The sequence below is a fragment of the Molothrus ater genome, chromosome 5, assembly GCF_012460135.2.
Source record: "Molothrus ater isolate BHLD 08-10-18 breed brown headed cowbird chromosome 5, BPBGC_Mater_1.1, whole genome shotgun sequence".
NCBI classification, from domain to species: domain Eukaryota; kingdom Metazoa; phylum Chordata; class Aves; order Passeriformes; family Icteridae; genus Molothrus; species Molothrus ater.
This window is the reverse complement of record NC_050482.2, coordinates 37,374,915-37,519,093: the sequence shown is the minus strand read 5'-3', so window position 1 is coordinate 37,519,093 and position 144,179 is coordinate 37,374,915. Positions and strand designations below refer to the sequence as shown.

At 40.5% G+C, this 144,179-nt stretch overlaps 2 protein-coding genes across 3 annotated transcripts; both read left to right on the top strand.

The window, feature by feature from the left end:
- Positions 1–35,925: 35,925 nt before the first annotated feature.
- Positions 35,926–119,845, top strand: OSBPL8 (oxysterol binding protein like 8). Of its 2 annotated transcripts, XM_054514832.1 has the most exons (24): positions 35,926–36,079; positions 65,034–65,131; positions 70,454–70,490; positions 74,232–74,363; positions 91,115–91,182; positions 94,501–94,581; positions 95,379–95,480; positions 96,174–96,377; positions 100,167–100,251; positions 101,013–101,184; positions 104,784–105,018; positions 106,388–106,572; positions 107,261–107,342; positions 108,050–108,132; positions 108,566–108,678; positions 109,027–109,125; positions 109,868–109,965; positions 110,639–110,728; positions 111,289–111,425; positions 111,758–111,943; positions 114,226–114,313; positions 114,717–114,819; positions 115,377–115,482; positions 115,702–119,845. In XM_054514832.1, the coding sequence occupies exons 2-24, from the start codon at positions 65,090–65,092 to the stop codon at positions 115,835–115,837; spliced, it is 2,664 nt and encodes an 887-aa protein (XP_054370807.1). In that variant the 5' UTR covers positions 35,926–36,079; positions 65,034–65,089; the 3' UTR covers positions 115,838–119,845. The 2 variants fall into 2 exon arrangements, with proteins under 2 accessions (XP_054370807.1, XP_036256394.1); XM_036400501.2 differs by lacking the exons at positions 35,926–36,079; positions 65,034–65,131; positions 70,454–70,490; positions 74,232–74,363 and adding an exon at positions 85,223–85,395.
- A 184-nt stretch (positions 119,846–120,029) lies between these two features.
- On the top strand, positions 120,030–122,074 carry BBS10 (Bardet-Biedl syndrome 10). Its single transcript, XM_036401160.2, is given in 3 exon segments — positions 120,030–120,207; positions 120,276–121,497; positions 121,499–122,074. Coding segments are annotated over 3 exon segments (1,842 nt in total). The 5' UTR covers positions 120,030–120,145; the 3' UTR covers positions 122,057–122,074.
- Positions 122,075–144,179: the final 22,105 nt, after the last annotated feature.

The window sequence follows — 144,179 nt, the reverse complement described above, 5'->3', positions numbered from 1 at the left end:
GGGGGACACAATATCTGTGAGCAAGCTGTGGGTGAGGCAGCAGGTGGGACTGGGAAAGAGCCTCTGCATCAGTGAGTTGAACTCCCTGCAATCACACTGTCATGGCATCAACATTAGGATCAGACAGATCCTCAGTCTGATCTAAACCTCACCTAAACCTCATACCACGAAGAAACCTCTGACACCATGCAAGACCAGTAGTGCAAAAGGCAAAAAGCCTCAAAAAACTACACCATGACATCACTTTGAAGAGAACAGAAGAAAGACACAGCACTGCCATTAGTGAAACATCTCTGGAGAATTTCTAGCAGATGGACCCAGCACTATGCCCCATAGGAAACAAAAAGCTGCTGAGGCTCTGCCAATCGGCTGAGCTGCTGAGGCTCTGCCACATTTTTATGAAGGAAAAATATAACCCTCAAATAAACACCAAAACAGACAATTAGTTTGGCCCTGGGAATGTGAGCAAGATATTGCAGCCAGCAGCCTGAGAGATTTGTCAGACTGTGGTCCTGACCTAGCTCTTGTGGCCAATCCTACTACATGTCAAAGAAAGTGGATCACAGACCTTTCTCTGTGCCAATACCTGGTGGCAGCATTGCCAAATATCCCTACAACAGAGGATATCAGGAATAAGAAGCTCAAATTTAGTGGCATGTATGAGATAGCACTTTCCCTCATTTGTCCTCTGCTTACCTGCTCAAGGTCACACCTGAGAGTTGCTTCTCCCAGAAGCCTACCAAGTGACGGGGAGATTTGTGCATCAGCCCCAAAAACCTGACTCAGTCACACAATGAATGCAGTGACTACCGTGCTGTCCCTACACCTGATCCAGCCCAGAAGGAGCTTACTCTCTTCTCTGCAGATCCTCCACTGTGAGGCCTACAATGTGCAAAACTGAAATAATAAACTTAATCTCTGTGTTCACTTTCACTTTTATACCCGGACAGTTGAGGACTCATAGGCATCCAAGCAGCCCTTCCTCACAGTCTGAAGACAATCCATCTCAAAGGCTTCTCTCTTCTCCAACTGGCAATATCCCTCCTCCAACTCCAGTCAAATTCTAGCCAGATAACATTCAAAAGTAGCAAAAAGGGCCAGAGTCCCTTTCCATTTCCCTAAATTTGAAAATACGAAAGTTTAAGACTCAAACACTCCAGCCCAGTCTAGGCTATCTTCTACTTCTCTAACTGGTGGTGTTCAAACAGGCCAAGAGAGATGAGGTCATTGGTCATAATTATAGATAAAGAGAAATAAGATCAGTGCACAAACAATCATTTTCCAACTGCACATGTAGTGAAATGCCAGTCTTCTTCAACAGAGCCAATATTTTCACTTGAAAGGAGTAGCTCAAGCAAGTCTATCTTAGATTTAATTTGCAGACAGAACCAAAATTGAAGTATTACTCAAGTAACTGAACCACAGGAAAGGATAATGCTGTAGAAGAGGGTGGTTTAATTATAAGGACTCCAGACATTTATATTTTATCTCAAAAATATCAGCAATGTAAAGATACAATATAATTTAATTTTGTTTGTTCAGTTCTGAAAAATTTCGCCATCCTATCTCCAACTAACTTGCTTGTCATTAAATAAATGTACCTGGTCTCATTAGATTGTTTGCTTTGCCAAATTCACCAAGTAAATTTATTGAGTAGTGTTAGTGTAGCCATAGGGGCGTCAGTACCATGTTATCCTGTTGGGGAGCAGCATAGCCAGCAGGAACTTTGTACCATTTGCAAGTCTAATACATCCCATAGCCCCAGTTGGAGGTAGCCCAGTTCCATCAGTTCTGGGTTTCAAAGAGACGTGTGTGTTTGGTTTGGGGAAGGGAGAGAAAGGGGCAATCAATCTTGGATGGACAAAAAGAGCTGATGCCACACTTCCTCAGGGACTTTTGTGACTGACTCTCCTCAGACAATGACTTGTACTCAGTAGGACCACAGAAAGGAATTTACATTAAAAAGTCTGCTAGATATACTGCCTTGTCACTGAATGGAGATGAGAATACATCTCATCTAAGCAATGAATCTTAGCAATACAACAAGAAAATAGGACTGAATAAGAAAGGAGTAAGTTGTAGACTGAGAGTGAAACTTTCCATCCTAATACACTCTGGAGAACTCGAATAAGTGCTTTCTAATTAGCTTGCATTTCACTTGACATATTTATGGCTGTCGTGGCACAAGCAGACCAATATACAGGGCTTTTTATTAAAGGGTCTCCAGAGAAAAGCATCCAAACCTGCCAGCAACCATGTTTCAAAGGTTTAACCTCTCTAATCTTTATGGTTCAGTTAAAGTTCTTCCTTCACACGTGCCAAATATATCATTCTGCCAAGTGAACTGTAAGATTAACTAAGGCACTTATCATCTCTATTTAACATGCAATTGCATTCCTTATTTGTGGTAAAATTGATAGGATTTGCTCATAAAATTTGCCCAATTATACAAAGACATGGTAACAGAAATGCTAAACCTGACTATTGATTTACAGAAAGCAGATGTAGCAAGCACTGTTCATGACCAGAAGATCACTATACACTGAGGCATGAGTGATCCACACAGCATCTAACCTGAGCAGGTGTGCCTTGCTACAGCTTGGTTTTCTGACCTGTTCTGTGCTGCACAGGTCCCTTTGCTGCAGGGTAAACCTGGGTGCTTGCTGGTAATGGAGGAGCCTGCAAGCACCTTGGTACCAGCAATTACACCACTTGCGTGTCCTCACCTTTGTCTGAAACTGCAGCAACAATTTCTTCTGGAAACATCCTTTCTACCTGACAGCACACTCAATGAATACAGTTCTGCTTTAAGAAAATCCTGAAAGAGCAGGAATTAACAAAATATTAAAGGTGGTGTAAACTTCTACACAGATGGGATCTGGAGGCCTGTCTGACTCTGCGCAGCACAGCATCGGCAGCATCTGGAAAGACATAAGATTATCTGTGCTACCTCTCTTTCTCTATAGCACTGATGCTAATAAATAGCAGTGCTTGTCAGAATCTGAATGCCTTTCTTACTGGGATTTTAAAAATCTAGCACCTCCTGCTGCAAAGCAGCAGCTAATAAAGCAGTGTCCAAGTGCTCTTCTTTATCTACAGGACTGGTGTCATCGCTCTCATAATTTTTCTCTAATTAACAAGATGCTTAATTAGACTGGAAAAGCTGTATCTTGCTTGAATTTCTTTTTCTTCATGAACTGGGAGAACCATCCAGTTTGATTTTCATGCTCCTAATTTTGGTGGCTTTTATTTGCCCAGTACAGGTTGTTGAGACTTCCTAACAAATTTCTCTTTTTTTCCCCTTTTCTTAAGGTTTAGTGTAACTTGATTCTAGCAAAGAATTTTCAGGTCATCAACCTACATGTCACAACCTCCTGGCCACTCAGCCCAGCATTTTCCTGACAGACCCTTGCCTAATCATCCATGTTCATCTTGGTTGCTCAAAAACCTTTTTAGCAATGATTAGCTACTAAGCAAATGAGTCAGCTGCATGTTTTACCCTCAGAGTGAACATTTTTTAGCCTATTTCCTTTCCTATTCTTCACTGAACTGGGATACAGTGATGTTGAGATGTTTGTGTCTAGCGCTAATTAACAAGTACCACCCGTCAGAGCTGCTAAATATAATATTGGCTTTAGCCTACAGAGGGATTCAGTGATTTTGTTTCATGTAGGTGCTGTGCCTTCCTTCAAGATTGTTCCTTCATTTTCCCCTTTGGAAGAGCATCATCTTTTTGATCACTTGCTTTCAGCCAGAGATTCCCTAAGGGAATCCCTCAGCTATTTCCTCAGATGTGTCCCTTGTGTGTATAAAGCAAAATGGAGCATGATGTAGCAGTGCTGACTTGGAATGGGCTGAACAGAGCTCAGCTCCCTTCCTGAAGGTGCTCACTCACTTGGCTCTGCTGAGAAACAGCAAACATTCAATCCCAGGCAAAAGGCAAGGGATGCCACTTGCTTTTTCCAACACCTAAAGCATGCATTGTGTATTTTTTTCCCTAGAACTCATGCCCTTTTTTTTGCTTGTACATCCATTTTGAGCAACTGTGTAAGAAAACATGCTTTGAGTATTGTCATAATGCTAACTATTCTGAAACCTGTTCATATATATATTGGACACCTCTTTCTCCAAACTGAAATCCTACTTTTTTCTTGATGTGTGTGGTGTGTTTTTTTCTCTCTCTCTTCATGGACTGTCAACATTAAATCTTACCCAAAGTGGAATATGCCCTTCTTCTTTTGCATGTGTCACAATGAGTATCCTGAGGTATCTGACAAGGAAATTAGGAAAGTTCATTAACTTTGCTTCCACTGCTTATGTTCAAGCAAAGGTGGAATGAAAATATACAAAGTATAAGGGTAGTGGTTTGACCTGGCTGAAAGGACTGGTATCCATCAAAGCCACTCTGTCACTCCTCTCCTCAGTTGCACAGGGGAGAGAAAATATGAGAAGATGCTCATGAGTTGAGATAAGGATGGCAAGAGATCACTTACTGATTACAAGGAAAACATACTCCATTTAGGAATATTAGCTGAATTTATTACCCATCAGAATCAGAGTAAGATAATGAGAAGTAAAATAAATCTTAAAAACAACTTTTCTCCACCTGTCCCTCCTTTCCGGGCTGAGTTTCATTCCTGATTCTCTACCTCCTCCTGCTCAGTGGTGCAAGGACACAGAAATGGAGGTTACAGTCAGTTCATCACATGTTGTTTCTGCCACTGCTTCCTCCTCCGGGAAAGGAGTCCTTCTCCAGCTCCAGAATCCTCAACAAGCTTCTCCAACATGAGTCCTTCCCACAGGCTACAGTTCATTAGTTGATCCAGCATGGCCCCTTTTCATGGTGCAGTCCTTCAGGAACAGACTACTCTGGTGTGGGTCTCCCACAGGGTCACAGGTCCTTCCAGCAAACCTGCTCCAGTGTGGGCTCCTCTTCCTCTGACTCTGCTCCTGCCAGGAGCCTGTTCCAGCACGGGTTTCCCAGAGGGTCACAACGTTCTCTTGGGCATCCACCTGCCCCAGTGTGGGTCTCCTCCATGGGCTGCAAGTGGGTCTCTGCTTCCTCATGAAGCCCCATCAGCTGCAGAAGGACAGCCTGACTCCACCACAGGCTGCAGGGGAACCCGAGCTCTGGTGCTTGGAACACCTCCTCCCTCTTCTTCCTCACTGACATTGGTATCTGCAGAGACTTCTTCCCACAGTCTCGCTCCTTTCTTCTCTGGTTGTGTTTACTTCTGTGCAATAACTTTTCTTTACTTCTTAAATGCGTTATCACAGAGGCATCACTTCCATCACTGATTGGTTTGGCCACGGACAGCAGTGGGTCCATCTTGGAGCCAGCTGGCATTGGCTCTGTTGGATATGGGGAAGCTTCTGGCAGCTTCTTTCTGATGTCACCCCTGTAGCTCCTCAGGTCACAGTGTGGCCTGAGGGGAGGGGGATGTAACTAAAATCAGTTTCTCTGAGCCTCTGCACTCCCTTGCTACCAGAGCACTTGCCATGCAAATGCAATGCAATAACCAAACAAAACACACACAAATAAAAAATCAAAAGGTAACTTTGTTCAGTGGTGACTCAATAAAAAAGAAATTATAGTAGATGTATGATACCTAGATAAGATAAAAAATAATCCTTAGGCTGTGGAAGAAAATCAATTGAGTATGCTCAGAATCCATATGTAATTCATTTTTGTAATGCATTATTTGTACAGGGTAAATATTTTTTGCTTAAACAAGAAGTTTCAGCCTTTCATTGCAAGAACTGAGCAAAACCCAAATTGCTTATTGACAAGCACTATGTGCAAACAAGAGATGAAAGCTTTTTAGCTTGTCATTCATAATATATCCTGAAAACGTATAAATGAATCATTCTCAAGTAAGCCCTATGCTGACTAAAGCAAAAAGGAGAATCTAGCCCCAATTTTCATAAAATAATTTTAAGAGGTGCCTAGAACTTTTATCTTTTGCAGTGGTTTAGTGTTTAATACTGGTACAGGAGGTCTCAGAGATTAAGGGATTAAGATTAACATGAATATTAACTTTTTTAGGAGGGGGAAAGGAAGAGAAATGGATTTCAGGAAAGATCATCTGTTTTGCAAATTGAAACAAGGATTGAAAAATTTTAATAAACTTAGGATCTTGGTAGCTAAAATTAAACATGTCAGTATACAGTTTGGGAAATAACCTAGCAACTGAGGTTAAAACCCATTAATAGTTCTGGAAAAATTGGATGGGTAAAACTGACATGAGACACAAAAGCAGAGAGAGAAGTTGTGTGAGCACAGGGCAGCTGCAGGGTCCAGCTGCAGGTGGTGACATCTCCATATGTGAGGGAGGTGCTGGCTGAGGGGATTATGCTGCTGCTGCCATCCTTTGGCTGCACAACATGACCAAGGGAATGCAGTGCTCTTTGTATTGATGAGTTTGCACCATTATAGACCATGAAACTGAATGCAATAGCCTTTCCTGGCAAAAAACCAGGCTACAGCTATCAAATGCCCCCTGGGTTGATACAGAAGGGCCTCTAGTAATAGCTTGACCAAGTAGTTTACTTTATTTCTTCCTTAAAGTGTAGAACAAAGGGATTTGGTCATGCTGTTGCATGTATAAGTCTGGGTGATTGTGTATATACATGCACACTTACATACACAGACTTCTCTATGTTTTGATAATGCTTTTACCAAGGATGAACCAGAAACATGTGAGTGCATTAAAGATAGCGTCTTAATAAATTCTAGCCTTCCAGTCCTCCACTTTGCTGATTATGGTCTTTTAAATTGCACATTTGAGGTGAATTGCCTTAAAAGTACTGGAGTTTGGAGAAAAAAGTTGGGGGGGGAGGAAAAAAACAAAAGAATAATGTTCCATTAAAGCTGTTATCTCAAGTCTTGGAATTTTATTTTTTTTGTAAAATGCTTCCTTATAACTCCGAAGCAATTTTCTACCCAGGTTACAGTAATTATGTTGATTGTCATTAACCATGCAATACAGAATTGTGTTTATTATGAAGTGCAATCCTGTAAATAACACAGGCATAGCTCATGAATACTGTACACTTAATTGGGATCTTGGCTTGAAATATCCCCAGACGACAGTGAAAGATAGATGACATTATCCTAGATGTAACCCCACTGAAGTGATACACCATAAATATCTTACTCTTTCATGCATTTAAGGGAGTTGGAAATAGAATCCTGAAAATGATCTAAACAATATGCAAGTCTTTCATGCTTTTGAACCCTGTGTCATTGATTCTCATAATGGCCTTGGGCTCCAAATAACTTTCACTGTATGCACTAAACCATTTCCAGCCTGAGTGCTGTTATTAAAATGCCAAGAATTTCTTAAAGAAACTCATTTGCTATTTTCCTTACTATGTTATATAGCTTAGCACATAAACACTTACATGCCCTGGTAAAGGAGAAATTTGGAAAAGCTAGCACATCCTGCAGCACAGAGTTGAAATTAAACAATATATATGGATAGTGTGCCTCAGAGACCTCTATTATCTCCTCAGTGGGGTCAAACAAGTACAGACGCTGTTGAGAGTTACAGTAACAAGAAACCAAATGTATTTCCAACAAGTAAGGCAATAAAAGCATCTTTTATTAGCTATCTACAAATAATGTAAATTCCTATATATGACCCAGGAGAGAGGGATTTTCTGCCAAGATCATAGAGTCATGGAATTATTCAAGCTAGAAGGGCCCTCTGGAGGTCACCTTGTCCATTTTCCTGCTCAAAGAAGGCACAGTTAGAACAGATAGTTCAGAATCCCATCAGGAGTTAGTTAAACATCTCCAAGGAAGGAGAGTCTTTAATCTCTGAGGATCCCTTTTCCAGTGCCTGACCACCTTGACCACCAGCCTCAAAATCAAGCTTTTCAAAGCCTTGAGTGACCATGGCCTTTCTGTGTTACAGTGATGGTTTGAAAGTCATCTTACACACAGTGGTCTCTACAAAACCAGGGAAGTCTCCAGGGATGCAGTGGGTGGAGGTGGCATGATCCTGTATCCCCTGTCTCAGCAGTGCTCCAATGCTGCTGCAGCACTTTGAGGCTCCAGGAAACTGCTATGGTTTAGGTTAATGAGAGACTGCTCCTGGGGAAGGGCAGAACCACCATTGTCCACGCATTGATTGTTTTTGCTAACAAAAGTCAGAATAGAAAAATGAGGCCAGATATTTGTAGTGGAGATTTTAAAAAAGAAAACTCCACTTTGCAACCTTCTTTATAGCATAAAAAAATACCTGTCTAAGTTTTGGAACTAGCTTAATATTTACATTTATGCAGTGCCTTAATGCCAAAATACAAACATAGGGTTTATAAATACAATATGTAAAATAGAGATATCTAATTATGTTGAATATTTATATGGTACTTCTCATTCTCTAGATTTTCACTTTTGCCTTCATACATATAAACAAGTAAAACTTTAATAAAATGAACCAAAGTCCTAACCAATTGCTTCTTCTAAGGATGTGAGCTCATGGGCACTCATTTCCTTGTGGGCATCATGAAAATCTCAATAGTTATCATAGCCCTCTCTCTTCTGGTATACATTTCACTAGAAACATGCAGACACTGATCATGCAAGGACTGAGGGCCTTGGAAGGGCTTCAACAGACTTAACTCCCTTGTGCCTACACAAACCTGTTGACTCAAAAAGTGCTTTTCACCAGCTGATAATAGCCAATCTTCGTATGGCTTCACATAGCCCCCTTTTTCCTCTTGGGCCTGGGTGCTGACAAGAAAGCTCACTGATTCTGAAGAATAACTCAGCACCTAGCACAAGGATTTGAACATGGATCTCTCTCCTGGTTACTCCTGAGGCTGAATGATGTAGCATTCCAGTCCCAAACCCTCCTCTTCACAAGAGAACCTGCTGTACAAGTTGCAATACTGAGAGAAAGGAGCGTTACCTTCTGCATTGGAAGGTGCCATCTCCTGGTGGCCACCTGCCAGGTATATGCAGGACTTCCTACCTCATCTGCAAATCTCTATTTCATCTCTTCACAGACAAAAAAACCCAAACCAAACCAAAACCCCAAAAACCAAAAAACTAAACCAAAAAGAAAAAAAACCAAACCAGCCTGAAACTGGAGAAGCTACAACAACCACAGAATAAGGTCATTTCACTGAAATCCACCCTGGCAGAAACCTCTCCTGAGAGACCTTCTCAGACTCTCCTTGCTTCCACGCTTGGCTTCAGGCAGACCCCTCTCCACTGTGTATGCCACACAGTCGCTTCTCTGCCCAGGTGGCTTTTATCCTGGGATGTCCCACTGCAGCTGCTCCCTTTGATACCTTCCTTTCCTGCTGCTGGAAGCTCCTGGGGCCCAAGTAGGGAGCAGGTTACGCAAGCTTCCACTTAGAAGCACAATGGGATGTTTTCACCCCACTGTTCCTGCAGGATAATGTTCCTCCCTTATCATCTGCTTTTTGGCACAAGTGAACATCTGGTCCTCTTCTGTACAGAACAATTTCCTGAAAATTAGAGCAACTTCTCTTGCATTGATCTAGTGGCCAAAGGGGACAGCTAAAATGTGACATGGCAACATCTCCTGGTGAAAAGAAGTGCCTACAGGCATTAAATTTAAAGCTGAATTTTAGTTGACTGAGTTATCAGATTGTGTTTAACAGCAACAGCGATGCTTGTGGTAGACAGGAGGATTTGGAGCAGATACTGTTGGAGCAGAACAATTTGCATGTGTGAATGAATACAAAGTCTAAATTCAGTTATTCATCAATTAAAAGAGTGGATCAAGACTAAAAGCCATTACTATTGGGACCACTGTCTCCCTGGCTGTCTTTGGAAATGTTCCAGCAAGAGGCTGGATTCACTCCATGCAGTATGTCTTCTCTGCTATGTTAGCCACCCAATATTTCATAAATGACTTTTCCTTCTCCAGTCTCTTCCTCTTTCATGGAATCATTGAATAGTTTGGGTTGGGAGGACCTTTAAAGGTCATCTAGTCAAAGCTCCCTGCAATGAGCAGGAACAGCTTCAACTAGATCAGGCCACTGATATTTGGTAAATATAAATTAAATACCTCCACTCTTACTTATATTTATCACAGCTTTGCTGCTCTATAAAGAGGAGGTCACCATGAGGTTCTCAAATACAACAGTCTGGCATTTTGTTGAAGATTATTATAGTTATTTCTGTGACCTGTTCTCTGGGGGACTTCTGTGGTGCCAAGAAGGTCCTTGTCCTATGTCAAATGTTCTACTTGTAGCCCACCCCATATGCATCACAAACAGAACTAAACCCATCCACTCATTAAGATCTAACCAATAACTGAATATTTAGTAGCACCAAGTTCAATCTGCCTAAGTAGTATTTTGTACCTTTCCAGAAATATAAGGTAAAATTGAGACCTTCAGAAAATCAGGAAATCAAGAAGGAAACGTGAAGCCCTACATTTAATAACTCATCCAGACACCTCTTTCGTAGGTGGAACATAAAAGGAACAGATGGAACACTAGAAAAATACAGAGGCCCCTAGTTCTTTTTTTAGTTATATCAATAAATTATAATAGCTTCCTTCAAACAGCACAATGCTGTCATAAAACTGGTATCATATTGGTTGATTTGACAAAAATCATTAATTCCAAGTAAACCTTCAATGGAAACATTTTTGTATTAGCTGGGTAAATACTAGTAAGGTTTGCTCTCAGCTGACCACAAACTTGATTTTACCTCTTGAATTACAAATTTGCCCAGTTAAGCCCCAGCTTGTAATGACCAGCAAACTGGCTATGAAGCATCCTTCCCTCCAAGCCATAGGCTGCCATAGGAGATCCTGCCAAGCTCGCATTATCTCCCTGTGTAATTACAGCTTTTTAGTTCAGTGGGGTGTGATTAGCTCAAGCTGTAACTCATTAAGTGCACTATAATTACAGTGCACTCAGCTTCACAGTTGGTTCTGACCTAGAAAGGGTGTGTTCCTGGGGTTATTTTAACAATCTGTTGGCAGTGCTCATAGGCACTACCAAGCCTCGCAAGGAAAACATCTGAAATTCGACAGGCACTTGACAGTCTCGTTAGTGGCTGCTAGTGTTAAACATGTCTGGATGTTTCTGAGCTTTCTGCATGTTGGTCTCATTCATGTATCTTCACCTAACATGTCAAGATTAGCTCTTCTTTTAGCAACAGATGCCCAGTGGGAAAAAAAAGGTTTGTTTATTAATGATGAGATTGTTAATGTCTGAATAGAGTAATCAAGAATATAAATAGTGCTGGAGTTGTAGAAGGCAGTAAAAATTACAACCTGTGTGCAGGAGAAATCTCATTTTATGATGAGATTGCACTATATTTTAGTGCAATTAGGGCAACAGATGCTTAATGCCTGGTCTGAAAAAAAATGCAGTTTCCAAAAAAATATTTTATGACAATTTACCATTATAGATGTGTATAAAAGAACAATATTATAGCCATCTTCAAAAGATTGTCCCCCATTTTTAAAATCTATTTTTAACATTTTGTTTGAATTAGTGTTACTAGGTACCATTGTATCAATTTAACCACACCCATGAAGAAAAGCTGCCAATTCATTTCCATTATGGTGGTGGCTTGGTGATACAAAACCTTACCTGCCAGTCACATCAAATATTGTCTGTTTTTCTGTGTTAAAAAGAGTCTTCCTGAAAATCTCTCTTCTCTCTCTCTTTCAACAGGTGTTGCTTTCTCCAGTTTTTTCTGGATATATGAATGCTGATAAACTGTTTCTGCAAGACCAGAATTGCTTTTCACCTATTAAGAAGCAAGAATTGATCACATGAACTATAAAGACAAAATTAAATTGGGCTTTTCTTTGACCAGTAGGGAAGGAGGATTTTCCATTCAAAAAAGGTGTGAAGGATAGGCCAATGTTTTTAAATCACACATAATTAAGGACAATGGCCTGCAATATTGTGACGGTTTTGTATGACCTTCTCTTGGGATTTTATACCTTCAGGTGGCAGAAAGGGGTGCCGAGAAGCAGCACTGGTGTAAGCGTGACTGAGAATAGCCTGCAGCATAATAGATAGACTACACTATTGTTGCAGAAAACAAACTTTTCAGCTTTGATTCTATGAAAAATAGCCTTGCTCTGCAGGAAATTCTGTTCCCATCGGGGAAGCATAGTGGAAGAGTTCAGAAAAGTGGCTGCCAAAGATGTAACAGGTGGATTTTTCTCAACAGCGCGTTAACTTCACTCTTTTCTGTGCAAGACTGAGCTCTCTGAATCACTCTGAAGTTCCACTGTCACTCATCTCTCACTGTTCTGCTCTTTTAACCCAAAGGCCTGCAAGGCACCCCCAGCCAAACATGAAGAAACATCCCTCCCCTCTGAATGAAGAAGTGTCCCAGCAGATCAGCAGAGCACTGCTTTGGGGCAGCCGATGTCTGTGTGAGCAATGGATCACAAAGCCAAGGCACTGTGCTTTCTTACACAGAGAAATTGAAAGAAAACCATCAGGCAGACCTGCTGAGGGAGTCTGAAAGAGATGAAACCCAAGGACCTTCAAGAACAGCTTTTCTTTAGGCTCTGCATGCAAGTGCATGTTGTGTGGCCTCCATGGCTAAACGATGCTGGCTAAAGGCAAGGGGAAGATCATGTCATCCTCCTAAAGTGACATTATTACAGATGGCCACTGTGGGAAAGGGATTCATTTACCATCCCTCATCAACACAGGGACTGCTCTTTAAACATCACAAGGCTTTTCTTACATGTCCCAAAGGGCTGTGTAATTCTAACAAAAGCTTCTGCTGCTCTAGCCCAGGATAGCTGGGATTTGGAGAGGTTTTCCCAAGGTCTCATCTGGTTAAATGTGCATTTTATTAAAAGCCCAAGTCTGCTACTGTTTGCCATGCTGAGAGATGTTGTGGGCAGTCAGGGCAAGGTCTTGTGTCCTAAAAACTTAGGCAATGGAAATCTTATAGGTTGACAGAATTGATCCAAAGTAAAAATAGATTAGGCCTTTCTTTTTGTCCTCTCTTCGTTTTTTCCCTGTCACTTTTCTAAGACATTATTTCAGAAATTCAGTTTCTAACTGGTTATAAAAGTAGTTACTTCTTCATGAAATATTGCCCAGCTGATTTTATTACTAGAGGTCCTGCTAAAATAAATAAATGATTGTGCAGAAAAGGAGTGTTTCCTTCTAAGCAGAGGGTAGAACATATATCATGAGCTAGTTACTAAAATAACAATGTGCACTAATACAGATGGATTCACCAATCAGGTGGTATTTCAATTATTTTATTAAAAATCAATCTTATGTATTAGAGTTCCATAGATGTACTCTTCAAAGCAAACTTATTTAAATATGAGGTTTATCTCTGTACAGGTGGGTGCACTGAAGTCAGCAGAAATTCTGCAAGAGTGAAATCAGCTTCTCAAATGTTTAGGACATGCCTAATGAAACGGTTTCTGCAATTCAGTAGCTGGGGCAGCAGAGGAGGATGTATGCAGTTTGATTCAAGTCTCACTCTTGGTGCTCCCACACAGAGTCATCAAGGTTGGAGAATACCTTTAATACCATCAAGTCCAACCATCCACCCAGCACTGCCACTGTAACCACTGAATCACATCACCCAGTACCAGATCAAGGTGCCTCTAAAACACCTGCAGGGATCGTGACTCCAGCACCTCCCTGGGTAACCAGTCCAATGCCTGACCACCCTAACAGCAAAAATCTTTTTCTGTTATCTATCATGGTACTGACAGAAGTTAAGGAAAAAGAAAAGATAATACAGTCTGCCTGTTAAAGCTGGGACAGCATACAGCAAAGAAGATTTCCAAGACAGGAAACCACAGAGCAAGAGGCAACATGAACCTGTAGCCCAGTGAAAAGAGAGCTTTATTTGATTTGCCTTTCTCTCCTCACTAAGCTATGTGCAAACTCTTCCTTGCCCCAAAAATATAAAATTTCCCTCTCTGCTGTGCCCCTCTAAAAGGCAAAATGGGGAGGGAGGGCACCCAAAAGTCAGACTAGGTGCCTAAGAGAAAAAGGGAGTTCATCCTGGCATTAGGAGAGAGCTGAATTTGGGATCATCCCCTGCAGTATGCTTTCTTCATGGCTGTGTTTCCCTCACCCATCTTATCAGCAGACAGGCTTGTTTCCATCCCATTTCTGACTCACCACACAGAGAGAGAAGTTGTTGCTAACTTCCATGTATGGATTTTAGGATCTGGCTCCAGCACTGAAGTTTTGTGCATCCAAATCAGTAAGAAGTAGCACATCAAAGAGGACATACTGTTTAGTACTGGGGTATCAGGGGCCATTTTCATGCCCTTTGGTCATCTGCAAAAAGTAACACTGCATCAGGGTCCTCTTAAAGTACAGCAACCAGTGACAGCCACTCTTGCCTGCCTGAGAGCACAGAGTCATCTCAGGCCTTCCTGGTCTGTTCTATTTCCCCCACATTTCTTCTCCTTTATGTGAATATATCCATATTGCACTTATAAGGGAGGCAATGGCTTAGCACATCTGCTCTCATGCTTCTTCCTTTTTCTTTGTCTCTTCTGAAATACAATCCAGCTCCTTACCCTGCTTGAACTGACTGGAATAATGAGGAGTGTTATTCAGCATCTTGGCTGTTCTCTGCCTTATGTTTCACTTCATAATGAGTGGAAAGGGTCAAATTACTAGTGAAAATTCACTCCAGTAGCTGGTCTAACTATCCATACTTTCAGCCAGTGCTACTTTACTCGCACCAATTACATTATTCTAATTTGCTTTTCCTTGCCAGTGTCAATGTCTCAGTGCCTGACAGCTTCTCACAGTTTCCACTAATACATCCCTATGCAACAGCTCTGACCCAAAGGTACCCTCCCCTTCAGGAGAATTCAAATGTCTTCATTACATTACTGGAATCATTCTCTGGCTTCCTTCACTGTCAAATGTAGTCAGCCTCTTTCCTCTTTCATCACACAGAGGAGAGAGTGTGCCCAAGGGAAACACTTGGTCTGCTTTGGGAAGTGCAGCTTCCTATGGCACACTGCAGACACACGTTTGCTGGCTGCAGGGTGCAAAAAATTAACTCAGAAGTACAATGAGAGCATTGGAGGTGATAATTCCTCCCACCCTCCATCACCCAGTTGAGAATCACAAATGTAAGGCAAAGAAAATAACAAAAAGTACAGGTCCTTCTGTTAGACTACAGTTTGAAGTGTCTTCTAATTCGGCCTTTGCTCTCTAAATCCTTGGTCTGTCTGGAAACAGAAAAAAAAAACATAAAGAGTTAAAAGTTACCAAGAGAGACTCATTTGTAGGTCATAATTAATTTTTTCATTGATTTTCTGTACTTACATTACACTTTCTTGTGCATGTCAGTTTTACTTGTGTCTCTGTAAGTGGAAATGTGCATACACTGCTCCTTATCTCTGCCAGGAGGGTAGCAGCTACCCATCAGTGTCACATCAGGCTATTGGTCTGGTTATTTCCCACCCAAACTTGTGCCCTGTGGAGATATCCTTTTGAAAGATGTAGCCTTTCTTTACTGACAATTTCTTGCAGACAATTGCTAGTTTAGAAATAATTGTTCTTTTCAGGGATGCATGCCTCTTACTTACTTTTCTAAGGTATTACCTTTTTGGTACTCCTTGGAAACCTATAGAGATTCATCAGGAAATTTGCATAAGCAGATTTGAAAAGAGACCAAGGGGACCTTTAGAGAGCAGTATAAGGACATCATTCATCATTCAGTGGATTATGTTGAATTAAACTGGTTTCTGTGGTGTTAGGTTCATGGTAGATGGCATAATTGATGCAAGACATTTAGTGCCAAGTGGAAATACACAGTCATAATAAAAACCAAATGAATAAGCACTTTTTAAAACAAAAACAAAAACAACTAAAAAGAAAAGCATTTTCACATAGTTCTCCAATCTGAAATGAGATTTTCATTACAGAGTGATGGCCTAGACAGGGATGACTAGTGTTATTAAACACATCCAGCTTCCTTTACTTGAGTAATTTGGTATTGGTTTCCAGTCAAGGAGAAAATATTAGTAGAAGAGGATGCTGCAAAAGCATAACCTGGATATGTAATTTTTTTAAGTCTAGAAAGGTCATTCAGGGATCTGCTGAGAACACTACATTGCTCTTTATTGAACTGGATAATACACACAAATTCTAGTTCCATCTGTACCAGACATCCAGAGATTAATATAGGATTGCAATATAATATTTGTCATTGTAAAGCCTTTCCTTCAAAGATGAAAGTGCTTCAGAGTCATTGGTGAATGAGACCATAGAGTACTCCCCTGAATCAAGCTTTGCAAAGATGAAACACAGCAGCAGCAGTGAAAAGGACTCACAGAGTTTCTGCTTGCTTTGAGAGGTGTGGTGGGGCTGTGTGTCCATTTGTGGTTTCTTACAGAGGCTTTTATCAACAACAAGAGAAGTATAATGGCTGCAGAAGGAGGTGCTGTACACAACAGGACTGGGAAACCTCACTTTCTTAAGGAGAGCTCTGTCCATTCCTGTTTTTATCAATCCCAGGCAATGTTCTCCTTAACTCCTGAAGGGTATGTGTGGCCAAAGAGTTCGGCCTGGCACAAGGAACAAAGTCTCATTCCTGATGTCCATAAGCAGAGAAGAAAAATAATCCTACACAGAAGTTAACCACATAAACTGTTTTTTTGGCAAGTCAGTAGCAAAACTAAAAACAGAATCTCATTTTTCCTCCACTTTTCTTCTACATAGGCACAGTTAATGTACATGTTTACTACAAAGGAAATATACATTAGAGAATGCCAAGGCTTTCTTCAGTACTGCTCTCTCTCTGGTGGAGTCAATGGATGGTCAGCAGGGATGAAATTTCTCTTGATCTAATTCACAGTGCAAGACGGTGTCTAATTAGACAGCTATTTGCTAAGGAGTCAATTTTCACTTTTCTTTTTGTTCTTCTTCTTTTATTCTCCTCTTCCATTTCTGCAGTTAATCCTGTTCAGTCTTTCTGCAGGAGCTCTACAGAGGAAAATAATGAAGTTACCAGTAGGCTGTTAATTAAACTTCCTCCCTTTTTTAATTGTGTTAGGAACACTCAGAAGTGAAGGTAGAATTTTTATGATTTTGTTGATGACCAAACATTACCAGTTCCTCTAAATTGTCAACAGTATAAAACAAATCACAGGCATAACAGTGCTGCAACAATTAGTGTAGGAAGCTGGAGTGCAAACTCTTCTAGAAAGAGCAGTTAAATCAGCTATGTATGTGGTCAAGTCCTGCAGATGTGCAGGAAGTTGCTGTTTCTGGTTTTAAAGCTGTTCTGTAAAACTTCACAACAGCTCTTGTCATCTTTATTTTGTTTATCCAACAAAAATTTATCCATCCATAAAATATGATGGATAAATTTTAAATTACTTTCCTTTTCTGTTCCCTCTGCCCCCTCAGTATCCAAATGTTTCAAGCAATATTCTGCAGGTCTATTTTATTGCTACTGCGTCTGCTCTCTCTTGTCTCCTGTACTTCCTTATTTCCATTACTTGTTAAATATTGTGAATCTCATTTCCATCTTATTTAGAAATAGATTGTTGGTCTTTCATGCTTTCACAATGTGGTTTCTTTTGCTTGGGAGAAACTAATTTTTCTTATATCCCAGACTCCTTTTCAAAGTACATGAAACAGTCAAATCCCTTATCCAGTTTTATACAAGTTCTAGCATTTGTCCTCTTCCAACATCTCCATTTTTCTTTCTAGGCACCTTGCCCCTTTTCACCACTCTGCTCCAACTCCCCATCACTTCCTGCTGAACTCCATTTCTTGTCCTGTTGCTGCCAGGATTGATGCTGTAGAAGGAGACCTGAAAATCCCAAATAGGCCAGCTCTTTGCTCTCAGCTGTTTTATCAAGGACCACAAAGTCTTCATCAGCCAGAAGCAGCATCTACAAGGCTCTCCCTATCCATTAATCTATCTTTTTCTTCCTATCATTAGGCTTACTCAGCCTCTGACTTGCTCATAAAGAATCTTTCTACTTCAGAGATATGGTTCCTGATGCCATGACATCATTTCAACGCAATCATGTAATATCCCGATTCCTGCAGTCATTTACAGATAAAAGTAGCATTAGGAAATAACTGTTTGGCTGTTTATTGATGCACCATAGTACCTAGGGAAAAATAAGAATGAGTACCCCAATACTGCTTTCTGTGGATCACCAGTAATTTCTCTATGAAGCATGGATATGTGAACACAGCTGTGGCAGGGAGGCTGGTGTGAGAGGATGTATGGAGACATTCTCCAGTCTTCCTCCCATGTGGCTGATATAGAACTTACAAGGTGAAGCACCAAGGAAAGGAGAGCCTATATGGAAACCATGAACTAGCAAAGTGCATGCACAGAAAGATTAATAAATTCTAGGACTCTGTCCCAGGCCTGAGGTAAAATCACTAAATCAATAGATATTATTCCTATTTTTGCATATTATTCCCAAGTCACTCCCTCTACTAGCTCTGAGAGCTTCTTCCTATCTCCAGTATTATCCCATCCCCCAAAGCACAAGAAACTATCTGCCTCTGCTCTCCATTCCCTCTGCACCATGCAGAGAGGTCAGCTGTGCTTGTGGCTTTAGGTCTGAGCAACTGAGGGGAAAACTGGCCATCTTGCAGGTAGTTATGCCCAGAGGACACAGCAAATCTGCCTTCCTCCTTCTCATTATTCCCAGGTCTCAGGGCAGTAAATTGCTTTAGATTTGCTGCCTCAGCTGGTCTGACCAGCAAGTACAGCAAAATGGAATCAAGGCTCTGCCCTCTGCCTGGCTACCCATGGTGAGGGGAATCATGAACAGCTCTGAGCATTCAGGTGTCAGGTAGCACTCTTAAGGTTGTAGGTGAACTTCTCAGATCCCAGGACAAGTACATGGCTTTGGCCAGTCTAATTCTGAGTCTAACCCTAATCTGCAGGGCTCTGAAGCTGTTAATTCCTGATGCTTGCCTGCCAGCTCCCAGCAGCACAAGCACACAACAGAAGGCTCCAAATGTTGATCTCACTGTCAGTGAGAGCAGCAAAATCTTCTGGGGAATGTTAGTACTGCTGATAGGTGGGAAGGCAACAGATGGAAAATAGGTTTAAAAGCTCTGGGGACATCCATGATGCTCCAGGGACTGCAGATGGCTGGGAATGAACACAGTAAAAGCTGCAGCAAAATTATTCAGGGTCTCTTACTGTCCTAGAGCTGAAGGAGTGATTTGGGCACATTGTAAACAATGCCTGTGACAGATGGTTGAATATCTATCTATTCAGAACTTGCTAATAGAAGTATTATGGCAAACCTTGAATTCTCCTAATCCACATTCTAAACCTGCACAAAAGGTACACAGTAAGGTTAACTCAAAAGCCAAACAGCATAAATAAAACCTACACATCTGGAGACATGAATTAGTATTTCCTTACTCTTATTTAATGTGGCTCATTAGAAGAACAAGAAATATATGACAGCTGATTTTAAAGTGACATTCTGTCTGCTCCACTGACCTTGATTTTTAATAGAATGTATGAATTAATACAGAGCCACACTGCATTCAGTCCTCTCCTTCTACCTTCTCTAAGAGAGGGGGAAAGTTCTTGAACCCTCATCTATTTAAAATTCTGCTTGTATTAAGAGAGCACAGGCAGAATTAACTTTCATTGTAGGGTTTCACAACTGGGCAACAGTCTGAGGAAGACAGAAACTGGTAGCAGCTTCTGCTCAATCCTAATAGATTGACTTGAAGAATAAGGCATCAGATGAGAAATAGGCCAGAACTGGACTCTGAAAAAATTATTTGACCATCTATTTCTGAAGCTGAAAAAGATTCTAATTATTTATCAAAAAAAAGTCAAGCAACACAATAAAGAACAATTTTGGCACAAGCTGAATGAGTACCTCATAACTGGTTGCTGTTCCCAGTGGAAGTAAACTCTCCTGCTTTGGCCATTAAAAGACATTTCTAAGCCCTCAAGCAACAATTTCAACAACAAAACAAGAATGAATTGTTATCATTAAAAAAACATAAAATGCAGTGTTTGCTAGAATGAGATCTCATGAGCTATTTCAAAGTTTAGCTAAAAGGATGTACTTAGATCAAGAGTTCATGCTTACAGTCCATCTTCCTAGTCATCATTCTAACTCTTCTCTATTGATCTGAGCACCAAATAAGGGCAAATGCATCCGAAGAATGTAACATTATCTCCTGAGGGAATGGCACCAAATTTTCAAGTAGAAAGTTGTAAAACTCACTGATGAGTGACTGCCCAAAAGATGTATAGAGAATAAGGTGTTGATGCCTGCTGCCTTACCCAGCAGCTGCTTTACCACATCGTGGTGAATAAGGAATTAAAAAACATCTGTAACAAAATATTATTTTCTCACATTATTTAAACAATTTACTAGATTAAGTAGCATAGTGAAGCATCCTAGGAGTAGCTACATGATGTCATATCAAAGGTGTATCTAGCCCAGTATCCGACCTTCATCAGTGGTTTTTCATCAGAAAATAAATGTTGAGAGCTGTCACAAAAGCTGGAATATCCTTTTACTACCTTTCTACTCAGCACATTTGCTTGTCTGAACTTCCTCAACTGCATGTCAAAGCTATGTGGAAAAGCTCTGTAGGCTTCCATATGTATTGTGGATAAGGTATGATAATTCAGCAATAGAGTTAATCTGAGCTACATGGACTATTGCTGGCTGTGCTGCCAGGTGACTTCCACATCTCTTCCATCAGAAGAGATTATTTACTTTGTTATCTATTGAACTCCTAACTCACCAGATTTTTCAGGGATCTGCAAGTCAAAAAAGGCTGGATGCTACTCCTTGAGAGATCAGGTTTCAGGTGATTCAACTTGCTGTTGCCTGTTTGTAGCTGAGAAAATTCTGCCATCTGCTGGAGACAAGAAAATCCGCTCTGGGTCCTGCAGTTGTAACTACTCCTCTTCCTGCGTCTCACGTTCTCTTGCCTCTTTGTTGTTTCAGTACTTTTTTTAATTTTAAAGTTTAAGACCATTTAATTATCCTTTGAGCACAAAAATTTGTCTAAATCAATTGTGTGCTTGTTAACATTAAATGCGATATTAACACATGTTAATACCCTTGGCGTTAACTTTGTTTTTTACTTCCCACTTCTGTTTCACAGTGAGGCAAACATAGCCTAACGTCATTTGTACTAATTAGAAGCTGCATGCAGGGAAAAAAAGCTTATTTCAGCATAGTATATTACTTCTTGATGTATAAGGTGACTTGATCGAGTACATTTCTGAAAAGCAGTGTTTTCATGCTGACTGGAACAGAATTAACTCAATAGTAGCACTCCAATCCAGTACAGCTCCATAGCTTATCACTTTGCAATTTCCCACTAGCTTATTCCTAGGAAGCAAGACGAGCAATTCTACCTGTGCCTTTGTCTGGGAACAGAAATGGCTTTAGTCAGCTCTTCAATTCCTGGTGGCAGGTGAACTGAGCCACTTGAACAAAGCACTTGTCACAGCAGATGCTCTTCACTCTTTAAAGGCCATCTGAGACTGAAAACAAGGAGAAGCCTCTCAACTCCATAACCTGCTGAGAGGTTTGATACTATTTTTTCCCTAAAGTACACAATAAATGCAATGCTGATGCATGCAGTACCTGTCCCTTGCAGCAAAAGGAATGCAGTGCAGGACTAACATGGGCTGGCTGTGCTGAGGGACAAGATGTCTCACCAAAAATCCATTTCACTGGATCCTCTTCACAGCCAGCCTTCTTCAACACCCCAAACCAGTACAGAACACGTTCCCATTACATATTTAAAGCATTGCAACAGTTTCTCTTTGTCCATCCTGCCAGCCTGGCATCTATTTCAACACAGTTCAAGTTATCTGAAGGATGAACAGACTGGGGTGACATTCCTGACTATGTGAGTGCACTCAACGGCAGACCCTGAATCAAGAAGACAGAAGGTTGGCCTGTTTGCCATCCCTGCCACAAGGTGTTTGTGTCCTGTGTTAAACACAGGACACCAGCTCTTTAATGCAAGCACACAGACATGCCCTCAAGCTCAATCTTTTTCCTCTATTCTTCCTCAGTTTCACTATTTAAGCCAGAAATGTATCTCCAATGTTAAACTCTTCCATAATTCTGCAAGTCATAGGTTTAAAAAATACTATTTTATTTTTTCTACCTCGTGTAAAGCAATAAAACCAAAAGCAATGTGACTCCTATTTTGGACACAGTTATTCTGCTTAGTCATCTGCAGTAACATAATTAAAAGAAGCAGAATGATTTATAGCCTAATATATAGCTGTCTGCATTATGAAACAGTAAAACAAAAATGAGCACATGAAAACCCAGAGAAGGTAGCTGAACTATCTTTGAGCTCATATATTTCTCTCCTCAAGTACATAAATTAAAACAATAGGTTTCACTCTGCATTGTGTGCATCTTATACCTAGAATAATAAAACAGAATCATGTAAAAGGACATTTATCTAAAAATACAAAATAATTTCTTTGAAAAGGTGAAAATCCATCCAGCCCACTACTTGTACCTTCCTGAACAGCTGCAAAAAACCCAAAAAAACCAAAAAAAAACCCAAAAAACCCCCCAAAAAACCAAACCAACCAAACAAAAAAAACCAAACAAAACAAAACAAAAACAAAACAAAGGAAAAAAAAGAAAGAAAAATATGTATTCTGCAGTGTATCCAACGATGGAATAGTCTAATTCTGGCAGATCATTGAGTTCTAGGGAATTTTCTGCAAAATGGAAGTCAAGCACGTGCTGGCAGGGAATGAGGGCTCTGGGAGACTTTATTACAAAGTTACAGCCTGGAGCAGTAGTTGCAAGATGTGCCTCCACTGATTTCTATTCCGTGCACTTGCAGCAATCCAGCAGTTACATAAAACTTCTGCCTGACTAAAATGCATTGGGCATTAGGCAGAATATTTTCATTTTCATAAGATACTGCTGTAGATTAGAATTTCTTTTCATTGTACAACTAGGTGAGAATATAATGTTGGAGTCTCTTGATGCTTTACATTTCAAGTAGAATAGGTCCTTCTGATCAAAAGCCACATACAGAATTGAAAGAAAAAGCTATTAAAATAGCTTGCACCAAAATTAGTCCCTTGGTGTGCCTAAGGTATTCTAAACAACATAGTAGATTTTCTCAGAGAGTATCAGAAAGAAACATTGTGAATAATTTAAAATGCATATATGCAAGAGAATGCAGAAAATATGTAAAAAGAAAAACTGGAAGAAGCATAACAGCTAAATCTTATGACATTTAAGTGAGGACATGAGGACAGAAAATCCACACTAGAATCTTGCTTGCAGACACATCTGTATTACTCCAAGTAAATTATGACTTAAATTGGTTTATCTGATGTAACATCCCTATACAGACACCCACACAGATTTTATCAGCTATTTGTTTGGATCATCAACTTGATAAAAATCAACACAAAACAACTTAGGGCAATCTACATATTGACCTGCACTGGTATAATTAAGCAATTTCTAAAAATGTCATTGAATTCTGTATAAGAACAAGACTTGAAACATCTTACTGGGTAGTGCTCCAAACAGCAAAAATCTCTTTTGAGGAATTCGTTGCTAATGTTTCCATCATTCTGGAAACCAAGGCTACAGAAAAATGCATTCTGTCTCATAGGCCTGTGAGTGAAATGGCTAAGCACATCCTTGTTTTATAGCTCTTTGATCACTTTTACTCCTTAGACACCTACAAACCTCAACACTACTCAGGTTTATGGGTGCAGGGACATCTCCAAAAACTGGGTTTGGAAGAACACTAGTGTTTGAGAAATGCAGTCAGAGCCAGGCAGTGAGCAAGAGAAGAGTGCCTTTGCTGGCTTGTTTTGGACACATTTAAAATGCAGTCACACCCTCACTCTACAATTTCTTATCTGATTCAGGACTACTGCCTGAACACAGCCCACCTGCACTGTGGATAAGCAGTAAGTAAAAGGTTCCTTCAGAGATCAAAGCAGGGATGATTTTAAAGGTAACAGATGCTAGGAAAACATTCAGACACTGAAAATGTTCATTCCATTTCCAAATCATGTTAAGAAGGCCACCATCATGAAAAATGTGTAAATATTTTTAATTAGAAAAACCCCCTGCACCCACCAGTAGAAATGAGAATTCTAACCTGAGCCCTCCTTTACCAAATTAGCAGTTCAGAGTCCCTGTCTCCCACAGCCACTCAGTTTAGTCATGCTCCAGCTACAGATGCCTTCCTCTCACCTTCGAGTTCTTTTCCTTACAAACCCCAAGGGTTTTCTGTTCACCGTATTTTTTTCCTATAGCCTTTTCTCTCTCAGACTGCATCCTCCCACACTGCTTGCCTTTCTGTAGCTGAGACAATTTTAAATACTCCCCTTATCTGGTGTCTTGCTCCCTCATTCACCTTCTCAAGTAAAAACTTCCTTGAACAAAACTCAACGTATAGCGCAACTGATCTGCTTTTAGTGTGATTTATTACAGACATGATTGTAGAAATCCAAGCCAAAGCCCAAAATACTTAACAAGCATTGTGAAAATAGCTTCCTATTACCAGCAACAGAGTAAGAAGCTGTGAATTCTTTTTTTCTGACTGTTTGTTATTTATAGTAAGCAGGCGAGCACAGGGGTTGACTGCAAGTGACTCCAGGCCAAAGAGAATGCTAGTGAGATTTGCCAGGATATGAACCTTTCATCACTCCCTCTCACTGCAAAACACAGAAAAATAGGGAATGAGGATTTCCTGCCTGATACCCCAGGCTTTTGAATAGCCTGTTCTCTACCTCAGTGAAAGTACAAAATGAAGCAGGTACTTCTCCCTGCAACAGTATGCTAGCAAAATGATGAGGCATTGTTCTTCCTGGGAGTTGAAAGTCTTTTTGGCAAACTCCTTGTTGTTTGAGATGAATTTCCCTGCCATTTCCTAATGAGTTAAAATGCTCAAGGCGCTGATAGCAATAGCAGGCAGATGGTGCTAGTGATTTATGCATTGAATGGGCACAGGGGATAAGTGAGCGTGCTCATAGGAGCCATCTGCAGCCTCATGCACTGATCCTGCAGTCCATTCCTTCCTTTTGGCCTTGACACCAGCAAGAGGAGCCTGCAGTGCTCAGGAGGCTGGGAACTACAGTGGAGGTGAACTGAGATCAGCTGTAATGAAGATTTTGAGCTCCCTGGGAAGAGTAGTTTACCTCAGCCTTGCTGAAGCTCCAGCTGAAGGCACCCCAAGGCATCACTCACAGACATAACAGCTTTTTCAGGGTAAAGTTTTCCTCTGTTTGAGAAACAGCCATAAATCCTGGCATGCTTATTCTTTGGAACTTGGGTCAAATCCTTTGACTTTCTACTTCAATATTTCAATCTCTGAAAAAAAAGAGGCAACTTTCCTTAGCTCTTGGAGATATTGTGAAGATATTTCTATATTACTATGTTGATATTAACCTGCAAATGCACTCTACAGTGAAATACAAAGCATATTGCTTCTGAAAGGCCATCAGCTCATGTTTTGGGACATACAAATCATGTGTTTCAAAACTGTTTTTCCTATGCACGGTAGAGATGAGTCCAAATTGTAGTAATTCAGACAAAACTCACATTGTACAAAAACATTTTACTTAGTTGTTTAGACTTGGAGTTCAGGGTCAGGTCTATCTACTTAAGCAGACACTGACCATGAAGGAGGAATATCATGGCTTTCAGATAAGGGTAAAATCCTGGCCCCATGGAATTTAATCAGAAGTTTGACAGGGCTCCTAATTTAGCACTTCAGGATGGAAAGTCTGACAACATCTTTTTGTTATCCCTCAGTCCCTGGCTCTTGAATCTGGGTAGGCACTATCATGTTTGGGACCTAAAGCAGCAAGAGGACTATTGCAGTGTATCCCTACAGCACATCTTCATTAATGCAGACAAATATTCTTGGCAAAGTCTGAGCAAGCTGGGACGATCCTGACATTGAGGAACAGAGAAAATACAAACACTGTGGCATTAAGGCATTGTGGCATTAAGATACCAACTTAGCAAGGGGAGAAAATACCCCACACCAAATCCTGAATAACACCCTAACAATATACTTTTGGGAAAAACATTTGTGACTGCCCTTCACCTAAAATACAAGAAATAGAAATATAGGAATAGAAGGAAAAAGCTTTGTGCCTCTGAGGCTTTAGATTAAGATTGCTTAAGAAGGCAAGGCATTTTCACAACCCATCACCATCCTCACAGGCTGGCATCACAACAAATGTTTGCAGCAGTACATGATTTGCAGAGATAGAAAAAACCACGTATCTGAGAACTTTCTCTCTTTTTCAATAAAAAACTAAGACTTCTGGAGACAAAAATAACTTAGCTACCACTAGATTACATTATTGTTCACAAGTGTTTGCACTAGCAGGGATGGAGTACCTGGAAGTACTTTGCCTGATTTTGGTTGTTACCACATGGGGCCCCATTGCAGATAGGTGTAGTAAGAGGCAGTCTCTCCCCATCACCAACAGACTGATGGCTGCTTTTAGTAGACACAAAAATAGTATCTGATGGAAGACAGGAGAGGGTATTTAGGGGCAAAAACATGCAATTGCACCTAGATTTGGTTTGGATTTAGTCAGTAGCATTTTAGAATTGTTCAGTTTAAAATTGTTTAAAAGCAACATTTTCTTTCTAGAATGTTTTGCATGTATATGAATAGTGTTCCTAACAATTCTATGGCCTGCCTAGCCATTTTTGCAGTACCACAGAAAACCATGGATTTACCAGAAAGAAAAGATGTTTAAGACCTCTGTTACAGCTTGGGATGTCATGTAAAATGTTTGGGGTATGCAGCCCCAGAGAGGTCTGAAGGGAAGGAGAAGGGAATTACACAATCAAACACTACCTCCCCCCAGGGTGACCATGCATGACCTGCAGTGAAACAGGAGACTAGGATGGAAGCAGGAGAGGTATTTGGCCAAAGCAGAGCCTGAGGAAGGAAAGGTGTTTCTTAAAGTACTTAATTATGTACTCTTTTTTCCACCCAATACCTGAATCAGTGATCAGTCGCTGGTGCTACCTGGGAGTAAACAAAGTAAAAATTCTCTGAGTGGAGAGTGTTTTACCTGAAACAGGACAAAAAGCAAAAAATCTCCAAACCCAGTTATCCCACCTCCTTGGAATTCCAGGAAATTCAAAATTGCCTTCCCCCACCTTTTCCTTAATCCTAGCAATGGGCTGGTTTCTCAGGGGCTCACAGGCTGGGTACCTACCAGCAGTTACCCTCCCATCTCCCACTTGCACAGCTGTCCCACTGCACCTCAAGCTCTCTCTTTTCATCTCATTTGCTTTCAGGTCTCAAATCCACATTTTTTCTCCTGTTCCTATTCGTATGCCTCCCTCTGCTGGTTTGTTTTTTTATTCCAGACTTCACAGTTGCATCATTTCTATGAAGTACAGCAGTTCAGAACACATTCTCCCAACAACAGTGCTTTTCTGATGGAAAAAGGGGAAGGAGCAGGTGGTTCTAGTCATATTCACAGTTATGCTGCAATGATCACTCCATTGACTTTACAGAATCCTACCCATGGAGGCAGGATTGAATTCAGAATCACTACAATTTATTAGAAGTATCCATCTAGGTTTAGACTCAGCCATTTTTTAGTTATGAGAAGAATTATTTAATGGAGCTATTTGCTGAGTTAAAACATTCATGAAAAAAATCAGTCCTTGAAACTATGTTTTCAGTTTTCAGGATGCAATAAGCTTGAATCCACACCAATTCCCTCTGGTGAAGCTCATTAGGAAGAGGTAGATTCATTTCTGTAGGATAAAATACCACAGTACAGAATCAGGCCAGAAATGCCCACTGAGAATAATGTAATAAAGTGTCCAATTGCAGTGGGGTTTTTTCACTTATATGTGTTCATGGTTATTGAAGAAAACTTACACTGTGTGAATGCTTTCCTTCAGCAAACAAAAGATGAAGACTGGCTGGACTTCATGAACTTTCACATTTATTTCAAAAAGTACCTGGAATTAGGGATACTATTCTATTTTCTTTAACCATTTTCTAAAACTCACAGGAGCCACTGTCAACTTTTCTGTTTATCAAACCAAAAAAGTCAAAATTCAATATATATTATAATCCCACTTTACAGATACTGTATGTAGACTGTATCCTTGTACTTACTAAGGTATTACCAGATTTAAAATATATCACATTGACTTTGTCCCATTCAGAAAATTCCTTGAGTAGAGGCAAAGGAGAGCAATTCCACATTATTTGTTCAGCTTTATTAATGCCAGCTGTTGCTTATTACCTCGTTATCTTCTAGGGGTTACACATAGATGACTTATGCTGGGCTGTTTCTAGGAAGGGAAAAGGGGCTAAGTGTATTTTCCTTGGTTATTTTCTTCTCCCCTTCCATCCTTTTAAAGGTGGCCACTGTGATTTCCATTTCACAAGCCTCTAGAATTTCCCTCATCCTTGAAATGTATATTCCCTTCTGCAAATAAAAAAAAGGGGCTCAGGACTCAGGCTGTTGCTCATGGACAAGTTTCATGACAACTGTACACACACAAATAAAACCTAAGAGGAAAAGACAGCTCAGATGTTTCATAAGACAGAAATGCAGAGCCATGTAGGCAACTTCCAACCAGATTTGCAGACAGCAAGGCTGCAAGCAGAGAGGAATGACATGAAGTGTCCTGTAGCTGGGGAAATGGTGAGCATACACATCATATTTCATTTGTGATGTTTACATCTATAAACATAGCTCTCAGCACATCAGGATCAGCCTGTCAAGGACCAGATGTGAGACACTGGCCTTTTGTATTAAGAAGATAAGAAAAACATGATCAAGGATGAAAAATAGAATTGCATGACATAGAAGGGACCTGAAAACACATGGGGTGTGTTACTTTTACATAGTTTTCTCTGTATCAGGCTTTCTTATGATATAAACAAAGGGTCAAATAACACAGGAGCTGTGGGGTACAGGAGCTGAAAGAGAGAAAATTGCTTGAGTTTCCTTTCCCTGATTAGAAAATGTTTCATAAGCTTCTGACAGGCTGGAGACCATGTAATCACAACTCACATTTGCAGAGGTGTATGGAGTCTTGATTCAATTGCCCTAGTGCTAAATAAAATCCAAACAAGACTCTGAGAGATGTCTGTGCTTTACACTGAATTAATGAATGTGTATCTGTGAGAGGAAATCAAATGTGACAGTACACTTTCTTTGACAAAGTCCCCCAAGCACTGACTATTTAACTACTCTGAATGGTGAATATATGGTTTGTTTTCAGTAATGATGTGCTGGAGACCAAGCATTTACAAGCTAACTGAACACAGCTATCTGCCAAAAAAATGAAGGAACTGAGACATGACCAACACTGCTTAAGGTTAAGATAAGGCCTGGAAATAGAATGTGTTTTGAGGACTATGCATTAAAGACATACAATAAAACCTACATACATTAAGGGTATGAATCAAGCAGGCACTCAAGGGTCAGGAGGGAGGTTTACAGAGACCCAGCATTTGCTAAGGACCAATTGCTGTCTTCAACTGAGGCATCAATCTCAACAGCTAGTCACAGGGGACCATATTTGTACATGTTGTGGGCCAGCTGAATAGCCAGCAATTCAAAATATGTCTGAGAAAAGGGAGGGCCTGGACTCACTCTGAATTAAATGAACTTTTTCCAAATTTAGTCTATAGAATGGTATTGCATCCGATATAGAGCAGAGCTATTAAAAAAAATAAGGGTGCAAGAATCATGCCAGGGAACAATAAGACTCACAAAAGGAAACAGAAGAGAGCCTTGATAAAAAGCCTGTAATGGAGGGACCAGCAGATGTTGCCCACTGACTTGACAAGGGAACAGAAAGGAGCCTCACAGCTATGGAGGTCCCTTCCTCCCACCACAAGCAGGCTCTGTCCTTTTGAAAGACAGGTTTATGACTTTAAGTATATTTATTCCATTCTGTAACTGAGGAAAACTCAACACATCAGCAAGAAACTCTGGTAAAGAAGATTCAACCTGGAGCACACTGATCTTAATGTGTGAATGTCTTCCTTACTTCCTAAAAAAATTTGCATGTGGTAAAGGAATTGTGCCAACAGGTTATCCCCAGCTAGCCTCTTGGCCCCATGCAACTGCTCACTCCATACCCCACAACCCCCCTGTGGGATGGGGAGAGAATCCAAAAGGTGAAAATGAGAAAACTTGTGCGTTGAGATAAAGAGATTTTAATAGGGAAAACAAAACCATGCATATAAGCAAAGCAAAATAAGGAATTCATTCACTGCTTCCCAGCAGCAGGCAGAAAGAACTGACATTCTGCACAAAGTGAGTGATAAACATCCTTCCTGTTTAGCATTTAGTGCAAGAGTTGATGCATTGCTGTTTTCTATTTCTTCACAATACCAAAACTAATACAAAGTGTTCTGAGAAAACTGACTGCAAAGGTGTGTATGCCAAGTGGCAGGTGAAACAGGTGCATTAGGTCTCCTTGCTGGAAGAACTCCTTCTCAACAGGATTATTGGATTAAAATCCTACTGATACAGCTAAATATAATCCTATCAAGCTCAGTTCACTGTACAGGAGAAATGTGAAGTTCTCTACATGAAAGTTGGAGGCTAAAAACAGACACATGGGGGGAAGGAGCTTCTCCAAGACAGAGGAGGAGCTGATACAGCAGATATTTAAAGAGGACTTGTCAGACAAGAGCATACTGAAAACTGCAGAAATGACAAACCAGATCAGGGCTAAGAATACTTGAACTGGTGATGCAAAAGAATAAAAATATGCGGGTACTTGAAAAATGCCTGAGTTGAATTAAAAATCCTGTAACATCATGTCCTAAATAACTAAATATAATACAGAAAATCAGGACTGACATATCTCATATGTCTAAGCTCTGACAAGCTTAGATCTAAAGGAGGGAGGAACATTCTGCAGTGCCAAGGTCTGTGACAGAATGAGTTGCTCTGCATCTAATAAAATAAAAAAGTGATTTAACAGTGGAAAACTAAGTTTGACTTCTTTTATGTTAGCCCCATGAATGACTGGGGTAAAAGATGGATTACTGTAGCAAAAGTGATTTCCTAAATATGGCATTCATAACTGTGAAGAAATTGAAGACAGTGAGAATTGCTGCACTGTAAATAAGAAATACTTCAGATACCTGCCATACAGCTTTTAGAATCAAAGTGAAAATATTTTCATCTCCTTTTTAATTAGCATAAATGTGCTGGCTTTTAATTAGAGACTCAAATCATTAGCAATGTCAGTGGTTTTAAAGCTTCAAAACATTTGTTCTAAACCAACTGTGCATTACCAAACTCAATGATAAAAAGGCTACTGCTAAACATTGTTTCCTACCATGTATTACGTACTTACCACCCAATAATAATCCTTTTTAATTTTAATTAAAATTCTAATTTCACTAATATCTCAATGCGGATAATTGCTCCAAAACACGAAGCTGTGCAGTGAGGCCACAAGAGCACAGAGGCCACAGAGCTGATGGCTCTGGCAGCAGCACCAAGGCTCTCCCACAAAGGAGGGACCCAGAACTGAGCTTCTTTCCAACAGAGCAGGCTAAAACCACTCCAAGTGAGCATTTACCTACAAAGCTTTTTGCTTCTCTGCCAAACCCCTGCTGCTTTTTAATTAAAACCAAGTTTTGTTAATTAGAATGAAGGTCCCAATTTTAACTTTAACTAAAAAGGATTTTTTAAGCTAAGAACTAAAGCCTCTGTTCTCTTTGACAGATGTTGGAAGCTGAAAACTTCCAGGAAGAGCAAGGAGGACAGCTTCCCTGAAAACGCAAAACTTCTGTATTTTCCCTCTTACTAATTTAATACAGTACTTCTAGGGGTTTTTTTCTGGTTTTGTTAAGATTCTCCATATTGTCAGAGTTCTCTACACCTGTAGATGAAGCAAGAAACTACTGTCCACTTCAGAAAAACCAAAAAATATAGTGAGTGTGTGCAGAAGTGTCCCTTGCAAGGACTGCAGAATTCTCACTTTACTTCAGATTCTGCTGTTGCTTTTAGTCTTTGTTTCCTTTACCAGTAAAGCCCCATGTGGTGTCTGTTAACACGAGATAATAAGACAACAGCCAGCAGGATTACAATGAATATCCTCTAGCAACTCTGCAAGCAGGTTATCTAAGAATAATGCAAATTTTCTTATCTTCTTTTTGAACAGAGCTTGTTTGTGTTCCTATAGCATCTACCAGCCCTAATCATGTGCATATCATAATCAAAGATATGCACAACCACAAAACAAAACACTCTGCCTTTTTGTTGTTCACCTTCAGCTCTGAAGTATTTTATCTTGTTTTCTGAGCACAGATGCTCTTAGGAAAGAACCTTGAGATGGCAGCACTGCCAGAAGCTCCCACACTCCAGGTGGAAGTTGTTCTTCCTGTGCCTCAGCTTCATGTCTAGCACACAGCTCCTCTGTCACCAGCTCACCCCTCCTTTCACAAGAGCCAAGTCAGAAAGGAGCAGCTGTGGGTAGCTGAGGTGAAAAGCTTACTTCAATATACCACTGCAAATGTTATCCTGTAAGGAAAAAAGGGACCAGATGAACTCTTTGTGGTCCTGAGTGCACTAATGAGCCTTAATGGCTCTAAGCAGCTGCATCTGCAGCTTCTACTTATTCCCATAGGCCCAAGAGCCCTATTTAAGCACAGCCCTGGGCCTTTGATCCTTACTTGAGCTGTGTTGGAAGAGTATTGGGTCTGTGAGATACATGAAATAAGTCTGGATTCAAGCTTCAGCCTCTGGCCTGACTTGGTATCAGCCTGATCTCATTGCCTTGGTGGTTGCTGGACCTCATCCTAAACACAACTAAGGGGTTTTGCTGCTGGCTTCACCTTGCATTTCTCCCTCATTGTGAGGTTGCCTTATGATCTGGACTTCTGGCTGCCTGTGGCTGTCTCTAGGTCTGCCTGGCTCAACTGAATCCAGAGGGTTCTGGATGATGAGGTACCTGCCCTGGCAGGTGTGTTACCAACTTTGGCTCCCCACTCAACCTTCCCTTAGGGAACAGTCCTGTCCTTGTCATTCCCTGACAACCTCAAACATCAGATCCTCCTTTAAGTTACTTGAATCCCTTCTATTTTAAATGAATTGGAAATATGCCAAAGATGGAAAGCAGCTTCTTCCCTTTCATGGAGCGGTTTTCATCCTTTTTCTGACCCTTGTATTAACAAGATTGTAGTTCTGGTGTTTCTACAGGAAAAAAAAATAGATAATTCTTTTATTCTGCTAGCTGTGGGCTTTCTGTTTGTTTGCTCCTGGTCACAGATGTATACAGTGCAGGCAAATGTTTTCCCTAGTCCCAGCTCTGGGATCTGCTGCATAAGAAGGATCTGTAGCTGCTGAAAAAAGTCCAGAGTGAAGCCATGAAGAGGATCAGAGGCATGGAGCACATCTCCTACGAGGCTGTGAGAGCTGGGGCTGTTCAGCATGGGGAAGAGAAAGCTCAGGAGACCTTATGGCACCTTACAGCTCCTGAAGGGGACCAACAAAAAAGCAGGGAGAAGACTTTTTACAAGAGTGTGTGGTGATAGGATAAAGAGGAATGGATTTAAACAGAATGAGGGCAGAATCAGACTAGATATATGGAAGAAATCCCTTACAAGGAAGGGTGGTAAAAGAGTGGAACAGGCTGTCCAGAGAGGTGGCTGATGTCTCATCCCTGTGAGGTCTTGAATGCTTCAAGACCATATTGGATGGGGCTGTGAGCAACATGGTCTAGGTGGAAGTATTCCTGCACTTGTCAGGGAGTTTGGACTAGATGACCTTTAAAGATCCCTTCCAACCCAAACCATCTATCATTCTCTGTGTTTGTGGTGATAATTCAGTATTTTCTCTGCCTGACAATCCTAAGGTGTGAGGTGAAAACTCACACTGCTCATCAGTTCTCTGTGTCATCAGATCTGAAGCCATGATACTTGAATGGCATTTCACCTCCATTTTCCCTATAAGAGATCCTTTAATGAAAAATACCTGAGGCATAATTCAGCATTGTGCAACCCATGAAAGCATCAGCATGCCTATGATTCAGTGTAAGCCCTGTGAGGAGGGGCTTGAGGTTTCCATAAACTCTTGCCACTCTGGTGCACTGCCACCCTCCCACTTCTGTCTCAAACAAGAATACAAGAACTCTCTAAAGCTACAAAAGCACTCTGAGGAATAAATTTACCAGTGCCCTCCAGGAGAAGCAAAAAACATAATGTGGATTCATACTCACTCAGCTGCACACAGCAGCCTGATATCACATACTTTGTATATCTGAAACTGTGACCCCTTCATGAGTATTTAGCATGACTTGAAGAACTCCATGTTTTTTGTGGTGCTCTTGAAGTGCTAAAGTGTGAAATATGGTATCCTTGAAAATAGCTTTTAAAGCATTGCCCTGTCACAAGGCAAGACATAAATGAGTCATGAATTGCACACAGGCGCAGGACTGCTTCCCAAAGCTAGGCTCAGTCTGTTCTGTAGACTGCAACCACCCTTGTGAATTAAAGCTCCATGGTAAGAAAGGCTGGGTGAGTGGCTCTTGTCAGAGTGAATTATCTCATTCCAGAGCCCTCCTTTGGGAAGAAGTATTGTTTAATTATAAAAAGCTTTGAACAAAGAAACTTCAATTTTGTTTTCATCATTAGATATGTTCTCTGTATTATTCAACATTTTATAACTCATTGCTGAGAAGACAAAGCAATCTTCCACAGCCAGGAATACATTCACATCTTTCTACAGAAGCATTAAAAAGTACTGAGGAAAGAATAGTCAGCCTTTTAATTAATTCTGGTTCCAAGGAACAGAATGAAAAGATTGTGGAACATTAGCCCAAGATAATGGACTCCTAGTCACACTGCTGCATAATTGAGATACAGCAGATGACTTTATGAAAATTGGATGGAGCAAAAAGATTCATTTCTGGAGTTGGAAACATTAATCCAAAGTGTCATCTTTCCTGCGTCATTCGTTGGGGGTCAGTGCTAGAGGTGCCAGATATCTTCAGAATGCACTGACAGTACTTTCCCTTGAAGTAAGTGAAGATGCTCTGCATTTAGCAACTGTTTTCAGCACTGTCAACTGGCAGGTGATAACAACGTGAGGTACATGCTGATCTCACTTGAAATACAGTAATATATGTAAGCTGCTCATGGTGGTTCTTATTATCGAGGATGTGTTTAAAAGTGAAGGAGAAGAGGAGGCTCGGGGTAACCTTATTGCTGACTCCAACTCCCTGCAAGGAGGCTGCAGCCAGGTGAGGCTCCGTCTCTCCTCCCAGGCAGCCAGCGACAAGTCAAGAGGACACAGTCTTAAGCTGCAGCAGGAAAGGTTTAAGTTGGACATTAGGAGGGATTTCTTCATAGAAAGGGTGATTGGACAGGGGAGTGGGCTGGCCAGGGAGGCGGTGGAGCCACTGTCGGCCCATGGAAGTGTTTAAGACAAGACTGGATGTGGCACTTAGTGCCATGGTCTAATTGACACGGTGGTGTTGGGTCATAGGTTGGATTCGATGATTTCAGAGGTCTTTTCCAACCTAATTGATTCTGTGAATCTGAGAAGTCATATTTTGAGGTGATAAAAAAAAGAAAAAAAAAAACAATTTAGGGTTCCTGTTGTGATGTTAATCTGAGACGACGTCTTGCATGCTTCAGACCGCATTTTATTTCCGCTGTTACTACTTTTCCGCTGCCTGTTATCCCGTAACAGGGCAGGCTGGGTGGTGTTACAGCTCGGTGCCACCCGAGCCCGTGCTTTCCCCGCATGCTGCGCAGGTCGCGGTTCCCGGCGGCGGGCCAGGGCCAGCTGGGCACAGACGGGATTTCCTTAGGAGGCTCCCGGGCCCCCCTCACACCGCGCCCGCCCGCGCGCAGCCCTGAGGGGCGGGGCCGCCGCCGCCTCCCGCGCCTGCGCGCGCGCCTCCCGCCGCGGCGGATGAGCGGATCAGGCGGCGACCGGGCGGGGCCGCGGCGGCCGCAGCGGGAGCGGGGCAGCGGGAGCGCTCCGTGCCGCGCGGGGCAGCGCAGCCCGCGCCTGCAGGGGACGGCAGGGGAGCGCTCCCGGCCGGGCGCCCCTCCGCGCCTCCCGCCGGACCTGCTGCGGGCAGAGGTGAGGGCAGCGGCGGCTCTGGGGCAGCGCCACAGCGACCGCGGCTGCGGACGGGAGGCGGGGGGCGTGTGCCACGGGGACACCCGGGTCCCCGCTGGGGCCGCGCTGCCGAGCGTGCCGCCTCCCCCGGCTGCCGGGCGGGAGGGGATTGCTGGGAGCCGCCGGGGGTCTCCGGTAGCGCCGGGCCCGGTGGGTGTTGGCGGGCGCCGGCCGGGCTGGGTTCCGCGGGCCAGGCTGAGCGGGCTGCGGCAGCTCGGTGCGGTGTCGGGCTGCCAGCACGGCCCCGCGGAGCCGGGCACCGCGGCCGGGGGCTCCGCACCACGGGCCGGCTGTTGCCATTGCCGTGCGCGCAGCCCGGGCTCGCCCGCCGCCGTTGCAACCGGTCGCGTTAAATGCAGTTAAAATGTATCTGCTGTGACTGCCGGTAACCTCCTTCCCCTCGCACTGGGAAAATAAGCCTGCGCTGCAGCCGTGCCCTGGGGAGCGAAACCTAGTTACTGTGCCCGGTCCCGCGGCGCTGCCAGCCGCGCTCCTGCATCTCTATTAGCAGGCCTTGCAAATGGCTCGCTCCCTAAGGAGCCTGGGCTCCAAGGGCGCCCTGCTCAGCGAACGCCGTGATCGTCCAGATGAGGTTCACGCGGTTGCTTGAAATAGTGGTGTTCCCAAATTGTGTGTTAGAGCAGTGCGCTGTGCAATTTTCTCCTGAAAGGAGGAAAGCCATCAGTTCAGCGTGTCACTGTTTCTAACGTGTTTCGTGCCTCCACTGTCCAAAACAGAGTTCTTGGGACTGAGATCAGGATACCTTTTAAAAAGAGTTGATTTTCATCTGGCAACTTTCATAACTTCAGTCATTTCAACTTAATCATAGGGAATGTAAATCTATTTGATCTATCTAAGTGTTAGTGCATTCGGGACTCTGCTAATGCTCGTTAATTATCAACCTCAGTTTTGAAGTTTGGAAAAGACAGGAGATAGTACCCAATTGTTAGTCTACAGTGGGCATAATGGGCAGCAACAGAACTGTGTAAATAGCAGGGCTTCCCGCTTGTCTTTGTCAGGTCTGTTGAGTGAGAGTTTAGAGTTGATACAGTTCTGGTTTTCAATGATGTGGAAAATATGAGAAGAACATAGTTGCATTGTTGGCTATCAAGTAACTGTAGAAGGGACTGGGGAAATTTTCTGTGCGCTGTTTTGTTTTCGAATTCCCTGCAAACTTCTGAGGTCACTTGTTGTTTTAGCTAAGTACTAGCTTTTAGTCAAAACTCCTGAGTTTTGAAGTAATTTGTTTTGTGATTACACAACTTGCCAAAACCTGGCCGTAGAGCCCTCCTTTCCAGATGCTGATTTGATGTGTCTACTTCAGAATTGAAACTAGTTGGGAAAAAAAGAGATGTGTGATTGTGGTCACTTGTGGACCCTTTGGCTCCTCTTTGTTTTCTTTTTTTTTGTATTCTAGAGTTGTGAAGATCTTAGAATCATTTAGTTTGGAAAAGACTCTAAAAATCATGTCGTAAGTAAACCAAATATTTCGAGGCTGATGTAGCTTAGACCTAGCAAGACAAAATCCTTTTTCTACTTTAATCATGGGTCATGGAAAAGAACTCCTTTTAAACATGCTGCTTTGTTAAATTAGTTAAAAAATGACTTTTTAGTAAAGGTCTGTCAAGCTCATATCTCTGCTGCATGTAAACCCCGGGAGTACCTCAAACTCTGTTCTATAAATGCTTGTGGATGTTTGTTAACTTTTACAATAGGAGGAATTTTCTGATGTTGCAGGAAACAATGTTGGACTCGTACACTTTTTATGGGGAGCTGAACTGAAACAGAAAGTCAGACTTCAGTGGTCCTGTTCTCTTAGTAGTGGTTTGCTTGCTCCAAAGAGAAATAAGATGCAGAAACGAAAGGAAAATAATTTGGAGGGAAGGGAAGTTTACGGAAGATGGCTTATTTTTAGATTGTCTTTTCTTAAATTCTGTTAATGTGCTCGAGAAGGATCTGAGGCAATGCAGCACTTACCCATTTTCTTTTGTCTGGTCTGCTGTTACACTTTCAAATAAATGGTTGTGCAGCTACCTAGTAAAGAAACTATGCATACTTTGTATTCTGTGAAGTTGTGTTCCAGCCTCCTCTCCGTCCAGTAAATCTTTGCATGGGACACTCAGCCAAGTTTTAATGAACTGTGTTGAGTCAATTATTAGGCTTTCATCTCTTCACTGATTACTGCTTTACCACCTCCCTCCCCACTGCATTTCCCACAAACTCTGTTTCCTGAAGCATGCAGCAGAGTTTTCTAAAGGCCTTTTCTCCCTTCTCCCTTCCTGTGCTGTGTAATTCCTCTTGCTTTAGGCTGCCAGATAAGTTATCTCTTGGTCTCTTGGTCTTCTGCTTCAGAACAGAAAATAAATTTGTTGGAGAATTTACTTAATGTCGTATACTTAAAACTTCCTAATATGCCAAGCAATGTGGTTTGTTTTAGTTCTGTTAGTTTCTTTTTAATGAACATGCATCACGCATCTACATTACTCAAATTTATGATTAAACACAGAACACAGCTTTTCTTGTTCAACAAAACATAGAATTATGAGGGAAAACAAAAAGAAGAGACCTTCAGTGAAGAAATAGTGATAGTTGTAGAAAACAGCATGGTTTTACTCACAACATGTGTGGGTTTTTCTCCAGTCTATGCAATGTAATTAAAGTAGCATAAACACAGACATTGCTGATCCTGTTCTCTGAACTGTGATGTGAACCTCTTGGTCAGGTAAATTGTGTTTCATAGTAGACTATGCTGTTAATGAAGATCTTGCTTCTACAGCAGATGTACAGTTGGGAAGCAGAGCAGCAGTGGCACAAAGCTTTTGGAGGGAGGTGTTTGTATAGTCACTGTTTTCACAGGAAGGGTGAAGCAGTGTGGTTCGTTGCCTAGGCTGTTTTGGTGAATTGGTGTGGAAGTTAAAAATACTGCTTCTAAGTGGGAAATGATTCTTTAGTTGATTTCCTGAGTTAACTGCATTTACTGTGTAGTTTTCTTTTTCCCCCCTTTCAGTATTCTGATGTGGTCATAATGATGTTGAATTAGTTAATCTTTTCTGGTTTGTTAGACAGCAGTTATAATCATCTACTATTAGAACAGGTGGTTGATGGTAATAAAGTTCAGAAGTAAATCTTGTTCAAGACAGAAGAAATGATGGGCACAGTCTTGGTCTTTTGTTTTCTTTGAAAAAACCCAGCAGAACAAAAAACCCGACAGTGACAAAAAATGTTTTTTCCCAATGCCTTTGATTCATTTTAGAGGACTGTCTCTGAAATTTTTTTGAGCAATTATTTTGCTGTTCTCCTGTCTTTTGGGTAAAGTTGATATTCTCTGTGTTTAGCTTCAGCTGGTAAATAGTTCCCTTCCTTCCATCTGCTGCCTACGCCTCTCCCACCTCTCTACAAAGTGGAGAATCATGCTCTGAGTTTAAAGCTGGAGCCATGTGAAGGGCTTTGTAAGGCTCTTGCTTCTCTTGAGAATGTGTGAACAAATACTGAGACAAGTGTGACTTGCACAAGTTTTCTAGGTGCTAGAAGGCCTAGTAACCAAAAACTAGAAAAGATGAGTTATTGACTTTGAAAAATACTTAATGGTATTGATAACTGGTAGAGGAGATCCATTGTTGCATCCTTGTGGACTAATTTGGACCTTGGACTTAAAGAATCTGCATTGATTTGGGTCTGTTTTTATAAATTAGCTTCTGATGAAGGAGGTAGTTTCTCTGCCTGAGAAACTCCCATCAGTTTTGATGCAGTAGAAGCAGCTCTGTGTAGCTTTGTCTTAAAACATATGCTTGTCCAGCTTGTGGGAACAGCAAATTGCATGCTTTTCTGGTGATTTGTCTCATTTTGGTAATTTCAGACCATGATGGTGCTTGTGATGGCTGACATTGGCTTTTAAAAGGAACGCCTGTATAGAGTGTTGAACTCTATAAATGCAGCAAGTGAAGTTGGGGAAGCAGTGCTCATAATAGGCCACTGATTAGTATCAGATATGTTAAATGTATTTTATTCAGAGTGACTGGTTCTGGATTGTACACAGTTGAAATCTGGAGCAGTATTTTGCTATATTTGTTATAAAACAGTGTTTAATCCCATCTGTACTGTACAAGAAGGAAATCTGTTGCAGATGTAATGTGTGTAGTAGCATAAGAAGCTTCTTGAGAACAGCTAAAACTGTTTGACAGATGGTAGGAGGCATTTGGGAAGTCAGATTTTCACTTTGAGGAAATAGCTTGGACTTCTGGTGCTAGGGGAGGAATAAATAAACCTAATTTTCTTCACACTTTTAATTGTGGATGTGAGGTTTTATCTCAGCTTGTTCCCTCAGCACAGAGTACAGCACTTATCATTCATCCACTAAAAATGCTACATCTGTCTCTCAAGACGTTCTTGAGGTTACAGTGACTTTCATACCGTATGGGAATGTGTGTATCTGATCTTCCTTTTTTTTTTTTTTCATTTAACCATTCATTCATCCATTTGAAAGAGTTCTCATTGCATCTAGGCTTGAGCTAGTTCATACGCTATCTGTATGTTCAGCCATTTGCCAGTGCATTAATCCTGTCACCCAGTGTTTGTGTTGCAGTACTGCAGAAGCTGTTAATATGACTATTGAGCTGAGATAAGGAAAACCAGCATGTTTCCTTCCAGAGTTATCTTTTTCTTGCCTGCAAACAGAAGCCATGGTATTTTGCAGGTTATTTCAAAAGACCAGTGAGTTTCCTTTGAATAGGCTTGGACTTGGAAGTGCAGGTATAATACTGGTCATTTAAACATGTGAAAAAAAATATTTTATTGAGTGTTCTTGCTTAACTTAGGGAAGCATGTGTATTGTAGGGAGACTTTTTTTGGTTGACAGTTCTAGCTATTTAAGGAATTACACATGAGAAAATAAGTGGGGCTTTTTAGAATTCACATGTTTAAAGCCAATAATAGTCTTTAAGCAGGTGGTCTAGTAAACCAAGTTGGGTCCCTGACTGTGCCTTGGGTACTATTTATCTATTCTTAAGCATTCCCAAAGCTCAATAAATTAAAGGGTAGTTTTCACCTCTCATTCCACCTCAGAGTAATTAGTAACACCCATGAATGGTTTACGTGACTCTTCAAGTAGCAGAAGCATCATTCCAAACCTGGCTTTGTCTCATGTACAGTTGATCTTTTTCTTACTACCTAAGCGGGCCATGTCTCAGTGATTAGCATATTTTTCCTCAAAAATGTTCTTTAGACGTTGTATTTGTTACAGATGATTTGGAGAGTTAAGACAATTTATTACTTACAACTGGATGGTGATACATAAAAAGAGAGCTATATTGTTGATACAAGATTTGTGAAAATAAATTATAGATTTAGTTGGTGTCAAGTTCATGAATTGTGAAAGATTACTGCCTTTATTCTAAAGCTGAAATGTGATGTATTAAGATTCATGAAACACTTGGCCAGGAACACAGCAAGTTCATTTGCTTAAAGTTTCATGTGGATTTTTTTCTAATTACTTCTGAGACATGGTAGTAAAAAGCATCCTTTATGTGCAAAGTGAATACTTTCATTAGGTAAAGGATGGGTGGCATTTGTTTCAATATTGCATTGACCTAATTTTTAAGTTAATATATTCATATTTTGTGGTCTTGCAATCTTTGCAGGTTTTAAAAATTATTGTGTTAATGCTGTAAATATGTGAATAGATGCTTCTGAAATGGTGCTGAACTGAGAACTCAAAACAGTAGTTTTCCCTGCTCTGGTTGCGCTGTAGTAGAAAAGGTCACTTGGTATGGTGACAGATGTAAACTCTTTCCAGTACTAAGTAGCATATTTTTCCTTTATTCTTGCATATTTAGTTCTGATGTAAATAGCTGCTTATGGGTCACTGTTTTTTCTTTAAAGCAGGCCATATATTGTGGTTTGTTTCTGCAGGGCATGAAAATGCTGCAGAGTGAATGACTGGAGTTAGGGAAAAATACCGTTCACAGGCACATGAAGCTTTGAGAATAAATTCCAATTGCCACTCCCTGTGCAAGCTGTTCCTTCCAGTCTCGTCTCAGAGGTGGCTGCCCGAGAGCCCAGCGATGTGCATGGGGATGGGTGGTTGAGAGGAGCAGGCTGGGGTGTTTGTTCTTTGTGTGGTGGGATGCCGGTGCTGCCAGGAGAGGAGGAGGCAGTTTATTTGCAGTGGAGGTTTTGGTGTAGCTTGTGAACCTTTGTGCTGCGTTAGTCAAATATTGTTCTTTAGCATGAAGAGATCACTGGGATATTGTTTAGGCATTAAAGCAGTGGGTCTGCAGAAACTGCAGTTTGTTGTTTCTCAGCTCTGGGACTCACAGCAGCACCATACTCTACCAGGAGAGTGGGTTTCCTATTGTTCCTCACTGGAGAACTAGTCCAAGAGAAGGACTGAAACATGCTAGAGTTTCAGTCCGAAACTCAGAATACGTAACAAATAGGAAAACAAATATTTAACATGGCTGTAGAAGGTCACCGGTCTCTTGCCCTGCATGACTCTACCTTTGTCTCATAAGAGCTCTGTTAGGAGGCTTTAGATGTAATCAGAGCTCTTGTGATATTTCTTTCAGTACTTTTTCCAGTGGAAGGCAATCACAAGAACAAGTTTATTTGTGTCTCTGAACGGAACTGAGCCAGTTTAGATCTCCATTTAGAGTAGTGCAGTTGATTACATAATGCAAGGAAAATGTTTTGGTCTAAACAGAGATACTGTGGCAATGCATATAATGCAGTCTATGTTACTCGGGCCTGACTTTCTTATTAAGAGTGAACCACTTAGCTTTTTCTTCTCCCTCATCCCCACCCTCACACGTGGGGGGGCGGGTTCAGTTTGGAATTTTCCATTTCGTATGGAAATGAGGCAGCTCATCTTCTTGATGGAGGCATGTGTTTGTTCTTAGGCAGTTTACCATTGGTGCATCTCCTGCTTTGTAGACAGGCACAGATAATCTTTGTGCTTCCTGTGTAGAACGTGTCAGTCCTGCTGACTCCTTGCCACCTACACCATGGCTGCTGAACATGAAACTGCAGTTCTGTGCTGTATTGAACACTGGCTCCACAGAGTTACAACTGGGAGCTCAATTAGATGTAAATTGTAGGAGTGGTGCTGGGTGGAGATGGTGCGAACCCCCGGAGCTGCTTTGTTTCAAGCCTTGGTCATTTTCAGGTAAAGAGTACCTGTCAAGTCAACCAAGGGCTCTTTTTCCACTAATAGGTGGATGTATAATTTAATTTTTTGGTAGAAGCTGAATATTCTATTATGACTAATGCTAGTGCTGTCATTTTCCCACGTCTTGGAAGCTGCTGTACTGTACTTTTTGATGGACTATTGGACTTTAAAAAAGGATATATATTTTAAGTACTTGAAACACAATGATTTTATTAATACATAGTCCATGCATAAATATGGAATACAGTAGCCAAAGACATCAGGTTGTTACCTAAAGGAAGTATTAACTGTTCTAGTATACCAGTTCCAGAAATAGAGGAGTGAGTTTGAGTTGAAACATTAACAAGATGAAAATGACAAGACTTGGAAGTGGCACTTACATTGCCCCTAAAGACCATTCTAAGGAGCTATTGCTTCTTTTAGCAAGGAGTGTTTGAGTAATTATGAATGTGTTTAATCCAAGTCTAGAGGAAACAAAGTTTGTCTAGATACAGCATTAAATACAAAAAATCTTAAAAAATATTTGTTGAAGATGTCAAATAACAGCTAGTGTGATTGGAGGAAAAATTGCAAAGGAAAAGTTCTGTAGACTTGGGCCACAAATTGGCATCAGCTCAGTGTCAATTCATTGTTTCTAATAGCTTGTTCTCCTTCTGAACAATATTGGCACAGGGAGATGTTGTACACCAGCTAAACTTGATTAATAGCCTGCACTGTAAACCTGGGCCAAATGGAGGGAAAATTTGGCTTTGACTCATCTCAGTGGATTTGTTATGTGTACTATACAGCCACCACCCATTTATTCTGGGTACAGTATGCCAGACAATAAAATTTTGCAAAACGTGTTAAATATTGCTGGTATGACTGTACAGTTGAGTAACTGACTAGTTGAGTAACTAACTAGAAGATAATGCAAACATGTTCTCTTCTCTTAATGCTCCTTATTCTTAATGCCCTCTTTCCACTTTGGGAGACAAAAAGAGAGGTCTCTGCAGCAGGAGAAGTCATTTAGGTCTCATATTGGACAGGTAAAGTACAAGGTCTACAAAGAGAAATTTCCATATCTATATTAGGTTTTAGACTTGCATATTTTCCAGCTCTCTAGATGGCTGATCATGATTGATTCTCTGAATAAGAAATCTGCTGCTCTCCTCTTTCCATTTCTTATGGGGGAACCTTACAATGCTGAATTGGCTTCTGATTTTTGTCCCTGCTAATATGCTTTTCCATTTCAAGCAATGTAACTAAATTTATGGTAATATGCAGTAGAGAGAAGGTAGGAGGATTGAAGAATACTGTTAAATTGTTACCTGAAGTAGCATATAGGATTAATCTAGTGTGACTGAACATCTGGCCATGCTTTGTAGCTGATGTCTAACGTACTTAAAGTGGATGTCATGTGCACATTACTAATGGAGGAGTATCTTTTGTGAGTGAAGACCACTTGCATCACTTTCCTAACCTAATAGCAGCTGCTCTGCCAATGTTGAGGTGCCTTTTTGCTTCTCTTCTATTTTTGTCTGTGTTAGTAGGATGGTGAGGGCCTCCTTCTGTTAGCTTTATTGAGGAAAAGACATCTGGGATTGCTGCTTTTTCATGTGAGATATGGCCTGTCTACTTTATATGCAGTTCCAGCTATATTATCTGTTCCAATTTCACTGGATACTTACCATCTGTCTTCTGCCTTGGTCTCCTACAAAAATCACCATTAAAGGGCTGAAGCGAATTTTCTGTCTGATTTCTTGTAGCTCTAGGCACCATCTGACTGACTGTGGCTTTAGCTGTTTTTCAGGAGATCACAGTTTTGGAAGAGGGCATGACAATTCCCTTATATTCTCTCCAGATGCATCAGCTGCTGTGGAGGACTACTTTGGAGGAGGATTTATCTTTTCCTTAAGTGATGTGCTTGCCCGTGTTACTTAGGCAGTGGTGTGTGCTGTCTGGATGTGATACAGGGCCTATGTAGAATCTGCTTTGTTGCAAGGACTTGCTGAACCTGTAGAATATAATTTGCATGTGTGCATGTATATATTTGCATAGGTAAGAGTGTCCTAGCAATACATGAGAAGGAGATAACCTGTAAACTCTGAGCTGGCAATTCTCAGTGCAGGGCTCCCAGCTAGGTCTTCAGCCTAACACAGCAGCTGTGACCTGCAGTCTTTCATTTTATTTGCAAATTCCTTTAGAAAAAAAAAGAAGTTTTTGGTATAGGTAAGTCAAGCAAGTTTGCTTATCTGTATTGCAGACTTTGAAAGTATCTCTGCTTCAATTAGTGTCTAAAAAAATACAAATTGAATCTGCACAATACATGAAAAGTTACAATTCTAACACTAAGGGTCTTGCTGGGCTGTCTGTTATGATCTCTCGGAGGCTGGAAGATTTCTGTTACAACACAAATTTCCTCTGCTGAATCACAATTCTGTAATTTTGCATCAGTAATTAAAATGTAGTCTTTGATTGTGCAGAGAAGCCAATAAGCTAACATTTAGATCTTGTTTTGTACACAGAATTAAGGACCCCACTCTAAGCTACCTGTAAAGATTTACTGCTTGCTGTTTTTAAAAACATTACCTTGATTCTAGCTTGGAAACAGGACTGTAGTTAACTGTTACAAACCTGTGCTGCCTTGAAAATGCTCAGGATAAACCTTAATGCAAGCAGCTACATTAAAGGTCCTGGGAAAGAAAGTCACCAGAGGAAAGCATGGATTTGAGGCCTGTGAAACTGGCAAGCAGAAAGCATTTCCCCTACTGAAATGACAATTCCATTTATTTAAATAGTGCACAAAATTACTGAGCGTAAGCAGAATTTTTAAGACGCAATTAAGACCTCTTTATTCAACAAGAATAAATGTTCTTCATGAGAATTGGTCTCTTTGATTAAAAAAAAAGTCTGCTAAGGCAAAGGAGCACTGAGCAGAAGGCTTAAAGGTTCTAATCAAGGTAGAATGCAGTGAGCAATGAGCTGCCCTATAAAGTGAAGGAGAAGCTGGTGAGAAATAAACCTGAGTGTACAGATGGATCTGTACCATGGCAGCTACTTTAATTAAATATTAACTATACCCACTTACTGTCAGTGCTTCAAAGAACACCGCTCAATATTCCTCTCCATGCACTAACCAGAATATTTTTCTTTGAAGCTCAATAATCATTTTTTTTTCCGTGTCATCAGCTCTGTTTGGCTGTCAGCTTGGAGCAGGGAAACATACTTTCTTCTTAACTGAGCTAGGAACTGGTGTAAGGAAATGAGGCCTGTGGTCTGAGAGGGCGTGGTTTTTGGTGGTTTTGCTTGGCTTTCTTTTTAAATTTGTAGAAGACCTCTGCTCTGATCACTGTCAGATCACATTACAAGTTGTGCTACTTTGGTGTTCAGAGACCTTGTTGAATTAAAACAAGCTTTTGGACTTTCCCCCTGTTTTTGGCTTATAAATAGCCATATATTTATATATAAATATCTGTCTTCAGTAGACTTAAAAAGTTTCCTTGTATATCTTATTGTTGATTTCTACCTTATTCCTAAACAGAGCTTGATTTATGTCAAAAAGAAGATTAAATGTCTGGTAGGTGGTGGTGATTTTTCAAGCGTACCAAATCGATAATTGCATGTTGTACCATTTATTGAGTAGAAATATTTATTTTTTGTTACTAATTGACCAGAAAAGAACTTCAATACAGATTTTAGCTGTTTATTTTACCAATTATCGAATTGTATTTCATCCTTCTTTATGAAATGAAGAAAAACTGGGCTTTTTTGCTTATCTTAAGTAATTCTCCTTTGTGATTGATAGATTGTTTTTGTAAATATAACCTACTTATGAACAGGACTTTTGTTATCTCTTAATGTAAATATACTGAAATAACCTCCATCTTATTAATTGCCATATTAGCAGCATAGATGGAATTGAGGCATGAACAGGATAAGGCAAAAGTCAACATTGAGCTGTACTGTTTCAGTTGCTGTAATCTGTGAATGCTTCAAATTATCACCTGTAGGCTTTCATTCAAAGAGAGAAGAAATTATTTATCTTTACATCCTACATAGATTAAATTTGCCAGTAGGAATCTCTGACAAATATAATGCAGATGTAGCTTTGCCTGTCTTCCTGCATTTTCATGCTTTTGTTTCCTTACATGCATTTATTTCTGAACTCTGTTCCTTAATTATTCTGGATAATAATTTGTGGACTACTTCTTCCTCTTATTGCAGTTACAGGAATTCATTATGCATCTGAAATAATTACCAGCATGACATTTCTCATGCTGAGAACAGTTAAAAATCATATCTTCCTGTCTTCTTCACCAGAACTTGTAACAGTATATTATGCATCAGGCTGATGAAGATCCAGCAGAAAGATTAGATGGCTTAGTCTGCTTGTGGAAGAAGAAACCAGTAATTTTTCTGTAACAACCTGGACACTTGGTACTGCTGTGTAGCAACAGGAGGCTCAGGCTTCTCAAACTGCTGGCTCTTTTGGGTTTAATTTTAAACTTCAGGAAGCTAAGGCTTGTTGCATTTTAAGAAAACAGTGTTAAGTGTTACTTCACTGTGTATTGTTCTTAAGAACTATAGACAATGAGTTTAATTAGTTTTTCCTTTTAATTCTGTACATGGAATATTGTCTGGCAGTTGACCATTTGTGAATGGAAAAGGAAAGGGAAATTAGAGGGAGAGAGACCTGGTGTTGGTTTGAATGTATAGTGATCAAAAGTGATGGCTGAAACATGTCTGCGGTATTGCACGTAAATTTCAACTGTGATTCATTGTAGGCATTTTGTAGACATTTCTGTAGGTTTTAAAGATGTGTTAGTTTCCAGTGTTAGCTAACAATTTCATTTAAACATTTTGGTGTTTTTCTGGTGGTATGGTTTGGTTGGGGTTTTTTAACTGTGAGTTTCTTGTAAGTGATCAAAACATAAACTGTTTGCTTAGCAGATATTTCTGTCTTACAAAGGCAGATTTTAAGAAGCTTGGGTTGTCTTTCTTGCCAAATGAGTAGCATCTGTTGTGATTCATTTGGCTTTAAGGTGTTGGGGGAAATGTTGTGGAAGCAAGCTCTTGGCTCATAGAATAATTTTCTGAATATAGTTTAGTGCCTTCATAGAGATGGTGTTTATGTTGCACCTCTGCCTGTCACCATTTGGATGGAGGGAAGGAAGGAAGAAAGGGATGTGGGGCATTTTTGGTGTTTTTTCATTTCTTGTTGTTTTGTCAGGGAGCAGATGGTGTTTTAATGACTTGTAACTTGCTATAGCTGACCACCTGCAATCTGCACAGCATGTTCTGCAGCAGGGCAGCCCAGACAGGGGAAATTGTGGAGGAGGGAAAAGTAATCGCTAAACAAGTTTCATGGGAAGTCTTAGAAAAGGACCTGAGTGAAGGAAGGTGTGCATATGTTATCAGGGTTTTACCTTTCAGTCTGAAAGCTCCCACTGAATCCTCACTCCCTTTTCCACTGTCAAGGGTCCCAAGAGTTGAGTGGTGAGGGAGAAGAAAGGATGAGGCTTTTTTATTACCACTCACAGGTATGATGGGTACAATTTTCCAACTCTGCTTAGCATCTGTCCTCTTCTTGTGACACAATGCTGCTGTTGCCATCAGTACTGAACGAAAGCCCACTTGAGCTCTGGCAACCTTAGTTGCCATCCTGTTTCAGGGTCATGTTTGCTTGAAATTTGTTCTGTGATTTAAAAAAAATACATTTATCTCCGTATTTGTCTTGCTGTAGTCCTCTTTTAGGTGATGGCCCTGTGTCATTAACTGTTTTGGTTATAATTGTCTGACTCTTCTCAACATCTTTTCTCCATCCCAGCTTTATTCTATGTCCATGAAAGTTTTATCTTTAGCCTCACACACCTCTCTCCTTTCATTTAAACAAATAGCAGCATATTTGTTTTTTCTTCTTTGCTGCTGTCCTGGCTGTCTTAGCAATTCAGAAACCTAGCAGCCTTCTGTGTTCTTGTGCTTTGCTTTAATTTCTCTGGAGAAAAATACAGGTGTTCATTGATGGAAACTTGCATGATGCATGAATATTTTATAGTTGTGAAATTTTAAATGTCTGTACTTGAATCCCATGCATGACAAACTTTGCTGCTTACCTTGCAAAGATCATGCTATTGTAACAGTGTGGGAGAAGCTGCAGTTAAGGTGCCTATGTCAGTGTCTCCTCCCTCCTCAAACAAATTACTGCAAGCATAAGCTATAAAGCAAAATTAGTAACACTCCACTCCTCCCAATACTGAGTCCTGGGAGGTTGTTATCAGCATAAGTTTATTTGCTCTGACCAGCACTTGTAGGAGCCCTACTGCTGATACTCTGGTGGAATGCAGGGGTATCAGTGTGCTCTCCATGACAGCCTTGGACTTTGTTTCCTGACTTAATGAGGATGACATAGGTGTCTTGGCTTCTGTTCCTCCTTCATCATCACTGTTTCTGGTGTCTCATGCATCTTCTAGTTGCCAGCAAATGTTTTGCTGAGTAGCAAAGACAGTAATTTTGATCTTCAGCAGGCTGTCCTTCCTTATAAGGAATAGAAATGCCAGACTCCTATGGATTCTGATTTGTGAGCATTACAAAGACAAGCTGGCACACTTGGTGTCCTGGGAGCTGGTGTTATGTACTTTGCTTGAGATGCATAATGAGGCTGACAGCTAGGAGATGGATTTTATCTGGGGGAGCACTGAAATTGCTGTTGAGGTGGTTCCTAAAGCTACTGACTTGCTAGTGATGGAGTAATTTTTCTGCCCATAATGAAGTGGGTAGAAGCCATGATGGTCATATGGGATCTGCACAGTTTGCCCTTCAGTCTGCTTCTGGCATGTGTGGCAGAAGACATAAGAGTTGTAGCAATAGGATATAGCATACTTTGCTTTTTTCAACTCCTGCTAAAATTGTAGGAAGAGAGAGAATTGGAAGTCAAAGCAATATAAATATTTGGATTCATGTTACTTATGTTTTCCAGGAATGAGTGGTAGTTCATTCCTGTGAAGCTCATGCCCTGCATGCCATGATGTGAACAGTCAGCTTCCAGACAAAAGTGTCTGCTTTTGGGGGGTTCTGTGTGGAAAATGTGTTGCTGACAGACTAGACCTATATTTTAGCATGAAATTGAGATGTTTTCTGTGCAGGCAATTACTTTCTGAAAGTGCCTCAATTTCAAGTGAAGTGAAAGTCCAGGCAATCCAGATGTACACCTGCACTAGAACAGCACTTGCTATTCTGAAATATGAGGCTACTATGGAAAACTTGATTTTTCTTCTGGTAATCTGAAACAAAATGTCTGAGTGTGCTCAAATCCCATACATGGGAGCAGTTTATTGTGGATCTGTGTTTTAAGGATGATCTCACCTGTGATAACTTAACATTTTTGTTTAACTGACATTATGGTTCATTTCTTTAGGGATCTGAGAAGGTTGCTTTTCAGATTAAAGCAGTTTGAATACTTCCTTACCGTGTGTGGTCTGTTGTGGAAAAGCCTGAAGATTCTTGGAGCACCCTTGGAGTGTATTCCCTGTAGGCAGTCCTTAGCCTCAGGTTAGGGCAGGGCGGTGAGCTCTGTGAAATACTGCCATCTACAGCACTGTCAAGGGCAACTGAGCAGCCTCCAGAGAGCTCCCTGGAAGTTAAAAGACATGAGATGTGACATGGACATGATTCTGACTTTCTGCCACTTCATAAAGGACCTGTTTTCAAAATGAAGAGCAAATTTAAGCTTGTTGAAATAATGGAACAGATGCCTGGTAGGCAGATATATTGTGTATATTTAAAAATAAATTCTAAAAATGGGGAAGAAAAAGTAATTAATGCCACTCTGAGCTCCACTAGTGAATGAAGTTACACTAACACTGGAATATATCACTGGAAACAAAATTTTGATGTTAAAACTGAGTAGTAACTATAAAATGGTGCTCATCAGCTCAGATTCACTAGAAAATCAGAAATCACTTTACCTGCTTTTCATTCTGTTGAAATAAAATCATGAGAAGAAACATGATCATCACAGAGTCACATGCATCTGAATTTCATAGCAAGTAGGCATGATTTTTTTTTTTGTAAGAGGAAATATCTATGATGTATGAAAGAAGAAGTTAGAAAGAAAAATGAGAATTCCAGCTCTTCCTGCCAGTCTAGTTGTTCTACTAATTTCAAAATGGCAGACATAAGAAAAAGCAGGTTGGGTGACATAAATTATAAGTAGATTTCCTTGTCAGTAGGCAATCTAAAAGCAGAATGAATGAGAGAGAGAAGCTAAGCTCTTTGAATGGGAACTGTACTGTACAGTTACTATCTGTTGTTAAAGATAGCATGAAAAGGCAAAATCAAACTTCATAGCTCACCTAGGTCATCTTTATCTTTTTTCTCTGGGGCTATTTTTCCTGTTAAACCTTCAATTTTGCCTTCACAAACCTTAAATGTTTCAGGATATTTGTGAAGAATTTTTCAGTCCTTGTTAAAATGTGATTTATTTATTTATTTACTAAAACAGCTAACAGATCATTGAAGGTGTCTAAGGAGACAATTGTGCTGTGCTTTTTTTTTGATTGAATGCTATTCTCCAGTCCCAAAGTAGACAGACTGCTTAGCATTTTAATTGGTTTTCAAGATGAATTCAGGTTTAATGTTCAAGGCCAAAGACAGGGTTAGAAGGTTAATTATACTTATCAACATTTGGGAACAGTCAATTCTCATTGTATGTGAAGTGTTGGCATAGTGCTTTTCTCTTGGGGGAAATTGCTTATTACTTCATGTTCTAACTGGAAAGTTTGTGTGCTTATCTTGGTTAGGTAGTTGGCTCAGTCAGTTGAAATTTTGGTGCTTATAAATGGCTTTGAAATATCTAGCTGGCTATTCACTTTTAACCTGGATTTTATTAAGTTAATAGCAGTCCTAGAGTTACAAGCCCTAATTTAATATTGCATGTCTGTTGCAGACAATTTAGATACAAAAAAGCTGAATTTCACAGACTTTTTAGAAGCTGTCAGGGAGGGAGTGTAAAACGTGCCACTGTATTAAGAACTACTGGCATATGGTATGCTTTCTCGGGTTGTGATCATCAAAAAGAGATGCTGATTCTTCTCTGAATTCTGCTGAGGGCTACAAAATGAAGGAACAAAATCCTTTCTCATGTGAAAGATTATGTATGCCAAGCTGGTTTTTAGATTAGAGGCTCTGCATGTTTGTTGCTGTCATTAAAATCAGTATTACTTGGGCTTTAGCTTTACAATTTTGGAAAAAAGAATCCCAAACCAATACATTTTCACTTTCCTACATGTTCATGATAAGATTTCTTGGACAAATCATAGTTTTTAAAAGTTAAAGACTCTACTTGTAGTTACACTATACCTGCTGAAGTTGACTGGTTTGTATCTGTGACAGCTGTTTTTGGATAATTAGTAATGGATTGAAAGTGCTGGGCACAGGGCTCCTCCAGTTGCCCCTTTTACCATTGCACATGGTTGGAAGCATGTGCTGGCACTTACAGCTGCTCCTGCAGGGAGTCTGAATGGGTACCTGCACTTTTCTTCCTTCTGTCACCTCAGTGCAGTGTATCAGAGAGGGAAGGTGCCCCAGCAGCATGCTCTTACACTCTGGTAGGTTGGGACATGCATTTTTGTCCAGTTACAGCTTCTGAGCTATTGCTGCCTGGCTCCATTTACTTTGTGAAGCACGGAAATTAGTGCTCAGTTCTTTTCCTACGCATTAGACTTGGAAATACACGTGTAAGCTGCCTTCAGGGGAATAGAATGTGTAACATTATACATAGAGGTGTAGTTGACTGCTTTGGCAGAGATACAGAGTATTGAATTGCTTTATGCTAATGTTACCTTGGTAGTTAAGCTTGTGTTATCTTGGTGTTGTGTGTGATTTTAAATATGAAAGTAAATTATAAAATGCTCTTAACTGATAATTCTTGTCAGTTTGGGGGACAATATTGGAATGTTCTAATCCTGTGAAAGGCAAGGATGTAGGTTTTTTACTTTAAAAAAAGAAATACATTCCCTCTTGGAACTATTCTTTCCCTTATTTATCATCAAAATAGCAATTTAAATTGTTTGAGCTTGCATCCCTCCTTCCCAGCATTTGTATCTGTCTTTTGCATTCCTGAACTATGTCATGGCTCTTGCCCCTTTATTGCCTCCTTTAACTAGCTGACTATTGAGGGGCTGGATAGAGGATGGTGGGGAGGCAGGATTCAAATTTCCTATCACACAGTCCTGTGGGATTGCACAGCTGAGAGGATTGTATTCACTTTGAATTCACTACCTCCCAAAAACCATAAACAAACATAAATAAAAAACCAAGCCTGCAGATAAACCTATGAAAGATCCTGAATTGTGATCAGGTAGAACAGCACTGCACTTATATCTAAAAAGCAAAGTTGGGTTCATCAGCTTGTTTTACTTTAGTGTTAGAGTGAAAAAAAACCAAACTTGGCATAACCAATGGAAATCTAAATTAGACTTTCTAGAGCTTTTTAATAAACCATGATGTGTAAACCAGATACTATTGCTGCCTGTTTGAACCTGCTGCTGCTTTAAGTTAGGATTTCTAGGGTTTTTCCTATTGCAGTAGGCTACTCTGACCTTTTGTTCTTAAATTCTTGTAGAGATATCTTGTATCTTGAACTTGTATAAGCTACCTTGTAGCACTTGCCAAAAGAAATTTAAATAAAGGCCATTTATTATGGCATCAACTCTGTTTTATTATGAAGAAGAGACACTGCTGCTAAAATCAGAAAATTAAGTTGTACATGAGAATAAACATAAGGTTCCTGTTTGAAATATCTGCATTTAAGCCTGCAGAAAGCCCATTTTTTAGAAACCTCCCACACAACATAACTGTATTCCAGCCAACACAGCTCAACTGAAACTTGTTTGTCTGGGTTAAGACTTCTTTCATATTTTTATTCTTGGAACTTGAGGTGTTTTTTGTTTTATTTATTTCAGGTTAGAGCAGAAGTTAGGATTATAGTTACTCTCTTAACTGGGTTCCTGTGAAGTGTATTCATGATGCTCATTCTAGAGGTAATCTCAGGTCTTGCTTTGCTGAAGCAACCATTGGCATACAGAAAAGTGGTTCTGTACTGGTAGGTCTTTGGAAGATCTGACACTTAACGTATAACTATAAGAATTCAAAAGAGGCCCTAAGGTTTCTTTCACCCTTGAGAATAAGTTGGGCATTTTTTTCAGTTCTCAGTGGTGGCAAAATACAGTGTGAAGGAAGGACTAAAAACCTAGTAGAATTGCCATTAGAAAATTGGTCTTTGCACTGGCTCAGTTTTGGAAGTACATTATTCATTTAATGGAAAATCTTATGGATTCATTTCTGAAGTTGGCTGCAATAGCACCTGATGTGGCAGTGAGCTGTCTGTGTGTTGGTGCCTCTTTGTCCAAGCAAAATCACTGCAGCTTCTGAAATACAGAAACTTTAGGGTAGTTTAAGCTCACATTGTTACTTTATTTGTAGTAGGTGAGAAGTACTCACTTAGTCACATATAGCTCATCTAGCAGTTGATAATTCATTGATCTGTAATAGTATGATTACTTGCAGTGGTTTATAAATACTCTCAGAATAGCTTTCTGAAACTTCATTCCTTATGGAGTAAATTGTATTCTTAAGCTGCAGATGAGACTAAAATATTTCTGTATCTATGATTGGCTATATCTAAAATGTTTAGATACATCATTTGATGTACTAAAGTAGACTTTTAAGATCTTCTTATTGAGGCTTTTTCAGTACAATTAATTAATTCTTATATTCTTAAAATGTTTTTCATAGTCTTGTGTTTTGTTTTGGAAAGTTCCATGCAGAAGACATCCAGGTCTGTTTGCTCTCACAGGAGGACAACTCATTCCATTTTGGCATCAGCATCAGAAGGATTTGTTCTGCCACTTATCCATCTTGTCTGTGGAAACATCTCTGCTGACTCATCTTACTTTTTCATTTCAGAAAAACCTCTACAACAACATTGCTTTTCCTTTTGCCTTGTCATGATTCCCTTCATTTTCTGAAGTAGTTTGCAGTTGGTGTTGGGGGAGTCTGTAGCTGTAACACAGTGCATGCTTACCCAGGCTGTTTTGTTTGGTTGGAGTGGAGGTGAGTGAAGAGGTGTCCCTCAGCTGTTCCTCACCCCTGCTGTGCCAGGCCTGCAGAAGTCCCATGACCTAGCCCAGTTTAAATGATTCACATCTTGTGAGTGTCTGTTTAAAATAATTTGCAGTAGTGGGGATTCCTCTTGACAGAAGAGGGTTAGGGAGCACCTGCATAGACAGGTCCACAGGCAGTTCAGAAAAACCTCAGCCACAGTGGGGAAAGAGGTGGTAAGGACCAGGTGTGGAGGACTGGTAATCTCCTAATCCCTTCCAGCTGTCTCTAGCAGAGTGTGTCACACTGCCCCTTCATACAGCTGCCAATATGGGAGATGACAAAGAGTACCGTGTGAGAGGCTATTATTAGTAACTTTAAAGATGTGGGAGAAAATCAGAGGGTGGAGTTCTGAAAGGAATATGGTTTGCCATGTTTCTAACCATTTAGTTTTAGTCCATCTTTTTTTCTTCAAAATCAAGACTGTCGTTAGTCCATTTAACCTTGTATGGTTGTGTATGATGCCCACTTCTATTTTGCTGGTTAGTAGTGTAGCAAAGTAACAAAAAAAGTATGTAAAAATACAGTGCTAGATTTGGTGTTGTAACGTTTGAATAAATCTTCTTTGCCTACTTCACAATGAAGAACAAAAAAAAATCTGAATATTTTATGAAGCTTCATAGGTTCTCTCTTGAATGAACAAAATCAATGGTTTATTGCCTCTCTATTTTTATGCTTCAAAGTTAGACTGAGCCCTAGGTAAAAATGGCTTGTGGAGGTGAAGTGTATAATGCTGCAGGTAACTAGACACCTTTAAGTGAAGAAATAGACATTTTTACCATTAAGACCAGCAACTCATTTGAGTCATGAGAACAGTCTTGCAGATTCTTTATCATGAAGACCTGGATAAGTTTGGGAGCTTTGAAGTGTATTTCAGTGGCAAAGGGCTCCAGAACCCTAGGAACTCAAGCTTTTAGAGAGAATGTTGGGATTTAGTACCTGGATGTGACTCTTACCATATTTTCTGTACGCCTTCATTTTTCAGGACAAGTTTGTTTGTGGAACCCAGTTTATGGTAGTATTTATTGAAGTTGCAGTGGGTACTCAGAAGTTTGTGGTGCTTTCCCTGGCCTTCATTGCCAGCTAACTCTCTCAAAAGATAGCTGAGATATCTGGACTGTGCCAGGTTCTTTCCAGATGAGAGATGTTTTCAAGTCCTGTTCTTAAACATTTCAGCTTTCCTGCGTTTTTTTGGTGGTTTGGTATTTGATGTTTTTTTCCTTCTGAAAACAGCAATACAGAAGCAGAGGAAACAGCTTGTTCTGCATGTGGACTGTTTATTCAGGAAATGAGAAGGCAGGTGATGAAACTCAGGGTGGAAGGAAGTGTTTCATTAAGGGTAGATTTGGTGGGTGATAGCATTAAGTGATCACAGTGTACTTGGGGAACTTGAGGCAGTTGTTGATTCTGGTTTGTTTATATTTGCAGCAGACTTTTGAGTATTCAAATATTGTAATTCAGAGTTAATGTAACTATGCAGTCTGCCATCTATGCCTTCTATATAATTACCGGTTTTGTCAAGTTCTCCTGTTTGGACTGACTTCACAGTAGTAGGAATTGAACCTAGAGATTTTCTCAGCTCTCAGATTTCTCTTTTAGAATTGCAGAATACAACCAGTTCCTAATTCTTCCAAGTTCTTCTTTGTCAAGAATGTTAGTTTGAGAGTTGAGAAGAACTTGTGATTTCTTTGTTTACCAGATCGTTTACTGGGTTTTTTTTGACCCTGTTGCCTCTCCTCCATTTTTACTAGTAACTTTGCTTCAGTTCCTGCTTTCTTGGAACTGATCTCAACAAACACAGGGTACTTGGCATGCAGTGGCACTGTGTCATGTGCAAGAAGCTGGCCTGATCTGTAGCTTGATAATGAAGTGTACTTGGTGTGCAGACTTGTTAGCTGAGAAAGATGATCTGTGGCCTTGTGCTACAACCACAGAAGGCTTCTCTTCCTCTGGTGCCCTGTATTCAAAGAGCCTTGAGAGTAAGACATGCTTCCTCAATTACCTTCTGTGCTATTGCTGCTCCCCCGCTGCCTGGAGCAAAGTGAAAGTGCCTTCAGCAGCCATAGGACAGCCTGAAAGACACATAGATTCTTTGAGAGCCTTTGTTTGATCACCCTTGTTAGATTTTGGGTACAGATTTCCTTTAATCTCTTGAAACTGATCCTATACATCTTAGGAGTTGTAGGTAGCTATAACTGTTATAGTTAAATCTTAATATCTAGGAAACTTGTTCTTTTTGGTTTGTTTTAGCACTAAGATGCCTTAGTCAAGAGAGTTACCTTAAGCTTCCTTGTGGACATTATAGAATTGCTTACCTGGAGTTCACCTGGTTATCCTGACAGATGGCTGAACAGGAGTCAGTAACTTGCCCTTGCCATAAAGTAGATGCATGGTGCTCCTGAATGCTTTAGAGAAAGCACTGCCAGCAGATTGAGAGTAGCAATCCTTCCTCTCTGCTCAGCACTGTTGAGTTCACATCTGAGCTCTTGGGTAGTTCAAGGCTCCTGAGTACAGGGGGGATGTGGATGTACTGGAGAGATCCAGTGAAGGTCTGTGAAGATGATCAAAGGCCTGGATCATCTCTTGTGTGAGGAAAGGCTGGAGGAGCTGGGTCTGTTTAGCCTGGAGAAGAGAAGGCTCAGGGCAAATTCATCAATGTGTATAAATACCTGAAGGGAGGGTATAAAAGTGACAGGTACACATTCTTTCCAGTGGTGCTCACTGATGATACAAGAGGCAGTGGGCACAAACAGAAACACAGTGAGTTCCATCCCAGCATCAGGAACACTTTTTGACTTGGAAGGGCGACCAGGCACTGGCACAGGTCAGCCAGGGTGTTTGTGTAGTCCTCATCCTTGGAGATACTCAAAAGCTGTCTAGACATCCTTCTGCAAAGGGGAATTTGGGCAAGATGACCTTCAGAGATCTTTTCCTACCTGGACCATTCTCTGATTCCCTGTGGAATAGCATTTCTTGGGTGCTGTTGTGATTCTGCTTTCCAGCAAAGACCTAGGTGAATTTTTATCCTTCTTGACATCAATGTAAACAACTCATTTTCTTTTCTCCTTGTATGCCTTGTCTTTACTTGCTGCCACATGGATCTTTAAAGTCAATGTATTGTTATGCTTGTGTCATCTTAAAAAAAAAATACAGTTTATTCTCATCTGATACTCATCTTGAGCAATTTAAATGCTTCTACTTCTTTTAGGCTTTAGGGAAGGAAGGCAGGCATCCAGCAGAGCTGAGCTCAGTTTGGAGGTCAGAGCCCAGGAGGGCACTTCCCCTCTGGAAAGGCTGGGTCAGGAGGCAGCAGCCACTTCCCAGGCAGCCGGTGGCAGGGCACGGTGGGCCTGGTTTGGTGCTTGCCTTGAGCTTTGGTGCTGGAGTGTACTGTGATACTGTAACAGGTCACCAAACAGCACTGCAGTGCACCTGCCCTCTCTAAGGACCCTAGGGGAAACTCCTTAGGAAGACAGCTAAAACCTGCCTGTGTAATACACTGTGCAGGTGTTCAAGTAACTTGGTCATTGACTAAAAAGAAAATGTGTTAGGTTCAGGGGGTCATCTCTACCACTTGCACTTTGTGGCTGCACCTTGGCTGAAATTCAGGAATTTGTCTGGGGACATTGGGGACTCTTGATGAAACTCTCCAGATTTAGTGAAGTGTTTGAACTGAAGCTAATCTTGTGTGGGAGAAGGGGAGGAAGAGTCCTTTTGTGAATTGGATTATAATTTAATATTATAAATATACCACCAATTGTATTACTGCCATGGTGTCAGGGTTAAACTCTCTTCTGCCTAGAACAAATATCATGTTTGGTGATGAGCTCTTGTTATGCTGGCAGAAAAAGGGCCTTGGATTGCCTAATAACCCCTTTATCTAGTTAAACATATCCTGCAATAAAAGTTTATGTAATCTGGTTAACAAAGAATATGTAAGTCAATGCAGAACACTGCCATATCCACTTCACTGATCTCTATAGGACTGAACAAAAACTTGCTACCACAGTTTCTCTCATCGCCGTGGCACCTAACTTGTGCAGCTTTAGATCTGTGGTTTGTGTACCTATATCTAAGAGAATATTGGGTAACAGCACAGTACTGAGACATCCATTTTATGGCTTTTGAAATTAATTTTTTTTAATGATGGCAGTTGTCTTCTTACCTCTTCCCATAAGACTTTTTAGCGTGTATGTGTGTAGATAGTTAGAAAAGATCCTGTTCATTGTCATGGTTTGGCGCTGGCACAATGCCAGTTCCCCCATGAAAATATATGCTCCCTGGTGTCTGCTGTGAGATGTGACCAGGAATAAGCAAAGCAGGCCCCCACTTAGAAATAAAGAAAGAAAACTTTATTAACTAAACTACAACTCTAATTAACAAGAAACACACAGGGAAAATGAAAACTTTCCAAAAACATTTCCTCCTCCCCCCACCAAATTTCCAATACATCTATCCCCCAAAATCACCACCTCTCAGTCCATCACCACCCTTCAGACAATCAATCCTCAGTTCATCAAGAGGAGAGGAGTCCCTCTTGTACCATGGGCTTCCCCTGGAAACACCATTGAAACCTCGTGTGTTTCTGTGTCACTCGTGGCACCGCCCAGAGAACATCTGCCATCGTGACCTCTTGCTTCCATGTCCAGTGCTCTCACCACTGCACATGGACCAGAGCTGCTTCTAGGGTCTTCCTTTTAAGGATGCTTTGTCCCGTTCCAAAAAGAGCACAGTCTCACCTTTGGGACACCTGTTCCCCCCAAATTTCACCCCCTGGGGCCGAGGGGTCTCAGCACTGAACTCTCTTGGCTCTGAGCCATTGCCTCCCCCTGGATGCAGTCTCTGTGTCACAAGGAACATGGTTCTGTCCATGGCTATAACAAGAGGAGTCCAGCTAAGGCCACTCCATCATCTCTTCCCACCTAAGATTCTTCTCTACTCTCCCGACATCTTTCGCTTGCCCAGAGCTTCACACTTGCACATTTCCTTCTTCCATTTAATCTCTATCTCTCTTCTAGGAAAGGTCAATGTTCTGCCAAAGTTTTCATTGTCCAAAAAAGGGTTAAAAACTCGGGCTCTGCCTTCTTAGGAACTCCCACAGCGGCCGGGCCGGCCCATGTTACCAAGTTTCAAGGTAGCACAGTCCCAAGCACAGGCTGTGCTCTCTCCCTCTCTCCTGGGGGGGCTGCCCGATGCCTCCTGGTGCTTCTCCCACCTTTCCATCCTCGGGGGCCTCTTCACCTCCCATCTCTATCCAAGCCCTGGCCTACCTCACCCAGCCTCATGGCTCCCCCCCAGCCCAGCAGCTGGACAGGGGAGAGACCCGAACTCTTTCCTCACCGGAACCCAAGAGAGCTTCCCCTGCGAGTGCTCTGCTTTTAACCCCTGTGTTCTCAGAGGCAGACCCATGTGCCCAGTGGCCACACCAGGTGCCAATATTCAAATCTGAGCACACATTGATGTGACCACAGCATATCCCAGAAAACTTACTTCTTCTCAAACCACAACAATAGTTAGAAAAGATCCTGTTCATGCGGAGCAGTAGCTTTCATTGATGCATTTTTTTTCCTTCTGTGGAAGATCTAAGGAGGATTTTCCTATTCTCAAGGTCCAGTGAACTGAAAACCAAATAGTTACAAAAACTACCAATGGCTGAAGCAATCTGTTCAAACCATGGAACCCCACAATGGTTTGGGTTGGAACGGCCCTTAAAAATGATGTAACTCTAATCTCCCTGCCATGGGCAGGGATATCTTCCACTAGACCAGGTTGTTCAAAGCCCCACCCAATCTGGCCTTGAACACTTCCTTGGCCTTCAAACCAAGGCTCTCAAAAAAATCTAAGTGTCTTTCCGGGATGGACATCCACAGCTGCTCTGGGCAGCCTGTTGCAGTGCCTCACTACCCTCACAGTAAAGAATTTCTTTCTAATATCAAATATAAACATTGTGAAAGTGAAGTACATCTGTGAATGACCCAGTGGACCGACCTCCTGGCAACACTTCTTTTGATTCAGCCCAGGATACATTGTCTTTCTGGGCTGCAGGCAGATGTTGCTGGGTCATGTCTAGTTTTCATCCACCAGTATCCCCAATTCCTTTTCCTCAGGGAAAGAAAATTCTCAACCCATTCTCCACCCAGCCTTGGGTGTTTGTGCTTGCGAGTATTTGTCCTGGGGTAGCCCCAACCCGGGTACAGGACCTTGCCCCTGGCTTTGTTGAACTGATGTCCTGAGGTTCACACAGACCCAACTCTGAAGCGTGCCAAGGTCCTCTGGATGGCACCCCTTCCCTCCAGCTTGTCAGCTGCGCTACACAGTTTGGTGTCATCAACAGAAATAAGATGGACTTCAAGTGTTCACAGGACAGGTTATGGATTGTGTGATAAGAGGGAAACATTTCCCCTCTGCTTTGAAGATACAGTTTTGACTTGTTCAACCTTCTTCACAGTTGGAGAGAAAGAGCTTATTTTCTGGCAGGATTTGTCTGATTGGTACAGTGCTCTAAAGTAATACCTTTGTGTGTGCCTGATTGTATCCAGTGTCTATAAAGGAAAAATAGCTGATTAGCTGGCTGTCATTACAGAGTTATTTTGAAATAATTTAATTTTGCATGTACCCTTCTGAACACATAGGCTTTTAAGAATTAATATTGTGAAGGAGCATTTGTTAATTAAAACCTCAAGCTGACCAAACTGCAAACACTTGTGAATGTAACAGAGAGCAGCAAAAGCGTGTCATGAACATTCCCCAAAAGCTAGAAAAACCCCTAGATCAATAAAATGATACATTTGGGGTTGTATCTTCAAATCTAATGGTTGGATTAGCTAAAGTTTAAAAGAGCTTGCTTGTGGGATCACCCTTCATAATAACCTGGCTGCATTTACAAATAAGAAAATTCCCCTTCCCTACATTGGTTGGAAAATTGTTTCAAAGTCTTGGGGCTCAGATGGTTAGAAGCATTCTGTAATTTTCAAAATAAATCTGTTCTCCAATTTCATACTTGTTTGACTCTTTGGCAGTATCCTTTTGCTGAGAGAGCCCTTTTCCTTCCTTTGTATTTATTTTGGCATATAACAGAAGCAATATTGTTCACTTTCAGCCTTCATTTTGCCAAGAAAAATAAGGCAAGCTGGCTGTCTACTCATAAGCTAAACAGTTTGGGGGAAGGTAGTCCTTAACCATTTCTGCACCTGCTTTACTGTTTAAACAGGAGCAGGTAGAATTTTTTCCTTCCTTTTCCCAGAAGACTTCTCTGCAGCCTTTAGGAGCATGCTGGATTGAGTCTTTGGGACCACAAGTGATCATGAATGCTGAGAATTAGACCATTGGGTATCTGTCTGATGGTGCTACTCTTGAGACTTAGATAAGGAAGGCTGTCATTGTGTGAGCAGATGGAGGAGCAGAATACACCAGGAGCATTGAGAATAAAAATGAAGAGTTAAAAAATGTTAAATATAAAAATGGGTTAAAAGTGTTTTAGGCTGAATGTTCCTGTCAGCAAAGATCTGTTCGTTCGGATAACTTGAGTACGGTTACAAGTTTGTGTAACTAAAAAAAGCTGAGAACCTGCTTTAAATAGCAGTGCTTGCATCTGTTTGTAATGCCGCTCATTTGTCATCCTATTTAAAAGAGTTTGGTGTTTCTGCAAATTGAATATGCATGCAGTCTGGTGTTGCTGAATTTCCTGCTAATAAGAGAACCTAAAATGGGTGTGTGGGGGAGAGATGAGAAGCAACAGACATCAAAAATCATCACCCAGGTCTGCATCTCATGTTTGGCTGTGGAAGGTAAGGGTTGTAGTGCCTGCTGCTCTGGGAAACAGAGCTTCAGGGTGAATTCCTCTTTCTGTGGTAATGGCATCTTTCCTTTTATTAATGCAAATTAATAACTTGTAGTCATCTCCTTTCAGATGTCTACTGTTTCTAATTTACATGAGAGCATCTAGCCATGCTTCCCAATTGCGTGCCACCTCAGTTAATCACTCAGGTGCTTGAGCAAGGTCCTCCTCACTGGGCTAAGTCATTGGACTTAGTTCATTGGACTAAGCCATAGAAAACTTTTAACTTTGCAATTTTGTTAGCACACAATTGTTTTGTTAAACTATTTTTTAATGGTTCCTTTTGTGGTTTACTGGCATATGTTATAGTAATTACCTAGAATGTATTAATACTGTGTTTTTTCCTGAGGGAAAATTCTAACTTGTGTTACATAATACAAACCCAAAACCCAATTATAATAAAACATGGAGAGCAGTAGAATAAATGGTTATTCTTTTAGTGGGATTTGTTTTGATAAGTGTCTGTTTCCTGAGACAGACCTTGAACCAGAAGATCTTGCGTATTCTGGTTATCTGTTTGCCTTTCTCCCATCCTCCTGCATTCAGGATGTTCCTCAGGTTCCCTGCAGGGACTGTCATGTGTCTTCCCACCTCACCCTTCTGTCTTCATTTAATCTGTTTTTACTAAAATTTGCCATTACCTTGATGCATAGATTAAACACAATGTGCAAACATTATAGTGTAAAAAAAAAATCACCATCTCCGTGCTACCCCTGCTCTTGCACAAGTGTTGGTTTAGCAATTGAGTTTGTAATTTAGCTGCTTCCTGCTCCCTCACCCCACCCAAGACAAAAGCAGAGAAGAAGATTGTCCTTGGGCTGATTCTCTGCTGAAGCACTTGTTGTGGCTGGCAGGAAGGACAGAGTGAGCGTGGCTCTGTGGAGGGTGGGAGCACAGGGTTTTGTCCCTGTGTGATACCAACTGCCCTGCTCCAAACAGGTAAGCACAGCCCCTCATCCCCTGCTGTCCTGTTGGATGGAGGTCTTGGACAGAGACAGAACTATGGGCTCTAGCTGAACATCTCACTAGGCATCCCGGTTTGATCTGCGCCTCTCCTGAAACTTGCTTAACAAATCAGTGGTTAAAACACTTCCACCAAGTTTTGCTTGGTTTCAGGGTGTGTGCTTGTCTCTCTAATGCCTTTAAATATGCTGTGGATACTAGGATTCATTGTAGATTTCATTCTCTTGCAAAAATAAATAGGAAATGCCTAGAGAATGAGGAATTGCTTTCTTGCTGTGTGTGGTGACCCCCAGAGGAGTGCCCGCTGTGCCACAGAAGGTGCTGGCTTGCACATATTATTTAATTTTTGTGGTTTGGTTCTGCAAAGCAATGCATGGCTGTTTCTGGAGTTATGCTGGGAAGCCTTCAGCTCTGGCTGCTCCAGAATAGCTTTGTTTTGTACCCAAACAGTTGGTGTGCACATGCCTCTAGGAGGGGAGCGGTGTGCTGCTGGGAACTCTGGAACAACGGGAAATACAGGGCAAAACCTGTGGGTTTCTTTTTTTTTTGCATAACTCTTCCTTATTTGTAGAAGTAAATGCTTGTCTCTGTGAGTAGTTTTTGTTTTGGCCATTTTGTCTGAAACTATTCTCTCCATTCCTAAGCTGATTTCTCTGTGTAAATGTTCATGTTTTGCAAGGTACTGTAAAACGCAGAGGTTGTTACCATGTGAGACTATTTAGCCTCATAAAACGGAGGGGAGAGAAATTATGGCTGTCTACTGGATTTCAGCCCTTGGAATTAAATTATTACATTTTTCTTTTCTTCTCTAGGATCTCAAGTAGCAGGATGGAAGAGCTCTAACTGATAGAGAACAGGCCTTCTCAACATGGAGAACGTGCCGGTTGATGGGGAGCTGGATAGAAATTCAGTGAGTAACTTAAGTGTGCCTTTGTGCAGTGACATGACTGTGAAGATGCTTTTGCAGGGGAGAGGGTTAAATGACTTGAATCTGTTCACTTTTGCTTTGAATTGATACTTTTCTGGTGAATGCATTTGGAATATTATGTAGTATCATGTATCATTTACTAGATTCTCATGGCAGGAGGGCTGAATGTCAAAAAACTTGTAGATTTTGGATTTGATTTTTGGATTTTGTCTCAGAGTCCCAGAGGAAAAAGGTATTCCTCTCAGTCTAACTGGCACTTTGCTAGTTAGTGATTATGGACAACAGAAGAAATAATGTAGTTCTTGGTGGAATGAGGAGCAGAAAAGACAGAAGGAGTGATAGTTATATGTTATCAGAGTGATCTTGAGGTGTAAGAGTTGATAATGTGTACTGATTATAAAATTTCTGAGGCAATGAAGCTCTTTCTAAGCACAATTTAAAAACAGGAAAGGCTAGTGTGTACTATTGTGCTTCATCAACATCATCATAAATGTTGAAATTATACAAGAGTTTAGTTTTTCCACAAGCTGTGTCGTGTAGAAGTACCTTAATAGCTGAAGCAGGAAATGTTTTATAGTTTCCAAAGCACTGCTTCCCAAAGGCAAAATAGGATATGTTTTTCTGTAACTGAGGTGAAGGTCAAATTTAACACCTCATTACTGGCAAACATTTTATGTGATACTGAACTACTACATGGAGCTATTACCTTGATCAAGTGTTTTATTACTGTTTTTATCTTTAGTGGTGAGTTTGGAGACAAACTGTTTTGGAGTGTGCTAAGAAAATTCTTGGCTTTTTTCTGTAATGAACAAATTCATTGGTTTGCTGCATGGCCTATGCATTTATATCCCAGATGCAGCATACTTATGAGTATCAACTGCCAACTGTGCAGTAGGGTATTTTCATTTTTTTAAAAAATGCTGTCAGTTCAGTTGCTGCCCTCCTTGTTCCTTAAAATACATTAAAAAGTACCAGTTTACAAAACACTTCAAAGTAATGTAAGATATACTACTTTTCTTTTTGTGACATTCCTTCAGAATAGCATGATCTTAAGAAAGTTCCACAAAATGAGTCTCTGTTTTACCAAGACTGCTTTAGAAGAATGCTAAGTGTAAGGATAGATTGCCTTTCATCCTATATGCTTCTGAAGTGTCATCTCAGAATAGTTTTTTTTTAAACTGATGATGTATTATAATAGGCTAGTCTAAGCATTTCTTATCAAAACATCAGTCAGTGGGGTAATTGTCTAAATTGCAGTTACAATGTCAAGTTTTGTTAAAAACATATTTGAAAGCTTATTTGGTAGTCTAATATGCAGCCTAGTGTATATCATAGTAAAAGAAGTGAAAATTAAATATTAAAAATGCCATATGTATTTTAATAGAGATTGACCCAGTAATTTTGAAGACCTTTAGTCAATGCAAATCCTGACACTTCCCAGAAATTTAATTTTTTTGAAATCATGTTTAAAATTTTTCAGTATTCCAGACTTTTATGTGCAATCTAAATTTTTTTAAGTTCCATTGTCATGATAAAATGAATGAAATACATATGTTGTAATGTGCATAAGAAATACTGAGCAAAATTCTTCTCCACTTTTAAATCCTTTGGGATGTTTCTAGGAGGTATCTAAAAAAATCTTGTTTAGAGGTGTCAGATTTCTAATTTGATTTTTTGGCTGGCTTATTAAAGAACAAAGGATGGGGAGATCACAGGCCTTAATGCTGTGCTTTTTCCTTTCCAGAATCAGTATACAGAGAAAAGTCTCATATTAAATGCTCTTCCTGTCTCACAATTAGGTTGATATGTACTGAATCTAAGTTTGAAGACAAAGGCTGTGACAGCTCAGCTATTTTTGTAGTCTGACACCATTAAAACAGTGCAAAATAATAGATGCTCTGAGTTCTTGTCTAGAACAGTTTTTGTCTACTTTTCTATAAAATAATAATTTAATCAAGTCTCACTTCCCCAGAACTTAGAACATTACATGGAAATGTATGGTATAAACCGTTCTTTTTTGAAATATTTTTTTTAGAAATTTTTAGTCACTTCTAATTTTTGCTGAGACAAACTTTTAATAAATAATTTGCCTGTGATAGAACTTGTACAGTCAGTGTCAGTCCTTGTTATTTAATACATCAACAGACATAAAAGTACTTTCTTTCCTTGAAGCATTGAATCATTTTTATTGATCAGATTTGTAGGTTGGGTCAGTGGTCCTGAATTTAAACTGACTGGATTAATTTCAATGGTTTACATGTATCAGAGACTGCCTTCAGGGAAAGTCTGTCTTCAGCAAGGTGAAAACTCAAACTTGGCTTTAGAATGTTCATTTAAACTATTAAAAATTTAGTTGTATGTTTTGATTGTAAAAATACTGTTTTAAAATAACTTTTATGATAAGAGATTCACACGTGTTAGCGTGACACATGCTTTTGCTTTTACCCTAATATTCAACAGGAAAAGGATTTTGTTTTTTAGAAGAACTTGGCAGATATAACTTAAAGTTTAGCAGCAGTTGTTATAAGCTTTATTTCTAAGAAATGAACATCTAAAAATAGGCTCTTTTGAAGCACGTAAGCTGCCTTTGTATAAAAACAATTACAGCTGCTGTCTCGTGATACTTTATATTGCTGGATTTATATTGCTGGTTTTACTTCTAAGTCTTAGTCAAAAACTTTACTGGGAGGAGGACTAGGCTTCATGTATTTTGGTAGCAAAATTTTCAAGTAACTGTGCCTCTGTAGAAATGAAATTGATCACGTAGCATTGAGAACCTGTCAGAGGATTTGTTCTGTAATCTGTAATCAAAGTCATCAATTATATAATGGGAAAATAGGGCTAGGCTGTGCCTCTGGGAATATATGTATGTTCTCTTAATTTTCTAGATTTAGAATAAGAGTTGTGGGTGGTGATGGACAGGAATGTCCAGAGAGCATTCTTTTCAGAGAAAGCCCTGAAGTAGTAAAATGGTCACGTTTTGTTCCCTTAGTTGTTTGGAACCTCAGTTTGCAGTGATACGAATTGCAGGTGATAGAGGTGCAATAGGCCATTGGAAAATGAAAGGTCTTTTTGGCCAAAACAGTCTCATTTTAGTGCCTTAACATCTTGCACCAATGTTTAGAAATATATAGTCTGCAGGTTTTAGGTAAATACAGAGACCCAAATACCTCTGATGAGGAGAGGGGGTTGACCAGCAACAGAGCGAGTTTGGTGTGTAAACAGAATGTCAATTGGAGAAGATAGAGGACAGAATTAGACAGGCTTGTGTTTCAGCCTCTGGCATAGGAGCTGTTTGTACCAGTTCATAGGATTAACCATGCAATGCTAAAATATTTACATGAAAAGCCCCTGCATTGCCATCTCAGGTGACAGGCTGCCCTGCTCTCTGGTGTCTCGTTGTATGTTGGCCAGGGCTGCTTGCCGGGCAGGCAGTGAGACAGGACCTGCTGCGCTGCCTTTTCCCTCTTGTTTCCTGCACACGTAAGTAATGCACTGCCAGCGAGCATCTGGCTGAGCTCAGGTGCTGCTGATCCTGTCTGTTCACAGTGTATTTTTCCAGTTCCATTCTCTTGCTGTCCAGCTCGCAGTGACCACTGCAGCAGCCCAGTGCTGAATAGCTGTGCTCCCAGTCCTTCAGTTCAGTTGCTGGATCTCTGTATAGTTTCTGCAGGCTTCTTGTTCTCTTGTCAGCCACTGTTCTCTTGAATCTAAAATCAGCATAGGGTAGGACAGTTCCAGTCTAAACATAAACTGTTTCCTAGTCTGCAGTATGTTATCTGTACGTTAAGAATAAACACTTTGCCATGAAAGCCATTGAATTTTTGAATACATTGCATGTTCTACTACTCAGATCTGTCTGGTAAGTTCATGGGTTTCCCTCTTTGACCTGAAGTTAGTCTCTGGCAGAAATAGAAGGTTATTTGCCAAGTGTGCTTATATTTTATTTCAGTTTTTCCAGATAAGTCAAGTCATGTTCCAGAAAGTGCAGAATTATGAAAGAGGGGTTCCCTCATCTTTCCAATGATGTGTACTGCAATTGCTGTATATTCATTGCAGTACTTTGCATTTGCACATTGCACTGTCAATTTACAATTTAACACCCTTAGGCAGATGTGAGGGATAAAAAAAAAAAAATAATCAGTGTTTTGAGGTCAGGAGTGCAAGACAAGATTCCTGCTTGCAAAGATTTTGATTATGATTTTTCTTTTTTACGTTTCCTGCTGTTAAGTCCTGATAAGAGAGACAAGATTGGATCCTCTTTAAAGCAGAGCAAGGATTTCACTACTCTATGGAGCACAATTTTTTTATTTGGGATATAGAAGATATGTCATGTTTGGATTTATTTTATTTTTAAGGAGGAAATGTTCATGCTGATCAGTATTCTTGTGTTCTCCTTTTCTATTATTCACAGATTTCAAATGCAGTAAATCCGTAAAGACATAAGTGGAATTTGCCTTTTATCTGTACATGGCTGAGCACAGTGGGATCTTAGCCTTGATTGTGGTCTTTGTTAGCAAGGATTTTAATAATATTCCAGATCAAATATCAGAAAAGCTTACAGGATATTACTGTGCAGTTACCCTCCTTTAGTGCCTGTATTTGATGCATTCAGTGGGAGAGAAATTCTAAGCAACTTGGTTCTATGGAAACACTCAGATATAAAATATCCTCTTAAATTTAAAACTGCACTGTTTGTCTTGCATCCTAAGCAATTTCAAATGTTACCTGTGTTTGTAGATGAGCTGAATCTGTGGCTTCTAAGCTTGTGTTTGTATTAAAAAGCAGTTAGGCTTGGATCTAGCATTAGTAGGTGCTTGCACATTACTTACGGCTTTAAAGGTATTTTTCCTTCCAAAACACTTTCCTGAAAGTGGAGTGATTTTGGAAACATTTTGTGTTATTTCAGCTTTCTTCAGAGCTTCAGTCTTTTTGAAACCACTCCAGCTTAAAATTTCTTTAAAAATGCTGTGTATCAAGTCATACGAGCACTAAATTGTGGCTGGAGACATTCCACTCACAAGAAGTGGTTGAGGCAGTTGCTGTTTACTAATGATGGCTCCTAATAATGGCTTTTCTATAGGCATATTTGTCTGGTTTGTTGCTTCAACTTTTCTGAACTGTGGAGTCTCTGGAGGTCTTGCCTTTGGCATTGAGGTGCATGTTGTATTTTAGTTATGAACTAACACTGTTTTCATTGTCCTTCTTTCCCTGCTGCTGCTGCTGCTTTTTGTGCACTTGCTTCTTCCTGGCCTGGAATTTTATGTTTGCTGTTCTTCATTCCTCAATTGTATGTGTACACAGCATCATGGTGAGAACAGAGACTCTCCTGAACTATCAAGTAAGTGACTCCTCTCTCCTACATTATGTTTGCACATATATTTGTAGTAGTTAGTAGATATCTTTGCATATAGTTGCTGGGATAAATACTAAGTTTTCTTCTTTATCATAATTGAGAAGTTGAAGTGTGATGAAAATTTGCTGATGGAAAAGTATTTTGCCTGGCATACCACTCATCCAAAAGTTTCCCTACTGTAGCCTTTATTTTTTTAGTGGGAAAAGTTTATTCTTCACCTCTCCCAGTCATGGTCAGGAAAAAAAATCTTTTATATTATATATCTGGAAGAGAAAAAGCTATTTTTATCAGTTTGAAGTGAAACTTTCAAATGCTATTGTAGTACAGATAGTAAAGATATGGAAGTAATGGTTCAGAAAAAGGTTTTATTTTTGAGTGTGTTGATTTCTAGTGCTATGTGTGGTTCCCCTAATTTCAATAATTTTACATATTCAGAATTGAACAGGTGTATATATACTATAATTCTTCAGGATTGGATCTGGTGAGGTGCTAGGGAAAACTTCAGATGTATATATGTGCTTACATGCAGCCAAAGACTTACTGGTGCCATTGGTTTGTGAGCATTAGTATGACAGTATGATTGGCAGAGTAATTTTGCCTGGGATTAAGAGTTTGTGTATGTAGGAAAAAGAAAGGTGCAGGCACAAATTGTTTCTTTTTTCTGTGAGAAATCTGTGCAGAAGTTGTGGTCTTAGCTGATATAGCTTATTATAGACATTAAAAAACAATGTTGAATTGAATTGTAGTAAACATTTTCCTGTATATGATGTCCTTGTGCTATTTTCAGTGGTGCAGACACTTTCACAGGCTCATTATAGAAACAGAAGTGGGAATCTGACTCCCCAGATTTTTTTTCATAGCTTTACCTGAAATAAATTGGCTGTAAATTTATATTTCTTCTAAGGTATGACTTGTACTGACAAACTTTTGTATTAGTAATTTGATGACCAGTATGATGAACATGGACAAAGTATGTCTTCTCAACTCTCAACAGTTCTGTTGGTATTGGAACGTGACCTCTAAAGAGTCACAAGGAGGCTTTGATATTTACTATTTGTTGTTTCTTCTCTAAAATAATGTCTTCTCCCTCACCTCAGAGCAAAAGTCTGAGTGTTGGGATGAGGCATTTTGCAGGAGGGGGGACAACTTCCTCCTAGTAGCTGCTATGGTGTGAATAAATAGTTATGTTATTAACTGATTTATTTCCATTTGTTTAGTACTTTTACACTGCTTTATATAAAAAGGAGATTGAAAAACTCTCCTGCCAATCATTCTTCAGCTTTTTAGATGGAATTTCTCAAAAACCTGCTTAGTTTAAGAAGTTCACCTTGAATACCCAGGCATATGAAGAGCTTGCCATATGGTATTCTATATTAGGTGATACATAAACTCTGTTTGGTCAGAAAAGAGCCTTTCTGACAGTTCTAGGAGTTGTTGCAGGACCTAATTGACTCCTAATGAAGGGATATGAATTTTACAGTGAGCTTGAAGCTGGTAGTCCTGTTAGTGTGACTGAGTCCCCCCTGCTGAATGTAGCTCATGCTTTAGTGACACTCGTGTGCAGAGCTTGCTTACGCTGCAGGTTACTGGCAGCTTCTGCCTGAGAAATAACTGCATTGTGACAGCTTTAAGAAACCTTTGGAATTCCCAAAGCTTAAAAAAGAGTTAGCAGTGCTGCATGGTGCCTGTTCACAAACAAGCCTTCTGTAGAGGTTACTCAGGGGAGGGTTGCCAGTGCAGTTCCTGCAGTGGAGCCCACAATGTCACCTGCTGCAGTGGCATAGGGGCTGGTGGGGGCACCTGCAGAGCACAGTAGGCTGAGAAATCCCATCCCTGCAGAAGCTAAGTGGCCAGTGGCTTGTCAAAAGGAGTTTTCAGCTAGTTGGGTGAAAGCTGGTCTTCCTTCAGTGCACTGTACACATTAAATCTTTAAAACAAGTATAGCTCACTCTCCTTGCAGAGACCCATTTTGTGCAAACCTGTGAAGCAGCTGCTTTCTTCCCCCTTTTATTTTCACATACAAGACCTTCTGCAGTATGGTCTCTTCCCAAGACTTCAGCAACTGCCTTGCTCCCCCCTTTCCCTTACTTGTAGTTGCAGAACAATAAACAGCTAGTTGGTACAAGAAGAAGAGCAAAATCAGACACTACTTTGAAATACCAGCTTCCGGCACTGAGGGACTTGAGTTCTGAAGTGGTAAAATGAGCTGGTTGCCTCCCTTGTCCATTTCCTTACATATTTTTCCTCAGCAGCAGTTCACAGAGAGTATAGTTTCTCTGGAGCAGAGCTTTAGATGGCTTAGCTGATGTAGAAAAATAATACAGGTGGGTGTACTGCAATCCTTGCATTCTTCATAGAATCATTTAGGATGGAATACACATTTAAGAATCATCAAGTCCAACTGTTAACCCAGCATTGCCAAGTCCACCACTAAGCCATGTCCCCAAGTGCCACATCTACACATCTTTTAAATACCTCCAGGATTGGTGACACTTCCCTGGGCAGCCTCTTCCAATGCTTGAGAAGCCTTGTGGTGAAGAAAGTTTTTCTAATATCCAATCTAAACCACTCATGCCACAACTTGAGGCTGTCACTCTTGGCCTGTCACTTGTTACATGGGAGAAGCTACCTTTCAGGTAGTGGTAGAGAGCAGTAGAGTCTACCCTGAATCCCCTTTTCCCCAGGCTAAACAACCCCAGCTCCCTCAGCCATCCTCATCAGACTTGTGCTCTGGACCCTTCACTATCTTCCTCACCCTTCTGGACACTCAAGCACCTTTTTATTTTTTCATACTGCTTTGTGTTCATTCCAGGTTTTGCTGCAAAATGTTTCCACTACTGTAATAAGAGTAGTGATAAAGCTAAGAAGGCCTTTGTACTTTGCAGAGTCCATCCAGAGAATAGAACTTGTTTGGTTTGACTCAAATCTTCTGCTGAACTTTTAAGGAAAGCTTGGGAACTCTTAAAATCATCCGTGTTGTAAGTTCCAGTCTTTTCTTTAGTAAATATTGCTTGTTTCCCTCTTTGAGCACGTTGTCAGTATATCTCCTTTCACACAACAGGTGTTACAGAGTCATTCTTTGATTATGAAAAAGGTACAGTTTTGTTGTCTGCAGCTTAACAAGATGTACAGAAACTGTAAAACAGGATGGCTGGCCAGGTGATCCTAGAAATAGGTAGGAAGACACCAGACAAGTCTTTCAGACCGTTGAGGTTCAAGGAGAGTAACTCTTCTGCTTTAAGCCTCTGCCTTGACAGAATTTGTACATGATTTGTATTGTTAAGACTTGTTTCTTGTGATGTATATACAGACATTGATCTTAGCTTTCTGGGATGTTGGTACAGCTTGATCTGGCAAGTTGTTTCATGGGTTGGCTGAGTTGAGGCTAGTTAAACCAAAAGCTATCTCAAAGTGGCAAAGAAAAGAAGTATTTCAGAAGATAAGCAACAGCTCAATGCTGTATCTCTATTGAGTATCAGCCTTTCCAACCTCATGCTAATTTTTGTTTTCATCTTTTGCCTCATGTCTTAGACCAGTCTTACTGGCTTCTTTCTGCCATCCTCTCCAAAGCAAATATCTGGTTTGAAAACCTCAGTTTTTAGAATGAAATGTTTTGCAACAGAGCAGTTGAATACCAGTTTCATAAACAGCAGTGAAGTTCTTAATAGAAATCTATGCACAAGCACATAACATCTTTGAATGAGCATCCATTTTATATTTCAACAGTGGTAACAAACAGTGATGACCAGCCTATAACTCCAGGAAAAATGAACCAGCACCAGGGGAAAGAAGGCTATTTTACTCCAACCAAAGAGTTACTTCAACCGTGTCTCAGTCCAGGAAGTGCCCATAGTCATGGTAAGACAACGTTATTTTTTGCAGAGGTTTTAAAGAATTTAAGTTCTAACATTAATTATATGTTCCAAATATTGGTTAAAAATCACTGCCTTTTACAATAAAGAGGTAAGGAAGAAAGCATATTGAAAATTTCTGTAATTATTTGTATCTTTGTGTTAATCTGAAACAGGAAAAAATGCATTATGTGATGCACTAGTTTATTAAGGCATGCTATGATTTGTTTGATGAGAGTGCAGTTCACATGATGTTAAATGATTATTTGTGTAGTCCTGTAAAACCCACAGTAATGTTCTTTTCTCAGTATTCAAGTTGTGTCTTTATGCAGCAGTGTTATGATGTACCATAAGTGGAACTTTTGGGGAAAGATACTTCAAATTACTTCAATAACAAAGAAGTAATTAAATTACTTCTACTGAAAGATCCTTCTCTTTAGAAAAAGAAAAAAAAAAAAAGTCTCAACACTATTTTTTGCCAGCTTTCAAGAAGTTCCTCTGCCTTGCTAAACCTGTTGAAAACAAACTCTGTACATCCATGAGAACTGACTGGATGGAAAGTGAAACTCAGTAGACCTGACATGCTGATAGACTATTCAAGAAACAAAAAAACCCCAAGGAATAGTTGGTCTCCTTGTGCTTATTTGCATTTGAAACTACTTGCATTTGTTGCTCAGGAAATCATTGGACATCTTTCCTGCGGTGCGTGAAGTTCTTAGTGAAAACTTCAGGCTTTTAAAATTAATGTTTTCTTCCCTTTTACTGTTGGCAGCCATGATAGTCATCCATGCTTCCTTTAGTTTTTTTCATGAGTAGTGTTCCTGACATGGTTTTATATTTTTACCTGGTTTTGGTATGAGTCTTCCTAACTACCACAGCTTGCTTTGTCAGAATAATGATACTGGTGTTTCAGAGGAATAAAGGCAGTGTCTTAGGTCTTAACTTTGAATCATATTCCTGTTTTCCTGTTCAGTTCTATGAGACAAGAAAAGAAACTTTGAAACAAAGACAGTTGTTACTGTGCTGAATCTGGTAGTATTTTAGTGTATTTTAAAGTTATTATGGTACTATTTTTGGTACTACACAGAGCTAGCTCGGATATATTTTCTAATTCCTGGTGTTATCACACTGGAACAGTACTTGGTGTCCTCTGGCTTATGTCTAGTTTAGTCTGGAAATATTTTCTGTATAATATCAATAAAACTTGTTTGTAATTTTTATTATGTTGAAATAACTTGTGGTTATTTTCTCTCTATATTGTGTTGTATCCTTTACTAGATAGATGCTGGTGTTATGTAAGTGTATTTGAATATTCTAATAAACTCTTCCTTTTAATATTGATGTTCCCACTAAGTTATAAAGTCAAACTGTAGTGTTCTTCAGGATTTTCATTCATAGGAAAATTATTAAAATGCTCTTGAAAAGTACTTGATTGTCCTACATCAAGCTCCTTGCAGATAGTAAAGTTTTCTCTCCAGATCTTTTTTTCTTCTGAATATTTCAGGGCTTATATAAGTGAATTTAAGCCAGTTAAATGTATTTGTGCCTTTTTTAGCATCAATCATTACTGACTTAGTTTTCCAGGAGCACTACTAGATATAAGGCTGTACTTTCATGAGACTAGAAATTTGGCTTGCATTCAATTTTAGTAGAGAAATGGTACCATGTGGGCTGGGTTTCAGCAACCCACAATTACTGTCTTGCAGCCTATCTACAGCTTGGGAGCTGATTTTTTTTGCGTGGGTTGACCAGCATTTAAAGATCAGGTGAATATTCAATGGCAGTTATTCCTATGGGAAAATTACAGTGCTGGCAAAAATCTGAGCTTATTACATTGGAGAAAAAGAGATGTAGTGGAAGCCTGAAAAATACGAAGTAGAACAGAGCTTAATATGATGGAGTGAGGCTGTTGTAACTGAAATCCAGTTAACCAAGGTCTTTACAATCTGCCTGTGGGATGGTATAATGACATAGGGAATGTTTAGATACAGAATTTGAAGGCATTTACAAGGAACTAAATGGAAATACTTTTAGTCACTGACAACTGAAGTCATCCTTAGGAGATGAGTAATGTAAATAAACAATTCAGTATCATGCTAGGCACAGAATAACAGAGAATCAAAACAGAAAATGTATTATACCATCTACAAAGAACTGATTAAATATATCTAAGGGAGAACTGTGACACAGGTAAGTGTCACAGTTACCTTATCTTTTGCTGCTGGGCAGTTGGATGTTGTGCAATGCTATTTGACCACTTTTACCTAGGTTGCTTCTGCCTGAATAAAAAGCACCTGTGTTGCAAGGCCACTTAGGCATAGAACTTGCAGCTCAAAACCAGGTGAGTCAGAATGAAACAAGCCTGTGATGGGGCTGTCTCTGGAACAACCAGCACTAACTTTGGTGTTAATGCGGAAACCACCACAGTGGCTGTCCAGCAGCTGTCTAGGGATAGACATGCTCAGTGACTGTTGTTTGGAAAATCTACCGTAGCAAGCTTAATTTGTGTCATCTGCTTGTGTTTTAGCTAAGATCCTAATGACAAGAATTACAAATATGTCTTAATGCAAGGGAAGGGAGGTGAACATTTAGCATCAGTTTGAGTTACCTCTTATTTAGTACAAAAAGAACCATGTAATATGTCAATGTAAAGTTGTAAGTGGTATGTATTTTATAATTTTAGGTGCTGCTGTGTGTAAGTATTTGGTTTTCATTTCTGCCAACAGCTCTGGATTTCAGAAAGCTTCTATTTTCCTGTACTTGGTTTCTTAGTTTAAGACATGTCTTCCTCCTCCCTCACTCCTGTTGCTCTTGTGAGATTGAGCAGAGTATGTTGTCTGAGACAGAGATGGGGGTCTTCTTCTTGGAGTCCAATACAGATTTATTTTATAAATGTAGAGTGCAATTTGATCTGGTAGCATTGTCTAGTGGTTGCTCAGCAAAAGTCTATTTAAAATGTCACTGCTCTATGTACTCTTTGCACTGGTTTACAAAATATTTTCAAGATCCTTGAAGTTACACTGTTTTTTATTCTGAGGCTGAAGTAGCTTACCTGTGAGGCTACAGACTGGCATGTGTAGGTGTGGAGGTCACACTCACTTCCATAGGAAGCTTTAGCAAGGTTGTTTGATGGAAATGTGTCAAAATAAGGGATGGTGGAGATTTTTCTAGTATGATTTTAACATATGTAGAAAGTTTAGAATTTTAGTGGCCAAACACTAACTTGGCCATATATAGCATTGATCCTGAGATGGGGTTTTAATTTTAATTTTTGTGCATTTTATTTATTCCTGCCTTGTCCATCAAGTAGTTAACTGGAGCGTCAGAATAGACTAGTCCTGATCATAATGCTACAACTAATGTGTCTTGAACAGACTAATGGTTATACTATGTTTTTTTGCTCAATATTTTATTTAGACTTGTCAGACTTGGAGTAGGACCTAAATAATTCAGTAGCTTTTTGATGGAAACTTTAATGATTTTAGGAAGTTACTTTATCTGTGAAGCTTTGCTTATGTTTGTGGGATAGTGTGTCTTTAGGCCCCAGTGGGCAGCATGGCCCTTCCAACTCACCTCCTTCCAGTTGGCCCTTCCAACTCACCAAGACTATTTTTTTAAGTATAGTCATATAGATGTTGTACTGCTAAATCATCTCTTAGTTCTAGCAGCTGACACACAGATAGTGTGGTGCTAATTTAGCTCATATTCTGTGTTTGCATTCAGTGGTTAAAAATGTTATTAACTATTAATGAACAAACAAACTTTTATTGAACTTACTTTTGGAATGTTTTCTTTTTTAACCTAGCATGTAACCATAAGGAATAATTGACAAAATTATTTTATTGCAGTTGAAAAATTAACTTTAAAAATACCAAGTACAAGACTGCATTTTCAAAAGTTGTAGAGCAGAGCTCTGCTTGCTGATGTCATCTGTTTATGTCAAATTATCCCTGGTAAATTGAATTCTTGTAAATCTTATTAACTCAAGCATACTGATTTATTTCTTTGATAAAATGAATTAATGCAGAAATAGCAATCACATAAAAACTATTTAAAAAGTCAGCAGTCTCCTTATAAATGATTAATAATGTTTTTAACTTACCAATATTTTCTTAAAACATATTTCAAACTTTTTATGAAGACGTCACAGATGCTTAAATAGCAATATTTGTGGTAAATAGAGAAATCTAGTTATAGAATGCTTGAAAATGTCAGACTTTTCTATATTTTTCCTGTCTTTATTTAAAACATCAGTAAGATGCATATGAGGTGGGATGTGTGTCCCCAGAAGGAGCCTGACAGGAGATAAGAAACAGGATCTGCCTTTCTTTTCCAGCAGAGCAGTAGTAGTTAATTAAGTAGTTGTTAATTCAATTTGCAATGCAATTAAAAATATATTGTGTTACATGACTGAGAAACAGAAGTGGTTTAGGTGCAGGGAGGAGGGTTGACAGTAGAAACAAAATGATATCTGCTAGTGGTGATGATGATGATCACCATGAACTGGAAGGAAGTGAAGGTGATTTTAGGGAAGAGTGAGGGCATTTTTGGCTGTGCTGAACTTGTCCTTTAAGCAGCTCCAGAGGAAACATTTAAAGGATATGCCAGTGCTAGGATTTTAATCCACAGGGTGCTGCATTTTTGGAGAAAACTATTTTTGTATGTGACAGAAGGTGGAAAGCAAAGAACAGGCATTTTCAAGAAGTAGGTCCTAAAGAACAGTTATTAGCTGTTGAAGGGATGAAATGCCTTTGGAGCCTTAATGACCCAGAAAATATCCAACTCAGATGTTACTGACTGTGTACCCAAGGCAACTAACAAGTTAAAGCTGATTTGTTGTTGACCTGTGCAACTTGCAGCTTTAAAAAACCATTTGTTTCAGTTGTTCGGCTCAGTTGACAGCAGGAACAGTTTGTTTCACTGGGCAGCAACAAAGGTCTTGGAGCTCCTGACTGGTCATCCCTGTTCTGGGTTCCTGGTGGTCAAGAAGCCCTGGAGATACAGCAAAGCATCTCCTCTTAACCAGCTGTCAGTGGAAGACAAATTACTGTGGACCAGTAGAAGGAAAGATGCAGCCCTGTGACAGTGAACTCGAAGCCTTTTCGAAGTGTTAGCACCTCTACCTAAGACAGTCACTTGGCTGTGGTGCTCTGGGCACATTTCTGCCAAGGGTTCTTTCATATGGATGCATGAGGCTGAAGCCACAGCAGTGGGGAACTGCCTTGGAGCTGGGGAGAGAAATCCCACTGCCCATAATTACAGCAGATGGATGCATTGAGCACAGGTGAGGCTGGAACTCCACTGGGAGTTGATCACGGCTAAAATGCCAGTTTGGGCTGGTATTTTTTTTTTTCAACTAGTGCTTTCAGTGTGTTAGTAATTCTTTTTGATAAGAGTATTTGGCTTGCAAATGGCAAAATTTTGCCAATGAATCTGGTTCCACACCAAGCTGTTTGCTGGATAGTTGGGCTATATTTTATATTCAATAGTGATTTCTGTTTTTCTTCTTACCTTTCCTATGTGTTTACTTGCTACATGTAGGCAGACTTAGTCATGGAGTAACTTCATGCAGTCTCCTCTTTCCCTTCACTGTGTCTGTTCTTTGAATAAAGAAGCTGAAGAATGGCTAAATAACTCACTGTCTAAACACAGTAAGAACCAATTTATTGCTAAGCATGTCATCCTTTGTTACTTCACTTCATAGTCCCATCACTCTGTCTCATTGTCTCACGGCTAAAGAGAACTGTTCAAGTTCTACTTGAGGCTCTCCAAAACCCTTTTTTTTGATACTTCAATATTAACAGTAAGTTTTGCTTCTGAAGTAAGGCACCTTCTCTGCAGAGTAAATGCATTTAATGTCTTAGAAAAATGTTAAGACTTCTGCTTTCTCCTGCCACATAAGAATTCTTTCTAAAACCTTGCAAACCCTCATGCTTGGAGACTCTTAGTCTTTCTTGTACTATTAGGAGGCATTTTAATTTGTCTTGCATTGCTTTTGATGATGAGGAAGTATTTGTAATCAGCAGTGTGTGGGAGCCATGGGCACTGGTTGTTCTTTGGGTAGTACTGGATTAATGCCTGTTAATCCTGCTGCAGGGTCCTGAGCCTAGGGACACAGGTGGTCACTTTTCAGTTTTTCAGCAGTGTGGAAGTGAAGCCTCAGTTCCACAAAACTGTGTAACCTATTTGGAGTAGCTTTAGTGATGCTTGTCTTAAATGGGATGTGAGTGAGGCTCTGGTCACAGTAGGAGGAAGGAGCTGGAGCCCTAAATAATCTGATCTTAGTCTGTGTTATAAACTGAATTTCTTGTAAAATGCTTTAAGTTCTGCTGTGTATGGTTACATCACCTTGACCTCCTGCTTTCTTACTGCCATGCGTACTCTGGCACATTCCTCTCTGCAAGTCATTGTGTTTATTAGAACTTGCCATTTCTGAAATGCTACTCCACCCAGTATTTGTGGCCTGGGTAAATGGCATATTCTGCTTTCTGTGTGGGTTATAGCTTTATGCAAGTGTAGTACTGGGTTTAAAAGGCACAGCAGTGATTGATGTGAAACATCTCAAGCAAGTTCTCTTTCTTCATGACAGTCTCTGCAGGACTGGCCTACCTGAACCTGAGTCGTGACTTTGAGAATTTCGTAAGGGCTGAGAGGACAATGTTGAAACCTGAGCAGTGAGCAAAGCTATTTACTCCGTGTGGGAGGAGCTGAGCAGGCTGTTAGCAAGTGAGGAGGTGCAGCCAAGTACAGTTGGCAGCAGTGCATGGGGAGTCTTGGTGGTCATTGGTCACCACTCTCAGGCTTGCCTCTGGAATTACTCCTCAGCTAAACTGCACTGGACTTGGAAATACCAGAGAACAGAAGAATATTTGATGAAAGAAATTTGCCTCTCTCAACTACTCTCCAACTTGTAGCCTCATGGTTTAGGTATAATTTTTTTCTGAATCAAATACCAGTGCAGAAGGCAAGTATATCTTTAATACCCTTTTTATTAAATAGGAAAAAAACTGCTTTTACTTCAAATCCACATGTGAAAATCAATTGTTAGATAAAACCTACATAGGTATGATTGTCTACCCGTTTTCTTTTTCTGTTTTCTGCATGCTGCAAAATAATTCTCTACTGCATGTAGAGAATTATTTATGACCTTTTCATGGACTGGGGGAGAAGTCTACTGGAAAAGGTAGTAATGTTGAAATGTCAGGGCAAATTACTGTCAAAATTGCAGGGCAAGTCTGAAAAGTTTCTGCCTTCCTCTACTACACCAAGTTTTCCTTCCTCTTTCTTTTCTCTCTAGCTTTCACAGAGTTTGGTTTTAAGAAGATTTTAGCTTTTCCTTGGGTACCTGTAAGGGGAAAAGGATTTTTTGTTTACTTTCCATCACTATCCATAGTTTTACTACTTACTGTATTACTGCATCAGTATTAGTTTTTAGAATGTGTTAGTTATTCTAAACTTCTAAAATCTCTATAAAACGGATTATTATAGTGAAAATTCCTTATTTGGGTAGTCCAGATAGATTTGATTTGAGTTCAATTTCATTGAATTCTTGCCTTTACAATTTAGAGAGGTCTTTTTTGTTAAGACTGTGGTTTTTTTCAGCTGTAAATATTTTTCCATTGGAGAAATGTTTTAAAACTAAAACCATACTTTGTCAAAAGTCTTCACAAGTTGTCAGAACTCCACATATCTTCTATTTGACTTTGTACAATGAGATTTTACATTTTGCTCCAGGCAATATCCTGGAAGAATGTCTTAAGCACAGGATTAGGATTGGTTTTTCAGCCAGCATTTACTATTTACTGTTGAAGAAGTCCTGATTCAATATATAATGGGAGAAATGCATTCTGTCCTTTAGAAAAATATATATGCATTAAATAAGTTTTGCTCCTCTAAAGAGATTGGCTGAGAATGGATTCTTGTGCTCCCTCCTGCCCCAAGATACATGAACTAAATATTTCAGTCATGTAGTCATGTTCTTACTGATACAGGTCTTTTATAAAACAGAAAAACCAGGAAACTTTTTGTCTATTTCAGTGGCATACTTAGTCTAGTGTATCCTATGGTGCCTGAAACTTCTGTTATGAAAAAGCTCATATATATTCATGCACCTGATGCCTTTAAGCTAAAGTGCAGATACCTCCCTGTTTATGCAGGCTTTTCTAGCATGTCTGACTTATGCAGTTGGACTTGGTTGTACTTCTATTTGTGAGTATCTGAAACGGTGCAAATTTCTAAGCTGTGTATGAGAGTGCATTTTCAAAGTATATCAATTCTTAACGCGCTCAAAACTAATATCAAAAAGACAGAAAGCTGCCTGGGACATTAGTCTAAGATCACAAAGTTTGATTTCATCAGTAGATGGACCTATTCTGTCCGAGTTTATTTTCAGGAAGGAGAGAGGAAGAAAAAGCATTTATGGGATGTTTTGGTCTTTGCGGGGGGGGGGAGGGGTGAGGCGATGAAGGAAGAAGCTTAAATTAGATTTTTTCTTTTTCTCCTCTGTTGTAGTGGTGAGACAGAGTCCTATTTTGATAAAACACTCAGAGGCCTGCCTCTCCTGTGTTGCTGTTGAGTTAAAGCAGAAGGTGCTTAGAATACCTGGATAACAGCTTCTTTGACTGGAGAGAGCCTCAGAGAGGGGAAATGTAACATTATCTGTATTGAAATTCTAATTTTATCTACCCAAAGAGTTCAGTTTCAGTTCTAAATGGAGAAAAGGGCATAGGAAGGAGAAAGAGGTATTTTAATCTGTTCCTGTTTACAGTTTGACTACATGAGCAGTGTCAAGGGACTTGAGAGGGCATGGAGAGAAGTAAGGGAAAGGCCTTCATGATTGTTTTGTTTCCTGAAACCCCTGCAAACGCAGCTGCTCCTTAAGAACGTGAACAGAAAGTGGCAGAGAAGACTGAGCTGTGAAACAAGCTGGTGGGCTGGCAGGTAGGGCCCAGGGCTGGAGGCAGGTGTCTGATGGAGGAGCCTCCCCCCTTCCAGTCTGTGTGACCCAGCCATTCCAGAACGAGAGAGACATGGACACGGCTGGATACCGGTGTCAGCAGAGTGCTCTGGGCATGGTCACAGCCCCGACTCTGAAAGAGGAGATAACAGCCCCATTAACTGGGCAAGGTAGGTCTGTAATGAGAGGATACGGTTCCTTCTGTGTGTAAGAGGAGTTCTACTGCGGCTTTCTCTTGATTTCAGTTGGAAAAAAAAGAAAATGCATATTATGAATAGATTTGAACCAAGGTGTTTGCTCTGTTTTGTAGTTAGGACAGATTTGGAGAGGTGATATGGAGCTGTGTTTATTAAAGCAAAACCAAAACAAAACCAAATAGAAAAAAAGCTAGTGTTCTCCCTCCTTGCATTTCCTCATTGCCCTGCCACTCCACTCCTTTAGTTTCTTTAGCTGCTTTTTCTGTTCCTTCTGGGACATCTTGAAACAAGGACTGTTTCAGCTGAAGGAAGTGTGAGACACAGGATTGGATAAATGGAGACAGGCCTGAATACATGATGCTTACCCAGTTTTTCCTATTCCTTGTGCTTAAGTTAATTGTGTTTTTCATATAGCATATAGTGGTTTCTATTGATGGCTATCTGTGCCTCATCTTTACTTTTTCTGATACAACTTTTTACCTTATCATATATTGGGAAATTAACTACACTTCTTTGTATAAGGCCATAGAGTAAGTAGTATTATTTGAGGGTTAATCGTGTTCATGCTGCTATTGGTTTAATTTATGGCATGTGATTCACATTGTAAGAAAAGGAGAGGATGGAATAAGGTAAGAATTCAAGTTCTTATTTTCAAGGCAGTTCTTGGTGTCCTATTGTCCTGGTTTTTAGTAGAGAAGGTTTCAAAACCTGTTTTGTCAGAAGTAAAGTTTGATGGGGAAAATGGGACCAGCAGAGAAACACCAAATGGGAAGGAAGTTCCACATTTGCAAGAGGGTGGCTGTGCACACTAGTCCTTGCAGCAAAGAGGCTGCTGATGTAACAGTGGGTGAAGGTGGTTAGGGAGAGACTATTTGACTTCATTACAGTAGCTCCCAGCAGGAGAAGTTTGGATCAGCAGATTTCTAGTCTTGAATCACAGTTTACTGGAATCCTTTTTGTGTTTAAAATTTAAGCTGGCCCATTTAAGTGTTTTATTCATTGAATAAAATATTTGGGGCATTAATAATAAAAAGCCTTTTTTGTGGAGATTATTTAGGACAGCTCTTCTGTGAGTCAGGCTGGTTTGTTTTTAAAAATATGGGAGAGTTTCAAGAAGAAAAAGCAATTGCATCACCTTTTAAAGAAAAATAAAGAAATGAAGATGTAGAGGCCATGGCAGTCAGTTGACAAAAACTAGTTAGGTGAGTGCCTGAACAGGAAAGTTCAACTTGGCTGTGTAATGCAATGATTGACTCCCTTTTCTGATTCCCATAGTGTACCACAATATCAAACAGGGAAGCCACAAAGCTCATGAGTTATCCTTTGTGCAGTATAAATTTGGGACATGAAAGACTAACAGGAACTCAATTTAAGGATTCCTTAAAACTTAGATACCATTTTTGTGTACTTAGAAATGAGTAGGACTAAAACTGAGAGGTAAAAAATAAGATGTGGTGTGTTTCCCAGGAAAAAGGAGCTGAAGCAAAGGCATTCCACTTTAAGCATCGTAAGAGCTTTGATGAGAGGAGTATAGTGTTGCTTGGCTTGCTGCTGATTTGGCAGCCTCTGTCTCTTCACTGCATTTTTCATGTGCGCCCTTCGTTTGTTTCTTTTTTTTTCCTCTTTTGTATCTTACTCATCAGAATGTGAGGTAAAAGGCTGCTACTGCAACACTCTTGCTCCAAGCAGCTTATGCTAACCAGCTTTCACAGAGAACATAATCCTTACACAAACACCTTAACTCATGAAGGAAGAAGGTCCAGTGCGACGTAGGTTTTCTTCATGTGCTGGGATTTCATCTGTGTTTTCTCCAAGAGCTGATGGCCGAAAGCTCATCCGGAACGCTTCATTTGGTGGATATAACGAGCTCGCTCCTGCTTTACCAGGTTTGTTTTGGTCTTGCATTTCTTAAAATGTACAGAAGCGAATCTAATTTCTGCCTCAAGTTTTCATGCTTGAATGAAAGTAATGTACTGAGATGTGGGTAGAAATCAGAAAGAGTATTGCTTGTATGCAGTTTGATAACAGCTCTTTGTAGTGGCAGGATTTGCAGACAGGGAAAGGAGTAAGTTAGCTTTCACACTGCCACAATTCTCACTTCAAAATACATTGGTGTGTTTGAGACTGACTGGAATGTTTGTTTTGGTTGTTTGGGCTTTTAGGACTGAGGTTCTGTGATGTGGTTTATAAATGCCTTCCTTTCTTGTAGTTTCCACTGCTGTTTCCACTGCTCCCCCCCCTCCCCCAACAATGGATCTGCTTTAAAATTGTAAGGTACAGCAGAAGGTTTGTATTTAGCTGTAACTACTGGAAAATCTGCAGGCTGGTCATCAATGATTTGACATAAAATGACAAGATAGAAAATGAGGGCTAAAAACATAGCTTTGGTAAACTCTGTAGTGTAAGATTTTGAAAACTTAAAACCTCTGAAAGGGCTTTAATCTCCTTTTGCGCAGATTTGTTGTTTCCTGAAAATCAGTTCTGGAATATTGCAAAGAATTTGTAGATCATTGCATGTCATTGTTCATAATGTGCACATTGTTCATAACCTTCTGACGTAGGTACCTGAATTTCAGCAGTTTATTTCAGAAAGCCTCAGTGCTTGAAAATGTGTTACAAGGTCACCCATTCCTGAAGGGGGACATAGTACAATCTGTGCATTCTTTCCAGAATTGCTCTGGATGCGTGAGTTGTCTTGTGCATGCGCAGAGATGCACTTTATTGTGTAGTTCCACGGGGCCAGGATGTTGGGGAGGGGAAGGAAAGTGAAATAGTTTTCACTTTCTATTGCCTGCCTCCTGCAGCATGGCTCACTGAATTTGTAAGCCGTGGTTCTGAAGCCCCAGAGTAGAGGTGGGTGCAGACCATGGGGGAGGTTGCAGACACCATGTTTTATTGAACATTTTTATCCTGGAATGTTTCCTTTCACTCTGTTTTAGGAAATGATTAGCCTTCTACCAAGAATCTAACACTGAGTTTTATTCAAGCTGCTTGCAAAATAAAAGATCTCAAAGCTTGAAAGCATGGGGTTGGCAACTAGACAGGTGCTTCCTACCTTTAAAAGAAGTATGTGTAGTCTGGTAATTAGTGGGAAAAAAGGAGTCTCGTTTCGTATTTGCTTCCTTTCTATATAGAATTCTGCAGCTAAAGCTGATCACTGTTCATAAGGAGACAGTGAATGAGTACTTAAAATGCAGAACAAATGGAAAGTGGTTTTTAATGAAAAAATTCAAGTGTGTACATAGAATTAAAAAATGCTTGCTCTTTTGGACTTTTGCATATATCTCTGAAGAGTTTCAATATTCCTAATATGCTTAATGAACATAGTTTTTCAGACTGGTTTAGGCAAAGAGTAATTGTCTGTTTAAAATACACTCATGTATAGTTACAGTGATGACAGTCTTTGGTTATTTTTTTTATTTTGTGGTGTTTACGAAAGAAAACACTACTGTTAGAAAATACATAAAAGGACTTTGCTTACTTTTCTGATTACTTTGCTTTCAAAGTCCATGGAGGAATCTGAATTAGTTAATATGGGATTGTACTCTTAAATTGTCAATAAGCTTTTGACAGTCAGTCAGTTAAAAAGACTATGGTTCCCTGTGTTCAATTCTTTAAAAAGATTTTTCCTTTTTTTCTGATGTGTTTATTATATAGCCCCAGTATTGATAATCCCCACTAAGTACAGCTCATGGTTCTTCCAGAAGCATTTTCCAGCTGAAGTATTTGTTCTTCAAAACTGCACATGCACACCAGTAATCACATCAGGCTGTTCCTTTCTTTTCACTTGGAAGTCAGTAACACTGTTCCTTGGATTGCTATTTGTGATCTTTTCATGCATTGCATTGCTTTTCTGCTGTTTTTTCTGCATGCTTGAAGAAGAGCCTCCAGTGGATAGTAATTATTTCCTTTATGAATAAAATAGATCTGACATTAAAAAGTAACATGCTTATTTTCTGATGTTTTTTTCTCATGTATCATAATTGCAGATGGCATTTATTGAAGCACAAAGCCAATATTCGAGATGTAAGAGTTATGTGGTTGTTTTTTGATTTTTCCCTTCCTTCAAAATTGACTGAAGGGACAGATTGTGTGTGCAACTTCAAAAAGTATACGTTATGCTTGAAAATTGAAATCTATTATCTGGACAGGTTTGGGTTTTTTTGAAACTGTACCCTGCCACAGTCTTAATCCTAAATAGTCTTTAATTTTGCAGTGTATATAGCCTCGTTTTTGTCAACAGTGTTTTGAAGATTTTTTTTTTTGTTTTGTTTTGTAGGGGATTTTTTTTGTGTTTTTTGTTGTTGTTTTTGACTACATAATCTGTCTCAATCTCTAAAGCAGCACTGTTTGATTTTGTTTCATTGATATCTTGTATGCAAGGGTTGTGGTTCCTCTGTCAGGCTCTTAAATCTCTCTGAAAGCTCCTAATGAGTTTTAATGTAGATTTTCACCTGCAAGTTTTGGAAGAACATGGTGAGTGCTCACAGTAGGAATGCACTAATGGACAGTTTGCCTTGGCTTCTGAGGTCATACCATGAACTGTGGCTGACTGCAGTGGCATTGGGATCAGCTTTCAGAGCCCATGGCACCTGAGCTGCTACGATAAGGAAGGTCACACTGGGGGAAGGCCTGTTAAGGTGTAGTGTTGCTTTGAACGCAATCGCTGATGCTCAGAACTGCTTTAGAGAGCACAGCAGTGGTGCTCCTAACTCTAAAGATTGCTTTCAGGATTGTACGTAGAAAATGATACATAAATTCAAAGGATTCATTAAAGAGGAAATGACAGAAAGGGACTGTCTTCAACACATGAATTTCTACATTGTCGAATGTGGGCTCAGGTTATTTTGTTAAGAAGCTGCTGATTGAGTTACAAGGTGGGAATAAATATTAGGTCTAAAATATTAGGCCCAAAACCGCTGCTGATAAATATTGAAAAACTTGAAACACTTTATTATACCCTGCTTCTAGCCTCTTTTGCTCTGGCAGTCTCTGCTCCAGACAACTGTCTGTGTTGTGAGCTTGTCCCTCTACACAGAGGGAGGTCACCAGTAGGATGGTGGGGGATGCAAAGTTGGATGACTGGGTTTCCTCACAGACCAAGACTGGGGCAGTGCAAGGTGTTCCAGGAGGTGCAGCACCCTGACTTGGCTTTGCTAACCCCTGAGAGAGCCCTTTTCTGTGCTGTGGGTGAGGAGGGGAGCAGTCTGTGTGGTGGGTAAGTTCCTGAATCAGCTGGCACGCACACCTCTGCAGCTCGAGACACTGAAAGCAAGGTGGTGCAATTCATGGAAATGCACCTGAGCTTTTTCATTTCTTCTTGGTGGTACTGATGCAAAGTTTATTTGTGAAAATAAAAAATGTATGTCTGTTGGATAGCGGTGTGAAAAGTCCATAAAATTGTTGTGCTTCAGAAAGCAAGCTTGGAATTACAGCTTCTCTTCTCTAAGAAAAATCCTGACTTAGCACTTCCTTGCTGATTCTTCCTCATTGAGGTTTCTGTATATTCTGACTTCCCAGAAATGGGAAAGTCATTAGAAAATGCCTGCATTGCATTTTCAGTGGGATTTGATTCCTTTTTTTTGGGGCACTGGATGAGGAGAAAGTCTCTGCTATGGTTCTGTTGTGTGTCTGACTGCCTAAGACTGGTGTCAAATCCCGTAACTTTTAAGTAAACCAAGGCAAGAGTAGCCTCTGAGGCTTTAAACAACCTTGTTTCATGCCTGATAACTAGTGCTGTAGAAAATGTGCTTTTGCATTTGGGATTACCTAGGAAATGTAGCTTCTGGTGGCTAGTTTGTTTGTGAATTCTCTAGTACTACAAATCTTCTACCTGTCAAGGTACTCCTTTCCTGTTGTCAAATGGTCTCCTATGTTGCAGTTTTCATTAGCTGCACAAGTCTATTGCAGGTGTGTTGGAAGAATTTAAAAATGAAGGATTTAATGAACTATGCCCAGGTGGGGCTTCTGTAAGGATGTTAAAAAGTTGTTTGTAAAGGCATGTAGAGCTTCCTTTCTGTGAATGTAAAATGGGATATTGTACTGCAGTATATAATTTTTAAAATCTGGTCTTACAAAGGAATATCTGCACAAAGTAAAAAATATAAAGGGAGAAAAATCCCCAAAAGACTGATTACCAGACCAAAATCAGGAGGAACCTTAAGATTTTTCATGTAACCTGGAGATCAGCCTAATGCCCCTTTAACTCCATGAATCTTCCCAGGATGTGTAATTGTGACAAATGAATCAGTTCTGTCTTAGAGTTTCTAGGTATTATAAGTTGTGGAAGGCTGAAGATAATAATAACAAAAAAAAACTAATTCCTACTATGGACAAGCTACCCAACACTGCTACAAAAAGTTAAAAATTCTTTCAAAGCTCATAGTTTCCTTTCACATACACATATTCCCCTGAAAAATGTGAAACCAAGGAGTTTCTCTGGTAAGTCTTCTCATTTCAGGGATCAGAAGACCTGTTTCTGTTTCGAAGTCAGGACCATGCCCAGAGGGATGCTCCAAAGCACTGGTGGTGTCCCCGGTGCAGTGTGCCTGCAGGTGCCATGTCTGGTGCCATGTCCATGGGTGCAGGGTGTCCCTGCTGGTGCAGTGCCCTCTCACAGGCACAGCTCTTGGACACCCCTGTGCCAGGCTTCTCAGCTGCCTGGGCTGTTCTGAAATCCATGCCTGAATTCACGCTCTCATCTGCCTCCTCTTCAGGGGGCATCTAAAAGATGGCATGCTGACTTACTTAGATAAATGCATTGTGCAATTTGTTTTTTCCCTGTTTATAAAAGCTTTATGCTGCCACCACTCTCTTCCAATTAAATTGATCAATGCGTGAGATGTCTTGTAAGCACAGGAGGCAATTTTTCTGTGAGAGGGTGCCAGGTTCTCAGTATATGTTCTGTGGCACAGAGCAGCTGTGTGGCAGCACCCATACCAGTCGTGTCCTTGTTTTCCACTGTTACACAGACACTAACTTACTCTGCTTTCTGGATACTGGGGAAGTGTGGGGTTTGTCACAGAAGAGAAACATGGGATTTTGACAACTGTTTTAATAAAAGGCCTTGTAGTTATGTTTCTTGAGTGTCCAAGTTGAAAGTATAAATTCAAGGCTAATGTAAAGAACTTTTTCCATTGTCTTGCAAAAAAATCCTGACTGGTGGTTTTAATCAGATTTGCTTTCATGTAGGTGGTATTTAACAATTATCTAGCTACAGAAAGGTTCAGAAATGAGCAAACAAAAAAAGGCTTGATTTAGTACTCTTCTCTGTGCCTCCATGTATGCAGGTAGGGTAGAATGAGATAATAAAAGGACAAAAGTTGGCATGTTTTATTTAAATTTCATCAGGTTATTGGATCAGGTACAGCATTATCCAAATACAGTGCACTGTTCTTGCCTCTTAGTGGCAAGTATTAAATTAGTGCATATGATAGTAGCTGGTATGTTTTCAACTGATGAGATAGATTGGTATGTATATGCTATTTGAACATCTGATTTACTTGTACTTTTTTAACACATTGGCAAATTTATTTCAAAAGCTAGTTCCTATAAATTTTATTAATGAATTTAAATCATTTGCAACAATGCTGTTTTTTCTTTAAGGTTCTGACAAAGGGAAGGACGATGTGTCACAAAAAGACGATGCCGCATATTCTATGTCAAAAAGCAAGGTAAGGAACACAACCTCCTAACCTGTCTTAAAAATTTTGGTGTGTAAAGAAGCTACACATTTTTAATTAAGGTCAAATGTATTTAACTTTTGTTGTAGATAATCTTGAAGATTACTCTTCAGATTCAGCAATAGATAAAGATTAAAGGGAATCTCTTAATATAGTTCCCAGGATGACGTCACATCCAAATCTGTGGTTCAAAGTAGTGGAAACTGAATATGAAGTCTTCTTGTGGGTGTCTTGGAGTGGGATATTGCCTTGCCAAAGAGTTTAAAGGCTCTAACTTTCCCAGCCACATGGTTTTCTATTTTCTGCTTGGATATCTACTGTCCTTTTAAAGAGGCAAATATGGTAACAGGCACTTAAACAGATTGTTGGGGTGCAGCAGATTGCTGGGTTGCTCTGGAAGGTGACAGCTAGCTCTCAGGGAAAAGGGGAAAATTCTTGCTTTTTGCTGCTTTTGCACACAGCTGTTCCCACAGCACTCTGTCCTGGGCATAGCAGCCACACCCCTTGGAGATAGGGTTTGCACTCGAGGTCTTGACACAAATTTTTCTATGGTATTTGATATATCAGAGCCATAAAGACAAACATTACAAAGATACTGAAAGAAAATGAAGAGGCTTAAAGATTATAGTAGCATTTCCAGGCTTAAATGGTGTCATTGAAATTGCAATGGGATAAGCAGTTTGGTGTCTGCAGAGGATGCTGCAGTTTTGTGGTGTGTAGCTAAGCATTTCAAACTGTTGGTGCCTTACATGTGACTTGGAATCACAAAACTTTGAATCTTTTTGCTTTACTGCATCCTAGAGCCTCACTTGTCAGGAATATCAAGGAAGCATACTTCCCCATCCAGCTTTCTTGTGATCAAAATATTTATATTGGTCCAGAAACCTCCAAATCAGTTTGACTTGGAAATCAAGTTAATAAGATCTCTTTGACTTGGATTTATTCCAGACTCTCAAGAATCATGTACCTTTGACTATGCAATTCCCTTTTCCTCTCCCTTATACTTATTTTTTCTTAGCTGTTGTCTTAACAGGATCCTAATCTTTGGGTTCTTTGCTATTACATTTTTCGTGTCTTTCTGTCAAAGATGATACCAATATTCCTACTTGTGCTAATACATGCTTTTCTTCACCCTTTTTTTTAATTGTTGCATGTGTGGCTTGATTTTACTAATGGAAGTGAAATAGCAGCCCTTCTTTCTAAGGGAGAATGGAAAAGCAGTGATGGGACTTGCCTGGAATCTGCTACTGAATGTACCTTGCTGGGAGTTACAGCAGGTTCTCCTAAAGTGTTTTCTTCTGAATTTTTTATCCTCTTTGTGTGGATATAATAGTGAGAAGGTTACTGGCCTAAAAATACACGCTCAGATCACTGACGTGTCTCATAACATTGAACAGCTAAATGTAATCCTTTACTCAGTGTCATATTAATGAGCTTTAAAACTGAGACAATGAGAAAATTCATTTTTTAAGTAGGGAAACTTATTGGTTTGAGGCTTTTCTATGCATGACCTTTAGATTGCCTTCACTTTCTGTTGGTGAGCAACTAGAATATTTATGAATGTTTTGTTTAAGTTGTTCCATTATAGCTTGCATAATGAGTTCATTAACTCTTCTTAAGTGACAATGATAATCATTTTTCCCCTCTTCTGTTACTACATTTAAAGTACTGTATTTCTTTAAATTCTAGAGAGGGGAATTTAATTTCAAGTCGTGCACTCATCTTAAAGCTAAATTTTGAGTCAAGAACATACCTTTATTACAAGATGTTTCCTGTATTTTTCCAAGATAGATACAAAAGTTAAAGAACATTTACTTATCATTAAAATAATTTTGAGCTAAAAATACTTTTTGCCAGTTATTGCACATATCTTTTTTACAGTACCTGAGTAGACTCCTGTAAAGTCTTAGTTCTGAATTAAAGATGTAAAATAGAATCCAGGTTAAATTGTTCTGTACAGATTGTGACTCTTTAGGCTTTGTTTCTTTTGTTTGAGCAGCCTGTAAGTTAAGAGAATGCTGAAGTGCACTATTTTTATTATAGCTGCAAGTTTTACTCAAAGCTTGCATATTTTTGGACTGTCAATTTATAGTATTCCAAAATACAAATTCAGTGAATAGACTTTGCACTGTTGTTTGCGTTTTGAAATGTGGAACATCTTAAGGGTCACTTTTGATAAAATGTCCTTGAATTTGAATTGAATTGAATACTCAGTTTAGAATATTAAATTGTTTTGGTGGTTTGTTTTTTTTTTTTTTTTTGACAATGCAGTAGTTTTGGGTCCATCAAGCTTATGTGTCAGGGCACAAAGAAATACAACTCTCTAATTTATCTGAAGTCTGTATTTAATGCATACCTACTCAATGTCCTCTGACCCCTGATAGGAATGGCATGAAAACTCTATCACAGACTCCTCTTAGACTCTTCTTTTTCCCTTTTTTTTTTTTTTTCCCCAAAGAGTGCTGTTCCCAAAGTGTATTTGGTGGCTTGAGTTCCCTTTATACTAGCAGGCAGCAAACCTCCAGGTGCAAACTTTGAACCTTACAAGACAAGGGGGAGAGGCGGGGGGAGAAATCATGTGCTGCTGAGGCAGCTCCTTGTCCTGCACGAACGAGACTTGGGTGTCACGAACAAACCTGGGTCTCCTTCCTGCCTGATGCCACCGTGAGCTCCTGGAAGATGACTTGCAAAGTAATCAGAGCGTGGAATTAGGGTTCAAGGAACAGAACAAGTGCCATTAGTGGGCAGTTGTACTCTGATGATTTACAGAGCACTGAATCCTAGACTGAAGAGGCTGTGTTTTCCCTCATGAGTCACAGGGTAAGTGCCTCTATAGCAGTCTGTTTGGAGAAGCTGTCAAGTTGTGGATGAAGACAGCTGATTCTGTATTCTGATTCATAAATCCTGGGAATGACTCCTGTGTTAAAACACCTGGATTCTCCTAAAACATTCTCTCTCTGCTAAAATAATGCCTAACTATTCAAGCATGCTCTGTCTAGTAACAGTCTACAGGAGCTAAATACTTGTTCTGTATGGGTCAGCTGCTTCCAAAGGAACCTCAGACTTCTTTCCCATAAAACCCTTGCAAAAAGGCACTCCATTAATAGGTTGTGAACAGTTCATGTTACCAGTAGTGGTTTATTGGTTTGTTTGGATTTTTTTAAGGGGGGAAGCAGTAGAGAAGTGAGAGGGAATGGGAACATTTGCAAACATAATTGCACTTCAAGCACTTGCTAAAGTGCCAGCATAAGTAATATATTCTTGTATCTGCCATTGTCATTTATTTATTATGTGTGTTGTGAATTTCAGTCTGAATCCAAGCTTTTCAATGGCTCTGAGAAGGACATCTCTCAATCTTCAAGCAAACTTACAAAAAAAGAATCTCTCAAGGTGAATCTCTCTAGAAATTAATTTCCTCTTCAAGGACTATAAATGCATTCACATAGTTTTTCCTTATTCTCTAATGAGAAGACAAAAATGCTAAATAATGATGAGACGGGGAATATTTAAGTATTGAGAGAAGCTGTGCTGTTGAGTTTCTTCAAATTTTACTGTATGTTTTACTTGAATAATAGCTACTATAATGCTGTCTTTAAAATGGCACAATATTGTAGAATTACTCAGATGATAGATTATTTCAGATTGGCAGGGACCTCGGGACATCAACATGCAATGAAATGACAAATGGAATTATCAAAATAGCAATTTGAATGCATTCTACTATCTTCTTCCCTCTGTACTGTAGCAAGATCAAACTCCACTATTTGGTAGATACCATTTCAAGAGAAACATAAAATTACTCTGCTTTAAATGAGGGTGGTACAATCCTGCAAATTTCTCCTAGAGGGGAACATAACGGGTGGATAAAGACCACAGATCAGATAATGTACCTGTATATTGGAATTTGGTTTGGTTGGGCTTTCTTCCCCTTTGATTCTAAGAGGAGCTTCCAAGTTATCAGTTTCTAAAGAAAATTGCAGAAGAAACTGAAATTCTCTGCATCATAGTTGCTCTTGAAGTAATTGTTGACTTTGAAGTCAATACTCTGTTTTAAAGCTGTTTTTCTATATCTGTATTGCAAATTGAATTTTACAGGTTTTTCCTCAGCATGTATTGGCTGATACGTTTTTGTGCTGATAACTGGCTTATGGCCATGACATTGAAAACATTTTTATTATTTTTTACAGGTTCAAAAGAAAAACTACAGAGAAGAAAAGAAGAGAGCCACAAAAGAATTACTTAGCACACTCACAGACCCCTCAGTTATTGTTATGGCTGACTGGTTGAAGGTCAGAATCCAAGTGTGAAACCTGAGTTGAAGATGGAGCAGTTAGTTGCTTGCTGCTTTCTGGCCAGAATAGAAAAGGCTCAATCTTTTACTTGCTGTTAATGTTTTTCTACAGGCACAGCAGCCACTAATTGCATCCCAAGGTCTCTGTGCTCAAATCCCAGAGGACTAATAGAGGAACTTAGCTCCCACTTACTGCAGTCACCCTAGTCACATTATTCTTGTGTGCATAGCCATCAGTTTGGGATGAGTTGGCCTTACAATTCTCATTTCATCCTTCTTGTTTTACACTTTGAGTGGCTCTGTTACATATATAACAATTGCAAAAATAATTCAGTCAGATATTTGAATATCTGGTTTCATTGTATTTCTGGTAATTTTCCTTTCCTCTCTTAAGACCTAGCTGGTACTGCTATCTTGAGGACAGCAGTTCATATTACCAACAGTAGTGCAGTTGAATTGTCATACTTCCCATATCAGGATGTGTGCATGCCCATTTGTAGAACCGGGTATTCATCAAGACAGAAAAACAAGCATACCTTTACATTCTTTAACAAACCTGGGTAAACTTTTGAAAGACCTAATTAACTTTGCTTTGAAACTAAAGCTAATAAATTTCAATTTGAATTTTGTTAAGGGGGATAGTTTTGGTATTGGCTTCACTGAGCTGTAAGTGTAATTATTTATCTTCTAGATTCGTGGTACCTTGAAAAGCTGGACCAAACTGTGGTGTGTACTGAAACCAGGAGTGTTGCTTCTTTACAAAACTCCCAAAAATGACCAGTGGGTAGGAACAGTGCTGCTGAATGTTTGTGAACTCATCGAGAGGCCTTCTAAAAAAGATGGCTTTTGTTTCAAACTTTTTCATCCTTTGGAGCAGACCATATGGGCTACAAAGGTTAGTGGTGGCATGCATGGTTCTTAAGGGATGACTAGCATTATTCAGCTATGAGTAAAGACAACCTCACTGAAAAGTGGAACTGTGTTTTTTGTTTCAACTTCAGTGGTTTGTGTTGATTCTGAATATAAGCCCTCAACATCTAGTCCCATTCATCAGAAAAAGTATTTGATTTATGCTGCTCTGTGTACTTTAAGAGCTTCAAAAGTGTGGTGTGCAAAGGGTTGTCATTAAAAAGGTTAATGGCATCACTGGCAATCACATGAATTAAAGGAATGCATGTTTAACATTATATTTCACATCATTCAAATCTCAGAAATTAAGGTGAGATTTGACAAAATAAAAGAGTTTTGTTATAAACATTTCTTGTGTCCAACTCTATATTCATGTAGTAAAATGTCACCTTAGTTCAATTTGCTTGTAAGAGTCAAAAAGCAGATTACCTGCTTGTGCAATCATAGCTCATATTGCAACTTGTTAGCCAAGTCTGTTCCTTTTGTTATGATGTTAGGATGATAAATGTTTTCATTCAGTTCTGATGTCTGTTTGCCTTGTCATACACGGCATAATATTGTCAGCAGCTCTTACCTGTGTTGAAAAGCACAGGTGTGGTCTGCAGAGCAAAGGTTTGTTTCAGTATCTTGTAAGGATCTTTAATGCTTGCTCTTACTCCTTGTTTATAATCTGATAAACTATTTTAGTCCTTGTTTTGTGTTTACATGGGAGAGGGGATGTGGAAGCACAGCACAAGTGAACATATTTTCCTTCTAAAATAATGTCTTGCTTTAGATGAAAGTACTGTACAATATTAGGACCCTTGTTATAATTGATTAATTATACCCTCTAAAATATCTTACAATCTTACAATCTCACAATCAGTAGCTATCTTCTAAATCTTAAATTGATATAGATGCATTGTCACATCTGTAGAATATGCTGTGTTAAATTTGTCATCCTTTTCTTAAGGAAGTCAGTATAGTTCCTGATGCTTGTGGTTATTCTGGATTGTGATCATTTATCAGCATTATCTAAATTTACCAAACTTAGATCAAATCACTTGTAGTTTATTTTGAATAATTTGAAAAGCTTAGGCAAGCTTTTCAGTGATTAATGGTGATCTTACATTTGCAGAACACAAACTCCATATCCTTTTCCAAAGCTATAGCATTTGGTGTTAATGTGCTCTTTTATGATATATATACATACATTGCAAAGTGGTGGCCTCTCTGCAGAAGATCACAAATCAGTCTTATATTTCTTTATTGCTTGGCAATGAGAAATGGATTTGTTTGTTTTTTTAACTAGATATTTAGAATTTAGAGGACATGCCCTACCAGATTTTTACTTTTTTAAGGTAGGTCAAATTTTGAACCTGAAAAGTTGATATTGTCCATTCTAAATGTGCTGAGAGCTGGAGTGGCGTTTGTTCATTTTGGTATGGCTATTTGCAGTTGAGAATTCCTGGATTCCATTAGATGAAAGGTCTTTAAGTTTGAAACCCTTTTCTGCCTTGTTTACCTAGTCAATCAAAATGTCCTAGTTAGAGATTTATTATCATGAGGCAAACTTGCATAAGTGTAATAGCAATTGATTGATCCAGAGTAGATTTACCACAAAGAGCCTCAAGTCCAAGGCAAAATGAGCCTTGTTTGCAGTTAGTGCAGAAAGACAGCATTGCAAAAAACATATATAGAGCTGTAAGTACTGCAGGAGATTTTCTCACTTGAACACACTGCCCATGGTGTGTCCATCTGGCAGACTGCAAATTCTCTTCTGCAGTAGTTTGTGGCCAGTCACTTCACATGCTCCCTTAAGCCTGTTGCTGTGGTCTTTGATGTTCCTCCTACACTCTGAGGTAGCTGATGCACTATACCTTGATTGTCTTCCTTGTCTGCCTGGTCCTGATGCCATTCCAGTTTTCTGAAATTATCAATTTAAAAAGTTAATGCAAATATTTTTCTCTGTGTAAATTTAGTAAGGGGTGACTGCATATCAGTTTTCATTGTTGTCTTTGAAACAATGTTCATGGCATTTGAATATTCTGTAAGAAGTAAACTTCAGCTTTTTTTAATCTAATGGAATTTTTAACTTGACCATTGGCTTGGAGCAGTAGCATAATTCCACCAGAAACAGAGACAATCCAAATAAAGTCACCCAGCAAACAGAAATTAATGTTCCTCTTGTACAGATTACTAACTACTGGAAATTGGTTTTGAAACCATAATGGGTGATACCAAAGGAAAGTATCCTGTACTGTTGGAACCATAACCAGTTAGAGGACATCAAGATCCATGAGCAGTTATACAAAATAAGTCAACTTACTTTAATACTTCTTTACTAAAAATTACTCGCTTGGTTTTAATGAATATATTGTTAAAACATTAGGGAGTGTAACTTTCTTGCATTAAAAAAAGAGGCAAAACCAGACACCAAAACCACAGTTCATCTCTAAATTGTAGTTGTTTGGTACAGAGTAAGTAGCCTACCCTGAAGTGCCCACTGTATAAACCCAAAGGGCAGAAGACTGCCCTTAGTCTGCCCCAGTATCCTGTGACCCAAGAGTTCCAAGGCCTTCTGGTGGCTGAGGCCTTTGCAGGGTGCTGGCAGCACCCCAGCACCTCTCCCACCCCAGCCTGGTGTGGTGCCATGGTGCTGTCCCTCCTCAGGGTACACTGGGCTTCTTCCCTGCCTTCCCACCCTTGGGATGAGGAGTTGCATTGGGGTTGTCCCTCTTGGTTCTTGGTACCCACTAACTCCTAATCCCAGTGTTGCTGCCTCACCAAAGGCTTTTTGTAGGCACACCTTTCCTCTCTCTCAGAGGGAGACTGAGGTTTGGGATCTTGTTTCTAGCACCCAGTTGCTGTTACTCTGTACTGACTCCTCAGGAGGTTCTGACCATCATTTACAGCAGCACTAGCTTGTCTGTATTGGTATTTAAGTGCCACCAAGACTACTCCTTAACCCGCTTCTCACCCTCAGAAATGTTCTGGCTGTTTCATTTGCTTGCTTCTAAAATTACCTGCCTTTATCTGCTTTTGCTCAAAACTTCTGCTGGCTTTCCAGTTCCCTCTTCTAAGCCTGATATTGGCTTTCCATTAGGCTTCTCTGGGGGAAATCAGTAAGATCCAAATATATTGTCATCAGTTAGGCAGGCTTAACCCAGCTTTCAGCAATAGCTTCAAGTATGTTTAATACAGCCCTCTTTGCCTATCAGTTGTCTTAAAGTTATCACAGATAAATTTTTTTGGAAGGGACTTCAAAATGGTTAATTTTATTATTATAAATAATAATGGTTAATTACTATTATTATAAATTTTATTCCAAAATGAAGGTTGACAGAAATGGAAAAGTCTTTTGAATTTTTTTTTTTTAAATACGAAGTGTGAAAAACTTCATAGTAAATAGAATATAAAACTTTGGCCAAGTCTGATTTATACACAAAAAAAACCAATTCCCCTGCCCCCAACACCCCCCCCCCCCAAAAAAAAAAAAATCAAAAAACTGCACCCAAACTAAAACCAAAAAAACCCCAACCAAACTAAATTTTTTTTAATCACAAAGACCGCTCTTTTGAAAACTGGGCTTGAATTGGGTCCCATACTTAGAATGAAGTCTTTGAAGAAGAAATCCAGTGAAAGAGGGCTGTCCGTCTTTCATTCATGTCTTCATTAGATGTTGCTGAGTGACAGTAAATAGCCCTGCAGTGTGTTAGCTTCTTACTACACTGAATGATTAACTGTAAAACTGAATAAAATATCTGATGCTGTTTCTTGGTTTGTGTATTTCAAGGGTCCTAAGGGTGAAGCAGTTGGTGCTATAACTCTGCCATTGCCCAGCAGTTACTTGATCATCCGAGCTGCTTCAGAATCAGATGGTAAATAGACACTTCATTGATTTTCAGCAGTGAGAAAGATGGTTTCAATTGTCTTAAAATGTCTGTTAGAGCACTTTGATTGCTGTTTAATTGTTGTTAAGGTTCTCCTTTAATTTAGAGCATGCAGTTATGATGGTGCTAATACTTTTTCATATTTATTTAAGGAGAATATTGATCTGAAGGAGAAGTTATTGAACTCCTTGCAGTTGCCTTTTGTTGACAGGGTAGAGGAGGGGGAAAGGGTTATCTGTGTTTAAGCTATATTAATGTATGTCTAAATATCAAATGCCTTTGTAAAGTGCTAATATGGTTGTATTCTTATTAAAGCAACCTATCATTATAGCTCTTTTTCCACACTATTATCATATTACTTGGGCAAATTTTGCCAAATGATGTGCTTACTTAGTCTTTATAGCTAGAGCAGGGCTGCAGGCATCTCGGGGGGCATTCCATAGTCATGGCCTGGGTGGAACCAGACTTACATTAAGGAAGAAATGCTGGAATATGCTCTAACAAAATCATTATTTACCTTGCTTTCCTTCCCTGAAGCAACCCTTGCACTGAAGCTGGGTGCTTGTGAGTTGTTTGTATGTCCCCGCCAGACCGTAAAATCCAGTACATGGAACATGGAACAACTCTGATGTGTGTCTTCAAAGGCAGTGCAAGCAGGCCCAGAGGGCTGATTTTTCTAGTTAGCAAACAGAAGTGGTATAGTTCTGTTAAATCCTTAAGTTTTGGTCTAACACTGAATTTATCTTTAGGCAGGTGTTGGATGGATGCTTTGGAGCTGGCACTGAAGTGTTCAAGTCTGCTGAAGCGTACAATGATTAGGGAAGGTAAAGAGCACGATTTGAACTCCTCAGCTGACAGTAGTCATGTCTCTTTCTACGGTCTCATCCGTGCTAACAACTTGCACAGTGGAGAAAACTTACCGTAAGTGAATTAATTACTGAACCTGATTGCTTTTGGGCAGAACCTTGTAGTGATAATATTGCCCCAGGGAGGCTAAGGCTGCTTTTTTTTTTTTGCTCCTGAGTTCTCTTTACATGCCTTATTTACCTTGTGTTTTACACACTACACATAAAACAAAAAAATCCTTTTTTAAGCAAAGTGGATACAGGAGAAATTTGGCCCAAGGAACTTGGAGTATTGCATCAGTAAGTTTAATTACTTGGTTAAACTGTTCAAAATAAAAAAAAATGAAAATTTCATGTTGGTGTCTCTTGTTAGCTTCAGTGGAAAATCAGAAGCTTAGTACATATGACAGAAGTCAGTAGATGTGAATTTAAGTTGCTGTTCTTTAGTTAAAGAAATGAAAAATCCTTTATTTAAATGGTTTCAGCATGAATCATCAGATGGATGAATAATAATTCAGTCACCTTATGATTAAATGCATTAAAGTTAAAATTGTCTTATATCACCTGATATCTAATGTCTGAGAGCCCTTCAGTTACTTCCTGATTATTTTAATAAATACTTTCAGCCATGTTTTTGTGAGCACAAGCTTCTGTGGAAATAAATTATTAAGTGTAGTGAATGAATGGCTGTAGTGGGTTGACTGTGTCTGGATGCCAGGCACCCACCAAAATCTCTCTCTCACTACCTGGTGCAGCTGGACGGGGAGAGAAAATTTAACAAAGGGTTCGTGAGTCGAGATAAGGACCAGAAGAAGTCACTCACTAAATGCCATCATGGGCAAAACAGGCTTAAATTAGAGATATTAATTGAATTGATTACTAACAAAATCAGAGCTGAATAATGAGAAGTAAAATAAGACCTTAAAAACCACCTCTGGCCTACCCCTCCCTCCTTCCCCAGAGGCACAGACAGGCAGTGGGGGTTTCCAGCTGCTGCTCAGGGAGAGGACTCCACCCTGGGGTCCCTCCCACAGGAGATGGTTCTCTGAACTTCTCCAACGTGAGTTCCTCCCATGGGCAACACTTCTCCACAGCTGCTGCCACTGGGGTCCCTCTTCCACAGGGGCAGTTTTTCAGGCACAGCCTGCTGCAGCATGGGTCTCCCACAGGGTCACAGGTCCTACCAGGACACTGCTCCAGCATTGGTTCCTCTCCCAACAGGTCTGCAGGTGCCTGCCAGGAGCCTGCTCGAGCACAGGCCTCCCATGGGTTTACAGCTTCCTCTCAGGCATTCATCTCAGTAATTTTCCACCAATTCAATATACTTTGTGAAGATTTAGCTGTCCATTTATCTTTTCTTGGTAGGCAGGAATTTTGTACTGCTGTTAGGAGTGTGCTGTCCCAGAGCGAGCCCTGGACTAGGAGAAATGCAATTCTTTTTATGCAATTCATAGATGGTCTGGGAAAAGCACAAAAAAGGTAAATGCTTGCCCCCTGAAACAATTAAAGACCCTATCCAGATGACCAAGCTTGGCTCAGCTGCAGTTTAGTGCCTTCTTTTCACTCATAGGAACAATGTAACTGCTGTGTACAATTCAGCTGGAGATCTACACTCTGGAATAGTAGTTAATATCAACTGCTGGCCAAGATTACAATCACAGCAATTAGCTACAGCTGTTAAGTCTAATTAAGACTAATGCTTTAATTAAGTACATCTTCTGGTATAGCATATTCTTAGAGTATTCAGTGTGCTTAACTGTCTAAGGAGCAAAACTGGCAGGTCTAGCTTTAATTGGGTGGCAGAAGAGGGAGAAGAAAGGTGAAAGCAATTTTAGCTTCAGCTGAGAGAGAGCTTTTTAAAGTAGGTTAATAGCAAGAGAAGGTCCAAGGAAAACCTTGGACTGATATTTGTTGAAGATAGTCACCTGAAAAATAGGGATGAAGAAAAAGCAGGCATGTTCACTGCTTTCTCCTTTTTTTGCCTCAATATTAATACTAATAGTAGACTGGGCTGCCTGATCTCCTTGATTTGGAGGCCTGTGAGTGCAGGATCAGTGATTTTCCATTTGTGGGCACTGAAATTGTAAGAGACCAGTTGTATCAGCTGAATGTTTGTAAGTCCATGTGGTCTGATGTGATTCATCACAGAGTAGCTGGAGGAGCTAGTGGATGTTATGACAGGATACCTCTCAGTTGTCTTCCAAGGGTCTGGGCAGTCTGAGGAGGTCTCCACTGACTGGAAACTAACTAACAGTATTCAAATTTAGAAGAAAGGCCTGAGGAAAGACCCAGGAACCTATAGACCTGTGAGACTAACCTCAGTTAGGTTTCCACTCAGTACATGGAAAAATTGTGAAGATGATAGTGTGTTCTGTTGAAAGACATTTAAAGAACAGTGAATTACTAGGTGCAGTCAGCACAGGGAAAGTCACATTTAGCTAGTAAGATATCTATCATAAAATAAGGTCAGTTGCCTACTGGATGAAGGTAAAGCAGTGGATGTAGTTTTTTCTGGATTTTATAAGGCTTTTGATATTGTCCCTCACAGGATCACTTTGGATAAATGATTCAGCTGTGAGATGAGCAGGGTCACAACGTGCTGGTTGAAGAACTGCATGAATGGCAGGACTCAAAGGGGTGTGGTGAATGGGGCTACATCTGGCGGGTGACACCAGCAGTGTCCATCATGGCTCAGTCATGGGCCTCTTCTGTTCTGTGTTTTGGCCAGTGATCTGGATGGAGGAGTTGAATGCACTCTTTGCAAGTTTGCTGACAATACCAAACAGGGAGGCGCAATCATCAATGACATGGAATTAAAGAAGTGCCAGTGCCTGATTCTGCACCTAGGGCAGGGTAATGCCAGGCACAAGGATAAATTGGCAGAGGAGTGGGTGGGTTGGGAGCAGCCCTGCCCTCCCAATGGCCTGAGGTGACTGCTGGGCGTGAGGCGGGCGCAGGGCCAGACGAGGGGCAGGGCAGAGGGGCCAGGGGTCTGTCTGACAGACATGGGTCAGCAGCGAGCCCTGGCAGCCAGCAGGGCAAACACCATCCTGGGCTGCATCAAACAGACATTAACCAGCTGGTCAAGAGAGGTGATTGTGCTGCTACATTCAACATTTGTGTGGCCTCACCTTGAGGGATGTGTGCAGTTCTGGGCCCCAAAATTTAGAAAGGTTATGAAGGTTCTTGACTATATTCTGAGGAGGAGCAACAAATCTTGTTAAAGAGCTGGAAGGCATGCTGGTGAGGAGGGACTGAGAACTTTCAGTTTATCTAGTTTTGAGAAAAGGAGGCTGAGATGCAAACTTAGAGCTCTCTTACAGCTTTTTGAGGAGGGGAATTGGAAAGGGAGGTGCTGAATTCTTCTCGCTGGTATTGAAGCATGGGAATGGTTTAAAGTATCATCAGAAGAGGTTTAGACTGGACATTAGGGAGCATTTTTTTACTGAGTGTATGGTCAGACATTGGAACAGGCTTCCTATAGAGGCGGTTGATGTCAGGGTCATTTCAGTGAGAAGAGTAAACATCCTATATGTTTCCAGCAGGGCTAGCTTGAAACTCCTGCCACCTCAGGCTTGATACTGGCAATATTGGTGTGTATTTTATTAAGATCCTGGTTTGGAAAGAAGGAAGTTGTGTGAAGTTGAAGATTCATTTAGCCTTTGTTTTTAATAGGTTAAATGACAGTGAAATTGAGAGGCATCACTTCAAAGATCAAGATACATACTCTGACAAGTCTGATAAGGAGAATGACCATGACCACGAGGAATCTGATAACGATGGGCTGGGGAAAAGTGAAGAAAGCGACAGTGACACATCGGAGCGACAGGATGATTCTTATGTCGATCCAGAACCAATTGATATCAAGGAAACAACTTACTTAGAACAGAGTCATGAAGAACTTGGGGAGGTAAAAGGGCTGTTGATGTACTGAGCAAGCAGCTTCTCCAAAGAGTAAGCTGATATTTTAAGGGTCAGGCTACACTTGAAAGCTGACTTACAGGATTGGCTTTCATATTTTCAGCAATAATGTATAGAAAAGGTTCTGTTCACCCATATTCTGCTCTGCTTTGCCATTCTGATGCCTAATGTATGAGATTTTAACAGAGATAATGAAATTACCTGGCATATTGCTCAGACAGAAGGTACAGAAGGGGCCTCCTGCAGCAGAGGTTCGTCATGACTACTTGTTCTTTTGTTGTTGCTTCTGTTTGGGTTTTATTAACTTAGTCCTGTTTTTTTTCTCCAAGTAAAATCTTCGAGTTGAAGGTTTGAATGCAATCTGACACTTCTTTTTTTTCTCCTGCAAGAGAGAAGTTAAGCAGCTGTAGTCTGCAGAATTTAGTGGAAGGCTTGCTGTGCTTATGATGTCAACTTGCATTCTAATGATTCCTCAGAGCTGTTATTCCACTTCTGCAGGTTGTTTTATGTATTTGCCCATACAGGCAAATATGACAGGGATTTGTAAACCAAAAATCTTGGAAATTGAAATAAGTCTTTTCAGAAATCTCTTTCTCCTTAAGAGAAATGACTATGAGATATTTTTTTTAATACTCATGGAACTAGAATATCTTATGCTTTAAGGCTTTCTAGTAAAATGTTTAGACAAAGCAGTGTTTTAGGAAAAGCTGAGGAGTTCCAAGTCACACATTTTTGAATATGCATTTTAGAATTGTTCTGGAAAAAGGGATGCCTTTCCTTGCTTTTCCTACAACCATTGCTCTTGATTTCAGAAACTATATGGGATAATATCTCCTTCTTCTTGGATAGAAAGGAGCATGGAGTGTGGCTGCTGGTTTTGCTCAGCTACCCCTAAGTGGTATTTTCTTTAAGGAAAACCACTGATGCTACTGACTGATTCAAGGCAATGAAAAGCATAGATATGTCAGTTTTTATGGTTGGGAAAAGCTGGTAGAATGAACAGCCCTTTGGTGTTTAAGTCCCTGCATTTGAGGAGAGTAATGCAGGTGATGCCTAGGAAAGGACTAAGGAAGGATTTCTGAACAACATCCTACCTCAAAATTTTCTAGCCTAGAGATGATGAAAACAAATGCGGTTTTTAATGCTGAATAGTAAATCTATCATATTTCATTAAAGATGTATCCTAAGTGTATTTATAGAAACTGGATCTAACTTCCATAGTTGCTTCAGCATCTCAGAGTGATTTATTTTAAGTATCTATTTCCCATTCTTACTGCAACCTTAGAATGTGTTGACCTGTCTTCTGGAGGATTGTTTGCTTTCTCCTTTCTCCTAAGCAGTTTTTTGGTTCATCCTAGGCAGGTGAGGCTGCTCAGACAGAAGAAGTGTCAGAAGAAAACAAAAGTTTGATCTGGACACTACTGAAGCAAGTCCGGCCAGGAATGGACTTGTCCAAGGTTGTACTGCCTACATTTATTTTGGAGCCTCGCTCTTTCCTGGACAAGCTGTCTGATTACTACTACCATGCAGACTTTCTGTCTGAGTAAGTCTCTGGTTTTCATTCTTACCATTTTTGAAATTAAAATAGGGTAACAGTGTCAGATATTGCCATTTTCCGAAAGCTGACTGCCTTGAGAGCTCACATGGTACATCTTGAAGTCTGGCTGCTCTTATAATTTAATAGCAGTCATGTTGCAGGCATTTCTGGTTTCATTTCTGAAGACTGGTTGAAAGACTTCTGAAAATGAGTTTAATATTTTTCTCCAAGAAGCATATTTAAAATGAGAAACCAATACTAGTTAATTTTTTAATACAGTGTTAAGTTCTGTCCAGATTTAGAGTTGCCAGCTCAACTGCAGCTAATAAATTACAGACTGTAAATTGAAATATTATTCAGCTCAGAACTCTGCATGTAAGTAGGCTGGAAGTAAAAAGATACTAAAGTAGTAACCTATGAACAGAAGAACTTGAGTGGGGGTAGGACAGAATTTAATGTTACAAAGAACAGACTCAAACATGTAAATACCATTTCTGCCATTTTAGTTTGACTTCAATTTTCAAACAATTATTTGAAAACTTTAAATTTGGTGAGATCAGGCTGAAAGTTTTACAGTAGTGCAAATCACAGACCTGTTTTAGTCGGCTCCTAGATTCAAGATATGTCACAACAATTGATAGCATGTTATAAACAATGCAATACTGATAGTTGATCTGTGTGTTCTGTTTCACAGAGCTGCTCTTGAAGAGAATGCTTACAACCGCATGAAACAAGTAGTGAAGTGGTATTTGTCAGGATTCTACAAAAAGCCAAAGGTATACTTTCACATATTATTTTGTCTTCAGTCACTGTGTCTAGTTTGAGGACTTAGGGATATGCTGGAGTAAGTTTTTCTTTTTGAATTTATATTTTAATGCATTTTTTAAAAAAGCAATGTTTTCATTGCTTACACAAACACATCATGGAAATTTTTGATCCCTAGCCATGCTGAAAATAGACTAAATTCAATTGCATTTGTCCCTTCCAGTAGAAATTGAACAAAATATTTTTAATAAAGTTGAGCCAGTTCTATATTTACCATTATTCAGTGATAACAGTCTGAAATTGGAGGACTAATGTTTCTACCATTTCATTTAGCTTTGCACTAAATACTCTTCATAGTCATATTGCTGGAAATAGTATTGACAGAAAGTACTTACTACCTAACTTCAGACAAAAGCTCTGTAATGATTCTGAAAAAAAAAAACAAACAAAAAACCTCAAAGCAAATCTTACATTCTTTGTGTCCTTATGTGTAGAATACTTTAGTGGATATACTGAATATATGATAATTTCCTTAGAGTGAACAACAGACTAATTGAGCATAATATTCAAATGATGAAATCAAAGTACCATGTACTTCAGCATATATATTATGATAATTCTTTTTCCTATGTGTCTTATCTTCAGTGATAGATGATAAAATGTTTTGTGACTTGTGTACCTGCACAGTATGATGAGTCTCTATTCAATTTCTGTTTAGGGACTAAAAAAGCCGTACAATCCTATACTTGGAGAGTTTTTCCGCTGCATGTGGATTCATCCAAGGACAAACAGCAAGACTTTTATATTGCAGAACAGGTAAATGGAAAAAATAATTTGAAGAAAAATAAATGTATTGTACATTTGTGCTAGATAAATGCTATGGTAGTTTCAGAAAATGTATTGAAGGGTATGAATAGTATCCTAAAACCTCTTCTGGTGAGCATAGTTTTCTTACAGTTGTCTCTTTAAAGTCTGCCTTCCTAAAGAGAGAGAGGGAGGAAGGTGTTTCCAATATTTCTGTTCCTCTTCCCCTGGAACTAGTCAACTACTGATTTTCTTAATTTTTGAAATTCAATAGGTGATTGCTTGATCTTATCTACAAAGATTTTAGTCAAACTTCACATATATTAACTCCATTCTAATATGTGCAGCCTGAATTTTGCATTGTCATTTTTAGCTCAAAGCTTATACTGTATTTACTATATTGCTTGTTTTTGTTTGTCTCAAATATGGGTTTTTTTTCCCAACAGGTGTCACATCATCCTCCAATATCTGCCTTCTATGTTAGCAACCGCAAGGATGGTTTTTGCCTTAGTGGTAGCATTCTGGCCAAATCAAAATTCTATGGTAAATAATGGGGGTTTTTTGGTTGTATGTGTATTGAGGGATGCAAAATTGGTGCACGTGAGTTGTGTTTTGTAGATGAAAGAAGGCTGTTAGAAGGGTCAGTGTTTTGGTTGTTGTATTGTCCTTTCCTTCCAAAGTTTTTGCTACTGGTCTTCAGAATTTTGATTTCTCTTTTTGGAGTGTTTTAATATTTAATTGGAGACACTGTGTATTATAGTGGCTTCACTAGACAGGATAGGTTGCAGTGTTAAATATACTGATGTTCTTAATTGTATTGCTTAGTTATTAGGGAGTGTTGGCTGTTGTCTTGCAGGGGGAGAAATGTGACTGTCTGTCTTTGAATTTCAGGGAATTCATTATCTGCCATACTAGACGGAGAAGGACGGCTAACATTTCTAAATAGGGGAGAAGATTATGTAATGACAATGCCATATGCCCACTGTAAAGGTAGTGGTTCTTTTCATTCTCTAGATGGCAAAGTTATGAGAAAAGAAGCTTGTTATTCTAAATAGTTCATTATTGTAAATAATGTGCTGTGTTGGATTCAAGCCTGTCATCTAGAGGAGACTGTTCTGAAGATTGGAGGCTCTAGGCTTCCACATATTTTATTAGGAGAAAAATACATCTGTTGTTTAAGCTGTGTTTTCATTTTTGACACAGGAAAAGATTCTTTTTCATGACAAGTAAGAAATAGTAAAATCATATATATAGTTATCTGTCAGTATGTGATATTAATTTACTGTTTGAGTTGTCTTTTATTAGAGCAGCTTTGAGCTTTTCCACTATTTTCCTCTTTTAAACATAAAAGCCGATGTAGTATCTACACCACAGTGTGATTTGATTATAAATTATTAGCATTTGTCCTTAGTTTCACTATGGGAAATGGGTCAGTGCCTTGTAAAGTTTTCTGGAAGGTCAGTAATAGCACAAAATAGCTTGAAGAATCGCTCATTTTTAGGCTGTAACTTACTCAGTATTGTCTACCCATATACTCCAGAATTCCCTTTCAGGATACACAGAATCACACAGGAAAGGTCATCTGAAAATATAAGTTTTCCTCTGGCACAGGCATGTTTACTCTAGGAATTGTACCCAAGTAACTTAGGGGTTTTGTTTTGTTCAATTAAAAGCATTTGTTTTAGCTGGGAGTTTTTGTTTTGTTTTTGGTTTTTTTTTTTTTCTCTTGCAGGAATTCTTTATGGAACAATGACCTTAGAGCTTGGAGGAATAGTCAACATCACCTGTGAGAAAACTGGCTACAGCGCAACAATTGAATTCAAACTCAAGGTTCGTGAACACAGTGAGTGGGCACGAGAAGAATAAACATAATATCCACTTGCATAAGCTAAACAAAGGTTTCTGAACTACTTCTAGATGGCTTCTGAAAAATGCATTTGCCATCCTTGAGGTGGAAACTGATTAAAAAAAAAACGTTTTCAAGAAGTGTACACATGGAGAGAGAAGTTGTATTCAGTTGAAATTATAGGGGAAACATTAAAGTTGGGAGGCTGTGTTAACTGACAATTTGCCTTGTCAGTCCACAGGATACATGTGCAGCCTGTCAAAAGGCCAAAGAAAATCCCTGGCAATCAAAGTTGTTTCTACAAAAGATAATCTCTAGTAACAAATGGTCCTTGGCAAAGCCATGAAATTAGTGTAGCAAATGACTGTGTCCTTCAGGATATCGTGTCATTGTTTTCTGCTTTATTTTCTGTTTTCTTTCTTTCAACATCTGTTAGAGAATACTTTTACTCAGAAAATCTTCTAAGAAGGAAAGAAGAAATTACGTACTCTGGTTTTAGACTTCTTTAAGATTAATAAGTAGAAGATGCAATATTAAAGATATCAGGGCTGTTTACAGCACATTTCATAAATTCACATTTTTCCTTAGGACTAAACATATAAACAAAAATAATATGTTATTAAAATAAACATGAAACCATTTGTTTTTGTTTTGCAGCCTTTTCTGGGTAACAATGACAGTGTTAATCAAATATCAGGGAGAATTAAGCTTGGCAAAGAAGTTCTGGCTGTTTTAGAGGGTCACTGGGTAAGTAGTGAGTGATGCTCTTTTATAAATTCTGGCTGACAGTTGAGACAGGTGAAAACAGCACTTAAATACAAAAAAGACTCATGTTTTTTAAAAAATGAAGTACTGCTTTTGCAGAAAGTATTCCAGGAAGTATAGAATCAACATTGTTCTATTTCCAGCTCTTAAAAGATGGAAAAGTTTAAGTAGTTTACAAAGAAAACTAAACATTCCTTCACAATGAATCTTGTGAAATGTTTTGGTATATGCATTAGTACTATGAAGAATTTTTATGGCACCAGCATGAAATATTTAAGATTGTTTCAGATCTGGTGAGGTGACATGGCATCACTCATTTTTAAATGTGGTAATGATTCCATTGCATCTCTGTTCCAAGCTAGAACCTAGCACAGAGGGCAGAAATTGAATTTTAAATTTAGCATATCTAATTATTCTTAACTGCATGCATTCTAAAGAAAAGAAATTCTTATTAGAAAGAAAAAAGCTCATGCCTTGCTTTTTTGTTATTTTGACACTCTTTGAGATAATTACAATTAAGAAACTAATCATATCTGTTACAGGACAGTGAAGTTATTATTAGTGACAAGAAGACAGGTGTTTCAGAGACATTCTGGAACCCAACATCTGAGGTGAAGCAGCGTAGATTACATAGATACACTGTGAAGTTTGAAGAGCAAGATGACTTTGAATCAGAGAAGTAAGTTCACTATAGAACCATGTATTTATTTTTCTAAAATAAAACTCATAATCTTCTCCAAAATAGAAGCAAATTATCATTACTTTCCCATATTTGATGATACTAGCCTTTGAAAATAAAAGAAAGTAATACTGTTAAATATAAGATCATTATTTATATGGCTTACAATCAGGGAAATCTTGATAGAAATGTAGATAAACCTTCTATTAAATGGTAATATTCTCTTTGGAGGGTGGTCCATTTACTTAGCCTATAATTGAGGAAATTGTTTGCAGTTATTTCTGTCAACCAAGTTGTGACTCTGGTGATTCTGTATATTGTTCATTTGTCAGGCTTTGGCAACAAGTGACAAAAGCAATAAATAATAAAGACCAAACAGAAGCTACTCAGGAGAAATATATTCTGGAAGAAGCTCAGAGAAAGAGTGCCAAAGAGAGGAAGCTTAAGGATGAAGAGTGGACATGCAAGCTGTTCGATCAGGATTCAGTCACAGGAGAATGGCACTATAAATATGCTGAGTGAGTCCTGGAGTGCTTGGTAATGTTGCTGAGCCTCTTCTGTGGTTTCAGCAGCAAAAGAGCTGATACATATAGCTTATTTATGTATAACAACATAGCTGTGCTATGCTCTAGATTTTTTGGGGCATGCCAGTTTGGTGTTTGTCCTCCCTTTTTCCCCCGTAGACTGACATCTATGCAGATTTTCCCAAACTGGAAAATATGGTACATGTGGGCATACCAGCTGGAAATCAGAAAATCTAGTGTCTGAAAATCAGAGAAGCCTGTGCATAGTTGGATTGAGCCATTTAGTTTGTTATATATTAGAATAACTCTGAGAATAGCAGCTTTGCAGCAATAGTTAATGCTGGGACCAGGTGGCTCTGCCTGGCTGTCACATCTGTCCTGCACTGAGTGTCTGTGAATCTCTTTCTGTGATGCTCTGGGTCAGAAGCTGAAGATGCAGCTGTCTCCCTGACTGCTGGAAGGATGCATTCTGTGTCCTCACCAATGTTGCAAAAGTCAGCTTGAAGCTGAGCCCTTTACTAGCGATGGTTTTCACAGAGCTCCCATGTTCTGCTGATTTTTTTTCAGTATCCAGCATGCTTCTGTGTTGTAGGGATTGTAAAAGTAAAATAGCCAACAATGATACAATGAAGTTAAGTAACTCTGAATCCATGGATGCTGGAAGCATATTCCCATGGCTAAACATGGGAGGCCTTTACCTTTCTGTACAAGAATGGTGATATTAAGGTCATAGCCTAAGTGTATGTACAGGGAAGAGTACAAGAATCCCGAGTACTCTACACATCTCCAGCAAATTTGGAACTTGGAGGTTTCCTGGAACCAAACAAGGAATCTGTGTATTTAACAACTCTCAGTTAATTCCTTTCCCATGAATTTCATTGTCTTCTTATTAAGTTTGTGCAGACTTTCACCACTGAAAACATCATGCAGCAGGGAAATTCTCCAACTAGACCAAATGCTCAGTGAAGCACCCTCTCTTGGTTTGAATCCTCTAGTGCTGTTGATTCCTGTTCAAGAGTTGTGAACAGTCCAGCTGAATGGACTGCCCATACTCTTGAACCCTGTGCAAAACCATTAGGAAGAGGACTTTACTTGAAATCTGTTAGAGTTTAAGACCTATCTTGTAAATCTGCATTGTTCCCAATGTCCTTGAGGCCTTGTGCTTTCAAGGATGTGTCACAGAAATTTTGCTATGTACGAGAAAGCAATCTGCACTGACAGCATTCCCTGGAAAAAGCCTCTCCTTTCAAGCATATAATGCTGGCTCACCACCTGGTGCATGTAGAGAGCAGTCTTCTACACTACTGTGAAAGATGTGTTCAGTGAGCTGGAGCATTTGTTAAGGTATCTGGATTATGGATTTAGGTATCTGGATTACAGATAGAGAAGAGAGCAATGCCTAGTTCTTAACCCAGTTACCTCAGATGACATTTAATTCAGGTCAGGTTAAGCTAAGATGTAAGTGTAGGTCTGTGTTCACAACATCTGAAACAGCTACAGCTATTTAAAAGGCATGCAGAAGGACACAAAAGGAAATCCATGCTTAATGTACTCTGGCTAAAGCTCTGCATCAGAACATCCTTCCTGCAGTCACTTGCAGTTTCTGTCTTGAAAGCTCTGTAATCAGTGGTGATGTTGGTGTTTTCCTTTGGCTGCTTGTTGTTCTCCAGTGAGTTATGGGTCTTATGCTGTTGTGTTTTTTTTTAAATTCTCAATCAGACTGTAATTGGAAAAGCACTCTTAAAAATCAGAACAAGAAAACTGTGCATAGCTCGTTAGCGTCTCATGAAACCAGTCTTGATTACCATTAGCCGCTTTGGGATAAAAGCAGGTTTGAGGTAACTGATTCTTAAACTCTCCTTCACAGGCATCTTTCAAAAGGAAAAAAGAAAACTCAACAAAAAGCAGTCTAAATATTTTTAAATTCCCCTAATTTCCCTGTAGTTCTAAAATAATAACTGTATCTGAAGCAGGAAATTTTTCATGATTCAATCAGATATGATTGGCAAAAAAAAATTCATTATGGTATTGTTGGTTAATGTAATCATTTGTACTCCTATCAGCTGGCTGGGGGTTTGATCTGGACATGAAGTTCATTTTTTAGCTCTCTTGGCCCTGCAGGTTAAGACTGGACCATAAGTAGAAGATAAGATCATAATGCCGTATCTGATTTCTATATAGTGAGAGTTTTAGCCTCTTCATACTGAGTAGTTTCTGAGCAAGGAAATATTTCTTATTTAAATTGCTGTAGTGTTAATATTATTTACTTTGTCTAGTACCAGACCATGGGACCCTTTGAATGATATGATCCAGTTTGAAAAAGATGGCGCAATCCAGACAAAAGTTCGACATCGGACACCAATGGTATGTTCCAGTTCTGACAGCACGTGCAAGATCCAGGAACTTGTATATATTGTATATTATGTGTATAAAGATCATTAGAGCATTGGGATTAATGGGAAATGCTATTAGCCTACAAAAATGTTGTTTATACACAATATACAAAGTCTTTTACTTCTGTGTTGCATCCTAAGCAGTAGAAGTTACTTGATTGGATAGGAATATAAAATATGCAAATTTGAGCTCAGCAGTTTAATGTGTATTTTCCCTTAAATGGGAAGATGCACAAAATTCAGACTGCTAATACATCAAAAATTTTAACTTGGACTTCTCTTAGATATTGTGCTTTTAACTGTCATTGTTGGAATATGCTGCTTTGCTACAGTTCTGGTTCTCTGGAAGTAACACACAAATTTATCAATTTTAGGTTACTGTTCCAAAAATCAAACGAAAGCCATCCGGTCTGAAGAAAGGAGAGTGTGGTTTCTCATCCCCAGAGCCTGATAACCAGGATTCCTCTGGGAGTGAAGGTACAAAAAGATACATTTACTTACAGAAATAATAAATTTATTTGACAGATGAAGAGTTCAGTGTTACGAGTACTCTTCTTATCACAATGTTTTTACAATATTTTAGTTCTATCCAATGTGAAGCATGTTCTGGAAAACAAAGGAGCAGAATGGCTCATGGTTTTGATTGCAAATTTTCCTGTCTTTTTAAATGTGGTGTAGGTAGGCTTAAGTGCTGTACATATTTAATACCTAGGGGAAAAGAATAGTGTTCATAAACTGTTTTCTTTCTTAAAAAATTACTTCAATTTGTAGATTAGTATGTGGCTAGAGGGTAGATTTTTCTTGTTGATAATGTTTGCAGAAGCTAAACAATATGATGAATGTTTAAAAGATATTTCAAGCACTTAAGTTGCTGTCCTGTGGTATAGATGACTCTGAAATAAAGTTTTCAATAGAAGCTAATTAGAAAATTTTCTCCTCATTTTTGCTACAGGTTTAGTTTGTCATTTGCACTTTGTTCCTTTTATGGCAGCAGTCACTTCAGTCAATTACATCTGGCTTTTGTGTCCTTCTAGCACAACTTATGAAGCATAATACAAGAATAAGGAAAAAAGGGACAGACCTCGGTGAACTACATAGTGCCATTGAGTCTATAAAGGAAACACAGGAAGACATTAAGAGGTACTACTAATTAAAATGCTTTAAAATGGTTTAGAGAATAGTAATCTTGTAGGATTTTTTTCTCTTAGAGGCTGGTATGTATCTTTTCTCAAATATTGATTGCTCATTGATGTTTCAACCTTTTCCTCTAAAGCTGCCTTCTGTAGGGAACCCTAACATAGTAGAAAGTGTCAAATTGTGTAGTCTGTAATTTACAGGGTATTGTTTTCTATCTTACAGGGAGATCATGGCGCTACGAAATAGAGTCACTTCTAATTCGTCACCCTGGGACTACCATTCCTTGCAGTTTAAGCACTATGTCTTCATTGTACTTATGGTTCTGCTACAGCTTATCATTAATGTCTTGTTCAAATAAGAAGTGTGAACAAGGGCCTTCTTGAACTGGAATGATCACACTGTTACTGGGGGCCATATTTTAAGCTGGACTTTATATGATGCAATATTATGTAAAAGAACTGTGTAGCAACAACTTACAGAACTTTGCCTCAGCATTCATGGTTCAGAATCATACTTGTGTCTACCCAGTTGCAGTAAGAACTGTGTAAGTGCCAGTACACTCTTGCTCCTGGTGTGTGCCTCTGTCTCGCAGTCATACGACATCAGCCTTGTGTTTATATTGCGTCACACTGATGAATCTTCACCACAGAATAGATCAAGTTCAACACTGAGGTCAGACCCCATAGGTAGGATGTGAGTCCTTTATGGTAGAATGACAGACAGGCATACTTCATTACATATATAAACTTACCATTTTTGTAACAAAAAATTTTGAAGTAGCCATCAGCTTTTGTAAATGGCATTGGGTGTTTGGAAGTAAACTTTTGTTTAAGGTCAAACAAATACATTATTATAGGAAAAATTGTGTGTGTTAGGAAATGGCAAGTAAAAAGTCTTTGGGAAATCTGCAATATAATGTCCTTGATTAGTTTTGGAAGTATGAGGTTTTTATCCTGAATTACTGTAGGCTTGTAAGCCAGCTGTTTTATAGTTTTAAAACTTAAGATTCATCTTAAAAACATTCCCACATCTACTGTACAGAGCACATTTTTAACAGTACAGCAGCCAGGGAGGTACTGTTTTGGTCTACTCTCTCATGAATTGCAAATGTCAAGGATTTATGGTATGTTTATAAGTCTTGAAAAATCTACAGCTTTGGATTTACATTTGTTTATGGCCATGTTATGGTAAGCAGACAGACTGCTGATGCCAGGACTCATGGGTATTTTTGAAACAAAATGTCAAGGGGTATGCTTAGTGTGTAGCTTGAGCTGAATCTCCAAAAGGCAGTGTAGAATAGGATTCAGGCACTGTCATGAGCAGAGTTGCAAATGAAAATGTGTATGTTTACACAGGGAAAGCTCAGAAGTTGTGTGATGGCTAACACCACGTATCTCAAAACAAATAAGAGGAAAATCCAAGTGTTTGAAATCCCTCTGTACTGCAAGTATATACTACCTACCAGAATACATGGATGCACTTTCTTAGTATGCTGTAGCCATACAAATTCATGCAAAGCTTAAGTTTAAATTCAAAACCAGGGTTTCTAACATTTTTTATTTGAAGAAATATATGCATGTATAGAATTTGTAAAATTCCAGCCAAAAATGTAGTGCTGGTATTTATCTGGTGAGTTCCCTGTGCCAGTCAAGCATACCAAGGCAAAAAGGGGCTGTAGAAATGAGAAAGTATTTTCAGTACCCCAGGTGAGACAACAGGAGGATGAGTGGCACAGTGTGAAGGACAGCCAAGTTTGTTTTCAGATGATCCTCTCAGGAATCAAATCCATCCTGGGCAGTGGAATAGTTTGAAAGTCATGTTTGGCTTTTTGCCATGGCCAGGTTATGCCTCTGCCTTGGGCAGCCTGCCTGAGTCTCCAGGTGATCTGCCTTTCTGTTCTGCATCGGTCTCACTAGTATTTAGTGAAAATACTGTTTACTCGTTTATCTGTCCAGCTTATATATTTCTGTGGCTGACACTTCCATGCACCTCCCCTAATCTTTTACCTTTCCTCTTCTGTGGGCCTCAGCTGTGTGAAAGTCTATTGTGTAAGCAGTGAACTTCAGCATATTTCGTACAGCTTCACATTAGCACGGTTTGGTCTTGAATAATTTTTCTGGAACGTGTTATGTTAACCAGATCTTGTAGCCATGGGCAAGACCAAACCTGGTTGGACTTCTATTAGATCTACAGCTGATTTAACAGGGGCAAAATTTGTGAACATAGAAAGTCCTTTCATAAACAAACAAAATAATTACAAATGCCTCAGTCTCTAAATGGAAACTGAAGTTACCCATGTATGAAATGGCATTAAGAAAGCAGAGTATTACGGCATTCACTTTAACATTCTTAGCCTGGAATTTGGCTGTTCATTATTGCATTCAGATGTCAAAGCTTCACCTGTCTTAAGATCCATTACAAGCCTTTAAACATACTCTGAACATGAGAATAATCCAATGAGTGAGATTTGGGCAATAACTTCAATCCTCTAAAATAATATTCTGCTAAATTTGTGGTGCTGAAACTCTTGACTGATAGTTTCAAGCTTTTATCTCCTTGTAAATAGAAATGTACTTCTGCCTTTTCATGCTGATTTTTTCAATCACTTCTATTCAAGAGCAGTGAATAACACAGTTTGCATGCATTTTTACATGGACCACATGGTAGTGACTGGATTTGACCCAGCCAGCTGGCTGGCTGGCAGTGTTGGGCAATGTCAGACTAAAAAGATAATCCATAGCTGAAGTTCATGCTTAGCTCACGATGAGTGAAAGACCTGAACAGAGCAAAACAAAATCCTTTTGCTTATTTTCCTTTTCAACTTATTTTTTAGAGTTGAATTCTGTTGAAAAAGTGGTTTTAGTGATGAACTGGAAAGGTAAAGGATATGTGATGAAACTTCTTGAAAAGTAAAATTGCAGACTTTTGCAAGACTTTATGATTAGATAAATTCTGAAAAGTACAGTAAAAACCTAGTAATTGTTATTTTGCTGGATTTTGTATATTCCCTCATTTGAATAGAACAAAGAAACTTCTTCCCTATTTTTTACTGTACAGTTGGTCACAGACATGTATGGATCCTTTTTTTAGTGCGTCACCATTGTTCTCTTTAGCCATGATGTACAGCAGATCTTGACTACTACCTGCTTAAGACTGAGCTCTGCACATATATAAAAATTGATTGTACAGTTTGCAGATGCTTGATGCTTGAGGGCTGTGGCCTTCTAGTTTTTAAAGTTTATAACAGCACTTGTTTTCACATTTGATTTCCAATTCCTGTTTTGTTTGGGTTTTTTTCCTTGTACAGGAAATATCTGCAGAATTTGCCATGTGGTTTTGTTGGGTTGGTTTGTTTGTTTTCAGATGCACTCTATGCCTTTAATTTGCCATTTAGGTACAGGTTGCCTAACTGGGTACAGATAACCTAAGCTAAGAAAAAGTAAATATGCCATGTGAAATACAACAATTATCATTTTCAGTGGATGATGTTTCTTGGATTTCATGTGTTGATTCCTTTTCAATAGTTGATATCACCTGATGAGGGTGTATAGTCTGGTTTTCCTGTCCTTCCTCCCACTTACGAAATCTCACAAATTATTCGCAAGGTTGTCTCGTAAAATGTAATGGTTGTGGTTTCTCCTTTTTTGTTTGTTTGCTGCCCTTGTGTGCCTTTGGCAATTTTTTTTCTTCCTAGATTCATGTTTATGAAACAGACTTTGTATGTCAGTTTCTTAAAGGCTGTTATTTTTAGCTATTACCATTGTTTGTGTAAATAATGTGTAACAAAAATTCTGTACATCTCTAAGTTTTAATTATTTTTATTTCAGGAGTACCCGCAAATCACAGAAAATTTAGCAGATATTCAAGTATTGTAAACAGTGCCTTCTTGATGGGTTTCTATGCTGTTCGGAGACATGTAAAGATTTGTCAAATTTGTGCCATATATAATACCAGATCTTTCGTGAGGGCTGTTGTGTTTGAGAACTGATGTTCCTGCTTAGTCATTCTCTGGGGGGAAAAAAAATCAGCTCTTAAAACATTACACTATTTCTTCTTTCTGGCTGGTGAGCCGAAAGTCGAGGATTTGGGATGTTTACAGTGAAGCTGCACTACTTTGTGGTAATACAGAAACAGCTCGAACGATGTAACTTCGGGGTGAGATTATTTGGGCTTTTTCCCTAAACTTTTTCTCCTTTCTGCCCTACCCCGGCCTTTCGCTCTGCCAAGCGGGAAGATTAGCCCTCAGGACACAGCACCCGCTTCCCCGTCCCGCGTGTCCCTCCGTGTCCGACACCCGGGATCACCGCTTTGTGTGAGGGATCTGAGCTGTTACGGTCCGCCTCCAATAAAGATGTGTCGCACCTCCGCTTCTCTGGGCTCTGTGCGCCGCTCCCTCTCCCGCTCCTCCGTCCCTCCCGCGCGGCTCCCGCTCCCCGCGTCCCTCTGTCCCGCCCTCCGCCGCTGCCCGGGCGCGGCCGTGACGCTCGGCGGGGGGAAGGAAGGAAGGAGGGAAGGAAGGGGCGGCCCGGGCGCGGCGGCGATGGCGGCGGCCGGCCCAGAGCGGCCGCGCTTGTGGCAGGAGGCGGCGGCGCTGGCGGGCGCGGTGCGCGGCGCGCTGGGGCCGCGGGGCGGGCGGGCTCTGCTGCTGCGGCCCACGGGCGAGGCGATGCCGACGCGGGACGGGCGGCGGCTGCTGGAGGCGCTGAGCGTGGAGCCGCCCGCGGCCAGGTACCGCGGCGGGGGGGCCGGGCGAGGCCGGCGGGGGCGGCTCCCTAACGCTGGCCGTGTCCCCGCAGGGTGATGGCGGCCCGCGCCTGCAGCCACCGCGCCGCGACGGGGGACGGCGCCAAGAGCTTCGTGGTGCTGCTGGCGGCCGTGCTGGGCGGGCTGCGGGCGGCCGGCGGCGGCGCCGGGCTGCGGCGGGCGCTGCGGGACTTCGAGGCGCAAGTGCTGGAGCGGGCGGTGGCGCGGGGGCTGCGGCGGCACCTGCGGCCGGCGCCGCCCGGGTCGCTGGAGCCGCCGCTGGAGCCGCTGCTGGAGCCGTACCTGGCCGGCCGGCTGGGCCCCGGCGAGCGGCGGCGCCTGGCGCGGCTGTGCGCCGAGATGTGCCGGCGCTGCGCCCCGGCCGCCGCCACGCGGCCGCAGGTGCTGCGGCTCCTCGGCCAGCGGTTCGCGGAGCTGCACGCCGCCGTGCCCGGCCTGCCTCTGGCGAGCTCCAGGGTCCTGCCCGGCATCGTCCTCCGCAGGGACTTCGCTGCCTACTGCCCGACGGACGGGGAGCTGCGGGCCCTGCTCGTCACCGAGCCCCTGCGGCCCGCCCTGACGGCCCCGGGTGTGGAGTTTGTTGTAGACTCCGAAGGTCAGTATCAGGCTTCCCTGCGCTGGATCGCTAAGAGGACAGAAGCCTTAATGAAACACTTGCAGAGTAAAAACGTTAAGCTGTTACTGTCCAGTGTGAAGCAAGAAGACGTAGTTATCTACTATGCCAAATTATATGGTATATCTGTGGTAGAGTGCTTATCCTCGGAAGAAATGGCCCTTATCACTGAAATCACTGGTGTCTCCCCTTACGTGCCTTTTGGTGATACCATGGACAGAGAGATAACCGAAACTGCAGTGGTAACGTTTTGCCAGCCCTTGCTCCTCGTCTCCAAGAGATGTGTCCACGTTGGCTTCGCCAGTGTGTGTGCCTTCCAGCCCCACTGCCTGATCCTGTGTGGGCCGGTCGATGGCGTTAATGAGCAACATGCTGCTGCTCTACAAGAGGCGTTCACAATGCTGCAGCAGCTGTTTAGAACAGTTGATCAGAGGGGGGAATGGAAAGCAGAAGGTGAAAGCCAGAGTAAAGCCTCAGATGTTTACACTTGGCATTCTTTAGCTACTCAGAAACAACTGGTAATAGAAAATACTTGTAATACTAACCAGGTTTCTGAATGTCAGCTGAAAGCACTTAGTGACGAAACAGAGGGGAAAGTTTTTTACCCTGATAAAAGTGATCTGCTGGTCCACAATCAAAAGAAGCCACAGTATTCCTGTCTTTGTGGCACATAACACTGATACAGTCACTGCGAGTGAGTGCCTGGATGTTGGCAAAGGTCTAGAGAAGACATGTTGCCATATAGTTCCATTTAAACAGGAGGAGAGTTGTGCAGGTATTGCACAGGATTACTCCAACTGCCTCATAGAAGCGGGATCAGTTTTGCCAGTAGGAGGTTACTTTGAAATCCTGTTACATTATTATATTCAGGATTATGCAAAACAGTGTCAGCAGTCAGAGGTAACCATTGTATCTAATGTAGTTGCTGATGCTTTGCTAAGTATTCCCGAGGCCTTGTACCAGACAGAACGAGATGGCTTTACCAAATTCTATCTTGAAGCCATTAATTTACTCAAAAAAAATCAGCCACTACCTGTAAACAATGAAGGCTTAGAGTCAGTATATTGCAAATACCAGTTAGTAATTTCAGTTCTTCATTGTGTTACAGAGCTTCTCTCCATAGACTTAGTAATTGGTATTAGGCGGCCGCTCCAAAAAATTGAGGATCGTGACTCAGAAGATGACACTAGAAATAATTAATAAAGAATGATTTTTATATGTGTTGTTTCCTTGTGTCTTCTTGTCAAATGGACACCCTCAAAAGTCTGTGCTAGAGACTAAAAGATACTTCTTCTCTTAGAAGATAAAGGCTAACCAGCTGAGAGTGTGGAAAACTGGGTTGTGAACAATATGACCTTGACATTTTGAGCGTGAGGAAGTGTAGCCACTTTCCACTGCAGATTTGCAGTGCAGTCTCCATCCACATGCTGAGGATTCTGTGTACATTCAAGCCAAGAGTCAGCTTTGCCTCTTTTGGTGGATTGTTTTCACAAGCGAGATGTAATTTGTTTTCTTGGCATGTTTAAAGTTGCCAGTATGACAGGAGCCATTGAACTTTCAAGTTACAAACCAAGGGGTAGATTTTGTAGCCTTCATAATTAGACAGATTAATTTTTTTTTTAAATAAAAATATTTAGTATACATCATAATTTTGACTATAAAGGGAAAAATATAACTTGTTAGCCTGTTCAGCACTGGGGCAGGCAGCAGTAAACCACTGTGGTGGATCCCAATGAAGAATTTTCTGATAGGAGATGCAGCATTTTTATCTTCCATTGAGTTCATTTCAGTTGAACTAGAAGAGTTAAGAATAATTTCATACCATGACTTTGTGGCAGTTTCTCTGGAAAATTAGTTTATATGACATTGCTTAATACAACTCTTAATTTTAACTACAATAGGCTGAGTTGTGGTCCTGGTATAAAAGGCTGTCTACTTACAGGAAAAGTTTACTCAGGCAGTAAAGCAGTTCTGTTTGAAAAACCTGAGATAGTTCAGTCTTTGATCATTAGGGATTTTATTCTGGGTTTGCTTTTTGGTTGGTTCTGTTTTCCCTAATTCTTTTTTTCCCAGAATTTTCATTAATAATATTTGCTTTAAGCCCAGAAGCATGTGTACCTGCATGTGTACCTCCCTTTCTGCTGGGTCCTAAAAACTATAGGTTTGATGGAGGAAGTTTTTGAGTAACTTGATCAGCTGCAGCTGATAATGGTATCAAGTTGGTTCTGTGTGCATTTCCCAGTGCTGCATAATACTGAGAGTAATGGTTTTGGGTTTTTTTTTAATCTATTAAATAAAATTTAGTGGGGCTGTTTAAAGCCATAGGCATAAATCATATTTACTTGCTATACCTGAGATGATTACAACTAGAAAAGAGATTTTTTTTTCCCCTCCATTAATTTAGGCTTTTCCTTTTTCAGTTTCTTCAGAAGACTCAAACTTCCCAAGTTATTTCAGATGTTTTGTCAGCAATGCTTTGTTTGACTGCAACTTTCCATTGACATTTTACATATATTCCTGGTAATAAAAAACATGGTAATAATTTTTTTCCTGACAAATACACTCTTACAGACATCTGCAGATGAATAATGTGAAACTCAGTGCTCACTAGAGTGATTTCTTTACCAAAGAATTAAGGACAGTAATTGTTTTTGTTAGAATCTTTAGGCAGGTGTGGAGGTGGTGTAGAATTAAACAGGGCGGAAAGAGAATCCCATCCTTGTTGCTGCCATGTGCTCTTGGAAGCTGCTTAATATGACAGGTGTAGTATGAGCCTAGAGAAATCTCCTTTGTGGAATGTTCCAGAGCTGTGTGCCCTGTTCTGCCTGGACGGCGCTGGGAGCTCCCACCAGCCCTGGCGCTTCAGCAGCCGCTTGGGTCTGCATTTTACTGCTGTAATGAGCTGATGAGAAAAGTTTTGCTCTTGCACAAGTTTCTGAAATACTCTCTTCAAACCACTGACCAACTTGCTGGCCAGAGAGGAGTGATTTGCTCTGTGGTAGTCTAACTACTGTGGCATAGAACATGTGAAGCTTGGCAGCAGCAGGGGTTCTCTGCAGAAGCAGCTTTTGTATTCCGAATCAAGGTGCTGTCTAAATAAAGAGAGTACTGTGTCATTTCACTTTATACCATTTGCACATCTGGTTACTTTCAGATTTACTGCAGTTTCTTTGAAAGGTTAAAAATATTTTGTTACATGAACAGCCTTCTGGTCATTTGATTTAAATTGTGTCATTCTTACTGGGAAGAAGAAAGTCCAGAAATTTTATCATATATAGAACTTTTACTTTCGCATGCCAGAGATACAAAGGAGAATTAAAAAATGACAGTTATATAAAACTTTTTTCTGACCTGTTTTTGGTGAAACCTCTTGAATCTGAAGATTCATGGAGGCAAGAACTATATTTCTATGACTTCTCTGTCCTTTTATATTTTATCAATTATCTGTTTTCCATTTTGAACCACTGTTTCCCTGTTCTGTCTGCAGAACTGGGATCATGGCAGGCTTTTCCCTTGGATAGGAATGTCCCTTCATTCTTTGTCCTGGTCTGCAGAAGTGGATGCTTGCTCAGGATTTGGCTGTGTGGTTCCAGTCCTGGAGTCTAAGCTCATTACAAGACGTGCACCAGCTCAAGGGGGAAAAAAAGGCCTTAACTTAGTCTTTGGAAAGAAGAACAGATTTACTGCTGGATTCGGCTCTTCCTTATCCTTAGGAGTCTTCTTCAGTAATTAGCCTGGATGTAAACATGTAAACATCTTAGAAAATATTTTGGGTTCACTGCTATCCCATCTGCCCCTTAAGAGAAAGGCTGCTTGTAGCCCTGAGAAGCAGCTCAGTCTGTCTTCTGGGCTCTGCCGTGGGTGCTGTCACTGCCATTTCTGCTCTGCTGATGTTTCTGACCTGCTTCAGCAGCAGCCCCGCATTGCAGAGGCTGCCTGGGCTGTTCATGCTCCTCCTTGGTGCCTAAGCCTTAGGTATGCAATAGCTCATACATCTCACAGCTATCCCGATTTTTAAAGCTGTCCCTAGCTGTAGCTTGCCCTTTGGCAGGGGGACAAGTGATCTCTTGACACAGTGACAGGGATCAAAGAGGTTACCTGGAACAGCTTGGGACAAAACCACAGGGACCAGTGTGTTGGGGCATTCACTGGGGTTGTAACAGCCTATGGCGTTTTCTTTATGCACTGTTTCGCAGAGATTATTTCTATTTTTCACCATTATTCTATTATTTTTATATTTCTAAATATGGGTTGGCCTCCATGCAAAGTGGAAGTTAGGTACATATGGATATGTGTTTCAACTCCAATCCAGTCTTGAAATAAGATAAAAAGTTCAGGGATACTGATACTAATAGTGATGCTTTAAGTTTTAGCTTTCATATTTTTCAGATTCTTTACTGCCTTAGTGTGTAACTGTGAACTTCATATAAAGTGTTAGCAAGTTCTCTTCACAATTTAGTTAGACAAAACAATCCTTTTCCAGCCTGAGAACCAAGGACACCATTGCAGCTTCAGGCCCAAAAAGTGTAAACAACAGCAAATTGAGGAAAGCAGTCTGGGAGGATGGGACTTCATAACCTGAAGCTGTAATTGGACCCCAATGGACCAAAACTTATAAAAGTGTGAAAACTCGTGACTGGACATCCATCTTGTGTCCATCTTGAATAGAGACACAGCTGGGCTCTTGTACCACCCAAGGTTCATCCTTTGAAGGCCTTTTAATAAATATCTACTTTATTCCTTTAACTCTATCTAGCCTCTGTTCCAGGTACCCTCTCTAGGCATCAATTGTATAAGATTAAAATAATGGCTTTTAAAATAAATTGATGTTTAACTCTCCTTTCTGCAGCCCTTAGCAAACTTAGATTCTGCCCCACATGAAATTCATCAGAATATTTTGAAGGCATTCACCCAACCCACAAGGACTTGTAGGTATATTTTAAGCAAGGTAATCCTATTTGTTAGGTCGCAGATTCACATATACAGGCAGGTAGTTTCTCTTTTTCCTTACATTTTAAAAACCCTGGGTTTAATATATGTGTCTAGTAATGTGCAGTGAGACTAGGTTGAAACTGCCTCCTGCATGCAGTTTCTTGAGAATAGGAATAATCTATTTGCATGACAGGAACACACTGGTTTTTATTTGTTGGTTTGTGTGGGGGTTGAGTCTGAACAGAGGTTTGCAGGTGCTGGGACCACACTGAGGCAGCCTCTGTTCCTCAGCTCTCCTGGATCTCCTGTCCCCACTGCCAACCCTGCCAGCTCCTCACTGCCCAGCACCTTCCCTGGCCGTGCTCGCTGCTCTCCCTGGTTACCAAACAGGTATGGCTTAACTTCTTCAGTGGAAGTTATGCAACCTGAGTGTGGCCTTACATTTTCATCCATGCTTAGCTGACCTTCAGCATTTTTGGCAGCTATACAGAGAGCATCATTAAATAGGAACCAGACACAACAAAGAAAATTGTTATGTTGTGCCACAAATCTCATGCTGCTGAGTCACATTTGTAAGAGAGGATAGGAGAATGCAATGTTTTGTTTAGGAACATAACTGTATATTGGCATACTTTATATTTTTCTGTATATTTTATATGCAGAAAAATTATATTGTTTCTGTTGCTATCTCTAGAAGTCATCTTCCAGAGCCCAAAGGTAGGGGATTAATCATGCCATGTGAGAAGATTAAGGAAGATTAAATTCTTCACTTGCATATGTCTCCTGGACTTCACTAGAATTGTATTCATCTGTTCTAAATTTCCTTTTTATTACATGACATATCTGCTATCAGTGGTAGAAACTTCTGATTTCATTGCTGAATAATTATTTCTATACTTGTTTAGGTTAATCTATCCTCTTGTATTTTTTTTAGTCAGGCTCTTTTAAATCTCGTGTTAAGAGAGAGAAACTTTCAATGTTCAGTTGCAAAATTCTGTTTAGTTTAATTTTGGTCTCGAAATCTAAGAAACTCTGTGGTTTTGTCACTGGTAAACCCAAATATTAAATAGTTGTTCTATTTACTGTAGTACTTATCCCATTAATGCTATTAAAACTAAACAAAACAAGAGAGTAATGAATTTAACACCAGTCACTTTGGAAATGCATTGGCTGTAATTAACACGATTATAGTTTTGCAGTATCATTTTGTGTAAGGTGTCGTTTGTATTCTGTTCATGAGACTAGAAATAGATGTTTACATCTAGGATTATGCAAATTACTTCTCCCTTAATAGAATAGAATATTAAACTAATAATTACTTCCAGGAATAAGAATTCTAATTTTTGCATTCCGAAACTAAAAACAATAGCAAAATTGTAATAGATGTAATACATAGTAGCTCCTTCTTTATTATATGGTTCAATAAAGGACCAGACTTTGTAAGCGATGCTCGTTCCTGTAATGGATCAAGCAGTGTACCCTTTTTAAAAACAGTCCTGCCAAAAAGAAAGCAAAACAGTTTTCCATAGGGAGGCCATTTGTGCTGGTTCAGCTTGTTTCTCACAAAGTCACCAGCAGATAAAAGAGCTGTTCCACTGAGGCTTTGGTCCAGTGCAGGATTAAGGGCACATCAGTAATGCTCTGTCGTGCATGGCTGTGTCCTAAGCCATCAACAGCTGAAATCACTATAAAAGATAAAATTTCCATTAAAGGTATTTTAAAAAGGTACTGTTTTACTGAACAGATTTTTTAATCTGTTCTTATTTTGAGATTCCTGGTAAAACAATACAGCATGGTGATCTTGCTTTTGATAAGAATAATGACCTACTTTCAGTGGATGTCTTCATTTTGCAGGCTAGGCATCTGATTAAATATTACCTTAAAAAGGGGGTGCAGAGAGGAAATACATAGCAGGGCTTTCTTTGTGTACATGGGGGAACAGGCAGCTCCAGATTAGAGTAACATCCACTGAGATATTAACTTTAGATTTGGTACATGTCTGGTATCATGTATAAGGATTATATTTATATGCCACTGCTTTTGGAGCACTGAAAGTGATTGTAGAAACTGCTGGATTATATTCATGGACAAAATAACAGCTTAGGAACTTTTTTCTAAAATCAGAAATACTCTGAGACTTAATTACTGATGCAGTTCTGAAAAAGTACAAAATATTCACAAAGTGCTGAAAACAATTTAAATCTGTTACCAGTGTTGACTGTTCTGGAGATGTTATTGGCATGAGGGTTTTTTAATGTCCTAGTGTTAGGAGTATAACCCTGAGGAGCAGTGCCCTGCAGCAATGCTGCTGGTGCCATTCCTGTTGGCACTGGAGGTAACTCTGCCCTTGCACTCCAGCAGTCACACAAAGACGGGTCCTACGGTGCCAAGATTAGATGTGGTACAGTTCACCTTACCAGAGTGTTTAGGATTGAATTTCAGCAGCTCAGTAAATCTTGCAGGCTGTGGTGTAGGTAAGAGGAGTGGTTTTTCTGGCATTTCCAAACAATCAGTGCTTATAATGCAGCAAGTATCAGGAATTACATTCCCCGTAATCTGAGACATTTTTGTCACCTTGCAGAATTTTTCAGTGAGACACATTTTAAGCCTTGGCAGTAATTAGCAAGTAGTATCAGGATCATTTTGTTCTAGGACTCCCCTCTGTTTAAAAAGTTTGCCACCTGGGCTATAATCCTAAGTGCTGCAGAAGTTACAAGAGGAGCCAATATATAATCACGCAGAAAGCAGGAAATTTTCCCCTCCTGTGTCATTGCTTTTTCTTTCTGCTTGACTGTAGAGCTCATGAGGCAGTGAAATATGGTAATAACTCTGTGGGTGTGTGGGTAGAGAGAAGGAGAAGACAGGAGATAAGAAGGCCCAGTTCAAAAAGAAGAGGGAGGAAAGATGAAGGCTGATTGATGAATAGAACATAGAAAAGGTCTGTCGTGTAGAAGGAAGAATATAGACTCTCAGATTCGTGAATGGGGAGAACCAGCCCCAGCTTTCACACCTTTCTCCCTGGAGAAGCAGTTGCAAAGGGAAGACATTAAGTTCTCCTCTCCCTTTTGGAAGACTGTTATCTTTTTCCACTTGGTACTTGCCAAATGGAAAAAGATAAAATCCATAAAGCTGATTTTCTCCTATCCTGGTGTAGGGGAGTAGCTACCTTGGAAAGCATTAGGAGCTCTGGAGACAGTCTGTCTACATATCTCAAGGTGTCCTGGGCTGTAAACTTGCAACAGCCTGAGATAAAGATTCACATTTCTGTTCCTGAAGCTCAGTGTCTAGGAGTGGGTAAGAAATGACTGGGTGTGGATTACATTTATTTAGATAGCACATCTTGTCCTCACTGTCCTGAGCCTCTGGAATGTGCTTTGATCCTTAGGTCTTTCAAAGGTACAGGCTGGTATCAGGAGTGCAGAGTTTGGCTCCCCAGCCTCAGCCATGAGGAGCTCAGGGCTTGAGCTTTAGTGGTGTCCTGTGCCTGGGGAACCCACACAGGTTCGTGTTTCATGAAGGGCACCCGGTGAATAACAGGGCTGTAGTGGAAAGTTGCTGGGTTTACTGCTTTGAAAATAATTGTATGAACTCTTATTTAAGCCATAAATCATCAGCTGATAAATTTGCCATCTGCTAGGCCTTAGATAATGGATCTAAATTTCCTTATGTTAGAGCATATAAAGCCTGTCTAGGACCTCCAAGCTTACTTTTCATAGTGAAATACAGCAGGAGTTCAGTGCTTTTAGCCTCCTCATTGAATTGTAGGGTAAAAGTAATTTCCTTGTGTAGTTCTGTCTTCTCATAAGACTGAAATATTTTAAGAGAAACAATTCTTGTAAAACTCATAGGTTTCCAGCATCTCCAATACCAATCCAGTATTGGTAGCATCTTGTTTGTTTAATAGCTGGCACTTATGAAAAATGTCTGTCCTGCTGAAAACAGCAAGTTTCAGCCTCTGCATATTCAGACCCCAAACCTCTAATCCAAATGTATTCAAGTGATTATAAACAGAAGATACTGAATTGACAGAGTACCAGACCAGTAAAATTAATTACCTAGCACTTAAGAGCAGAAGATGATTGATACCAGTTTTTTTTTTAATAATAGTTCACATTGCTTTTCCTGCTGAAAAAAAAATACATGCTTGAATTAAAATGCATGAACAAGATCATCAATCATTTTCTTGCTATTGTATTTAACATATTTGAGTTTTAACCATTTATTCTGTGGTGTCTCTAGGGCTTTGTAAATATGATTAATATATGATCTCAAAAGCCTTTTATTGATTCAGTAACTGACTGACTTTGGCTGTAGCATTTTAACAGCAAAGATCAAATTATAATAAAAATGTAGGAAACATCTTTGAATATCCTGGAAATCTGACCCCATGAACCATTGGGAGAACCTACTGGGTTTTTTCTTCTGGAATTTTATAACAATTTGTGCCTGAGGTTAGGATTGGATCCTGAACCAGCAGCATCTGCAAATGGCATTCAGAATCTCATGAACTGTGCAGCATTTAAAAATTGTACCTTTACATTTTGACATTGCTCAGGTTTATAACGAAGTCTGAATTTATATCGAAATGCAGAGAAATAAATTTCTCATCATTATTCCCTCTGGATTCCTGTTGGCAGAATGAGTGGGTGTTCATGTCAGAAGGTAGAATAAATGCTAGTGCCTTGAAATGCTGCTTCTACAGCTCCTAATGGTGTTGCACTTGTCATTGTGAACTTTCCAAATGCTCCAGTTTTGAACTCGGAATAAATTTGCTCCACTCGTAAAAACACCCACGTGTGTAGGAAGAAATGTGTGCATGTACCTTTCTTTAGTTTCCATAATGTGACATATGTTTTCCCTCTGTAATTTTCCTCCCTGGCACTGTTTTTATGTGCCATGAGGCACTGGCCATTCCTTATCCATATTCTTTCCTCAAGTTCGAGAGTTGTCATGTTTTGTTAAAATCTTAGATGCCAGAATTTCTCTCGACTTACTATTTATGTGCTCACATGTTTTTAATTACCCTATTCAAAAATGATGTTTAAGAGTCATTGAATGATTCAATAGAGAACAGCAGATATGAATATTCAATTTAAAGAAAGCAAACGCTGAGGACTTTTCAAAGTTTTCACAATAACAGGCATTTATTGTAAAAATAACAGACCAACAGTTGGTCTTCTGCTGAAATAGCTATTAAATGCCACAGAGTGACAATAATCAGCTAGAGGAGGAGGAGGCAGAGTTTAAGACCCCAGGGTTTTATCATTGCTGGCACTGATTTACTGCATAGGCTGGAGTAAGTCAGTTAATGCCCATGTGATTAATTTTTCATCATGAGATACAAGGAGGCTTCATATTCATAAAGGTTTCAGACTGTGCTTTAAATCATGGGGAATTCAAGGAGAGATGCAAGTGCAATCATTGTTTGAAAAAAAAAAAGAAAAAAAGTAAAAACCAAAAAGTAATGTATTAGATATCCTCTCATTTTCTCAATTATCTTTTTATAGAGTGAGGAAAACTGTTTCTACCAGGATTGCAGTTACTGCATATTGTATTCCTTTACCCATAACTGCTGTAGGCTGTAGGAAAAGTGAGTTGCTAATGAGGAAGCAGGCACCATTTCCTACTTTTTTTTCCCTTCTAATAAAAAACCAGCTCCCTCACATGTAAAGGATTTCTGCATGCAGTACAGAGAAATGTTTAAAATGCAATGGTTTTAATGAGCCCTTCCCTTTCCCATACTGTAGCTCCATATTTTTTTTTCTGTGTTTCTCTGAGCCATTGCTTGTGATTTGAACTCCAAGCATCTTGGAACAAGTGAAAATGTGATTCTGTGAAAATCAGGATATGTGCTGTGTAGCCAAGCCAGGACAGGTTGCAGTGACTTCCAAAAGGTACAAAGGAAGCCCTGGTATCCCTGGCTGAGCCAGCGTTCAAGGGCAAGCTGCCTCCCTTCTGGAGCTGGCATGGCCTGAGTGTGGTATAATGATGTCCAGGTCAATGATGTGACTTCCTCCATGGCCAGCCAACCAGGGGTATTGCCATACTGCCTGGCACCAGCTCTGTCTCCTAAAAGCAATGGAGGAAAGGTGTATGGAAAATCACTGCCTGGGAAACTCTCTCTTCTCCCCTTGCAGCCAGATCTTTAATTAATTTATTCCTTAATCCAAGTCCAGGTCTAACTTTTAGGGAACAACAAATTGTTACGTAGCGTGTCACTTGGTTTGCTAGGAGCCTGAGTTAAGTGTGCAGCAGACTACCTGTGTAACACTGGGTGATTACATTAGGATGAAACATGGAGATGGAGGCTATTTACTGGGTTAAACTTATCACATCATTCCAGTATTTGCTTCTGTTTATCACTAGCACAATAAAAATATTTTGCCACTCATTCTCTTTTCACTACTAAACTTTAACAGTCTTCATGAAATAATCTACACTTTGGAAGACTTACTAATGCCATTAAAATACTGCGTCCAATGCCTACATATTTATTCTTTACCTTTTGCTTCTTTCTCCATAGATACCGGAGATGATATTTTAAAAAATAATATTAGAAACTTGTAACTAATAAGTTATAAATTATAACTTTACACTGTTAAAGTTATAACTTTAACAGCTCCAACACAAACCTCTAGGTCAAAATCAGGTACTTATCTGGGATCCTAATCCCCATTTCAATTCTTCAGACCTAATCTACAAAAGAGAAAGAAGCAATTTTGCTCAGATTTGTTCCAATGGACCAAAAGCAACATTTTTTGGGTACTATGAGAGATGATCTGGGTTGCTTGGGAGTCCACTGTATAATACTTAATTCACAGAATGCTATTTCTATAGCAATTCGTGTACTCTGAATGTGTAGAGTAGTAGATATTTATTCATAGAATTACATATGTTAATTGTAGCCAGATTGTTATAATGCTCTGACTATGAACTTGAACTTCCACAGGTACCTTGACAGAACATCCTAACAGCGAAGACAAGGACAGAGAGGCATGATTGTGTTAAAAAGCTGATTAATTATCCTCAAGGTTTTCCTATGGGAAAGTCAGAGAGAACTGATTCATATGCCATTAGCAACTGAAACCCCAATTTTAGTTTTAAAAAAACAGTGCTGATGTCTATTGTTGCTCATAAAACAAGCAATAGATTTTGATTAAAATCTGACTGCTGCTGCAAAGGAGATTGACTGGAGAAGCCCAATCCACCAGTGCACGGGTGACAATAAATGTCAGAGTACTGATGGAACTGGGAAAGAGGGGGGTAAGGTTTTTTGGCTTTGCTGTGCCATGGAAGGGCAGACTGATTTAATGCCCTGGGTCATGGAAAGCTGCCTTGCCTTACTGCTGCTGAAAGAAATCACTTGCAGTGATTTGCCCTAATATATAAAAATCAAATTCCCAAGTACAAATGAATGGAAAAAGAAAAAAAAAAAAAAAACAGAGGCTACAGTCCTGGAGCTTGAACTCCCCTTTGCATTTGGTAAAATGCAGACCTCTTCTGTTTCCTAAATTCAAGATACTTTACAGAACCTGGGTTCTCACAGGATGGCAACTTGAAGGTTTTAGGTTTATAAGGCAAGGGACATTTGGGAAGGGCTGATGCTGACCTCCAGAGATGGAATGTTTGCATGGACTCCCTAAATTTGAATTCAGACTGCAATTGCTGTGAAAGGGGAATGGGAGTTCGGGATTGGACAGAGGGGGCCTATTTGCATTTGTCTCCGGTTTCACTGAGAGCATCCTGCATGTTTACCGAGCCAAGGATATCTGCTGTCTGCAAGGCAATGACTCTCAGTTCCTGCTGAGATGCCAGAACTGCAGGAGACAGAACTGGCCGTCTTCCAGAGGCGAGCTAACATTCCCTGAGATGCGGCAGCCTCCCTTGCCGAGGTTGGCAGTCTCTCTCTGACTGCTGTGTGTGGCACTAGAAACCTTCCAAAGAAGAGAATTTTTTAAAAAGAAACAACACTTTGTATCAGTAATGAGAACAACTGTTGGCCTCAGATGTCACATCTGCTTCAGATATCCTGGATACCCTTCAGAGCCCTATGCAAAAGCAGTTTAGGTACTTTTCTACTAAATGAACCTGGCTCCTCTCTATCTCTTTTTTGAACCAGATGAAAGAAAGCTTCTTTCTTTTCTCTTTTCCTGAAGGCCTTCCTCCTATCCCAGACACTGCCTGTGAAAAGAGGTAAAGGTTGTGCACGCCCCCTCCACTGTTGGTGTGCTTGCAATGACGATGGAAGAACCAGGAATCCCAAAAAGCTTTGCTAGCATTTGCTTGGTAGGTGTCAGCCAGCAGGTTAAAAGACTGGAGAGCCCCTTGGGCTGAGCTGGTAGTCGTGCTGTTATATTACAATGCCCTTCTTTCCATCTCCTTCTTTCTTTCCTGTTGAAGTGTTTTTGTAAACTGTATGCAACAGCAGCATCTAGTCTCCTCCAGGCTGCTTCTTGCTCTTAGTTCCTTCAGTTCTTTGAGGCTGAGAAGAAAACCAGATCCAAAGTATGGAATAACATGGTATTTTTGGTGATGGACAGGGTTTGGATCTTCAGCTTTTTAAATGTCTGCCTGTCTGGACAATTTAGATGTGAGGGTATGTGCCTCCTGGAATTGTCTTAGGTGAGCTGGGTCAGAGAGAGCTGTGAGCTCTCCCCATTTCTCATGACAGGTTTTGGATATAAGAGATAAGCAGATGGCAGGGCTTGGTGTTTCATAGCTGTCTAAGCAGGCTGCCTTTCAGTTCACATTTGCTCTGTGTAGAACAGACTGGCACAGCTCTGTCTAAAGCTGATATTGCTGATGGGATGGGCTGGGGACAGAAAACCACAACATGTGGTCAGAAATCTGCCCAGCCCTCCTACTAAATATAAGCCAAGAAAGACTCACCTTCCTGATGACTGCATGGCAGGTGACTGCACATGAATGCAAACTGCTAAAATTCATAACTGTGTATAATTAAATGGTGTTCTTCACTCACTTTATCCACTTTTCTACTTGGTTCATACACAGCATTCACTTAGTGGATTTGACTAAGTGGTGGTCTCTGTGCAGTTGGCAGTCACAAGAAACAGCAGAGGAGAATGTTCCTTCCACAGGAAAAACACATTAGAAATAACTTCACCCCTGGAGGAGGCAGTAGTTGACCTGGAACTTTTCCACTCTCTTCATTTGCTAATGTTGTAAAAGTTGGCAGCTATTTAAATTGGTGACAGCCCTCTAAATACATCATGGGTTTTAGTTTGTTTTTTTTTCTTAAATAAGTAATCCATCAGAATGGCAAAATACCTTTGGAAAGAAGAGCAAAGGTATTTTGTGATATTAAGTTCATCTAGAAGTTAGAGGGAAAAACACAGCCTGCCTGTTAATTGTTTTACTTCAATGCCTTTTGCTGATATTGAGCTTAGAAGGGCTCAATAGTGCTTTCAATTACTTGGGTGTAAATCCAGAAAATGACAGTGGAGTTGGTCCAGATTTACATAAGGACAAATGAGATTTTAAGAAATGTCTGTATAGTTTCGTTTCAGGCTTTAGATATAATTATCTTAATTAGCCTCTCAATTCAAGGGTCTAATTTCCACCATGGTTAATGAAGAACACTTATACTTGGTGACTGAATTATCTGACTTGAATTATCATTTTTAGAGAATATTCTAAAGACTCCTAATGAGGGAAAAAAAGCCTCACAGTTCTCCAGCTTTATTTTTCCAAATATGTAGACTAAATATAGCATGTGTTCCCCAGAAAATGTGAGTGACAGGGATTAGTAATTCATGAACAACATGGCCCATTTACAGTCCTACCAGCACAGAATTCATCGTGGCATGGAGAATATCAAACAAAACAACTCGGTTGACTTCCATGCATTTAAAACAATGAGGAATAAAGGCTTAATTCAGACTAAAACTCCAAAAGCTCCCTGGATTTAGTTAACAGTAATGAAAACATTGAATAATAGCTAAGAAATAAGCTGAAACCCAGATTTTAAAAGGCTGATATATAATTAATTAAATCCCAAAAGTGCTAGGAGTTGTCGTTGAAAATGAAGCTGAGTTCTGTCACAAGGCTTTGCTCAAAAAATACTTTTCAAAAGTCCTACCAAAACCCATGGATTTTGTTTAATTGTCAGTGTTTTAAATTCCTGCCAGCCCATTCCGAGAGGTGGTATGCTGTGACTATGAGCAACCCATCGAGACTATGGTGTTTCTTAGCAGTTAATCATTTTTGCATGTTTTTCTTTTAAAATAGATGTCAGGACTGGGTTGCTGGGGCCCCAGTTCCTCAAGACTCATTTGGAAAGGGAGCATTTTAGGCTCAATGCCCTGGGCAGGCGCAGAAAGCAGAGCAGAGCAGTGCTCCCAGGCAGGCTGTGTCCCGTGTTATCGGCAGAGGAAGGTGCACTTGTGTGGCACCTGCTGCAGGGGCTCCAGGCCACTGAGGTGAGCCATGGCAGTGGCTCTGAGCAAGGATGGCAGAGCACACTCCAAGCCCCTGTGAACAGGGACTCCAGGCAAATGCCACTGTGGCATGTGGCACTCAAGTGCTGTAACTGCCTTCACATCTTGCTGTCTGTATAGTACTCCTGCAGGGCCAGCAAAGGAGCAGCCAGCCTCAAATGTCCAGAAATTATTGGGTAAGCTATGGGATCAAATAGCCTTTAAATGACTGGCCTATCTCCAGGTTTGAGACTCATACTGCAGGCGTGTTTTTGCTGCATTGTCATAAATGCAGCAAAAACATGGTAGCTTGAGCAAGAATTGCTCTCCTTCCCAACAGGTAACATGAATTACCCAACCAACACACTCCTACTCACCATCTTAAAGCATGCTGTATCCTCAGAACTGGCCCTTTTCCTGATGCCACTTTGGTTTGCTCTCCCCAGCTGACTCTGAGCACAACTTGCTATTTATGCCTGCCCAGTCATGCTTCTGGAAAAGAAGAAGTTGGTCCAGCTGTAGCTCCAGTGGCGGTGGGAAGGAGGAGTTAATGTGTTTGCTGCCTTCTCTCCCCTTACAGAAGTAGCCCAAGTCCTTGCAACTTTGAGTTTCCTTTTGTACCTCAGCTTTGCTTCAGGTATAAATCACCCACAGCAGGCATTTGCTGCCTGCCACACTACAAAGCATCAGGCTTTATCTGTAAGCACTGCACACAGTTTTGCTGCAGTTCAGTAAACAATCTACATGGCTGCTGTGCTCCAAGTGAGTCAGAGACCTAGAAATGAGCTGTTACTGAACAGCAGGGTACAGACTAGGCCTTTCTTTACCCAGTCCAAGCGTATAAAGCAAGTTATTGCTGTAAATATTTCTCTCTCTGGTCTTTTCTTCACTGCAAAACGAGGTACTTTCCTGATGTCTGTTAGAGATCCAAACCCCAAACATATGAAAACATATTTGCTTGTTTATTGCATCTTAATCTGCCAGCTCCTATTATGCTAATAGAAATGAAAAGGGCACCTTTCTCACCCAAAAAGTCTGGGTTTGTCCTTGGTGTACCCAGGACAGCAGCTTTAACTGCTAAAGCTAAAGCCATGTTTTCACATTTCTTTTTTTACCTTGTTAGGAAAAAATCTTTACAATACTTGTGCACTAATCTGCTGATAATCCTGTGTCTGTAAATCCAGTGAGTGAAGTGGTGCAGGATGAAAACCTCACTTGGGCTCAGCTGCCATCAGGAGCTGGGCCTGAAGGAGGAGTTAGGCTGGCAATCTGGCCGCCAACCCCTGCTGGCACTGCTGTCAAACACTGCCAAACACTGACCCTGCTTTCCCCTGAGCTTCACCCTCTGGGCTGTGAGAAAGCAGCTGGTGTGATGGGCATTGGGCTTGTTGCTGTGCCACAGCAACCCTTGGCATTAGAAAAGCACAAGGATAGGGTTGCTGCTGAAACCTCCAGTCTTTCTTCTGTTAAAGCCATGGATTAAGCAGCAGCAGCCTCCTCAGGTATGTGTGAATGATGTAATCAATGTAATCCAGTGATGTAATCCAATTTATTTTTGATGGCATTTTTGACAACAGATGCCTTGCTGTGCCTCACCTTCCCACCCAGTTCTCTGTCTTCTGACTACCCCTTCCCAGCCTACCCGTTTTGGTTTTTTTTTTCCTTAATTTTGGCTTTTTCCCTTCTGGTTTTAATTTAATCCTTTTCTCAACAAATAAATGAAACCTTCCTGTAAAATTTGCTCTGCGTGAATGAATCATTGTCATGCTTTTTCTCCCTTTAATAAATGTTATAGGATGAACAGTGTCGCCCATGTTAAGTAAATTGAAAATAACTAAGAAAACAAAGTGAAAGAAGTCAATTTCACTATCCATTTCCTCCTGACTGTAAGACAACAGCAGGAATCATGAGCTATCAGCCATGTGTGGCCTGCAACCAAAAATCTTCCTGAAAAGTGGGAGCAACCTTCTCATGTCTCTCCTGTGGAGAGGCAGCACACTTACCAGATACAAAGACTGCCAACAGTAGCTGCTGGCACAGATGCTGCCAGGGAATCATGCACAGTTGAGTTGTAAGGCAAACTCCAGGAAAACTCAACCTATAATTAGGTAATTCCTGCCTGAGCAATTGGCATCAAGCAAGTGAGAAATCAGCTGTGAAAGAGAGGAATTGACTGGCTTAAAAAGAGAGGCAGATTGACTGGCTTAATTCTAGGGGGGCTGGTTGGGTATTTTTGACTTTTTTTTGTTTTCATCTTGGCTACTTTTGGTTTTTTCTCTTTTCTTTTTTTCTGCCTTGTGCACCTACAACTCTTCCTCTCTCCTTCCCTCACCCATCCCTGAGATGACAAGCAGATATTATGCACTGTCAGCTCATCTGCTGCAACAATTTTTTCCTCTGATGAAACTGAATCTGGAGTAAAACTTTGGGAAGCTGACCCCAGAGGAGTGCATGTGCAAAGTCCATGCAGGGGTGGTCCCAGGAGAGAGCAACTCCTCTACCTCAGATGGGGTAAATCCATCAGTTACAGCTGCCTACTGGCATGTTTTGGCTGTAACAAACCCGGGGCAACTTACATTACCCCGACAGTGCCTGCCTCCACATTTGCAAAGGGTTCTGTGCCCAGAGTACCACAGGCTGCTCAGGGCCAGCTGCCCAGTGCTTGGAACAGGCTGCCTGCTCACTGGTGTCTCCCCCTGGGGTGTTTCCACACTTCACAGGGCCCAAAGCAACAGCTTTGGTCTCAAAGGAGGAATGCAGGTGCAGATGGATGGCCTCCCCCAGCCCACCTGCACCTCTTACACCAGGTCTCCACTGGAAGGCTGCTGCAGGTACCGAGAAACCTGATTCACTGGGTTTGAGTAAATCTTGTCACTTACACCTGGGAAAGAAAACTGCAAGGGAGGTCTCCCACGGCAATCTTTTGCAGCAAATTTTCCTGTTCTTTGTGCATGGATACAGAGCTGTACTACCCTGTACTTGTGGTCAGTTTTAACACCTGTACCCATCTGCACATAATAAAAGCATCTGTTCCCTGAAGAACACATGTGAATTGACTGAAATGTGAATTTGTGGGATTGCTTCAAGGTACTACACAGAGTTCCTTTCCCCTGCTAATTCAGGCCACAGTGGTGGCACAGGCATTAGTGCTCATGCAGAAATTGCTCCACCGCTCATGGGTGCCTGATCCAAATGAGCTCCTGGCTGGTTCACCTCCCCTAGAACTGACCTAAAGGCTGGAGTGTTTCAGGCAGGCTCCAGGAGACCTTGCCTGCCAGCCCTGCCTGCATGGTGCCCGTGCATGGCTTTGGAGTGTCTGGTCACACAGCTGAACATCCAGCTTGGCCCTTCCCTCTGCCTCCCAGAAGGGGAAGGAGATTCATCTGAAATGCTCAAGGCCAGGCTGGATGGGGTCTGGTGCAGCCTGGCCTAGTGCAAGGCGCTCCTGCTCATAGCAGTGGCATGGCCGTAGGTGATCTTTAAGGTCCCTTCCAGCTCGATGATTCTGTGCCATGATTCTGTGAGTGAACGCTGCTCTTTCTGCTGTGTCACCGCAGCTTTGCTGGAGAATTGGCTGCCGGAGGGAGCTGCGGGGCTGGCGGGGGGCAGGACACGCTGTGCTCGGCAGGCGGCCAGCGCTGGCCCTGCCGGCCCGGCCCCTGCCGGCCCGGCCCCTGCCAGCCCGACCTCTGCCAGCCCTGCCCCTGCCGGATCGGCCTCTGCCGGCCCGGCCCTGCCAGCCCTGCCCCTGCCAGCCCTGCCCCTGCCAGCCCGACCTCTGCCAGCCCGGCTCTGCCAGCCCTGCCTGCCTCATGGGCAGCACGGTCACCCCGGGACACCTCAGCTGCCGAGCAGCCCACAGGGGGGGAGCAGGCCTGATTTGGGTGGGCACTGCTAAATTAGCCAGAGAACTCCTATGCTTTGGCCATGGGGTACAAAAGGCACGTCACCTGCTGTCCCCAGGGGTGCTGCACCCAGACTCAGACGTGTTTGCCCAAGGCAATGGAGGGGGACCTTGTGGGGTGCAGTTGTCTCATGGCTTGGTGCTGCAGCTCTCCCTGTTTCTGCGCCTCTGGAGCACCATGTTTGCACAGGAAAGGCTCGGCACCCATCAGGGCCTGACGGGCCCTGTGCAAGCAGAGTGTGTGCACAAAGCCTCCTGCCTCTGGGCACAAGGGTCTCTGCTCACTCTGGGCCGCACACAGGAGGTGTGCATGTATATGTATGCACACATGTGCACAGATACAGGTGTGTGTATGTACTCTTATGTGTAACAGCAGCTAAACTATGCAGGTCAATGCCCTCAGTCTCAATGAGCAGCTCCGCTGCTGCACAGAGTCAGGTTTGGGGAAAAGGAGGTACCTGGTGGGCCGAGGTAGGGATGCAAAAATGGACGGTCAGCACAGGAAAATGTTCAGCAAGCGCCGTACAGGGATCTGGAGACCTGTGCTAGTGACTCGTTTTGGACTGTAAACAAACAGCAGGACTGCCACAGTGTTGTGAGGAGTCCTACACAGCCATTTGAATACTGTTAATCTCTCATTTCCCATTGCTGGTGAGTTGAAGACTAGAAATTGGCAGTGGGAAAATGATTTGGGAAGTCAGGTCTGCTGTGTGGGAAGTTTTCACTTTGCATCTTCTGTAGGTGAGGGCACACAGGTGACCAAAGGAGGTTTGGCTCACACAGATTCCTTAATTCACTTTCTGCTCAGTTAGTAAGTGATATGACTGCACCATTGCTGTTGTGAAGCTCCAGCAAAGCCTAAGTGTGTCTGACTCCAGCTTGGTAAGCGGGAGATCTGCAGCAGCTTTGACTCTAACCAAGAGAGCTATCAACCTGGTCCCTGAGAATCTGCATGAAGGACACAGATGGAATGCCTAAATGGGGGTATTTGTCAGCTCAGTCCTTGCTTGGGAGGCTGGTCTAGAAGAAATAACACCTAACACCAAATCTCTGTCTGCCTCATGTTGTGGAATTGTGTCTGTGCTGGCCTGAAAGCAGTCTCCTCTGAACTCCTCTGAGCAAGGGCTCGTGGTCATGGACAGCTGAGATCAGTGACCTAGGCTGGCTTCAGGGGCTGTGTAAACAACAAAATCACAGCTGAGCCAAAGCAGCCCATCTGTCCTGAGCCCCAGCTGACTCTTGCTTTGTTTTGACAAGATGCCCTCCCAATGGTGTTTACCATTGCCAGTTTTTCTTTGTTTATTTCTCTCCCTTATCTCTAAAGAATTACTCTTTTTCTATTGCTGCTGCCCAAATTCTTAAAAATCATCTTGAATACCCTCATTTCCTGAGAAGAAGAGCCCACAGGACATCAGTTTGCCTTTAGCCCCAACCATATCAGCCAAAAGCAGCTGCCCATGCTGTTAGTGCCACACAAGGCCTCCACTATCAAGATGTGTGTGTCCCCAGAACCTGAAAATGGGATGTCATACCAGTCTTGTTATGCCTTTTGGGCCTTTAGGAGGGATATGAATCTTCTGATTCAAGTGGCTTATTCTTTGGGATCACAGCCTGTGGTGTGCTCTGATGGTGTTGATGCAGCATCAGACCCCACAGGGGTGTCTGCCCCAGTCTCAGTTCTGCTGCTGCTCCCTGTCTGTGTGCCCTTGGCTGCTGTGGGTCCTTGCCATCAGGGAGATCACTCACCTCCTGCAGCTTGCAGCTCCTTGACCCTGAGTGGCTGCTCCAGGGGCTCATGGTGTTGTGGCTGGCATGGCTCACAGCTGCTTGCCCAGGGCCAGGGGGCTTCAGGTCCCCCCCAGACACCACACAGCACCATCCACAGCAAAGGGCAGTGGCCACAGGTACTGTCTGTCATGCTCTTGGAGTGGTAAGTAACTCACAGTTATTCTCATTTTACCCTTCTGAAGCTCAGGCCAGACTAAAATGAAAGGAATCTGGAGGTCAGGTTCCTTCAGGACATCTCCTGGCTGGGATTGGAGGTTACTGAGGCTGCCGCATCTCCTGACTGACTGCCCAAGTGCTGATGGCTTTAGTGCTGCTCTCAGGACCTCTGGAGCAGAGTCATCCTGCAGTATGGATTACCTGGCACATGCCAGCCTGAGGATATGGCCATTATTATGCAGAGAGGCAATCTGCCCAAGGAAAGGAAAGCCAGCTAAGCCATGTCTACCAGCATGCTCCCTGCCAGGCTCTCTGCTCCTGGGAAGATGAGCCACTGGTATCTGATCCAGAGGGAGACAAGTAAAAGCCAACCAAACAAGTCCACCTAATCCACCTCCAAAAATATCTCCTGGCTGTAAGAGGAAAGGCCCTGGGAGTTGCTGACTGCCTGTATTGCTTTGGCACATGGAAAGAAAAAACACAGACCACGAGGAGGGGAGTGTGGGGTATGTGGAGTGTTTCTGGGCTCCTCCCTCAGGCAAGGTTGAAGGGTGAACAGTCCTGAGGTGAAAGCAGAGCTGTGGTTTCTCTTGGGTTTCACTGCAGGGTGGTTTGCCAAGGCCACCCACTGTCCCTGCCAGCTCTTGTCCTTGTCCTTGGAGTATGTCTCCTCCAAGATTGCTTATACCAGCCTTTCCCTGTCAGGTCGGAAAAAAGATAAATTCAACTCTTTCTGTCTAGCAGACTTCTGCAGTTTTCTCATCTTTATTGGGATTCAGAACTGAAGCAGACCTCATGCATTAAAAGAAGTAATCAAGTGAGTTTCCAGAGTTCAGACTGCATGGGAGAGGAGGGGCATCAATTTGCATAATTTTGATAAAATGCAGTCAGTCCTAAGATGGAATGATGCTACATGTGACCACAGGTGAAAGGAAAGTGCTTATGTGTGGGTGTGAATATTGAGCACACAAAAGGGGCTGCCTTGCTGCCCACATCCCACCCTGTTCATCCAGGACACAGAGAGAGGGAAGGGAGCTCAGGGATGAGTGATCATTGCTGCCACTGCCTCCAAAGAGCAATCTGGATTTGAGGAAGTGGATAAGAGGAAGTGAACTCTTTCCCTGGTTTAACCCTCTTTTAATATTTTTGCAAAACTGAAATAAGTCAGAAACCACAACAATCTCATTTGGTGAGCTATTTAATCCTTGCTCAAGGAAACAAGCATTTTCATCTGTGGCTGCTTCACGGTGTGTCAGCAGCGCCAGCAGGGACCTGAAACCATTCTGCCTTCTCTTTAGGGCAGAAGCAGAAATTACTCTTTGCACAGAACCCAGCTGCAGGGCCCAGGCTCCCAGGAACCCCAAAAGTGCAAAGCAGGATACTGTCTCATCCCTCATGTCCCCTGCATCCAGCTGCTCCTGCTGTGGCCCCTCTCCTCAGGGCAGCAAGGCCACCTGCTTCCCAGGAGCCTCAGAGTGAGGAGCACCTGGCCAAGGAAACACCAGCCTGTGTTCACCAAGGTCCTGTTTGACCTGCACAGCCCAAAGCAGGATAGCCCTGGGATGGAAAAAAAACCACAGCTCCCTGCAGACCTGGTCCTCTGCACTTAAACCAGCCTGTGTACTGAGGGCTCTTTCAGCCCAACAGTGAAATTCTCATGCCTGGTACTTGACTCTTATGGTTTGACACTGGCCAGATGCCAGGCACACATGAAAGCTTCTTGTTCACACCCCTCTGCAGCTGGACAGAGAAGAGAAAGTTTAATGAAGGTTCATGAGTTGAGATAAGGACAGGGAGAGAGATCACTCATTAAATACCATCAAGGATGAAACAGGCTCAGCTTAGAGATATTAGCTGGCATGGCTGGCTGGTGGGGACAAAGGCAGCTGGCTGGTTGTGTGTTTCTCTCAGCACATGACTAAATACATACAGTGCTTCCTTGCTCTAGAGTTTGTCTATACATGCTGCAAGGCATTTGGACACAATTAGCTGACCAGGTGGCTCAGTGCCCTCAGTGCATCTGACTATGCAAAGGACTGCTTTGCACAACAGGGAGGTCTCTCCTGCTTGGGAGTTCTCAGTCTGCACCCACCAAAGAATGTGGGAA

What these genes read in the sequence shown, in the direction of transcription:
- OSBPL8 (XM_054514832.1), top strand. Translation starts at nt 65,090, where the DNA reads ATGGAGAACGTGCCGGTTGATGGGGAGCTGGATAGAAATTCA. An exon ending in AGACTCTCCTGAACTATCAA is followed by an intron (nt 70,491 to 74,231) that starts GTAAGTGACTCC and finishes ATATTTCAACAG; the next exon opens with TGGTAACAAACAGTGATGAC. An exon ending in TGGCACTATAAATATGCTGA is followed by an intron (nt 111,944 to 114,225) that starts GTGAGTCCTGGA and finishes TACTTTGTCTAG; the next exon opens with TACCAGACCATGGGACCCTT.